General features: G+C 39.4%; 1 protein-coding gene across 2 annotated transcripts; it reads right to left on the bottom strand.

Moving 5' to 3' along the window:
• Positions 1–47,575: 47,575 nt before the first annotated feature.
• stum (stum, mechanosensory transduction mediator homolog) lies at positions 47,576–89,671 on the bottom strand. 2 transcript variants are annotated; one of them, XM_041252739.1, is made up of 4 exons: positions 89,393–89,671; positions 60,545–60,724; positions 49,166–49,174; positions 47,576–48,276 (listed from the first exon to the last, which is right to left on the bottom strand). In XM_041252739.1, exons 1-4 carry the CDS (start codon positions 89,559–89,561, stop codon positions 48,242–48,244), a joined length of 393 nt encoding a protein of 130 aa, XP_041108673.1. In that variant the 5' UTR covers positions 89,562–89,671; the 3' UTR covers positions 47,576–48,241. The 2 variants fall into 2 exon arrangements, with proteins under 2 accessions (XP_041108673.1, XP_041108672.1); XM_041252738.1 differs by lacking the exons at positions 47,576–48,276; positions 49,166–49,174 and adding an exon at positions 59,821–60,344.
• Between the last annotated feature and the right edge of the window lie 54,508 nt (positions 89,672–144,179).

Here is a 144,179-nt window from a genome sequence, read left to right as displayed (position 1 = left end):
CACCACGATAGCACCACGGGACTTTCTGACCAACAGCGTGAGCATCGCTGAACAATATTTTTTTTCAAAGTGGTATAGTTACCTAATGACCCCATGACTTTGATTTAATATGGACTAGAAAAAAGGACAAAGTTATTTAATTCATTTTTGTTTAAAGAAATTAGTGTTGGCTTCAAACTTTTTATATATATATATATATATATATATATATATATATATATATATATATATATATATATATATATATATATATACACTGAGTGTACAAAACATTAGGAATACCTGCTCTTTCAATGAAATAGACTGACAAGGTGAATCCAGGTGAAAGCTATGATCCCTTATTGATGTAACCTGTTAAATCTACTTCAATCAGTGTAGATGAAAGGGAGATGGTTTAAAGCAGGATTTTTAAGCCTTGACTCAATTGAGATATGGACTGTGTATGTGTGCCATTCAGAGGTTAAATGGGCAAGACAAAGGGTTTAAGTGCCTTTGAACGGGGTATGGTAGTAGTTGCCAGGCGCGCTGGTTTGAGTGTGTCAAAAACTGCAACGCTGCTGGGTTTTTCATGCTCAACAGTTTCCTGTGTGTATCAAGGATCCACCACCCAAAGCACATCCAGCCAATGGCAGGCCAGTGGTAAAAAACAGCTCATTGATGAAAGAGGCCAAAGGAGGCTGACACAAATTATGCAAGGCAACAGACGGGCTACAGTTAGTCAACTGACAGTCCAGTACAACATTGGTGCCGAAAGACCCATTAAAGAATGCACAACTCGTCGTACCTTGACACGAATGGGGTATGGCAGCCAACGACCTAACATAGTTCCACTTCTTTCAGCAAAATACAAGAAACTGCGGTTGCAGTGGGCTAAGGCATGAAAACACTGGACACTGGAGGATTGGAAAAACATTACCTGGTCTGATGAATCCCGGTTCCTGCTGTTTCACGCTGATGGGAGGACTAGGGTATAGAGAAAACTACATGAGTACATGCATCCATCATGCCGCATGTCAACATTGTAGGCTGGTGGTGGTGGTGTTGGGGTGTTTTCATGGCACACATTGGGCTCCTTGATACAAGTGGAGCAACGTTTGAATGCCACAGGATATCTGAATATCATTGCCAATCAAGTGCATCCCTTCATAGCAGCAGTATATTCATCTGCTAATGGATTTTTTCAGCAGGATAATGCCCCATTCCACAAGGCTAGGATTGTCCAGGAATGGTTCCACGAACATGTCAGTGAATTCAGCTTACTGCAGTGGCCTGCCCACTCACCAGATCGCAATCCAGTTGACAAAACTGTGGGAAGCATTGTAATGCTTTAGATGCCCCGACGAATTGAGGCTGTTCTGAGGGCAAAAGGTGGTGCAACTCAATATTAGGAAGGTGTTCCTAATGTTTTATACACTCAGTATATATATATATATATATATATATATATATATATATATATATATATATATATATATATATATATATATATATATATATATATATGGATTGGATAAATTAAGTGCTGTGATTGGCTGAACAAGATCACATGACCGTGTGGTAATAATGACATCATAGACCGACTTACTTACCTGATCTATTAATATTACTACGCTTTAATAGTAACAATTATCTAAACAGTGTTTCTGTAGGTAAAATGTCAACATACAACTGAAACAGCATTTAAATCACTTAACAATCATTTTTTTGTTCATCTCTGTCACTAAGAATTACAAAAAGAATTGGCAAATACACTGTAGTATTTATTAAGTCAGAGAACAGAACAAAGAAAACTCCAAGGCAAGCAGTAGCAGTAACATTATTCAAAAGATATCTGAGAAATCACCACGCAAGTCTCTCAGCATATAGTAATACACTGTATATGCAGCAGCGGCATCTACTTATTAAACTAAATAGCGCAGTATAAAACTGACTAGCGAGTATGCAATATAACCCTTTGCGATCCTATGTTGGACCAGATCCGACATTACAATTTTCTCTTTCCAGTTTGATGTCTGACATCATCAAAAAGACATAAAGCACAGGTCTCTAGAGAAAACCTTTCAATGGCCTAGTGAGACCGGTAGTAGCCAAATGAAGCCAAAAAAAAAGGGGGGGTGGTGGCAGACATCATAACCCCATGCACTACAGAGATAACACGGACATCCAGCGCTCAAAGAATATCACAGACATTTGCAGAGCTTTTTGAGATGTTATAGTAATAAAATAATGACTTGGATTGCATTATTGAGGAGTTTGGTGATAAAACGAGATTAGGAGAGGATTTATCAGTAATCACGTCTATAAAGAGGTTTATGAAAAATACAGCGAACAAAGGGTGGGGATTGCCTGGAGATACATTACTGAATGTCCTTTTGTGAGTCAATGCCTTTTAAACCTGTTTTATTCTGAAAAGCCAATGTGGTGCATGCTTTCAACTGCACTAAAAGTGAACCACGTGTGAAAGTAAATTGGACCTTTCGCACCTGACAAGCGCTGAATAAATGGACCACTAAGGGTTAAACTCGACACAACAGATACATCTCACCAATACCCTCCGATTTCAGAAACATATTTAAAACAAAAATCTCTCCTACTCTCTAGTGACACAACCGTTGAGCTTTTAAACAAGGTCGGGTTCGGCATAGAATTCTATTGTGTTCACTGCAGACGGGAAGGACTGCAGCACTGTGCAAACTGACACAAAGTCATTTAGTCCACATATCATCTAATTCTGGTTTACAATCTAGGGAAATTCTGCCGGTTACCGGCATCAGTATAAAAACTGCCTCAGAAATTATTGGTCAGCTTCTCTTGAAGACCGCAAAGCCTGAATAGGATAATTTCCTACAAAAAAAAAAAAAAAAAAAAAGCACTGGGAAGTCCCTCCCTCGACAGCCAGTGCAGTGCAGTGTTTGGCTGTTCACAAATGTCATTTCACCTCGAAAATTGTACTATAAATGGCAATGTTCAATGTAATGTTTATTACAAAAAGTACAAAATACATGTTACAATCAATCAGTCTTCAGGGTCAGTGGAAAGATACATAACTTATAATTATTTATAATTTTTTTTCCTTAAAAAGCCAGTTTGTGTAATTATTAAGAAAAAATGTAGCCATTTTATAAACGAAATAACCCACTCCAGGGTGTGCAGCAAACAATTCTTCCTGGGTGGTTGTGGCCGTGTGGTAAGAATTGTCTTACTTCACACCGTGTCGTGGGTTATTTTTTACATACATATTGTGGTAAAGTATGGGGTTGAATAGCAGAAGAGAGATATACTGGTCCCTGTATCAATAGGAGTGTATACCCCAACTACCACTACAGGTGCAGTGGAGACAAGAGATATGTTTAGAGAGACAGAAAACTACATTTCCCAGAAGGAAATGGTCTAATGAGGCCAATTTTGCTATAACAAATTACTTTATTATATAGCTGATTACAATTAACTAATAAGGGCTGGTATAAAAGACCAGTGCAAACAGTCCTTGGTTGGTGGTGTTAGCATGAGGTGTGGTTGTAAACACAGCTGAAGGAAACAAGGAGTTTTGGTAGCTCAACTGGAAATAAAGGTATATATATATTTATATATATATATATAATATTATATATATATATATATATATAATATATATATATATATATATATACATGGCCTTTTGGTTTAAGAGGTTTTTTGTTTGTTTGAATTTTGTACAGTTTTTTTTCTTGTTTGCATTTCAATGACCAGTCGCCCTGTTTTGGACTGAATAAATGAAACACTTATTTACTGAGTATTACGTGTCAGTCGTCTGCCTACAAACAGGTAACCCTGGAAAATACATAACTGCAAGAGGATAGCAGCCTTGCCACACTACCAAAAGGGGGCGCTATCTCACAATATATATACACATATATTTACACAAGTACCTAGTACAGAAACTAATTTTAATTGCAACAGGTTTGTGAAAGTGATTACAGTATTCTGTGAATGTAAAGAGTAAAGAAGGGGTGATTACTGTTCCTTTAATGTAATGCTTCAATCTTGGGAGTTTCATTGTTTCTGAGTGGGCCACAAAAAATAAATAGTTAATCCTTTAACTGATATAGGGAATAGATAAAAAAAAAACCCACCTGTGTTCAATTACTAAAAAGGTCTTGGTTTGAAAAGAAAAAATATTAGTTTTTGTCATGGTGGGCATAATAGACAAGAAAATAAGGGATTAATTGTAATGGCAGTTGTATGTTACAGTTAGTGTTCACTGATGGCTCTCTGAAATAACTAAGAAAAACACTAGTTTAAAAACTATGGTAAGAGGGGAAATTGTAACTTTGAGGAATGTCAGGGTGACATTAGTTTTGTAGGCAAGTGTGGGATATGTAAAAAATATCTACCCTCCCATAAAAATACTTAACTCATTATTTTGGTAGGAAGAATTTTAGTTTGTTGGAGTTTCTCTAATACAGTCATGACTGCAGATGGCTCTGCAGTGCAGTGTGCTGGTCAATGAGCTGAGTGAAAGCAACAGACACAAACACATGGCAGGCCAGCCATGCAGAATGTGTACAAATGTACTGTAAGTGTTTTTTGTTTTTGTTTTTTAATTATTTTCAGACTAAATAAAACAAATATGTTTGCTTCAATCTTTGGAGTGTCATTATTTCCGAGTGTGCAACACATTTTGAAAAACTGAAACATGTTCATGAATTTTAGGCTTTAACGAGAACTGTAGAAATGTGCTCTATTGTATATCAAAATAGAGTTGAAGTATTTTATTTGCAAAAAACATGTACTTATAGAAAATAGACAAGCATAATTTTAAACTATTTATTGAAAAATAACAATCTGTACACACAAACTTAAAAAAAAAAACAGTTTGGCAACCTTCTTTTGAACGTTCAGGGAACATTGAAAACTGCAGAAAAAATCTTTATTTCACAATCAAAACTTCTGACATAAAAAAATGGCAGCAACAAATTTACTGCTAGGGTCCAAAAGTACAAATGCCCTGATGGGGGTAAGAATCCTGAATGAATGACATCAATCAGCTGGCACAATGCCTCAGCACAGTACACGTTCAAAGTGAGCACCAAAGTTTGAAAGATATATTCTCTGGGCTGAATGTGCAACATTTTGAATATTGAAAAGTGGTTTGTAAGGCAGCCATTTGTAACAATTATCTTTTTTTTTTTTTATCTGGTAGTGGCCAATTTGGAGCGGCAAGGACAAACACACGCTTACTCTGAAGTGTGTGCTGTCAACCAACCGCTTCTTTTAACAATTAGCATTGTATGTTGTGTACACAGCAATGGTTGTTTGTAGAAGTCTTGCTGTAGCAACAATCTTTACATCTTTAGCCAAGTACCATTCCAGACAGATTTAGATATTTACTGATGTCTGATCCACTGTAGTTCTCAAAATACCTGTGTCTGACTGCATAAAGCTAACCATAAGATCACCCTACTTGTTGATGATAAGACTCTGTCTGTTAACTCTTTGCTGATAGCCCAGAAGAAACAATTATCATCCCCATGTATTTTATCCACTTTTTTAGAAGTGTAGTAGCAGCCCTACAAGGGAGCATCATCATTATTGATAGATTTTCTCTCATGAAAAGGTTTTAGATTTACACCATGCACCTTTATCTTTAAGACAATACCCTCTTTAGACATCAGTTCATAAATTGACTTTCCAAATACTTTAAATGTATGGGCCATGCCATGTAATTCTCATCTTGCCCCCTTTCCGATCAGCCCTCTGCAGGTTCCAAAAGAGAAAGCTATCACCCTCTTCGAACACTGACTTCCTTTAAAGTCATCTAGCATAATATCTCCTGTTGAGACTGTGTGTCTGAAATGTTCGCCATGACTTTTGGTCGAACCATATGTTGTACTTTATTAAATACATCTAAGTATGCCTTCACCTCTTCTGGCATGCTGCCATCAATGACATCTTTGGCATTATTTGAAAAGTTGGTATTCTCACCTTTTACCTCAATATCAATGGGAAGGATGGCATTGTGTCCATACAACAAAAAAGGAGAGCATCCTGTAGACTTTTGGACAGTGGTGCAAAAAGCAAACAGGACCCCTTTGAGTGCTAGTGGACAGTCCTCTTGAGATTCTCCCAGTACCTTCAGCATTGCTCTTTCAACAGTCCAGAACAGGCCATTGCTCTCAATGAAACCATTTTCTTGTGAATGGTATGCACTTGTGATTTTTGCTCCACACCAGTCAGTGAGTGCTGTTGTTCTGATATTGCATTTACACATTCTATACCCTGGTCATTTATCTGAATCAGTGGACCACCGTGGTGACAAATTAGGTCAAACAAAAAATGTGCTACTTAATTTGTGGTCTTACTTTTAATGTGCAGTAACAATCTGCAGCAACAACTATGCCAATTAAGCCCTCAGATGTTTTGGGTAGGCTACACAAATCCACAACAATGTGTTGTCATGGACCGTCCTACACAGGAACTGGATTAAGTTGCGGAGCAGCTTTTTGAAAGACTGTACTTGACTTTTGGCATTGCAGATATGTCTTGATATATGACAATACTCCCTCTCTGAGTCCTGGCCACCAGTACATATAAGCCATTAGAATTGTAATTACAAATTGTTCTTGCACTTACTTCACTGGAGATAAGATATGGAGTCTGCGTTGCTGATTTGTATCTGCACTACTTGTACATGCTCTTTTTGTTCTGACGCTGTATGTTTTGCACAATTTGTATTGCTCTTACTGTACGTGGCCTTTCTTGTAACCCTTTTTGTACATTTTTGTATTTGCACTTAACTGTATTGTAATAATACAAACAGTATATAGGTACTGTGAGTCACACTGGATAAGGGCCTCTACTAAGCAAATAAATAAATACATTATTAATAATAATACGCAGAATAACATTATTTAGTCACAGTATGTAGTTCACTTAATATTTAAGTGAACAATATGCATGCAAAAAATGTAATGTAACGATTACAGCATACCTTTCTAAAATTTTAGCATTCTAAAATCTTATACATTTACAGACCTATTAGCTTACTTCCTATGATCTACTAAATTTTTAACAAGATACTCACCAACAGACTTCACGATAAATTTGACTCGGCACAATCAAATGTGCAAGCAGGATTCAGGAGTGGGTTTAGCACATGGATCATATTCAAGTTGTACAGCAAGTGAGTCAAACCAGCAACAAGTACGAACTACCACTTTGCTTGGGATTCATCGACTATGAAAAAGCCTTTGAAACTGTTTACACAAGAGCTGTATTAAGTTCTCTGGAAAAAAAAATGCTAGAATTTAACACAAGTGGAGGCCACTTAACTTGGTGTGTGACTTTGAAGGCCATTGGTTACACCTGAACTAATTTAGGATTGCTATTACAAGGGGGGTGGACACTTATCCAACCAAGCTATTTCAGTTTTTATTTTTAATTAGTTTTCTACAGATATCTAGAATATTTTTTTTCACTTGGAAGTTGTGGGGTAGGATGTGTAGATAAATGAAAAAAAAAAAAACTATTTTAATGCATTTTAATTCCAGGCTATAATGCAACAAAAGGTGAACATTTTGAAAGGGGGTGTAGACTTTCTATAGGCACTGTATATATATATATATATATATATATATATATATATATATATATATATATATATATATATATAATATTACAGCTTTGACTTTAGTACTCGTAAGCTACTCGTAGCTAGGGGTCTACATAAATTGCGGTGAAATTAAATAATGTTCTCAGGTTGGTCATGACATAAATAAAAAATTCCACAGATATTTCTTGGATGTGTTCATACACTATATACAACAAAGCAGAATAGATGCACAGTAGTACAAAAAGCTTAGAAATACACATTTCTGATTACCTTCATAAAAATTCAGTTTTATTTGATAAACGCCAGCATGCAGCATCCACCTGAAGTTGCAGTTGACATATTCTGTCTCTGTGGTGTGACTATCTGTCCATACATTGAGATTGCACATTCTGCACCCAAAGAATTGTTTGGAATTATAAGGCAACCATTTGCAAACTTACAGTGGCTCTCAAAAAGATTCACCCCCTTGGACTTTTCCACGTTTTATTTTGTTACAACAGGGAATCAAAATGGATTCATTAGGAGTTTTTGCCACTGATCAACACAAAAAAGTCCATAATGTCAAAGTGAAAAATACAATCTACAAATTGTTCTAAATTAATTACAAATATAAAACAGAAAATAATTGATTGCATAAGTATTCATCCCCTTTTCTATGACACACCTAAATAAGCTTGGGTGCAACCAATTGTCTTTAGAAGTCACATAATTAGTTGAATGTCCACCTGTGTACAATTAAGGTCTTTTACATGATTTCATGTTAAATATACCTCTCTCTGGGAGGTTCCACAGTTGGTTAGTACATTTCCTAACAAAAACTACATCATGAAGATGAAGGAACATTCAAAGCAAATCCGGAATATGATTCTTCAAAACTACCAATCAGCGGTTGCAACCCTAAAGGAGTTACAGTCTTCCACGGCTGAGCTGGGAGACACTGTGCATACGGCAACAATAGCCTGGGTGCTTCACAAAACTGGCCTTTATGGGAGAATGGCAAAAAGAAAGCTATTGTTTAAAAAAACTCACATCAAATCTCGGCTAGAGTTTGCCAGAAGGCATGTGAGAGACTCTGAGACCAAGTGGAAGAAGAGTCTATGGTCTGATGAGATCAAAATAGAGCTTTTTGACCTCAATGCTAAGCGTTATGTTTGGCGCAAGCCTAACACCGCACATCATCCTGAGAACACCATCCCTACCGTGAAGTATGATGGTGGCAGCATCATGCTATGGGGATGCTTCTCTATGTCAGGGCCTGGAAAGCTCGTGAAGAAAGCGGGCAAAATAGATGCAGCAAAGGACAGAGAAATCCTGGAGGAAAACCTGCTGAAGTCTGCAAGAGACCTGGAACTCGGGAGAAGATTCGTCTTCCAGCAGGACAATAACCCCAAACATACAACCAGCGCCACACTGGAGTGGCTTAAAAACAAAAAGGTCAATGTCCTGGAGTGGCCCAGTCAAAGCCCAGACCTCAATCCAATTGAAAATATGTGTAAAGAGTTGAAAATTGCTGTTCACCAAAGGTCCCCATCCAACTTCACAGAGGTTGAGCAATTTTGCAAAGAAGAATGGGGAAAAATTGCAGTGTCCAGATGTGAAAAGCTGGTAGAGACTTATCCAAATAGACTCATGGCTGTAATTGTTGCCAAAGGTATTATCTTAGGGTCGAAACATAGAAAAGGCACCTGATTTGGGTCAAAAATGCAAATAGCACTAAAAAAGTAGGCAGACATTTTTTTTTTAAAGAAAAAAAAAAACAAGCATATCCATATCAGAGAAACGTGGGACATTAGCCATTGCAGGTAACATGAATTGCATTGAGCATCATTCCTTGTAGAACATCAGAGAAAACTTTGCACATGTACATTGCATTGTAGAGACAACCTTTACTACAGTTTGTTTTACAGATGAGAAAATTACAGACTCCAGCTGAACAAGCTCTCTTAGGAAAAAAGGGCAAATCATTGTCTTTGCAGCTGCCAGGTACAAATAAAATGTAAATTGTAGCAGGGCAGGGGCCCTGCAAGCGTAAAAATGTTTGTTTTATGAAAGGGACAGGGTGAAAAGCCTCCCTGCCAAGTTTAATTGTTTAAATTGTTTAAATGTATTATCTTTTAATTCGATTATTATTTGTTAGTTGTTTTATTGTTTTGGCAGTTGGCCTCATTATTGAAAATTGAGGGCAACTGCCAAATATAAAAGGAGAGCAATCAACCTGCTCATGGCTGCTGCTGTGTGGAGAGCCAGACTATTTTGTTGTACGTACTGCAAAAAGGTACTGTGTGAAACTGTGTTTTGTCAGTTTGGCAAAGTGGTGAGTAGATACAGGTGAGTGCAGTGCAGGTACAAATCACACAGACAATTACAAACAGGTGCAAGGGTGTTTATTGAAATGGTTTACAATGTAGAGCCTTATGGTGAATACCTGTAAGTAATAAATGATGGAAGTGATACAGCGGCATGTATCACTTCAGTTTGTATAATCACACAGGTTTGACCCGCAACCAAAAGTCCGGTTTTATCACCCACACAAAACACAAAGACACAGGCACAGTTCCTACGGTGCATGAATTAAGTGCTTGTGGTGAAAAAACAGTTCCTAGGTTATTTTTCTAACCATTTACAAAGGAACAGATTACTTTGCTATGCCCTATTTTATACCCTCGCTCATGATCCCTTGGTTAACGAGTGCATCTGCTTCTCCAATCTGCAGATGCCATGCCGTTTCCCGTTTGGGTCATTGAGTTCAGTTACCATAGCTCAGTCCCTTTTCTAGCCGTCCGACTTCCACCTACCCACGAGAATAAAGTGTCATGCCTTTTAGTCCAGGGTATTCTGCTCCCTTTATCTAGTACCCTCTCAGATCGGGAGGGAGATCTAACACCAAGCGCCTGTGTCACATATCTTTTCACAAGCTTCCCCAGAAATGCCATGTTGATGCTGTGCTTAGTGCGGACTCCCGATCGGCACAGCCCGTTGCAGCACAGAGCTCCCGTGCTGAAGCGATCCACCAGCCTCAACCTCCCCTTGTAGCTGGGATTACAGGCACATGCCATGGCGCCCGGCATCGACATGACATTTCTGGGGGAGCTTGTGAATGCCAGGTCTTCTAATGAGGGGTAAACCGGCCTAGGTCACATTATTTTTCCCAGGAGGGGGGAGTAATGGGAAAGGTAGATTTAGCCGAGCGTTCCTTCTGCTCCAGTCTGAGCGGTGGGATATGTGACAGAGATCATCAAATTAGTGCCCCAGCAGGTAGTATCTCAAAGAGTGAGTATCCCATTTGATGGCCAAGTACTCTTTTTCGACAATGGAGTAGTTGCGCTCCTGATGGAGCATTTATTTTCTAATGTACATGTATGTTCTACTCCATTTATTATTTGGGACAAGACTGCACCTAAGCTGATATCCAATGCATCGGTGTGAAGAATGAATCTCTTGGTGAAGTCTGGTGTGATTAGGATGGGGGTGTGGCAAAGTACCTGCTTAACAATATCAAACGCCCCCTGACATTCTTCTGACCATTTAACCCTTTGCTTCCGACGCGCTCTAATTTCGTAACTTCTGTTACGATGACGAAACATGATATATCTCAGCCGTCCAATCAGCTATCTTTTTATTTTCATTTGGCCCATGTAATTAGCTTAGGGTTGCGGTAGGTGTGGCTTTTTTATTTTTGTTTTATTTTTGACTCCGCTATTTTCTGTCTTCAATGGAAAATTGTATTGACACTCACCTGTTTGAAATATCTATATCTCCCATTCTACAAGCCCAAAAGTGCTGATCTATAACTCACCTGAAAGCTAAGAACTGGGACTAAGTAGTCACTTTTTTATTTTTTCATGTTATTATTAAAAATTAACTTTATATACGATTTTTAAAAAATTACTTCCGGAATGTTTTTCGCCCGGCTGTGTACCTGTGTGCGTATGCGTGCAGCTGCAGGGCACATCAGATGCCGACTGAGCAAACAACTAATTACTGAAAAGACTTCTAAGATATTCCTCTTATAAATGTTTTACTGTTATTTTTAATTATAGATGTTTTTATTTTTTTTTGTGTCCTGCTTTGAAAATGTTTCTCTGGATGGAGGCGAAAGTAAATGACATTTGTCTGATCTCTAGCTAGCTAACTTAGTATATTTGCTGTGTCACTGTGGTTTTATCATTATTTTGTTTATTATTATTAGTGTACTTCGTTTCTGTGTGTAAACAATGGACAAGTATTTTGCTGTAGTCATTACTTTTATTATTATTTAGCTGTTTATTATTCATCGTTTTATGTTTTTTTTTAACCTATACAGTATTCGCAAGTTTCTTACTCAACATCATGTGTAGCATACATATTGAGACCTCTACACATAAATAATAAACTTTAATCACAAATGGGATTACATTATATTTCTAGTTTTCTTCAGTTTCACTTTCAGCTCTACATCCGCCATTTTGACTCTTTTCTGCACATTTTTTTTTTAGATTACAAAACCTTAAGCAGCTCTGCAACTGCACAAGAAATTTCAATTCTGATTAAATATTGGAAATCCTCATAAAACTCCACATCTCCCATACAGTTTTTTTCTAAATCGTTTGGAAAAATATGAAACTTTGCACATTTGTGAAATATTATTATTAATATGCCATATTTTAATATTTTTTGGAGGTGTTGCTTATAAGATAAAATCTATAAAACACCACACAACAAAACATATGATATCATTGGAAAGGTCTACTCAATATCTTTCTGTTGATATATTGGATTTTAATTTGTGATTTATTGTTATTAAACTACAAGCATTAAAATAGAAAGTTGCTGGATACATGGACAATTTATAGTCATTCCTTGTAGGCAGCATAGGGTTAATGGAATTTGGTGCGTTCTTTCTGCTGAGGTCAACTAAGGGATTAACCACTGTGGCATACTTGGGGGATAAAGCGGCGGTAATAACCGTCTAACCCTAGTAGAGACCTCACCTGAGCTTTGGTCCACCAAGACCTGGATCTTGGTGACAACAGGTTTCATCCTGCCATTCTTTCTTGGCAAATGCACACTTTCGCAAGTTAGCTGTCAGCTGGGCTGCCCTTAGAGACTGAAAGATGGCTGTGATCCTAGCCAAATGCTCTTGCCAGGTGGAGCTGTAATAACCACATCGTCGATATACGCTGCCACATATTCACGATATGGATGTAAAACCTGGTCCATCAGTCTTTGAAAGGCAGCGGGCACACCATGTAGCTCAAATGGCATGGTTGTGAAATGAAACAGCCCCTCTGGTGTTGAAAATGCTGTTTCTCTCTCTAGAACTCCGAGTTAACAGGATCTGCCAGTATCCCCTCGTCAGATCCAAAGTGGAAACAAACCTTGCCATCCCTAGTCTATGTAGAAGCTCGTCGACCCGAGGCATGGGATATGCATCAAACTTGGCAATAGTGTTTACCTTGCGGAAATCAATCCAGAAGCATTTGGTGCCGTCCTTTTTGGCCACTATCACAATTGGACTGCCCCACTCGCTCCTGGAAGGCTCAATCACCCCAAGTTCGAGCATGTCCCATACCTCTTTACGAACGCCACCTCGTCGACTTTCTGGGATCTGATAAGGCCTCTCTCGCACTGTGACACCTACGGGAGAGACAATGGCACATTCAATAAGGTTAGTTCTACCAGGCATGTCAGAAAAAACTTAGTTGAATTCCTCAATTAAGATACGCAGCTCATGTTGCTGATCAGGAAGTAACTGTTCCCCCATCGAAATGTTCTTTGTGCGAGAGGTCTTTAGCACGGGGCCCAAATCATCCTCTACATTGCCTGGGGCTATAAATAAGGCCTCCCTTGCCAGCCAGGACTTTAATAAATTTACGTGGATAATTTCTTTTTTATTGTGGTGATTGGGCTGTCTAATTGCATAATTCACCTTTCTTAAAGCCTGAATCACTTCATATGAACCCTGCCACTTAGCACATAGTTTGGATCCTGAGAAGTGAAGCAGCAGTATTACCTTGTCTCCAGGTCAAAAGGTTTGAATCAATGCATTTTTGTTGTAATGATGCTGTTGTCGGTATTGAGATTGTCTTGGGCCAAACGACCAACTAAATCTAGGTGATCTCTGAGTAGGAGCACATGCTGCACTACATTTTTGGACAAGCCTTTGTGCTCCTCCCACCCATCTCTCAACAGATCGAGGATGCTGCGAGGCTGTCGGCCATACAAGGGCTCGAAGGGGGAGAACCCTGTCAAACTCTGCAGCACCTCTCTCACTGCAAAAAGGAGGTAGGGAAGAAGCGATGCCCAATGTTTTTGCTCCTGATTTATAAACCGTCTCAGCATTGACTTCAAAGTCAGATTAAATCATTCCACCAAACCGTCCATCAGTGGATGATAAACAGACATCCCGATGTGACTTATTTTTAGTATTTTGTATACTTGCTGTAACATGCTGGACAAGAAGTTAGTTCCATGATCAGTCAAAATCTCCTTGGGGATCCCTACTCTAACCAATAATTCTTTGGCTATCACAACGGCACTAGTGGACCTCAATGGAACTGCCTCCGGGTATCGCGTTGCGTAATCTACCACCACTAAAGGTAGCAAAGGGCCAAGTATGTCCATTGTGATGTGTTCAAAGAGGGTGGAAATAATCGGCAGTGGGACCAAAGGGGCGGGGTGCGGTGCACTCAACCCGGCGCTACTGGCTGGCAGTCTGGGCATGTGGCTACATATTTCCACACATCTTTATGAAGTCCTACCCAATAAAATCAAGAAAATATTTGCTCCCTTGTCTTGTCAGCTCCAAGGTGCCCCGCAAAAGGGATATCATGCGCCAGCCTCATGACCTCCGCCCCATGATAATGAAATGTGGAAATATTAGCGCCCCTGCCCCTTCAACATCCTTACCTTTAATAGACCGGACCCCAAGTGTGCACTAGTGAGGGGTCGTTATTTTGGCCCCACACTATGTCTGTGTTTGAGTGCCATGTGTCCAGTATATTGAGAGGGGTGGGAGTAACATCTGCCCTTGATGGCCCAGTAACCTTGCCCTCTCGGTCACAATGCGTTCCAGCCCCCAACCTTGTCTTATTAATGCTCCCTCCCATTTCCGCATCCTTCTCTCTTTATTGTTTTTTCTCAGGCAGAACAGAGGAGAAAACATTTCAGTTTGAAAGGGAAAAACATTACCAATCATTTCCCTTTTGGCTTTTTCTGCCATGTTTAAGTGTACGGTCAGGACTGCCATTAGTTTCACCAATTCTTTATAGTTTGGCCAGTCTCAAGCCAGAATTACTGGGTGTGGTAGCCTTTCCGCCACCCCAACTACCAGGTGACGTTTAATCAGACCGACCGATATGTTATGACTGTGGGGTATGTTGCTGTGCCTCCATTGATACAGGAGTTAGCCACCTGACCTTGTGGCTGCCACAACACACCGCCCAAGAGAGACGTTCTAATTAAGGTCTGACCATACCCTGTGTCCAGACATGCATGGGTTTTCACATTTCCTAAAATTACATTAACAATGCTCGGCCCTTCTCGACCATTTTCCCCTTGTTTACCCGCTTCGGATATAAGATTGCATACATCCTCGTCACACTCCTTCACAGATGGGCATGACTTGGCCTGATGACTCGACCGGTGGCACCTAAAACAGGTAGGAAGAAAGGAGGGCACAGGGGTTATATATTTGTCCCGCTGCTGGTAAGGCAACTAGGTGGTGGAAGAACCTGTACCCCAACTGGGGGACAACCTTGATCTCCATGGAAGGGAGGCAAGGTTGCCAATTGGGGCTGGCGGTCTAGGAGGTCATTGACTTGGTCCCGGTAGTGCGGGTGGTGGAGCAGAGAGAGGAGGTGGTGTTCGGATGCTCTTGCAGGTACAAATCACACAGACAATTACGAACAGGTGCAAGGGTGTTTATTGAAATGGTTTACAATGTCTAGAGCCTTATGGAAAATACCTGTAAATAATAAATGATGGAAGCAATACCAAAAGTCCAGTTTTATCACTCACACAAAACACAAACACACACACACACACACACACACACACACACACACACACACAGAGAGTTCATACGATGCATGAATTAAGTACTAGTGGAGCTGGTGTCCAGGTTTAATGCTGGCCTACGGCTGCAGCTCCGGATCGTGCTAGTAATCTTGAAAACAGACAAAACAAACAAACAACGTTTACAAGACAGACTAACAGAACACTCATTGTTTCTTTTAAATGCAGGGACTCCTTTAAGGTTGTTTTTCTAATGGAACAGATTACTTTGGAACAAAGGAACAGATTACTTTGCTACGCTCCTATTTTATACCCTCGCTCATGACCCCTTGGTTAACGAGCGCATCTGCTTCTCCAATCTGCAGATGCCACGCCTTCTCCTGTCCGGGTCATTGAGTTTGGGTACTGTAGCTCAGTCCCTTTTCTAGCTGGCTGACTTCCACCTACCCACGGGAATAAAGTGTCATGCCTTTTAGTCCAGGGTATTCTGCTCCCTTTACCTAATACCCTCTCAGATCAGGAGGGAGATGTAACACCAAGCGTCATTCGAACTCACAGTCACAGTCAGGTAAAGAGTTTAGCTTTCCTGCAAGTTAGTCAGGGACCTGTTTTATGTTTAATAAGTGCTCATAAGAGCTAGATGTTTATTTTGCTATGTTTAAAATTAAAAGTGTGCATAAAAGCGCTTAACTGCCAGTCTGTGTGTTGGGTCATTTTTAAAAGAATGGAAAAAGAACTCGAAAACGAACCGAGTAAGACAAGCTCGTTCACAATATAGTTATCCTGTGCATCTATTGCTTCGTCGGCTACAACTGAAATTGAATCATACTCCGCCAGTGCAGAGTTCGTAGACTGAACATGCGAAGCAATTACTTCTGGTAGATAATCCTGGCTAAGTTTGTTTACACATGGGACACTGCCAGCATTTGGTACATGCTTTTTAAAGTACTCCCTTATTTTCGGATTATCAATTTTTTCAAAGGTTTTTTGGCAACAGTGAAGGCCACTGGCTCCATTGTAGCTTCTCTTTTTTCTAAATTGTTTCCAGTCATTTTTTTAAATATTGAGGACACTGTCTCTTGTTTTTGTTCTGACCTGCAGCCTCTCCAGAAGCTCGTCATTTAATATGTGATTCAAACTCTAAAAGGCCATCAGTCGTGTTTTTTTTTTTCTGAAAACATCCAGTCACGTTGCAAGTACACACAATATTAGTTCAGTTAAAGTCTTATTTTACTTGTTCATCAAAGTATCATATGTTTGTCTTTTTAATCTTAGCAAAGTGCAAACAAATTGTATTTTACTTGAATTTTAAAGACTTTGAAACTTAATACTTATTCTGGAGATGTGTTCATTGTTGAAAAACAAAGTTACAATTGGTCTTCTCCATAACGCGTAGAGTTGCAGGATGTAGCAATGAAGTCTTCTTTATGATGAAGATACATATGAAGCTTGGATGGGTCCCCATTACAAGCGAAGGCTCCGCGATCACTTCATGGCAATGTTTTTCACAATCCAAGAGAGAGATGCTTGTTTTGCTTTAAATATAGCGCCCAAAGGGAGTTTACTGAAGTGATTCCATCACTTCCGGGTCAATACTGGAAGTTTATGCCTGAACAAAATCAGTCCTTTCGTTAGTTTATAGAGTTTGAATGGCACTTCCTTTTACACAGACAATGCGTGCCATCAACACTGCTACCCCGTCCATGGAGATATCAAAAAGAAACATTTGTAGAATAAAACTCCAATTTGATACTTTAGTTATATTGATCATAGAAGGATAGACATTTCATTTTCATTCTCCTTACTAAATTACTCAATTACAAGCATGTTAAACACGTTATACAATAATTAAGGAAACTAATTTACGAATTATTTTCATGTTAAACTTAATTAAAACAGAATAAACATTTAAATTTTATTGGGAAAGCGTACTCAAAACAACTCTGAAAATTGAGTCAGCAAGATTAGTTATTGAAATGATTCTAAAACCAATTTAATCATTTAAATTGTTACACAATCGTCAAGCTACTTTTGAAAATAGTGTTATTGACTTCATGAAAATCATTGCACCTCATATCCACCAGGTGTCACCCTTCTTAACCCTTTACATGAAGAAAGTTGTTTATTGGTTTTGAGACAAATATTCTTATTTGAAATATAAGAATCAGCTTTGTTTGTTTCTACAAGACTAGCAGGCCAACACAGCAGGTATTCTAAACAATTCCCCAATTTCAATCTTTACGACCCTGTTACCAATATCTAGTCTTTTGAAGTAGATCAATTAAGAATGTTTTGAGGGAAGGGAGGTTGAGACAAACTTAATTAACATTACAGTATGTCATGTCTCACAGATTTAAGAATGGAAATGTAATTTTGCGAAGTGCATTAAATTATAACTACTAATTGTCCCTACATATAGAAAAAACATCTCAAAGTGTAATAAAGCATTGTCATTCCGCATTGGTAGTAATGGATCATATTTGGGGCACCATAGCACTTGTGGGAGAGAATGTTCGGTAAACTCTATTGTGTATTTTTAAAGAGGAAATGATTTTCTATTCAGGGATACCAAGATATTTAGGGCCTCATTCACTAAACGGCGGTATGTGACAGAATTTGCCCAGGGTGCCAGGTTGTCATTAATTTCTGACCAACCATTTATTAATATTACACAAATCGTCACTAGGAGCTAGCAGTAGAGTAAAACCTTACCCCTATTAAGTCCTATTACTGCCCCAATATAAACTTATGGTTTATATAATTTAAATAAGCATACTGATATTGGTAAAAATTAAGATTTACAACAGTAGTACAAAATGGAGCAACAGCCAAGCAGATAGTTCTAATAAATCAATTTTTTTTTTTTTTTACTTATTTATATATATTAGACAGAAGGAAAAACACACCTATACACACACTATAAATATTTCTTCAATAAATGATATCAGCTATCAAATGCTATTGCGTTTAGAATTCAGGTTGACCAATCTGTCAAATTTACAATTATCTATGGCAAAAATAACTGCACCAATACAGAATCAAAGCCAAAGGCTATCAACATATATCACTAGTCTATATAAACACCATAGCATGTTTTTCAAACTGCCGCAGGCAATGTATTGCATAAAATTATTCAAATGCAATTAAAATGTACCAATCAAGATTGATTAGCAGAGTGCAACATTAAATGCTCAGTACCCAACAATAGTTGATAAAAGTTACAAACAATTTACCAATCAGGAAGAAGAAGGTTTTGGCTAACACAAATACATTATTGTTAGTCACTAATGATAGTGTGAGATAAGAAATTTAGAACAAATCATTAACACTTAACATCCGTTAACAGCAGCCTTAATGTGAATGAGCTTTAACACAGAAATAGCAACATTAAATATTTCTTATTAATAAGGTTAAACAATGTAGACTAATAGCAGTTTGTTCCATACAACAAACAATTCGATCCTCTCTTATTTTGACCATGGCAAATAACAAAACACGGTAGCTTGTTATAAAAAAAAAAAAAATATTTAAAATGCTATTCAGTTCCAGGGCAGAGGTGAGTGGGCTACCTATCCTGGAGAACAGAGTTCAGCCCTGCATCCACTCTGAATGTGCTCAGTGCCTGGCCAGTAGGTTTCGCTGTTGCATAATGAGGAGAAGCAATCCCTGCTAGTTTCCCATCCCCCACCCCGGGAGCATCAGAGTCAATGTGACGCCCCCCTCGGGGCCCCCAGCAAAGTCCGGCTTCTTTGTGCCTGGACTGGAACTGGTTGCTGCCAAAGCTGTGTGACTCATCCTGCACTCCCAGCTGCAGCGCTCTAACTGGATGAGTCACTCGGGAACCCTAAACATCCCTTTTCTAATGTTAATTAAATTTAATGTCATTTGACTGCATGTATTTATAACTGCATCTCAACTCTCACTCTGTACATTAATTTATTGGACCTTTACATTAATTTATTGGACCTTTATCGTTTTTATAATTTTCTTTTGAATATTTTAAAGCTATTTTAAGTATAACCTACTTAAATATCACACATACAGTACTGTGCAAAAGTTTTAGGCAGGTGTGACAAAATACTGTAAAGTAAGAATGCTTTCAAAAATAGACAGGTTAATAGTTTATATTTATCAATTAACAAAATGCAAAGTGAGTGAACAGAAGAAAAATCTACATCAAATCAATATTTGGTGTGACCACCCTTTGCCTTCAAAACAGCATCAACTCTTCTAGGTACACTTGCACACAGTTTTTGAAGGAACTTGGCAGCTAGGTTGGCCAAAACATCTTGGAGAACTAACCACAGTTCTTCTGTGGATTTACGCAGCCTCAGTTGCTTCTCTCTCTTCATGTAATCCCAGACACACTCGATCATGTTGAGATCAGGGCCCTGTGGGGGCCATACCATCACTTCCAGGACTCCTTGTTCTTCTTTACGCTGAAGATAGTTCTTAATGACTTTCGCTGTAAGTTTGGGGTCGTTGTCATGCTGTAGAATAAATTTGGGGCCAATCAGATGCCACCCTGATGGTATTGCATGATCGATATCTGCCTGTACTTCTCAGCATTGAGGAGACCATTAATTCTGACCAAATCCCCAACTCCATTTGCAGAAATGCAGCCCCAAACCTGCAAGGAACCTCCACCATGCTTCATTGTTCCCTGCAGACACTTATTCGTGTATCGCTCTCCAGCCCTTTGGACAAACTGCCTTCTGCTACAGCCAAATATTTCAAATTTTGTCTCATCAGTCCAGAGCATCAGCTGCCATTTTTCTGCTCCCCAGTTCCTGTGTTTTCGTGCATAGTTGAGTCACTTGGCCTTGTTTCCATGTCGGAGGTATGACTTTTTGCCCGCAAGTCTTCCATGAAGGCCACTTCTGACCAGACTTCTCTGGACAGTAGATGGATGTACCAGGGTCCCACTGTTTTCTACCAATTCTGAGCATTGCTGGACATCATCCGATTGCGAAGGGAAGTAAGCATGATGTGTCTTTCATCTGCTGCAGTAAGTTTCCTTGGCTGACCACTACGTCTATGGTCCTCGAAGAAATGTACCTAGAAGAATTTATGTTATTTTGAAGGCAAAGGGTGGTCACACCAAATATGAATTTGATTTCGATTTTTCTTCATTCACTCACTTTGCATTTAGTTAATTGATAAATATAATCTATTAACATGTCTATTTTTGAAAGCATTCTTACTTTACAGCAGTTTTTCACACCTGCCTAAAACTTTTGCACAGTACTGTACATGGTGACTATATAACCATATACTATGTAAATATAACATAGCTGAAATTGTTGCATATACAGCTGCCTCATAATCTTGTTAAATATCCCAGATTGTCTGAGGATATATGACTACATTGGAACATCAGAACTCGAGTTGCTATTGAAATAATCTTTACAAATGTAACAAATTTTGCTGGGAACAAGAGTCATTTAAAATGGTCTGTGTTGGATACAAAAAAAAGTAACAAGCAGACAAAATAGATTTTTTAAAAACAACCTTGAATGACACATTCAGCAACATTTTTGAATTTTGCAAACCTTTAAAACTTATGTTGACACATTTATTACAATGACTGTGTAATTCCCATAGACTATTTTGCTGCCTTTATTCCCAAAATATTAACTACGGGATAAATGTTAACAGCAAACCTGTAATGACAAAACCAAAGCTTTTTTTTATACAAACCATACATTTCTGCTAGTATGTAGAAATTATTTTTTATGACATTTTAAAACCACAGATACCATTAAACTATTAGTAAATTATATAACATCATATCTGTCACTAGAGCCTATCAACCTAAAAAAATAATATTAATTTAAAAAAAAAAAACATTGTATACGACTAAGCATAGATGTAAACAGCTAGTGTTTCTCCCTCTGTGTCTTTTATTACAATGGCAGACACAATTCTTTACATTCTTCACTTTTAATGATAGTCTGACCTACATTGTTATTGTTTACTGCTGTTAGCCATCAGGCATTGAATTATGCAATTAAACCTTCATTGCACCTGGATTATTGTTGTTTGTCTGATTATTGATCACCTGTACCTGCACCTGCACCTGTACAGTGTTAACCACTTTGCCACAGGCCCTTAGTGAGAAAGTAGTCTGTTAAGTTATCCGGCAACAAAACTCCCCATCCCATTTGTACTGCTTTCCTAGAAAAATTTAACATTTCAGGGCTCCCCTCTACCTGTGAGATGTCTTGCTCATTGTAATATTTAGCATATTTTTAAAAAGGAGACGATTATGACTTAAAAAAAAAAAAAATCTATTACATAAATATTGAGCAGTTCATGGATTGTATTTATTTTATTTTTATTATCACCAGTATGTCAAGTTCGATTTTACTGCAAATGTACCATAAGCGAAGAATATAATTACGCAATAACAAATGACATGAGGTGCCATTTTGAAAAGAGCTTTGAAACATGCTTTAAAGTTAGAAGTGTAAAAAGCTGTCAGGATGTTAACAATGAAAAGACAAATTCTAGGTACGCTATTTAAACAGTCGTATCAACACGTGGGGATGTGTAAGGCTATATTTTTCGCAACCCCACTACTTACTCTTTAAAATGAATGCAAATCTGCGTGAGTTAAGGTTTTGATCATTGTAAAGGGTTTTTTCTGAAGATATGATATTTCCTTTTTTGGTAATCCTTTGCAGAGGCCTGGGCTTTGCCAAGTCCCTGAGGCAACTTGGCCCTGGGTATACTGAGGCTGGAATAGTTCCATGTGAACGTTTACATGACCTACAGGGTGTCAAACTGCAGCAATGCGTGGAAAACACAAAATCTTTTAATTGTACACATTCATTGTGTTACTACCCCAGAACTATCCCCTGGTGGGTTAAATATATAACTCCAACATTATCATCATGATAAGGAAATTATTATATTACTATTCCATCTGTTTTAAACTTGCAGGGTATTTTCCCAGGATTCTAAGGTTGAGGAAAATTAGCCTTATAAATAAAAGCTATGTCTAGAAGTCAAGCTGATGAATGAAATAATTGTTCAAATGTAATTGCCAAAGTAGCTAGATGGGCGGTAAGAATTCTCTAATAGCAGTTGTTGTGATAGGTATGAGGCAGCAGTCAGAAGTAGTGTGAAAATAACCATTCCATTTTGTTTTTGTGGCAGAACAGCATAAAAGCACCTATTTACAAAAGCAACTATTTGCAAAACAATTCAAAGGAAAGAAAAACTTCTCATCAGCAGTCACAAATAAAGGATTAATGTTATCCTCTACCTTCCCCTTCCCAGACCAACTACTCAATAACTTATACACTATTATCCCAAGTTATAGTCCTGTAAACCTAAACAATTAACTTCAGGTCTCAAATTCTGGTACTAGGTTTAGAAGGCAGTATATTCTCATGACTATGGTGCCAAGGGAACATACAAGTAACACTTACAAAGATGCAGGGTACTGATGTAGTTGGCTCTTGTCAATAACTTAAAAAGATCATACAGTCAGGTCATTGGGTATCGATCACATTTTATCTTCTGGAAGTCGATGGAAAACCATAGGCTACCATCTTTCTTTGGCACCAACATGACAGGGCTGCACTACTTGCTGGTGGAAGGTTCAATCACCATAGGGTTTGTCATGAGGTCATGTTCTCTTAGTGGGATGGAAGTAGTCGCTCAGGAATGCGATAGAGATTTTGCCTGAAAAGGGTTTCATCTTTAATATAGATATGATGCTGGATCCCCTGAGCAGCTCCTGGCTTCTCTTGAAATAAGCCTGGCAGAAGACAGGATTGCAACTGCTGCTATTGGTTGTCTGGTGAATGGCTTATGTCTACATATCAGCATGGGACAAATCAGTTTGTATAATGGTGGCCAAAATTTTCAAATGGAGACAATATGAGGAGACATGTATATTTTGTATACACATTGCTTTTGCATGCCTTGTTTTCATGTAATGGATGTTTTTTATTATCTTTAAATTGTGGGAGGGGAACTGTATACAATTGATGTGCAAGATAACTATATACATTAAATTCCAGGGAATTGTATACAATAAATGCCAGGGAACTCTACATTAAATGCTAGGGAACTATTTTATGTGTGCATAAAATGCCAGTGAGTGATACAGTGCCTATAGAAAGTCTACACCCCCTTTTAAAATTTTCACCATTTGTTGCCTTATAGCCTGGAATTAAAATGCATTAAAATAGCTTTTTTCTTTTTTTCATTTATGCATCCTACCCCACAACTTCCAAATGAAAATGCATTTTAATTCCAGCAATCTTAAAGTTATGCCACAAATTTTTGAAATCCAATTTGTGGCATAACTTGAAGATTGCTGTCTGTCAACGCTCTCCAAGGAACTTGACAGAGCTTAAACAGTTTTGTAAAGAGGAATGGTCAAATATTGCCAAATCTAGGTGTGCAAAGTTGGTAGAGACCTATCCCAACAGACTCACAGCTGTAATTGCTGCCAAAGGTGTTTCCACCAAGTATTAACTCAGGGGTGTGGAGACTTATCCAATTATGATCTTTCAGTTTTGTATTTTTAATATATAATTTTTTTCTCAATAAAAACTTTTTTTCCATTTAGGTGTGGAGTATGGTTTGTACATAAGTGGAAAAAAAATCCTCATTTAAATGCATGCAACTGAGGTATTGACACAACAAAATGTGAAAAAAGTTCAAAGGGGTGTAGACTTTCAATAGGCACTGTATATACTGTATATACCAGGGAGCTATATACATAAAATGCCAGGAATTAGAGCTATATTAATCAAATTCCAAGGAAGACAACTATATAAATCCAGGGAAGTGAACACATTTCTTTATTTTTCAGGTAGTGTCATAGACAAGCTGGCTAAAGTACTAACACACTGTTAGCTCCTCCTCCTCATCTTCTGTTTATTTCTCATTCTCATGGATTTGCCAGGTGTGAATTTTCCAAATCCAAATGCAAATAGATTTGACTGTTGCTTCAGTCTGCTTGCTTTTTTTTTTAATTTCCTGTGCTGTCTAAGCTGATCAAGTCAGGGAAATTCAATGGCCTGTAGCGCTGCATCACTCCTGCAACACAGAGATTAAAAAAAACAAAAAACTCTGTAGTTTTTTAAACCCCTGTCTGTGCCATAAAGCAGTACAGGCACCTCAACACTGCTTTCGTCCCTGGTTGATGTTGGGGGTGAGGGGAATTTATTTGTTTTGTTAGTTTCTTAATTTTCTTTAAGTTGGCAACAGCCGTCTCTTCCAAACTGTAGACAATGCAGCATGAATTCGGAATGATAATTTCTGCTGTAGCAGAAAGTCTTTATTACAGGACATTAGTTTACTTACCGTAAACCTGGTTCCCTGAAAGAGAAGATGGCCACCAAACATCGTTATGGGATACACTCCTGCCTATTGGTAGGTGTCACTGAGCCCCTATATCAAAGCTGCCGATAGGCCCCCTCCCCTCAGTGACCCCCTCAGTCCCGCCTCCCAAGTGTACTTAACCGTCACGCAGGGGGAGGAACATCCTCTTTCGCGACAAAACCGTGATGTCGACCAAAGTGACCTTATGGTTGGTGTCCATCTTCTCTTTCTGGGAACCAGGTTTACAGTAGGTAAACTAACAATCCCTTTCAATTCGAAGAGGGCCACCAAACATCGTTATGGGAAACGTGTACCAGAACTGTCGCGAGGGAAGAAAGAACGGCAGCACATGAGGGACGTTAAGTCCTGTCTGACCAAGGTCAGCGGTGTGAGTGTTCAACCTCGAGGACCCTATTGCCCACAGAGGGCAATGAGGGATCTACCACATTCAGACGATAGAACCTGGCAAAGGTATGCTGGGTAGCTCAGCTAGCCGCATCACAAATTTCAGCCATGGAGGCACCTCGGAAGAGGGCCCATGACATAGCCACACCTCTCGTAGAATGTGCCACTATCCGCCCAGGTGGGGGTCAGCCAGCACTATCACATGCAGTCGAGACTGTGACCGCAATCCAATGTGACAGCCGCTGCTTGGAGAGGGGCTGTCCCAGGGTCCATGTTCCATGGCAGATGAAGGGCTGGTAAGACTGATGCAGAGCTCTTGTCTTATCCACATAACATCTCAATGCCCAAACTGGACAGAGAAGGTTCAACTTCTTATCCTCCTCCGTCGCAAATGGTGGAGGATGAAAGGACTCCAGTTCCATGGACTGATTTACGTGGAAGGCTGTAACCACTTTTGGGATAAAAGCAGGGTTTGCCCGCAGTGACACTCTGCTACCATCATACCAAATACGCCTAAAGGAGCTATGGGCAGGTGCTTCAACTCGATGGAGTATATAGGCTCAAACGGGGCCTGCGTGAGAGCCTCCAGTACAATCTCAAGGCTCCTTTTGGGGAGAGTGGCCCGTCTAGGAGGGCGCAATCGCAGAGCGTTTGGAGAAATAGGGTAGCCAAAAAATGCGTGCCCGGGGACACTGAGTCAAAGGGGGCATGGCAAGTAGAAATAGCCACTAGGTAAACCCGAGTGTAGAAGGTGATCATACAGCCTCAAGCAGATCATGCAGAAACTGCAAGATGACAGGCATGGGACAGGAGATTGGATCATGACCTTTAGTATGGCATCAATCCTGAAAACATTTCCACATAGTCATACAGTGACCTAGTGGAATGTGCCCTAGCATTCTGCAATGTACCCACAACTGCGTCTGACAGCCCTAAGGCTGATCAGTGGTCCCTTTCAGGTGCCAGACCCATAGCTGGAGCCTTCCTGTTCAGGGTGCCAAAGTGTGCCTCTCATCTGACTTAGAAGATCCCGGCGAAGCGGGATTTTGCAGGGCGAGTCGTTCAATAGGCGGCACAGGGATGAAAAGAAGATTGTCCTGGGTCACCTGGGGGCCACTGGGAGAACTGAAGCCTTCTCCGACCGGACCTTACGTGGGCCATAAGTGGGCTAGGGCGTCGACGCTGAGTGGACCGCCTCATTGGTGGAGGGAGTACAATAGGGTGAAGTGTGTCGTCTCCGCCAAGGTGAAGAGATCGACCTGTGCCTTCCCGAAACATTCTCAAATGGGCTCCACCACCTGAGGGTGGAGATGCCACTCTGATGGATGTGGGCCCTCCCTCGAGAGGAGGTCCGCTACCAGATTCTCCATGCCCGGAACATGCGTCACCCACAGGGACAGTAAATTTTGTTGGGCCCAAATCAGCAACCTGAAGGCTTGGTGGTGCAACCCCGGGGACCGAAGGCCACCCTGGTGGTTGACATATGCCACCACTAATGTATTGTCTGTGCAGATCAGCAAATGTCTTTTCCGCACCATGGGTAGGAAGTACTGGAAGGCAAGGAAGACCACTTGCAGTTCCAACATGTTTGATATGCAGGGTCCGGTGGCCCGACCAGGGTCTGCTGACTCCTCTGCCTTCGCAGTCCTCGCCCCAACCCGAGTTGGAGGAGTCCGTCGTCACTACCCTGTAGGTGTTACCCGCCCCCATTCGGACTCCTTGACGCAGGTGAGAGGGAATATTCCACCAGCGTAAGGCCTCCATACACTTGAGACCCACTGTCAGCCGACGGGCCTGTTGCATTTGATATGCAACTGGAACACATTGAGCCACACCTGTAGTGGGCGCATGCGCAATAAACCCAGCTCGATGGCTGATACCGCTGCTGCCATCAGACCCAGAAGTTTTTGGCACAAACCAAGGGACACCTTTGATCCCTGCAGAAACAGGGAGATGTGGTTTTGTAAAGCTGCTACCCTGTCGTCTGACAGGTATGCACGCATCGTAGTGAAGTCCAGCCAGAGCCCCACATACGTTATGCACTGCGCTGGCGTCAGCTGACTCTTGGCATTGTTGATAGTGAGGCCCAGCCTCACTAGATGCTCCGTCACTAGTGCCATGTGGGCCACTGCTCCCTCCTGCGACTGGGAACAGTTCAACCAGTCGTCGAGGTCATTCATCACTCTGACTCCTTGCAGCCGCAAGGGGGTGAGGATAGCATCTACGCACTTTGAAAATGTACTGGGAGCTAGGGAGAGGCCGAATGGCAGCACGGAAAACTTGTATGCATTGCCCTGAAAGGCGAAGTGGAGATATTTCCTGTGCTGTGGACAAATGGGAACATGAAAATACGTGTCGCGTAAGTCCACTGTGGTGAACCAGTTGCCCGGCTGGACAGACTGGAGTATGTGACAATGAGTCAACATATGGAACCTCTTCTGTTTTAGAAACCGGTTTAGAAACCGCAAGTCCAGGATGGGGCGAAAGCCACCGTCCCGCTTCGGTACCAGAAAGTATCCCAAGTAGAAAACCTCTTCGCAAGAGGTAGAATCTACGAGACAAATGGCGTGCTTGCCCAGCAAGGCTGCCACTTCGGTCTGGAGCACCAAGGCCTGAAGTGGGTCCGTCACGAACGTAATCGTTATGCCGCAAAAAGGAGGGGTCCCAAACAAGACTGAAGCGTGTAACCGTATTGTACGGGGAGAGAGCAACACAGCTACTTGCCTCAACGCCTTATTTTCCCGAAGGCACTGCTGGGCCGAAGGTGTGGCCTGGTGATATGGGCACGTCCAATAGCGTGGCCTTATCAACGTCAGGCACCCACACCTGCGACAGCCACAGCTGTCTGCGTGCGACCACTAGGCCCACCAGGCTCGGGCCCAGGGTCTGAGCTTGCAGGCTGGAGATCTGGGCCACTGACTCTGGTAGCGGGGCATCACACAAAACTCTGTCCAGGTATGCAGTGAGCATGCTGGATGTGTGTGCTAAACGGGTAATCTGGGCTGCCGCCACGTAGGCTCTATGGACGTATGTCTGTGATCCTGCACTACAGGTTCGGGCACACGGGTCCTTGGGCATACCTCCCACTGGCGGAGTCTTAACCAAGGCTGCAATGGTGGAGTCCACAGGGGGAAACCCGGGCAGGCCCAGCTTTTCCACCCCTTCCAGTGAGGAGAACTATGTCTCAATTGTGCCAGCGCTGTAGCAGGGTGGTTCCAAGAGGAACTCACCTCCTCCATGAAATCGGGGAATGCTGGGAATTGTTGAGCTCGGGGAGCCACGTCATGTGGTCAAAAGACAGAATGGCGTGGCTCTGTTTATGCTGTCCAGGGGACCTGTAGGTACGCCTCTGCATGCCCCATAAGCACGGGCACGGACCCTGTCAGTGGTTGCACGCTAGTAACCGAGGCAGCCTCGGAACTAGGGGCCGTATCAACCTGGAATTCAGGCTCCGCCTTACTCTCCATATCCGGAGGCAATGCAGACTCCCCCCATGAGACGGCGATGGAAAGCGTGTCCTCGTCTGAGAAGAGAGCCCAGTCGATACGCTCACCCTGTACTCCCCCGGAGGGGTCTGGGGGTGGCACAGAGATTGTGACTGGCTCAGGGGGTGAGGGGGGGGACTCCACATGGGGTCCACAGATGGAGCCGGTGGGGCCTGCCTCTCCAAAAGCTCCATGATGCGACCAATCTGAGCTTTCATGTCCATAATATCTCACGTCTGCCGAGACTTTTTCACCCGTCTAGCCAGAGGCGATGGGGAGCGGCTGCTGGTCAAAACAGAAGCCTGAGCACAGGGGATCTCCCCGGAGAAATTTTCATATGTAAATGAGACACAGTGTCTAAAACTTGAAGATCAGATGTTAGTTTTCTCCTAGCCTTCCAGCAAGAAAACATTCATTGCTTACCTTAGGCAATTGCTATTTCTTTGCAGTTTGAAATTTGTGCTGTTCTCCCTGTGCTGGGTTGTTTGCTGTGTGGCTTTTTTCTTTGTGACCATTTGTGCCAGCCTAAAAAAGGATGCTGCTTGTTGTGGCAGAAGGACGAATCCTTAGGCACATAGGGTTTGTCTTGATGCAAAAACTGATCGCCAGTTTTACTTGAAAAAGCATGACCAACTAAGTTGTTAATATCTTTTAAGTTCTTAACAAGTTTATCAAGGTCATCGCCAAACAACTAATTTGTTAAAGGTTAGCTGTCTGAATGGCTGGGCCAAGTGAGGGTTGATCAGGTCTCTCTTATGTAAATTCAACTCCAGACGAGCTTGAGCACCTAGAGCAATTGCGTCATTAGCTATTATCAATACATCTTGTGCTTTAGGTGATAGAATTAGAAATTGCCTGGGCTAAGGCAATCATAGCAGACAAACTAGAATTAAACCCTTTACTTTCTGAACATGAAAGTCTGTTGTCTGAATGGATTGTGACAGCCTTGACCACAACATTCTGTTCATCTTAGTTTATTGTAGTAATTTAACATTAGAGGGTCTCAGATATTTTGTTTTTCCGTTTTTTAATTGCATCTTCTGCCATACGAGTAGTTAATGCAGACTTCATAATTGATGCATGTCTAGAATGACACTCAGACTTTTCTAAAGACATAACATCCTGCTCTAAAGCATCCCATTCAATCCCAGATGTCTGGGTATCAACACAGTCATTATTTACACTGAACAAAAATATAAACGCAACATGTAAAGTGTTGATCCCAAGTTTCTTGAGCTGAAATAAAAGATCCCAGAAATGTTCCATATGCACAAAAAGCTTATTTCTCTCAAATTTTCTGCACAAATTTGTTTACATCCCTGTTAGTGAGCATTTCTCCTTTGCCAAGAATATCCATCCACCTGACAGGTGTGGCATATCAAGAAGCTGATTAAACAGTATGATCATTACACAGGTGCACCTTGTGCTGGGGACAATAAAAGGCCACTCTAAAATGTGCAGTTTTGTCACACAACACAATGCCACAGATGTCTCAAGTTTTGAGGGAGCGTGCAATTGGCATGCTGACTGCAAGAATGTCCACCAGAGCTGTTGCCAGAGAATTGAATGTTAATTTCTCTACCATAAGCGGCCTCAAACGTTGTTTCAGAGAATTTGGCAGTACGTCCAACCAGCCTCACAACCGCAGACCACATATAACTACGCCAGCCCAGGACCTCCACATCCAGCTTCTTCACCTGTGGGATAGTCTGAGACCAGCTACCCGGACAGCTGATGAAACTGTGGGTTTGCACAACCGAAGAATTTCTGCACAAACTGTCAGAAACCGTCTCAGGGAAGCTCATCTGCATGCTCGTCATCCTCACCAGGGTCTTGACCTGACTGCAGTTCGGTGTCATGATGGACTTCAGTGGGCAAATGCTCACCTTCAATGGCCACTGGCACACTGGAGAAGTGTGCTCTTCACGGATGAATCCCGGTTTCAACTGTACCGGGCAGATGGCAGACAGCATGTATGGCGTAATGTGGGCAAGCGGCTTGCTGATGTCAACGTTGTGAACAGAGTGCCCCGTTGTGGCAGTGGGGTTATCGTATGGGCAGGCATAAGCTACAGACAACGAACACAATTGCATTTTATCGATGGCAATTTGAATGCACAGAGATACCGTGACAAGATCCTGAGGGCCATTATCGTGCCATTCATCCACCACCATCACCTCATGTTTCAGCATGATAATGCATGGCCCCATGTCACAAGGATCTGTTCACAATTCCTGGAAGCTGAAAATGTCCCAGTTCTTCAATGGCCTGTATACTCACCAGACATGTCATCCATTGAGCATGTTTGGGATGCTCTGGATTGGCTTGTACGACAGCATGTTCCAGTTCCGCCAATATCCAACAACTTCGCACAGCCATTGAGGAGGAGTGGGACAACATTCCATAGGCCACAATCAACAGCCTGATCAACTCAATGCGAAGGAGATGTGTCAAGCTGCATGAGGCAAATATGTGTGATGACACACATTGAAGTGAAGCATCATTCAAATTCTTTGATCACCAAAGTAAACTCCTCTTTGGGCGATATATTTAAAGCGAAACAAGGATGAACTCATTGTCTTTCTTTTGGATCCAGACTCATCTCACAATGATGTAAACGCAGAGCCATCTCTGGAATGGGGCTCCATTCTAAGCGCCATATGCCAACATCCTCCCATGATGTAGACATTCAGCTGCAAACTCCTTGTTACGAACATGGCCGGAACTAGCTATGAGGACACCAAGGTCATGTCCTCTGTTGTTTTTTTGCATCATCAATGTTGATGCTTTCGTAAAAGTACAAAAGACTCCTTAATTTTCTCTCTTGGTTTGCCATGTAACATAGATTTGGGGGTTGAATAGTAAATACCTACCAGTCATATAAATACTGCCAGCTATAGCTTGAAACCTTTAAGTTTGACCTCAGTAGAATGGCAGCTCTGGTTACAATGCTGGTTACGAAGAAGACCACGAACACATCTCCAGAATAACTATTACGTTTCAAAGACTAAGATTCAAGTAAAATACAATTTGTTTGGATAATAAATATCTACATGCAAACCAGAAGTAAAAATGTTTATTACAGCGTAACACTCTGCTAAGATTAAAAAGACAAACAATTCTACTTTGATGAACAACTGAAACAAGATACTACTTTAACTGAAATGATGTTCTGTGTATTTGAAAACAACTACGAACATCTGAACCATTTCAACATTGATTGAGTTTGCCTACAAGATTGAAGTAACTAATGTAACAACGCAGTACTAAATGCAATTGAAACTGCTTACGAACTGAACTTGTTGAAACTTAATACTAATACAGTCTTCATTACAACCAACACAACAGACACTGCTTAAAACTGACTGTACATAGTGTGCTGCGAATCTTATGTGAACGTGTAGATAGCCATGCTTATGCAAATGTTTGTTTAAATAGTTTATTCCTGCTTGTGTCTATACTTAGAATTCTGGTACCATGATTTCTAACTTTTATTTCTACTTACTTTTGTTAGCCATAATTTTGGGTAAAATGAACATTTTTGTTTTATTCTATAAACTACTGACAACATTTCTCTCAAATTCCAAATAAAAATATTGTCATTTAGAGCATTTATTTGCAGAAAATGACAACTGGTCAAAATAACAAAAAAGATGTTGTCTTGACCTCGAATAATGCAAAGAAAATAAGTTCATATTCATTTTTAATCAACACAATACTAATGTTTTAACTTAGGAAGAGTTCAGAAATCAATATTTGGTGGAATAACCCTGATTTTCAAGCACAGCTTTCATGCGTCTTGGCATGCTCTCCACCAGTCTTTCACATTGATGTTGGGTGACTTTATACCACTCCTGGCGCAAAAATTCAAGCAGCTCGGCTTTGTTTGATGGCTTGTGACCATCCATCTTCCTCTTGATCACATTCCAGAGGTTTTCAGTGGGGTTCAGGTCTGGAGATTGGGCTGACCATGACAGGGTCTTGATCTGGTGGTCCTCCATCCACACCTTGATTGACCTGGCTGTGTGGCATGGAGCATAGTCCTGCTGGAAAAACCAATCCTCAGAGTTGGGGAACATTGTCAGAGCAGAAGGAAGCAAGTTTTCTTCCAGGACAACCTTGTACTTGGCTTGATTCATGCGCCCTTCACAAAGACAAATCTGCCCGATTCTAGCCTTGCTGAAGCACCCCCAGATCATCACCGATCCTCCACCACATTTCACAGTGGGTGCAAGACACTGTGGCTTGTAGGCCTCTCCAGGTCTCTGTCTAACCATTAGATGACCAGGTGTTGGGCAAAACTGAAAATTGGACTCATCAGAGAAGATGACCTTACTCCAGTCCTCTACGGTCCAATCCTTATGGTCTTTTGCAAACCTCAGCCTGGCTCTTCTTTGCTTCTCATTGATGAAGGGCTTTTTTTTCTAGCTTTGCACGACTTCAGCCCTGCCCCTAGGAGCCTGTTTTGACCCGTCCTTGTCGTGCACTTCACCCCAGCTGCCGTTTGCCATTCTTTTTGTAGGTCACTTGATGTCATCCTGCGGTTGCTGAGTGACATTCGAATGAGTTGGCGGTCATCCCAGTCAGTGGAGAGTCTATTCGCCCTCTGCCGGTCTGTAGCTTTGTTGTCCCCAGTGTGTGCTGCTTGATCTTGTTCTTATGAACCGCCATCTTTGAAATTTTAAGGATGGAAGCAACCCGACGCTCATTGTATCCCTCTGCCAATAAAGCCAGAACAGAACCCTTCTTTTCCTCATTCAAAACTTTCCTTTTCAACTCTTTGGGCATGGTCAATAGTTATTTTTTGATTCCAATTACTTTTGAGGTACTACTAGCACTGTTTTGCCATCCAGCTGGTCCTATTGCAAGATGATAGTGATGACCACAGGAGTGGTTTTTATACTTTTCCTCGTTAAATAAGATTTGGTTCAGGTGATCCCCTAATCAGTACCTCATTCAATAGAATGAGGTGTGCCTGTGTTGGAATTCAACAGACACTGGAATGGAATGGCTGCCATACATGTAGAGATGCTGATTTCAGAAAAATTCATATATATATATATTTTTTTAACTTTCAATGTTCATTTATTGACTTAGTTATTTGACTGGTTGGCCTCCTGTGATATTGAAACTGAAAAGCATAATTTTATGACATAGCCTCATTTGTTTTCTATTATGTTCACAATTCTTCTGATATATTTGAGAACATAAAATAATGGAATGTTGAATATCATTTTATAAGAAATATTAACTTGGTTAAGGACTAAAACCCTCTATTTACATTTAAATATTAATTACATAATGGAGGCTTTGTCCTGTATATTATGAAATTAAGATTAACTGATGTTTATATATTATCAGCATAGCGGGAGTGTTGCATAGGATATTGAGGTATTAATGTTAAATATTATATATTTAAAATATGCACTACAGCAATAATTCAAGATAGGCCAATAATTTAAAATACATGACTATATAAATGCTGCATCTTGGTACCTTTATTGTAGTCTGATTTTTAGATAGTGAGTTCAAAGTATAAAGTAGTTAGGTTCCTCCAGGAAACAGCAATAACTTTTCATCTATAGCGAGGATTATTCCAAATTGAAGTTTGAAATACAAGCACCAGAATAATTAACAATAAGATACATGAACATTTATTTTTAAACTTAAGTTATGTTTTTTTTTTTTTTCTGTTTATACTAATGTTTCGGAACCTGGGTATTCCTGTGTACAGCATATCACTGAATGTGTCTCTTGTTATTCCAACAATGGGTTGCACTGTTTTTCGTCTTCTAGTACAGTGTCATGACCTCTAGAAATATGTCTGCACATTTACACTGTGTCTGTGTTACCTGCCTCGGAGAAGACATACATACATATTTTAAAAAATTATAAATTTTAAGTATAAGTATAAAAATTATAAATTTCAAGTTTGTTTTTACAAAAGATGTGTCTCCCTTTGTTTTATGACACTCCCCACATAAGCCTAGCTCAAAAATGCACTGTTAACATATCAGAGGATAGATGACAGGAGGAAGACAAACACTGTCCAGATTGGAAGCAACATTTCCAAAAGTAACTCCAAAGGAAGTCACATGCATGGGAAAGTTCATTGTGGAAAACAAGCCAGAGGAATTTTATTTAGCTGCTCTCAGAGTCCAAAAGCCAGTGTAATAAAAGTCACAGTGCCTTTGGATGTTTAATGGATACAATAAATTATATTCACTGCTGATCTATTGGAATAATGTATGCAGTCTAACAAAATTGTACAGACACACTAATTATCTTGAACTCCCACATCTCCCTTGACTCCCCTTCATTTTCCTTTCAGATAGCAAGACGTGATTTTTCTGTGAAGTCTTACTCTTCAACATTTTGTTGTGTCGCAGTGACAGGATGGCATGTGGTGACGTCAGGCCAGATGTAGGAACCAAACTCACAGAGGCAGTACTACAGTTCAAAAGATTTGGCGTGTGCCGTTTTCATTTAAATACCAAAACAAAATAAAAAGTTCAAACCAAAAACACTGCACACGTAGTAAAAGAAAATAATAAACAAAACAAGTCACAAACACAAAATAACCCTTAAGGTCCGGCTGGGCAGTAGCCTTCATGGTTCCTTTAAGTTTCGTTTGTCTTTCTTTTATTTTTACTCTCCTCTCCTCTTCCGCTCTTGTTCACTCTTTCAAACACCCATCTCAAGTGCAGAGTGCTGCAGGTTTATATATAGGTGACAATCTCACGATTAGCAACAAATTTATCACCTAATTAATTTGGGAGATGGACACCTTCTGCACAAGTTTTTTTTTTTTTTTAATAGTGGATGGGGCTTCCCATACACACTACCAAACAATACAAAACAAAAACATTTGGCTACGCCGTCAAAACAATAACAAAACAACACTCCCCTTGTCGTCATATTTGCAGATAAATAAATCATAATACAAACAAATACAAAACAATAAATTACATAGGAGCGGAGGGGGAGACCCCGTTCTAAAAATAAATACTAAATCAAAACAAAACAATAACGTGGCAGACGACACCTCGCTCGTCCTCCACATATAAAAACATTTTATAGCAGGGCTTTTGCCCCGCCCCCTTTTTTAATAATGTGCAGGGCTCTCTACTGCCCTGCTACAGTCGCTTTTTATCTTTTGGTGCTCATCATTCCATAGGCATCTGTAGTTTCAATATGGGATGATGATGATGATGATGATGATTATTATTAGAGGGCCAAGCAACAAAGTGAGTTGGAAGTCTTTGGTGAAATGTACTAAACAGGCTCAATGCTATTTGCTACTTTTTAGGGAATGCTTTGTGGTTCAACCTCTGATGAATATGTAGTTATGGATGTTTCTGCATAAAATTGCAAAAAGGGGGTGGAGATAATGCAAATCACGGTTCTTAAATATTGTAATGAGATGCATGAAAGCTACAGACAATTGTGACACTTAAAATTGCATGAATGTTTTAGGAACTTTTGAAAGCATGTTTTAAAAAGTCACACTTGTTCCTGGCATTTCCCAGTCCACCTTTTCTCATGCATTACCAGTTGTGCTCGATGCATTTTTGAGGTGAGCAGCGAAATACCTATTTTTTCCTAAAATCAGGGAATAGACTGCACACGTGTGCCGTTAATCCTTCCAGCTCATGCTGAGCATCTGTACAGGAATAGGAAACACACCTATTCTATTAATCTGCAGGTGACCTGTAATTGTGCACAATTTAGCACTGCACCCCTGACTAACTTAAATAAAAACTGACACTATACATTTGGCTTATAGGCTACTCATGATAAAACAAATTTGTGGTATAATGCTAAATTTGTTGCTACCCTTGAAATTCATATTAATGAGACTTGACTGTCCTCATGTAAGTATCATAATTTGTCAATGCGGCCTCATTATCTGTTTCGTGTTACAGTAATTGTCTAGGCTGCCAAGTGTAGGGGAATAATTGCACAGAACCATTCCTGTACCTGTTTGTTGCTACCCTGTACTACATTTATTCACTGAGTTATATGTTTTAAAATCTTTTGAGTTTGTGATCTATTAAGTTTATAGAAATAAAGTAAATGTATTAAGCTGCAGATGTGTAGCTGGGAACCAAACTGTGGGTGGTGGGACAAAAGGAACATGACATTCCACCTAAACTTCTATTGCATTACCACCGAGTTGACTTCTCACTACCTCATAAATACCTGTCCCCCCCTGTTGTTAATTACCCCAACTGGCTCCAGCTTATCGGTTGATCTTTATTGTATTACCTCGTAAATACCTGTCCCCCCTGTTGTTAATTACCCCAACACCGAGGTCTTATAACCAACTATTCCCTTTGGTGGGAAACATTTCCTATATTATTGACATACGATTTGAGACATCCCTCTTGTGATACAAGCCCAAAGGATCGTGACTACACGACTCGACAAGAGCAAACGCGTTTGATTATTTCGAAATATATAGAGACTTGTGTACCACGTCAACCGAGAAAATCACTTTTCAACGTGCTATGTTAATTAACAACATACAAGTATATATATATATATATATATATATATATATATATATATATATATATATATATATTATATATATATATATATATAATATATAATATTTTGTTAACAATATATAACTTTTATTCACATTTCACAAATATGTGCAATGCAACAGCATGATTTATTATGTGTTACCATACCAGTAGCATACAGCTAAAGTAAAAAGAAAGTGCGCTAGGTGTTCATTTGATTTTACTACTGTCCTGTATGCTGCATAGGTGTACTGTACAGATTTATATATTTTTTTCCATTATGTAATGTGTAGCTTACCAAAAACACATTAGTGGTATTTCAGTGCAATGAGTTATACTTTTATAATACATTGAGCACTATAAATGTATATGTGTGTGATTTTTTAAATTAATAATTTTAAACCTGACACCTCCTAATGTCAGACAAACACATCCTGTTTAGTGAGGGGCTACACCTGTATGTTTTTATTTGGGGGTGAAGGTGGGGGCCCCACTATAGATTCAGATGGGATTAAACTGCCTTTATATATATATTGTAAACCCGGACGGCACTCACAGTTGTTTGTTGCCCCTTTAAAGATGACCCAGCACACAAAATTGAAGGTTTAAAGCACTTCCGTGCTATTTTTAATAAACAAACAAAAGTGAAAATAAACAACTACAGTGCTGTGAAAAAGTATTTGCCCCTGTCTAATTTTCTGCATTTTTGCACATTTTTCACATTGAATTTGGTCAGATATTTTTGTGGGTTGTAATAGTATATACAGGGAGTCTGAGAGAAAAAATGACACCAAAGTTTGTTGCTTCTTTCATTTGCTTAGTGTGCAAGGTAATCAAACATGCAATCTTCAGATGTGAAAAAGTTATTGCCCCCCCTAGTTAACTCAACCCAGTTAAAAGAATAATTAGTGTCAGCTGTTTGAATACTTTGATTAGCAATCAGGCCTAGTTTGGGCCAGCCCTGCCCAAAATAAATCTGACTAACTTTGACCCTTACCATCAGAGTGAAGTTGTCAGCACTCAGGTTCTAGAGGCACATCATGCCACGATCAAAAGAAATTCCTGAAGACCTCTGGAAAAAAGTTGTTGATGCCTATTAGTCTGGAAAGGGTTACAAAGCCATTTTTAAGGCTCTGGGGCTCCACCAGACCACAGTCAGAGCCATATTCTCCAAATGGAGAAAGTTTGGGACAGTAGTGAATCTCCCGAGGAGTGGCCATCCTGCCAAAATCTCTCCAAGAGCAAGGCGTAAAATCGTCCAAGAAGTCACAAAAAACCCTAGAACAACATCCATGGATCTGCAGGCCTCTCTAACCTCGGCTAAGGTCAGTGTTCATGACTCCACCATCAGAAAGACACTGGGCAAAAATGTGATTCATGGCAGAATAGCAAGGCGGCAACCACTGCTCACTAAGAAGAACATGAATGCTTGTCTCAAGTTTGCCAAAAAGCACCTGGATGATCCTCAAGAGTTCGGGAACAATGTTCTATGGACAAATGAGTCAAAAGTGGAACTTTTGGGCCAACATGGGCCCCCTTATGTCTGGCGAAAACCAAACACTGCATTCTACAGCAAGAACCTCATACCAACGGTCAAGCATGGTGGTGGTAGTGCCATGATTTGGGGATGCTTTGCTGCATCAGGACCTGAACGACTTGCCATCATTGAAGGAACCATGAATTCTGCTCTGTATCAGAAAATTCTGCTCTGTATCAGAGAATTCTACAGGAGAATGTTAGGCCATCCATCTGTGAGCTGAAGCGCAGCTGGAATGTGCAGCAAGACAATGATCCGAAACACACAAGCAAGTCTACATCAGAATGGTTGACGAACAAGAAAGTTAAAGTTTTGGAATGGCCTAGTCAAAGTTCAGACCTAAACCCCATTCAGATGTTGTGGCAGGACTTGAAACAAGCAGTTTATGCTCGAGAACCCACAAATTCATGTAGTTATTGATCAAAGACTGATCAATAACTACAGGAAGCGTTCAGTTGCAGTTATTGCTGCTAAAGGTGGCGTAACCAATTACTGAGTCTAAGGGGGTGATTACTTTTTCACACAGGGGCACTGGGTGTTGTATAACTTTCTTTAATAAATAAATGAAATAAGTATCAAAATATTATTTGTTCACTCAGAGTCCCTTTTATCTAATATTAGATTTTGGTTGAAGATCTGATAACATTCAGTGTCAGAAATATGCAAAAATGCAGAAAATCAGACAGGGGACAAATACTTTTTCACAGTACTGTATATATATATGCACGGGGGAAGGCAGCAGTGGTTCTGGTAGGTTACGTAATCTCACACGAAGACATAAGCCTGATATACGCTCCTTGCAAAGGAACTAGAGCTCTTTCGTACAGCGGTATTGGTGCTATGCTTTCGTGCGAGAGGTCCCGGGTTTGCGCATGCCCTCCGCCCTGCGTGATGTGAGAACTGAGGTTCGCTACAATATAACAGTATTAAAATAGGTAAAATGAATACGGAATAGAATGCATTGTACAGATGATGTTTACATTTAACAAAAACAATGTTATTTTGATTCTTGCACCCTTGCATGCATAGACGTTATCCTGCTGCAGCAAACCACAACTCAACTCTCACGAATTATTTGAACAATGTCGCACAACTCCTGCAATGTGTAATGCTAGAGATCTTGTTAAGAACAAGCAACAAATATTTAAATTAGTATATTGTGGCTTCTTCATTAACATATTTTATCTTAGTACATACCATAGAATCTTCACTTTGTAAACTGTTGCAATGAAAATGCAAATTGCGGTATGTTTGCGCTGCGACTGGCCCATCTTACCTACCCCTAAATGATGTACCAGTTGTTAAGAGGAGGCAGTCGATGCAAAATGATTCTCAACAGCTGTCACAATTTACCAAAGAAAATGTAAAAAGTGAATGCCTGTGCAACTTATGACTGTATGTTCGCAATGTTTTTGCCATATTCAATATTTGCTCCTCTATTTTTTTGGAGTAGTGTACAGGTAATACTTCTGGAATAGTTTAAACTTTTGTCTACAACCTCTCTTAAACTTTTTTTTTAGTTAAATCTTAATTACACCTGTGCCTGCATATCCCATCTTTGGCAGCATTATTGGCATGAATGCCCAACCTTGATTTCTCTTTACATCAGTTTGCCACAAACATTGTGTTGTACGGTAGATACCATCCACTTAATTAGAAACATACTGAATTGGTCACATCTTTATCAATCTGGTGCTAAATACTAGGTAATAATTTAACAGATTCTCATGTGGCAGATTTCTGTTATCTGATTTTTGTGTTATTTCTGTGATTTTTTTTTAAATCTAGATCAACCACAGAGTGCCCTATCTTGAAAGTGGAAAGGGACATTTTCAAAGTGGAAAAAAATATAATAAGTGTATAAAATTAGCACAAAACTACTTACATTAATTAATGAAGCGTCCATTTTTGAAATTAAGTTGATTATTGCTAGTTCAAACTTTTACAGATGTTTTATTCCTCTCAAAAATGTAAATTAAGCCTATTTCTGGCCCACGGTTGCATTGGGGGGAAAAAAAATACAAAATAAAACTTGATTGCTAGTTGACAAAATGCCCCTCTAGAAAATGATTATTTAATGCTTCTCTGCAGCTCTTTTAAGCAACAGCATGCTTTAAATTTGGCAAGGCAAATTGGCTCTGACTTTGGTCTGTGGGAAAAACAGCATAACTTTGAAATGAGATTTAAACATGTCTTTCATGTCTAATAGAAAAAGCATGGTCGTGGCTCCCATTTGTCCCATAATGCTATTCCACTAGCACTTGCATTCTTTGTAAGACGAACTACAACAGCACTGTCTCATAACTATGCCTTCCGACAATAGCATTATAAAGGGGGGGGTCACTATACCTTTACTTTTTTATGGCCTACGGTGACTGCAAATGTTTTATTTTCCAGGAATTATGTTTAGTCAGCACTCAGATATCCATTACCCAGATAAATGTGAGTCGCATTTTACCGCCTTTGTATTAAGAATAAAATCAATCCCCAATGTAACAAATTAATGCACTTACCATCACACATGATTTCCAACTGCATCACCAAATTTCTGATTCAAAGCCCATCTCTTCAATGTTACAATGTATTTGTTTATATGTTACAGCCCGCGTTTTGTGTTTCTCGCATGCCAAACCAGTCTGTCTTTATTGAGCAGTTACACCGCACTTCATCTAATTTCACATGACGAAAAATGCAGCAAAAACAAAGTGAACTAGACAAGCTACAATAATGTAAAAGTTAATCATTAAACAGTTTTAGATACTTTGATGCATTTTAAATTTGCATTTTAAATGTCCCTATATCCTGGAGATTGCAGTTTTGAATCCAAGCTATGTCACTGCCGACCTTGACCGGGGGTCCCCAGGGGACAGCGCACAATTGGCCGAGCGCCGCCCGGGTAGGGAGGGCTTAGGTCGGCAGGGGAATCCACAGTTCACCATGCACCAGCACCCCCTGTGGACGATAGGGTGTCTGCGGTTCTGCAGTGGAGGCATCTGTGTTCTCCTCCAGCACTATAGGTCTGGTGGCCTTGATGTGGATCTGCAGTGCGAAAAATGACGGATTGGCAAGAGCATGTTTCAGAGGATGCATGTTCCAGCCTCCATTTCCTGAGTCAACAGGGGGTTGCAGTGATGAACTGGGATACAAATAACAATTGGGCATTCAAAATTGGGGAGAAAATAGGGTATAAAAAAAAATAAAATAAAATTGCATTTAAAATCTGTGATCTTTAGTTGCTTTGGTGCATGTTTATTTGCAAGTGTACCTTAGGGCCTTATCGAGCACTATGTAATTCTCAATACTGACTTTCGATACTATCTTAATTCTAGAAACTGGTGTTGTTTTTTTTAATGTTTTGCGAAATTGCATTACCTTTTACGTTTTAGGCAGTTGTGTGCATGGGTAACATTCTGATTTCATTTTGCTGTTGGGTTGTTAATCGAGAATTTTACATACTGCTACAATACGTACCGGATTTGAAAGTATATACTGTACTGTATTACAGTCCATGTGTCAACAATTGTCTCTTCTGGCAAGAGTCATTTTCAGAATCGTATCTTTCGGAATTAAAATACTTCTGTTGAAAATATAGTACTGTACCAACGAAACCAACTACAGTACATCCAAATGGAAGCTTACTTATTTTAAAACACTGTCCTTTCAGCTATGTATTTTTGACATTGTACCTTTTTTTGTTCCCTCTAAAAACGGATAAGGGTTGGAACGGGCAAAAATGAAATAATCAGATATGTGTCACACTCGTTTAACCATCACTGAAGTCACAATTTTATAGGGTTGAATATGCGAAGGCTGATTGTATTTAGGAATCTGTTTATGTTTCTTATGTGCAAAAGTATGATCAGCAATGGGCTTTAATTTACATATGGATAAATTGGTCTGTGACAGAAATACAATGAACCTTGGTTGTAAATGTCCCTCCACACCTGTGAGAGTACTAAGCGAGGGCAGAGTTCTTCGGACGGGCTGGCTTGACAGTTCTTTCCCCAGGTGGCGAAGTCTGTCAGTCTGGAAAAAGGCGGGACTCTGTTGCAAGAACGTATTGACCTTTAAGAAAAACAGTAGCAGCGGCAAATTGTAAAGGCAGCTGTATTCATTTAGCAAGGGGTCCTTCACATTCGTTTGTGAGTTAAAGCCAGAAGGACAGTAAAGGTGTGTTGTGTTTTTGTTTGTTGGTAAATGTCTCGTCTTGTCTTGCACGTTACCAGACAGTTAACACAGTTATGGAGCAGTCGTCAGGAGCCAGCACGAAATTGGACAACATTGCACCTTTGCCCTAAATAAAACTGCATTTGCACTACTAGAACTAATTGACGCATTAACAGACTTGTGTATGGGTTTTGTGTTTTGTGTGGCTGTATAATAAAATAGGATTATTATTGGCAGGGCAACACAAGGATTATACATTAAGTAATGCACGCCGCTGTATTACTCACCTCCATTATTATTTACTGTTTGTTTTGCCGTCAGGCACTGAACCTAAAAATAATTAAAACAAACCTTTTCACCTGGATTACAATTCTCTGTCTGTTCTTTAATCCCGTGTACCTGCACACAATCAACCACTTTGCCACATGGTCTAATTTACTTTTTTCACTCATGTTAGTAAACTACTTAAAGCCAATTAATAATACTTGTTTTAAGTAGAACATGTGTTACATATTTTTAGATTGTATTATGTTTTACTGTATTTAACCAATGTATTGAACAAAGTGCACAATTTCAGGACAAGATTAAACTGATTTTTAAATGTGGTAGTGATGCCATACATCCCACTGTTGGCCATGGGGCAATAAGTGGTTGGTTGTACTCCAGGGCATTATTGTTGGGGTCATAGATAATGGTTGGTTTATAGTAAATGGGTGATTCAAGGTGGTTTATGCTAAATTCCTTTTTCTGGAGTTTTCAGAGTAGTCCATATTAGTGTGTTGTAGCAGGTCTACCATCTGAGAAGGATTGGTTGTTGTGTAAATTTGTGAAAACTTTACATAGCAGTTTTACCCTATTGGTCAAGCAAGCACATGATAGAGACATGAGCCCCCAGAGCGTGGGAGACCAAAGCTACTCTCTGGGTATTTACTGTAATTAGGGGGTAGTCTTAATAAAATATCCTGAGGCTATTGGAACTGATGGCACAAAATAATATATGGGTATATTGTAAAACCAAAACTAACCCTTAAAAAAAAAAAAATTAGAATGTCATATTTCAATGTGACAGTATTTTATCCTGTATAGAAAGATCCAATAGTAACTTTGCCAAACCTCAATTTCTATTTTTGTATTAGAAGTCTCAACATGAAATGTAATAGCTGTAACTTTAGTGCACTGGAAGTTTACATAAGGTTATTAGAGGGTTGTTTGTATGATTGATACACCTGTCTAGGTGGTCAGACTAAGGAGTCTGGGGCTTCTGTAGTGACTGTGGTTGTACTGTTCTTAAATGTGCCTAAAAGTGTGAAAACTTTAAATTGCAAATTAAATAAAGGTACATTGAAATTAACTGCTAAATATAGTTAAATACCAATGATAAAGGTGTCATTTTACTCCTTTCATAAGGTTTGTCTTAAAAGCATATGTTGAAAATGCTATAGATACAGAAGAAATGAGGGAGAGGTCTATTTTAATGATGAAAATGTTTGGGGATGTAAATAAAACCCCCCTTTAATACATGTTTTTAAATAAGATGGTTTAAGTAAACAAAGTATGAAAACTAGGATTTTGGAAAGGTGATTAGTAATTTGTTGTTGTTTGCCAGTGTATTTGGATTACTTGATTCAAAATATCTATTTTTGACTTGCATTTTGGTGTTGATGAAATATACTAATGTAAATTTTTTTTTCATTATTGCTATGGTTAATATTATCACATTATTCACATTGTTCAATTGACCTCTGTCTAAGCTCTCCAAGCTGCAGGCAGTTTGATCTATCAATCCTAGTCCATTTTGCAGTATTCACGCCCCCCCCCTCCCCCAAGTGACATAGACTTACAGAGTGACATAGGGGTGGGTTCAACCAAAAACTTGCAGCTGTAGATTTATCATTCATAACACTCAATAGCAATGAATTTAGAAGAACTAAAATTCACATAATACATCCAATCACAACCACTTTGATTATAAGTCTTTAGAAATACCACTGTAAAAGAAACATAATACATTTCGATTACAAATGTTTCAACTGGAAGTCTTTTTTAATGTCTTCAAATACTGGAATGGTTTTGGATTCACTTCTTACATTATTTTGTATATAGACTCCACCCCCAAATGTGAAATTCTCACTTCAATGTCATTATTTTTACTTTCAGCCCGTGTTCTATGACTATATTCATTCAAAGATTAAAGAGGTACAATATACATTATCTGTGTTTGGGATGGATCCTGCTGTCTCTAGAAGTTTGATAAATAGTGCCATAATAAAAAGACACATTATGGTGCTGTATATATTGAATGAATCCACGCCAATGTAATGCTTTAAAAGGGGCAGGAATGATGTCTATAAAACTAAAACTACAGTAGGGGAATGTAAAAAGCATGTATCGAAGTCTAAACTATAGAATACTGTATTAAATAGACACCAATTGATTATATTTTGGATAACACTACATAGTTGTGGAAATCTGTAGCCCTGTTATTACTGAAACAGGTTTGATATTCAATAAACATTATTGTCAGTAGTTCTGGTCATATAGTGCGATTGAGAGGTGTCATGTTTTAATAACGACATGCAAACAAACACCTTTAAAATATGACACATACATTTCTAAAAGACAGGGAAGCAAAGCGTTAGACAATTTACCCCACTGCCAGAAATGTCGCATTAACATTTAATACATAACAAAATGAAACATCTGCTTAAACAGATGAAGGTCTATTGCATTTGTATAAAACAACAAAACAGCACAAAATGCCATACTTTAATAACAACCATTTTCTTCATAATATTTTTTTTAATTGATGGTTTTCTATTTTTAATAAGACATTTTTAGAAGTAAAAAAAGCTGTTGAAGTAAAGTCCATGGATAAAAAATTAGTATTATTGAATAGAACTGTGACAGTTGACCTCACAAACTGGTAGTGAACTAAGAGCAAGTCATTCGTTCTGATTCGTGACTGTAGCAATTCGATCACCACCTTTAACGTTTAATGCAAAAGCAGAAACAGAAAGTAAATTGTGAGGTGTGCGGTTTCAGATGTACATGATACCTAAAGGCTATTTTTTCCTCAACTGTTTGACAGACTGTGTCAAAAGTGGCTCACCAAATAAGATCTGTCACCCTTTCATCTCTGGAGTTCAACAATGACTAAGGGATGAACGACAAAAATCAAAATATAAACTTTTTAAAACATCATGTTAAAATTGCATTAATGGTCAGCAAGTGCCAGAAGTACAGGACAAAAGGCCTCCTGATGGTGAACAAAGGCAAGTTATTGTTCATTGTATTCATCAGTAATGGTCCAGCCATCGTTACTAAAGTTGCCTGCCTGTGTTATTGTTCTGTGTATCTTTACATTAGAAATATATGAATTGTGCTTCATACCTAGCTTTCAAACATCATACAGCATTTGTTATTGGAGATATTAAATACTGGGGTCTATTTAAGAAATCTAAATGGTGGAAGATCTCAGTACTTTCTTTAAAATATTACCCTGCTTTCATTTTCTACAGAGATAATGCACTAAAGAGACACACACTGACTGTTGGTTCAGCTTTCTGGCACAAAGGGACAGATTTAATGGTTTAAACATTAATTGTTCATATAAGGGATGCCTAAACCCAGACCTGTGGGGTGAATCTGGCCCCCTGACTTTTAAGCTCAGATGTATCAATGGGCAGCCAGTACACAACCACTGGATTATTGTGTGACTGATGCAAAACATATATCCTGTAAACTTAACATAATCAATGATGTGCAAAACAGATTTACCATATGGACTGTCTAATGGTACTGCTTCAGAATTTTTTTTAAATGCTTTGTTTTAGTAAAATAATCTAAACAATAATAGTAATAATACATTTTAAAAAAGAGATCTGCAGATGAGGTTAAAAGATTTATACCGGTCACTGCAGTTGGTCAATGGTGTGCACCAGAATATGCATACGGAAGGTCTATCTGTCTATGGTGACTACTATGAAGAAGCCCTATGTGTGTATTTATTGATGTAAAATCAGTAATGTTACTAATAATTAGAGACACCTTGTGATAGAAAATACATGAAACATGGTTTTAGCTCAGCAGGGAAGAAGCTATTATTCTCTCTAACTTACAAATGAGTTTGAAAGATCCATCCTATACTTACTGATAGTCCTGTTTAACCAAGTGACAATCTATACAAATCCAGTATTACATTTTATATTAAAGGTGTAGCTTCCTCGGTTTGTTGTATTTTTGACTGTGTGTATGAACGACTTGAGTCTTAAAGCAAGACAACCAAGGCTTTTATGGGGAAAATGAGCTTTTAAATATATATAGACATACTGTATTAGAAAAGTACATTCTAAACATTTCCATACATTGTATTTTAAGACATTCCTAGGGGAATGTTTTCCCGATTGGTTCAATTACTTCTAAAGACACCACTAAAGTGAAACAGATTGGAGCATATTTTCTGTAGCGCTTTTACAGCTTTGCGTTTTTCATTACAAATACAACAAAACAAGCATCAAACAACAATTACATTTCTTTAATCCCACATGTACAAAGGGATACCTTTTGTCATAGATACTGAGTGCTCAGTATCTATGGCAACCGGTTTATAACAGTTACCTAAACCATATACTGTAACATTCATTAAAAAGATGTTCCACAACAGCAAAATAAATAATACAAAATACTAATGTCACAAAAAATAATCATTGGTGTATGTAGTTTAAATAAAGTCTGTCCTAACTAGCATGCAGCAATATATAAAAGGACAATTACATTTTTATAAACTTAATTCTGTAATTTATGACAATAAATATGAAAATCTGGTTAAACTAAAAATGATATTGTACCAGTAAAAATAAACTGTACTTAAAATCTCAAATCCATCTGAACAGCTGAAAATGCTCAGAAGAAAATTTGAATCTGTGGTATTGTGTTATGAATTTGCAAGAACACCAAATTCACCTGACAGGTTGGAAATAGCCTTGTCTAAGGCTTCCCACTTTTCATAACATAGAAAAAGATTTCCTCGGTTGACATACTTGGTGCCTTTTATTAGTGTGAGAGATAAAATGCCAGAGGATCAGTTAATCTGAGGGTTGTGGAAAAAGCCCAATTCTTTCCAATCTGATGCTAAAGACACCTAGGCAAGGAGTACATTCTTATTTCAAAATGGGTTTGATGCACTTTACAGCTGTTGTGGGATTCCTTGGTCTCTGTAACCTGTACAAAAAGAAAGTGTTACAAATATTTACAATTGTTCTTGAACAGGGTAATTCTTTTTAAAATGGAACACTTTGTTCTTTAGAGATTTTCCCCATGGATTACTAAAAACATTTATGTTTTTACTGAACGAACTCAGGGGTCAATTGCAATATGCTCAATTGAGTCCACATGATGCACCTAACAGTGCTGATCTCAATACCAGTGAATCAAAGGTAGAGTACAGCAACTCATTGGGATCAAAAGTTAAACTAAAGTTTGGCGATTGCAGTGTAAAAAAACAAAACTGTAGTTCACCTATATATAGTGTATTGTATCTTATATATTGTATATTCACCAAACTTATTTTTATTGTCAGATTCTAAAGAATGGTTTAATATAAGAAATGTTTAAAAAAAAAAAAAAAAAACAGTACTTAAAATATGTAATTGTAAAAGACAACATGCAGTTAACTTTCAGCAGTGATTTATTCATTTCAGCATAAAAAATATTTCATGACATTTTGAGTAGTAAAAAATAGTATGCTGTTAGGGGGGACACAGTGGGTTTGTTGAGATGCTGTGTCAGCTAGGAGCAGGTTAAAGGGTTGGCTATGTAAGAAGCGTATATGCAGGAACTTTAGAATTTGTTTAGGGACCACAGGGAAATAACTCATGTACCTTTGCTCATCACTACAGGCAGTAAGGCAGTAATATGCTGTAGGCTGAAAAACTATCACTTGTGAGTTTTTCCTCACTGAAATTAGATGATAGGTAGTATGTTAGTTAGGAATGATGGCACACCAAAGGAAGCTTGAAATATGCGTTCTTTCTCTGAGATTAATTTGGTTATGCTGCAGTCAGAGACATAGTATTGTGATGACAAAGTCATTAAAATCCAGCAGACCTACCTTCTGAAACTTGATCCACAATTGAAGTTGCATAAAAAAGAAAATTAGAATAATTAGTTTTTCCAGTAGTAAAACAGAGATAGTAAACAAACACATGTAATTATAAAACAAGCATTATTAGTAAAAAAATAAATAAAAAAAAATCCCCAAAACTTTGAATGGTATAATTGTGTTTTCAATTATTTTGACTGGTGCAGAGCCCTGTTGTTCCAGCCATGTGTCTCTTTTTTTTACAATCCTTTGGTTTGTTTAGTTCACTGTAAAAAACTTTTTGGTGTATTGTTTACTAGTGCAGTATAAACAATACCCTAAGGCAAATATTGGGGCCCCCTGTGCCCCAATAGAGCCCTGGGAGGAAGCAGAGCAGGTTAAGCCAAAATCATGTCACTGTATTCTGGAATCGTGAAATCAAAAATAAGTTAAAAGCTAGTTTCAGACTACTGTAGGAAAATTATTAGAACCCAACTGTGATGAGTCAAAGGGGTTTCAGTCTGCAATTCAGCCTCCCAACAGTAGAAGGCATCAAACCAACTCGGGACTTCCCTTACCAAGGTCTTGTGACCATGACAAAAGTCATCTTCTTGAGGGGTGGCACCTTGGTGAGGGGCGGAAGTACGAGTATGTAAATTCCAGCCACTGGAGTCAAGTGAAATTAAGGATACCTGTCAGTTTGGGATTGGTGATCCACTGACTACCGGGGCGGGGTTTGCATACTAAAGGGAACGTGCTACTGTGTTCGGGGTTGGTCCTAAGGAATAGAGGCGGGGGAAAAAAAGGCTGGAGGGAAGTACGTGGGAGTTTGGACTGTGTCACGAACGGAGGCCTTACTAACTTGGCTCTTTTCTGTTTTTATTCCTTTTTGTTTTATTTTTGGATTTAAGCAGAGCGCGAAGAGGACTAAGAGGCTTCCATTCCTTTATTTTTGATTACTCCAGCACTCCCTCCCTCACATCCTTCTTTATTATTTTTCTTTTTTTTCCCGTGTAAAATTAAATAAAAAATTTTAATTTTTACACGTACATCACTGTCTGGAAAATCCATTTTTACTCACACGCCTCACATCAACATTTGAGCAACTGAACCCAGTGCACCCTGATCTACACTGACTGAACTAAGTATTTTGACATTATTTTTTTTGTTAATTTCTGGTGTCAGTCAGGACTTCTTCTGGGAAAAGGAAGCCAAAGCCACCAGTGACCGTGTGTATATCCAAGGCTGGGGTTTGGTGAACTGACCAAAGAACAGGGAGTAGTTTTAGGATCTCCTCAGCATAGCAGTGAGATGTATAAGCGGGACCTCCATTGAGTAGCAGAGTAGCATTCGCTGTATTCACAACACCTTTTTGTTTGTAGTTTATGTAGTGTTTTATTTTGCTTTTCGTACACTGTTGCATGTCTTCAGTGAGCTACCATTGTTGGTAGCGTTACACGAGTTGCCTTCTGTGTATGTAAATAAAACCTGCGCGCCTGTGGCTTTAGCAACAAAAACCCCAGTCTGTCCCTATTTTACCCTTCTTCAGGGCTCAATAAGTCTTACAAGTATTCCAGTAACATACACCACCCACCACTGCAGTCAATTCAAAATTAGAGCTATCAGTATGATGATAAAGCTGATGACTATGACAAGAAGTGATCAATAGTGTCCAAAATAGCACAGAATAAGATTTAACAATAAAATGTTTTAAAACTATTTGGTAAGTGATTCTTCTGTTATTCTCAATACATTTAAAAGTCAACTGTATAAGCAGATATTTGAAAAAAATGTGTTGTGTGACATGAATATGTACGTAATACCGACTCCACTATCCCTGTCATAGAATAATAAGACTGAAACCTTATCTAGAAAATCTAGGACCAGGGATCAATTCCCCATAAAAGGCGACTCATATTACTGCATGGCATCTGCATAGCGTGTATTTTTAGTATTTTGAAATGTTGTCGTAAATGGATGTCCCATTTTCTTGAAATCGAAAAAATGATTTTATTTGTGAACAGGTTCTTGCTCTGGCAATACTGTTTGGTAATGTTATACATTAAACTTCAGTTCCATGCCTAGCAAAAAAAGCATTTAAAAAAGTGATGGACACATAATAGTTTTCACTATTCCTGCCAGTACATAGTTGCTCTCAAAAGTATTCACCCCCCTTGGATTTTTCCACATTTTATTGTGTTACAAAATATGGATGGATTAAGATGGATTTAATTAGGAGTTTTTGCCACTATCAACACAAAGTCCATAATATCAAAGTGAAAAAAAAACCTACAAATTGTTCTAAATTAACTACAAATACAAAACAGAAAATACTTGATTGCATAAGTATTCACCCCCTTGAGTCAATATTTGGTAGAGGCACCTTTGGCAGCAATTACAGCCATCAATCTGTTTGGATAAGTCTCTACCAGCTTTGCAAATCTGGACACTTTTTATCCATTCTTCTTTGCAAAATTGCTCAAGCTCCTTCAAGTTGGATGGGGACCTTTTTGGTGAACAGCAATTTTCAACTCTTTCCACATATTCTCAATTGGACTGAGGTCTGGGCGTTGACTGGGCCACTCCAGGACATTGACCTTTTTGTTTGTAAGCCACTCCAGTGTGGCTTTGGCTGTATGTTTGGGGTAATTGTCCTGCTGGAAGATGAATCTTCTCCCAAGGCCCAGGTCTCTTGCAGACTTCAGCAGGTTTTCCTCCAGGATTTATCTGTACTTTGCTGCATCCATTTTGCCCTCTATCTTCATAAGCTTTCCAGGCCCTGACACAGAGAACCATGCCCATAGCATGATGTTGCCATGTTTCACGGTAGGGATGATGTTCTCAGGATAATGTGCGGTGTTAGGCTTGCGCCAAACATAGCGCTTAGCATTGAGACCAAAAGGCTCTATTTTGGTCTCACCAGACTATAGAATCTTCTTCCACTTGGTCTCAGTCTCCCACATGCCTTCTGGCAAACTCTAGCTGAGATTTGATGTGAGTTTTATTAAACAATGTCTTTATTTTTGCCACTCTCTCATAAAGGCCAGTTTTGTGAAGCACCCAGACTATTGTTGCCGTATGTAGTGTCTCCCAGCTCAGCCGTGGAAGACTGTAACTCCTTTAGAGTTTCCATAGGCCTCTTAGTGGCCTCCCTGACTAGTGCCCTTCTTGCCCGGATACTCAGTTTTTGAGGATGGCCTGTTCTAGACAGATTCACAGTTGTGCCATATTCTCTCCATTTCTTAATGGACTTCACTGTGCTCCAGCGGATAATCAATGCCTTGCAAATGTTCTTATATCCTTTTCCCAGGGTGTTGGGAGGAACATACTGCACACGTGTGCCACTAACCCCTCCAGCTCATTCTGAGCATCTCTATAGGACCACGATCTATTGTGTATCAAGGGTACTAAGTAGACCAGGTTAATAATAATAATAATAATAATAATAATCTCCTAAAATCATTTAATTTCAATTTAAAATAATCTTTTATTCGTATTGTACAGCAATGTGTACGGTGCAGCAGCATGATTTATGTTGTGTTACCAGTAGGCTAAAGCACAAAAAAGTGTGCTAGGTTTTAATTAGATTTTACTACTGTACTGTATACTGTATAGGCTGACTGTACAGATTTATATTTTTACATAATGTAATGTGTAGCGGACCCAAAACACATTAGTGTTATTTCAGCACATGTGTATGCAATTGTATTATATTGTTTTTAAACCCGACACCTCCTTATGTTGGACAAATATGTACGATTTTGCGAGGGTCTACTATATGATTTATGAAAAACTTTTTTGGGGTGAAGGTTGGGGCCCCACTATAGAATCTGATGGGATTAAACTGCCTTTCATTTTATATGTATATGTTAATTTTATATAAACAGTATTAAAATAGGTAAAATGAAGATTCTTTGATTCTTTCACCCTTGCGTGTACAGACATTGTCCTTTGGGCACTCTATGCTGCAGCAAACCACAACTCATCTGCTGCTATTTTATTTGAAAAAATGTTGCACAACTCTCGCTAGAGATCTCGCTATAATTAGTATATTAGGGCTGTCTTCACTAACATATTTGTTCTTAGTACATACTACAAAATGTACACTTTGTAAATTGTCGTAACAAAAATACAAATTGTGGTATGTTTGCGCTGCAACTGGCCCAAAATGTTTAAGGAGATATTTACTTGGTTGTTTGTTTTTAGCTTTGTTATAAGTAATAGTTTTTCCTTTAAAAAATAGGAGTTCATAAATGGATTGAAAATATGCCCCACAGCGATTTCTTGCACTTTTATAATTTCAACAGAATTATGCCATTGTTCACAAATACAATTATAATATTATTGAACGATGGACAATAAATGTCTGACAAAAACATGATACATGAATGTAATCAATTTGGTTTCCCTTGTGATTGTTCATAACAAAACCATAAACAGAATAACCCCTGGGTATAGGAACAAATTACTGTGCCAGGAACTGTAATTACTTCTCATTTTGAAACATAGTTTTAATAAATGACCCACAAGGTGTGTAGTTTGTATGTTCTGATCACTGCATTTATTCCAACAATCACTGAGGACAATGCATGTTACAGGAGCTTGAATAAATACAAGTGCCCTGAAGAGAGCATCCTCCCACGCAACAGCCTTAGAAAAGTCAGTTTTGTTGCTAAGTGGCCTTAAAATAACTTATTAACATAACTGGTCATCTCCATAGTCTGTGTTGCTTTGCTGCCCAGTGTCCAATATATTTGACATTGAGAAAATAGGCATTAAATAGGTATGGAAACAACCCCAGGGCAATAAAGGGTAATAAAACCTCCAATAACTGCTCTGCTATCGTTTTTTCCCCTCTAGAAATGAAAGAATGAGACACAGTACTGAATCAGTGTTCCTTTTTAATGTTATTAATGGATTTTTTCAGCCATTTGTTAAACTTCCTTGTAAACCTTTTCAAATAGAATCACCTGGGGAACATATAAGAGCTTGGGCACTACACCCTTCAATTTGCAGAAAGGACGTTTTAAATAATTTGTTAGGTAGTTGTTAAAGGTTTAATGTGGAGTAATAACCATTTACACAGTTTGACGTGACATTTTTTTTGAAGAATATGAAGATTGATTTAAAGTTGCAAGAGGTGTGGTCTGCATGAATCAAGGTTTACTTTTCTTTAGAAGATGATATTCAATAACTTAACATTAACACCAAAAATAGGGATTGAAAAGGACATTTTAAAATGATTGGTATTTCATAATCATAGGAAGGTACAGGCACATGCTCAGCTTGGAGTTTTGAAAACCATAAGAAGAACCCCTTCACTCCATGGCTGGCAAGTCAATCACAGTCCCAAAGCCAAGATAGAAAAAGAATGGAGGAAAACTACAGTGACTACCTATACAGGATGTAGGATATTGCCAGAGCTACAGGCACCTGTAGCCCAGTTTCAGTGACGCTCAAATCATTTTCTAAACAGCTTTAAACACTAACATCACACAAAACAAAATGTTCATATCGGTGGATATATTAAGATTTGTTGAAAAGGCAAAATGTACAGTAGAAGATGGATCCTCATGAAACTTAGAATACTAGTGTTCCACGTTTTTGTTTTATATCTTTACAAACATTTTCCATGAATTTATTTTCCATATATTGAAATAGGTAAAATAATCTCTGTATACACACTTTACATGTGGAATATCATGTGTAGCAGTTCTGTTTTCTGATTAATAATGCCCCTGGCATGTATGATAAAGCAAAATGTGTGCAAGTCGAAGCCACATTTTCTGAAGTTAACTGGTACTTTGCGAATGTTTGGGCAATCGCTGTGCTGACAGAAATAATCTCTAGATGGTATGAACATGACATCGGCACAAAATAAGCCAGGTTTATTTGCCTTGAAATCATAAAAAGAAAAGAAAATTGACAGAACTTGTTGGTGCAAGCCATCGGGAGATGGGTCAGAAATCACACTGGACATTTCCATCAATGCATGCTAGTTTACCAACTAAAGCATCACCATTTTCTGTCAAATATTTACTATTAAGATTGGCAGCTTAGGCAGTGTTTAACTGATGGACAGACAGTACTATTGCACAAAGTCACCAATACATACTTCTGCAATAAACAGTGGCTGTCCAGCAAAGCAGAGCATTCCTGAGAAACCCATTAACTTTCTTGTTATTAAAGTGTGTGTAAAAGTCACATAAATGGATTTCTTTTTTTTCAGTTCACCTCATTGTTTTAGTTTAATGTGTCGCTTATTTTTCAATATGTTCTTTTATTGTCAGCGAGAACATGTACCTCAATGCAACAGTATTTGCAGTGCCAAGCTTCCTCTGCCTCATCTGACCCACGCCTGCTATTTTTGATTTTTGTATACTTTGAAGCATTTGTTTTCTTTTGAATATTCATAAACTTATATACGCTTTCTCCCCATTCCTTATCCACTAAAAATATTACATTTCTGAGTAAGTATTTCAATTTAGTTTTTGATCAAGCTAGTAGTTACTACGCCCAGTAATTGCCACAATCAGACTTTGATTGGCCAACATAATCAGGTGATCATGTGTTTGTAATGTGTCAGGGAATCATGTTTGAACGTTTTTCAATAGTCTGACGTCTAAACGTCTGCTGTATCCTACGATACAGTGCAGGGCTGCTTATTACAATGTCAGAGTCAAAAAACAGCTTTTTGATCAAAATGTTGTGTATTTCCTAGAAAACAGTACTGGGAAAATGTTGAATAATAGACAAAAATCTGGTATAAATCAGTAAAATCTGACATCCAGTTTAAAAAAAATCCTGTAATTTTTCAGTAAAATTTGTAATAAACTGGAAACGCAGAACACTAGAAATAACATATGTATTAACCTGTGTGGCCAATAGGAGAAAACAAAATAGTCTAGTGATCTAAAACACTGTCTCTGATACATCTACACACATGAGTTCTAATCCCCCCCAGAAAAGAAGTGATTGATCTGTCCAAAAACATTTCACAAGTACAAGTGTAGGTGTGCATGGAGTTGAACTCTGGCAGGGGATTACTCAGAGGAATACATTCGGTAATCAAGACAGAAAGATGGCAAATGGAAACTGTGATTAAATTTGAATTATGGCACTGCTGCTGCAATCTGTCAAGTGGCATTAAATAAGTATCAAATAACAAAGAAATATGTTACAGATATAGTCATTTCCTTTGGATAGTTTTTCCATAACATCACTGCAGTTACAGTGTATTTATCCTTGTTTTTGTTATTTTAAAAGTGTTTATATATATATATATATATATATATATATATATATATATATATATATATATATATATATATATATATATATACAGAGCCTTGCAAAAGTATTCAGACCCCTGACCAATTCTCTCACATTACCGAATTACAAATGGTACATTGAAATTTCATTCTGTTTGGTATTTTATTTTTAAACACTTAAACTCAGAATCAATTATTGTAAGGTGACATTGGTTTTATGTTGGGAAATATTTTTAAGAAAAATAAAAAACTGAAATATCTTGCTTGCATATGTATTCAACCCCTGTGCTGTGGAAGCTCCCAGTTTGCACCGATGAAAGAAATTGCTCTAACGAGGACACAATTACCTGACCATTGGTCTCCACCTGTGAACCATTAAAGTTGCTGTCAGATTTTCTGGATAAAAAACCCACTGTTGAAAGATCATTGGTAAGGCCGTGAATCTGAAGGAAAATGAAGACCAAAGAGCATTCTACAAAAGTTAGACATAAAGTAATACAAATGCATAGATTAGGGAAAGGGTACAAAATAATATCCAAGGGTTTGGATATCCCAGTGAGCACAATTGGATCAATAATCAGGAAGTGGAAGCTGCATCACACCACCCAGGCACTGCCAAGAAAAGGCTGTCCCTCAAAAGTCAGCGCTCAAACAAGAAGGAGACTTGTGAGAGAAGCCACAGAGAGGCCAACAATCACTTTGAAGGAGCTACAGAGTTCAGTGGCTGGGAGTGGAGTAATGGTGCACCAGTCAACCATATCAAGAGCTCTGCATAACACTGGCCTGTATGGGAGGGTGGCAAGAAAGAAGCCGTTACTCAAAAAGTACCCTGAAAGCACGTCCGGAGTTTGCCAGAAAGCATGAGAGTGACCCAGCTGTGATGTGGGAAAAGGTTTTCTGGTCAGATGAGACCAAGATAGAGCTTTTTGTCCAAAACTCAAAGCGCTATGTGTGGCGCAAACCTAACACTGCCCATGCCTCAAGACACACCATCCCTACAGTGAAGTACTCATCAGCAGGGACTGGGCATCTTTTTACAATTGAAGGAAGAATGGATGGAGCAAAATACAGGAAAATACTGCAAGAGAATCTGCTTCAGTCCACTAAAAAACTGAAGCTTGGGAGGAAATTCACCTTTCAGCAGGACAATAATCCCAAGCACAAGGCCAAAGCAACATTGGAGTGGCTCAAGAACAAAAAGGTGAATGTCCTACAGTGGCCCAGTCAAAGTCCTGATCTCAATAACACTGAGAATCTGTGGCACTATTTTAAAATTTCAGTCCACAAGCGTCGTCCAACCAACCTGAACAACCTGGAGCAAATGTGCCAAGAAGAATGGGCCAAATCACTCCGACACTGTGTGCAACGCTGGTACATAGTTACCTCAAAAGACTTAAAGCTGTTATTGCAGCGAAAGGTGGCTCTACTGAATATTAATGTGTGGGGGTTGAATACTTTTGCAAGCAAGATATTTCCGTTTTTTATTTTTCTTAAAAATACTTCCCAACATAAAACCAATGTCACCTTACAATAATTGATTTTGAGTTCTGGAAAAAATTAAGAGACCACTGCAAAATGATCAGTTTCTCTGGTTTTACTATTTATAGGTATGTGTTTGGGCAAAATGAACATTTTTGTTTTATTCTATAAACTACAGACAACATTTCTCCCAAATTCCAAATAAAAATATTGTCATTTAGAGCATTTATTTGCAGAAAATGACAACTGGTCAAAATAACAAAAAAGATGCAGTGTTGTCAGACCTCGAATAATGCAAAGAAAATAAGTTCATATTCATTTTTAATCAACACAATACTAATGTTTTAACTTAGGAAGAGTTCAGAAATCAATATTTGGTGGAATAACCCTGATTTTCAAGCACAGCTTTCATGCGTCTTGGCATGCTCTCCACCAGTCTTTCACATTGATGTTGGGTGACTTTATGCCACTCCTGGCGCAAAAATTAAAGCAGCGCGGCTTTGTTTGATGGCTAGTGACCATCCATCTTCCTCTTGATCACATTCCAGAGGTTTTCAATGGGGTTCAGGTCTGGAGATTGGGCTGGTCATGACAGGGTCTTGATCTGGTGGTCCTCCATCTTCACCTTGATTGACCTGGCTGTGTGGCATGGAGCATTGTCCTGCTGGAAAAACCAATCTTCAGAGTTGGGGAACATTGTCAGAGCAGAAGGAAGCAAGTTTTCTTCCAGGACAACCTTGTACTTGGCTTGATTCATGCGCCCTTCACAAAGACAAATCTGCCCGATTCTAGCCTTGCTGAAGCACCCCCAGATCATCACCGATCCTCCACCACATTTCACAGTGGGTGCGAGACATTGTGGCTTGTAGGCCTCTCCAGGTCTCCGTCTAACCATTAGATGACCAGGTGTTAGGCAAAGCTGAAAATTTGGCTCATCTGGGGGTGCTTCAGCAAGGCTAGAATCGGGCAGATTTGTCTTTGTGAAGGGCGCATGAATCAAGCCAAGTACAAGCTCCATGCCACACAGCCAGGTCAATCAAGGTGTGGATGGAGGACCACCAGATCAAGACCCTGTCATGGTCAGCCCAATCTCCAGACCTGAACCCCACTGAAAACCTCTGGAATGTGATCAAGAGGAAGATGGATGGTCACAAGCCATCAAACAAAGTCGAGCTGCTTGAATTTTTGCGCCAGGAGTGGCATAAAGTCACCCAACATCAATGTGAAAGACTGTTGGAGAGCATGCCAAGACGCATGAAAGCTGTGCTTGAAAATCAGGGTTATTCCACCAAATATTGATTTCTGAACTCTTCCTAAGTTAAAACATTAGTATTGTGTTGATTAAAAATGAATATGAACTTATTTTCTTTGCATTATTCGAGGTCATGACAACACTTTTTTGTTATTTTGACCAGTTGTCATTTTCTGCAAATAAATGCTCTAAATGACAATATTTTTATTTAGAATTTGGGAGAAATGTTGTCAGTAGTTTATAGAATAAAACAAAAATGTTCATTTTACCCAAACACATACGTATAAATAGTAAAACCAGAGAAAATGATCATTTTGCAGTGGTCTCTTAATTTTTTCCAGAGCTGTGTATATATATATATATATATATATATATATATATATATATATAATATATATAGATATATATATATATAATATATATATATATACAGTATACATTATACGTCTCACACTACACATATTTTTAACATTACGTCTGAAATAAAAACAATGCAGATTGTTATGCAATTTTTATGTGTATTGTATTTAATGGAATATTTGTTAATAAAGTATTTATTTAAAAAAAAAATGTTTATATGTCTCTTTCTATTTGCTTTTAGATGTGTATCCCTTTAAGAAAGATGTTCTTGGTTTTTGATGAGATGCAAGCTTTTTTAGAAACAGGATATCGTTTATAATGGAGTAACAAGGCAGAGGGGGAAACAGGATAAGAAACAGTAGTAGAACACACGAAAAAGGGAACACAGGTTGTAGATTTGTTTTACCGCTGTGGAAAGCTTGAAATACATTTTTGCTAAAAAAAATGAAAAAGAAAACCTGCTATTGATAACAAACACAAAACCAGAACGGAGCTGATATTGCTTTGTATGTTTCTTCCTCTGCTAATGAAGTCTTCATTCCTCTCAAGTCGTGCTTTTGGTGCGGCTTATTATAAATTAAACATAGATTTATAGCCCTAAGTATAGTTATAATGTTAATGGTATCATCTACATTGCAATAACATATTTAATACTGTAATACAAATAAATAAATAAATAAATAATAATCACCCGCAACAAAGCTGGAATTGCATTGCTTCGGTTAGTTGATGGAGATATATCGGTATGTAAAATATCTGTTAGGGTTTCAACTGTTAAAACGGGATTGGCTTCTCAATCAATCCTCATCTGGATTACCATCAAATAAGTCATATAGCCTACTATCACCTGTCGAGCCATGGGAGGAAAAAAAAAAAGTTTCAATGGCAGATCTGAACTTAAGCCCCCATCAGGATAGTCTTAAGTTAAGACTTAAGTCCAAATTGAAAACTTATGACCAGTCTTAGACTTAAGTCAGCTTTGTGAATGTGGCCCCTATTTTATAAAACGAAAGCCAATAGTTCCAAGATTTAAAAAGCTGTACTTACTAGCCAGGATGACCATGTCCATTCCCCAGAATATACTCATGATCCATCCCACCATAACGACAGCAGTGAGGATCTGAATAAATGCAGCAGCGATGTTCAACCAGAACACACAACACATGTGCCTGTTAGGCAAATCAGTCCGAGCTCCACACAAGACTGTGAAGGCTGAAACAAAGGTACCTGTGAAGCAAGTATGGAGTGCTGGTTAATCAAAGGGTAATGCAATATCAGTTCAAATGTTTAGTAAAAGTAAAATAAAATGCATATGTTAAACTATCTATTTCATTGATATGTCCAGAGGTTATCATGCTATTTTACTCAAATTGTTTTATAACACTGAAAATAGGATATTAGCAGTTGTAGGGGTGGAGGTGAAGGCAGGTTTGCAAATCCATGCAAGCTCTCCTCATGGGGATGCTTAAAGAGTATTAAGTTGAGTACAAAAGTTCCCAAAATTGAATTTGTAGTGTGTTGGTGGCATAACATAGTATACTGCTGTCCCTAGGGCTTGGTCTAAATTCAAATAAATTCCACTGACAACAAAAAGAATAATTCAAAACAAATTTAGCAGCTGAAAAAACATCTGGATCTCTTAAACACTTCCCTTAATAATCATAACATTTCCGTGGTTTCAACCTTTTTTAGTTCACGTTTAGCATCATCCAGGAAACATGTTTACAATTCCTAGGCCAGGTTGGCTTTAAAAAATGCTATTCTAAGAGTACTGCCTGGCAGAATAGTCATTGAGATCTGCTTAGTCATACTATTGAGGTCTGCCTAGTCATACTATTGAGGTCTGCCTAGTCATACTATTGAGGTCTGCCTAGTCATACTATTGAGGTCTGCTTAGTCATACCATTGAGGTCTGCTTAGTCATACCATTGAGGTCTGCTTGCTTTGTTTAGAATAGTCATACTATTGAGGTCTGCTTGCTTTGTCTTGGAATAGTCATACTATTGGGTCTGTTTGCTTTGTTTGGCTTGTTTTATAAATTCCTTGGGTTTTGCTGAAGATCAGCATCATAGATTTCAGCTTGTGGTTTTATATTTTCAATTTCCCCAAACCCAACAATGGGGCAGAGGACCCCTTGCAAGCTTGCATCCTTCCAACTACATTGGAAGTTTAACACAAGGTTGCACAGCTGATGAAGGCAAGACCAGTTCAATTATGGATGTCTGTGGCTTTGGTTAGGCATGTTAAATTGGCCTTCTGGGTTATGTTATAAGTCTATTAATCTTGGTAAACCTAGACTTTTTAAAAATACAATGATATAATAAAAAATAGAACATAGACATAAATGGAAGCCAAATAGCATGAATGACACATGGGTAAGAGAATAATAATATCCCTTACAATTCTTCACACCCTTGAACATTTTTCATATTATGCTGCATAAAAAATAAAAAATAAAATTCAAAATGCATTAAAGTAGGAGTTTGTTTCATTGATCTACACAACATCATCTACACAACGCGAAAGAACAACTATAGAAATATTGAAAAAGTAATTAAAAATATAAAAAAACAAAAAGTCTTGATTGCATAAATCTTCACACCCTTTGTCATAGCAAATCCAAATCAGCTCAGGTACAACACATTGCCATAACAAGGCACATAATAAGTTAAATACAACCCACCTGTGTTAAATCACAGTAGTTCAACTGATTTGAATACTACTGGATGAAGAATCAAGCTGTTTCTGTTGTATGAAATTAATTTAAAGCAATGGCAAAACATGCCAAACAAGGAGCTGCCAAAATAACTCTGGGATAAAGTTATTGAAAGGTACAGATTGGGGGAAGGTTATCAGGAACTTTCATTGTCTTTGAATATCCCTTGGGGCACTGTCAGGTCCATCAGTGGAAGTGGAAACAGTTTGGCACCACCAAGACAGTGCCTCGATCAGGCCGTCCCTCCAAAGTCAGTAGCCGTGGCTTAAGGAAACTGCTGAGGGAGGTCACTGTGAGGCATAAGATTATGTTAAAGGTCTCTGGCTGAGATTGGGGAAAATGTTGACTGTTCAACAATTTCAAGAGTGCTCCACAAACATGTCAAGAAGGAAGCCACTGCTGAAAAAAAGCCATAAGATGTGCCGCATAGCTTTTGCAAAGAAACACTTAGTGGACACTGCATGCATGTGGGAGAAGTTTTTGTGGTCTGACGAGACCGAACTTTTTGGTCTCAATGCTAAGCAATATGTGTAGCATAAACCAAACACGGCACATCACCCTGCTAACACCATCCCTACAGTAAAGCATGGTGATGGCAGCATTATGTTTTGGGGATGCTTTGCAGCAGCAGGGACAGGGAGGCTTGTGAAGATCGAGGGAAAGATGGATGGTGCAAAGTACAGGCAGATCCTGGAGGAAAACCTGTTCCAGTCTGCCAGAGACCTGGGACTGGGGAGAAGATTCACCTTTCAGCAGGACAATGTTCCTAAGCACAAAACAAAAGCAGCAATGGAGTGGCTCCGCAAGAAGAAAGTGAATGTCCTTGGGTGGCCTAGTCAAAGCCCAGACCTGAATACTATAGAAAATATGAGGCAAGACTTGAAGACTGCAGTCCACAGATGAGCCCAGCCAACTTGAAAGAGCTTGAGCTATTCTGCCAAGAAAAATGGACAAAAACTACACCATCCCGCTGTGCTAAGGTGGTAGACACTTATCCAAAATGACTCATGGCTGTTATTGCTGCAAAAGGGGCTTGCACCAGGTACTGACTCAAGGGGTGTGAAGACTTGTGCATTCAAAACTATGTTTTTTTTATTATTATTATTTTTAATTACTTTTTGAATATTTCTAGAATTGTGAAAGTGTAGATGATGTTGTGTAGATCAGTGAAACAAACTCCTACTTTAATGCATTCTGAATTGAATTTTTAAGCAGTAGAATGTGAAAAATGTTCAAGGATGTGAAGACTTTTTCAAGGCACTGTATAAATATAGAAACAGGTTTGAAAAATAAGAACCCCTGAATTGTTAAACAGCATCACATGACCGTATATGCACGTCTCGCATACTAATGAGCCTCTTCACACTGTAAATCAATACACACAACATTATAAAAATTCAATTACAAATGTGTAACATTACACCCATTGTATTTTATTTATTTGGGTATGAAACTCCAGAGAACTGATTCAGCACCAACTTTCCTATTGAAGACATTAATCCACCTGAAAAAAGAGAGAAAAAAGTAAGTGCTACAGAAACTGTCAACAGTAGGCACATAAGATTATATGAGGCAAAGCTAAATTAAATAGTAGGAAACAAAGATGAAAACAATACTAAGACTGCATCATGGGCTGTTAATGTATATAAAGACTGTTAAAGAAAAATACATGGAAGGAATTTTAGGTCAGTGCAAGAAGTTCAACTGGCAACCAGTATTCAAGTCTCCATTTTTTGTAACACTAAGACCCCAGTTGTCTGGTGCAGAGCTTTAAAAAATATTTGTCAAAATGCCCTCCTGATGTAACAGCCGTTTACCTGCATCCACTCAGAGCTCCTCAACAAATCCTGAACACTAGACCCTACTGTTCCTCCCGTGAACTGATGGGAATACATTTCCTCTGCAAAATGGTGCTTAAACGAAGCAAGAAACTCTTAACTCTGCTTGAGCAGCACAGCAGTGCATTTTCTTTCAGAAGCCGGACTGGCATCAAGGAAAATAATGTCTGTAACTGAACATCAATCTGAAAGCAGTCTGCTAAGCTACTGATCTCCAACAATGCAAAACAGAAAACAGAGCAGTTCAATTTTATACTCAAACTCACTTCTAATAAGACTCTAGCCTTCATTGCAGGTGCACCATTTCCTTCCTTAGTTTCACGTCGCCCAGAAAAACACTTTACCAACTTGTATGCTGCTCTCTACTCATGAGATGCTGCTTTCAATGCAGAAATTCATAATACATGGAAATGTGCAGTTTATTTTTAACAAGTAATTATTGAAAAGAAAAATAAATGTTTTGTCCTTTGGAACTACATAACACTAATGACAATAGAATTTTTCATCCCTCAAACAACAATTAACTTTGAAATAGAAGTTTTATAAGTGGTATAAATTTCGGGCCGTGCGGTTCCCATGAAATATACATACTTCACTACCCAGGCGTACATATATTTCATGCCTGTATGAAGCCCCTTATATATATATATATATATATATATATATATATATATATATATATATATATATATATATATATATAAGACAGTGACAGAGTAGGGGGAGGAGAGAACACATTTTGTCTTGGGATTTGAGATAAGACATCTCTCAGAATGGCATAGGGTTGGAGTTGAGCCAGAAGTGGAATCATATATTTAATATAATTACAAGACAAATCATTGTAGAGCCTTCAATAACCCTTTTGTTATCTACAAAGCCTACAGTTCAACATCAAACATCAGCTTGCCATTTGTCTCTCATGTTGATACTATTCTGAGGAAGTGCTCTGGTAGATTAGCAGCATTTTGGTGCAGCTGTTGCAGCCTTGGTTCTTCACAGAATAGCAGCATCAACAACAAAGTAATTGTCTAGGTCAGTGTTTCCCAGCCTTGTTCCTGGCAGCGCACCGTGTCCGCTGGTTTTTGTTCCAACGCAGTGCTCAATTGCTTAAGTGAACCGTATCAACAAAGGAAGAGCTTGAAAATAACGGGAAAGGGCTGGGAAACACTGGCCTAGGCTATGGTGGTTCCATTTTCTGTTCCACACCAAAGAAAATGTTTCTTAAGTTAGATAGATTCTATTATACATGTGTGGGTTTTTTGTCACGATTATGAAGTACTCGGATTACTGGGTTGATCACTGGAGTATTCCTTTATCATACTGAGTTCATATCAGGTTATACCCAATTTAAAAGTACTGCTAGATTCACTATCAGAAATTATTTTCAGTTTGTTATACGCACTGGTGCATCCAGTACCCTTTGCCAGAAATATGCATTCTCTGCATTGGATAATAAAGGTTTTTAGCCATATGGAATAAAACCAGATTAAGCTCTTTGGCACATTGCAACAAAATACTTTTCTTTACATAGTAAAGTGTAGTTGCCTGCTGAACTTTTATCGCACATGCTCAATGCTCTGCGTACAAATTCCATTTAGAATTGCCAATACAGGGCACCTACTAACTTGCTGAAGAGAAAATCCTTGCACTCAGTTCATTATTCTACTTCTGTAGAAAACCATTAGTCTTTATTCCTCTCATTACAATTGTCATGCATTAGTTTGAAGTGATAAACATTTTGGAGAGAATTTCTTATGTTTCTAATTCAGGAGGCAGTTAGTATAACCTCATGCTTTTAAATGTTTAATATGCATTTTAATGTTATTTGATGAGAATAAATAGAACACTGAGGCACTGAAAATGTTAAGAGTATTGTATTTACAGTGTGTTTAGACAGACAACAAGCACCTCTATGCAGTGCCTGTTGAGTGTATGGAGACATTCCACAAGGCAGGTCATTCATTGAATTTTATTTTTTGGTTTCTAATAAATATACTAAGCATGGTCATTTGATAGCTGTTACTGCTTCAATTATATACCCCAACAATTTGACAGATTCCTTTGATAGCAGTCATAATTTATGTCATATTGATCCTGCTGTAACGTTTCTTATTTTCCATTTTAATACAACACTTGTGAACACATGTAACATTCTAACTTAGAGAAAAAAATAATAAAAAAATATATATATATATATATATATATATATATATATATATATATATATATATATATATATATATATATATATATTTAGGCACAGCTCACCGCTACCACTGCTGCACTGACTCAGGAGCAGCAAGGACGAAAATACACTGACATCCAAAACGTGCGTCACAAGCCAACCGCTTCATTTCACACTGCAGGCCTGCCATGCAGCCAACCCAGAGCTACAACATAGAAGGACAACGCAGCTCTGGGTAGTTTACAGGGAAGCCTGCAGGTGCCCGGCTCTGTAGTAGAGTAAGTTGAGATGGTTTGGGGTGCTCTTGTCCAGCTTTTTGGATTGGTATATCTACTTCTTGAAGTCTTAATTACACCGTGTAACACATTATTTTATTTATTTTTTGTTCCTGGGTAGTAAGTGTTATTTTCTAATTGCTTATGCCTCAAAAGTATAGAAAATGGCTATTATTCCCCACAAACTTTGCTTTTGTGACCAGGACAGTGATATTTCAAAATATCACTATTTCCAATGGGAAAACAGGCAAATGTGTGTCTTTTCATTCACATAAAGTCAGAAAAAAACAATAAATGAATCCAAATTAACATGTATTTATACTAAAGTAATACAAATGACTACAAAAGATTTAGAAGTGAGTAGTTTTGAGATTTACGATTATACTGTAAATACAGTATAATCGTAAATCTCGTAAATGAGAATATGATTCTGAAATACCTCACACCCCTGCTGGGCGAGGTGGTATAACTGTTTTAATGGCGCTTCAGGGGTGCTAAACCCCTCACTTGAAGAACCCTGATTCACAGTTATGTAACCTGAAGTTTACGATCAATTCCTATTTTACATGTTTTCATCAAGCTTACCATTGTTAGTAGCACAGTAAAACTTTTATAGCTTATAGATGTTTTTCCTCAAGTTAAAAGAAAGTTATTAGAGTAAATAGCAGTTTGTAATATGGTTTTGAGCAATCATATTTAAGGCTGGGATTTTGTCACAGAAATTTGTACCAAAAATAACAGAGCAATGGAAAAAATAGTGTTAAGTCACAGGGATGGAAATTCAACCATTTCTTTTTAAATATAATATGTGGTACCTACATACAAAATAATATTAGGCTGTCTTTAAAGGAAGGAAAAAATGAAAATGAATCTAAATATTTTATTTATTTATTATGGTTTTCACAACATCAATGTGAATCAAAGTGACAATTTAATTCTTTCGTTTAAGTCTTTCATCCTGTAAAATCAAACTTCACAGCGTACACAACTACAAACAAAAATGTTAATTTTTATCATTCAGTCGGGTTTTGTCCCAGCATTACATTACATAGGTTTTACATACCTTTAGAAGATAACGCTGTGCTTCTGCTGTGGTGCAGTTTGCAGTTATTTAAACTGTTTTGTTTGTTTGTTTATCACATCTTGCTTTATGACTGTAATCTACCAGTATGTTACACATTGAATGAAACAATAACCACTTTCATGAAATACATTTTTGGTGTATTTTGCAGATCATGTTTTTGTACTTATTTTTGCAGTTGTTTTTCGTATTTAAAATATGCTGCAATATGGCAAAGTATTGTGTTAATGTGTCAATGGCTATATTGCAAAGTAAGGCAGTAAAGTTAAATGCTCTCTATTGAAATCAAGGACACCAACAAAAATCAAGGAATCTGTGCCACCTTAATCCCAGCCTCATTCATATTCCACTGCAATATTAACTTACTGACATTTCATTCCCACTAAAAGGTGTTAAAAGGGAACATTTATCTGATGTACCGTATTTAACTAAGAACAGAATTTAAGCACCTAGGTGTTTGATTAGATTTTTAATTGAAGAACAATATGAATGTGAACTGTGTGATAAACAGCTCAAAACTGTTCAGCTTAAAAAAATGGATTTGGATTGTTTGACAAAGATTAATGGAGGCCTTTGTTTTCCCGAATGACAATGAACTTTAGAAGACATGGAGTTGCAAACAATGAGACTTTGCCAAGCTTGATGTTCTCTGTGGCACACTAGCCCCATTTGTTTTATGCATGAGGCAAATATTGCTGTTTCCTTTAGTGGGGTCTATTTTTAATGATTTAAACAGTGGAGGATATTGTGCCTCTAAAATGTTATTTTTAGGGGCACAATATTTAGTGATGTTAATATTAATATTAAATTTAGGCAACAAAACAACCTCTGCATACATCTACTATTTCAGATTTGGCATTATTTGCCATTTTTAGGATGATAATTTGATCTGTAATCACAAAAAATTATAGACAGTTCTCATTGCTTCTATCCTCTGGGCTTGGACAGTGTGAGCTTTCCGCCCTGCTCGCAACTGAGAGAATCCAGAGTACAACCAAGGTAGTGTAAAACTAAGCAATAAGGCACAATGGGGTGATATACTTCATAACACCAAGCCTCGGGTGCGTTCCAAGCCACGAGGCGATATTCTTCCACCTAAAACTGAGCTAAGAAAAAATTGTTGCATATAACTTTCCAAAAAAAATAAAACCAAAAATGTATTAATTAAAAATAATAATAACAAATTTATTTATATATGTTGAATTGAACATTGCCATTGAAAGTGCAGTTTTTTTGCATTTGATTTGTTATACTTCTTGTAATTCTTGGTTTATTCATTACATTTTAAAGTAAAAAATTACTGAACATTTTCAATATGACACAGCACAATGAGTCTGCCTTTAAATCACACAGCACAAATAAGACTGCCTTTAAATCACACAGACCTTTCCTTACAAGACCTGAAACAATATTGGATGACAGGACTGTTTTTTTTTTTAAAATATAAATCATCCTTTCTTATCCGGGGTAGTGACAGTGGTATCCATACAAGATTTGTGCTACTGCTTCACAGTGGCGAAAAAAAAAAAAACATTTCCGTTACTTATCAAACTGACTTTGCAGTTTACGGCTGGACAGCGTGGAGAACTACTGGGCCAGTGTTGAGAAACAATTTAAAACAATGCACGGCACAGCAGAAGAAATGATACCATCGTACCTGGATACATTTACGTGGAGAGAAAGGTGATGCATTTATAAATATTCTACGCACGGGGTGGGACCTGTGGCAGCAGGCAAGGAAGGAGATGGAACTGACCAGAGAACAGAGACTAGGGCAGGGTCAACAAAACATCAATTTAACCACCAAAGTCTCTTTTAAGAGTGATCCAAATCTTTTTTTTTTTTTTTTTTTTTTTTTTTACAAAAGCTGAAAGTTTAAGACGTCTTTCTGAAAACAATTTATTTTCAGAATGGGATATGGAAACACTGTAGTTCAGGGAGAAGCAGCAGAGCAATCACAAGGGTGAGTTTTGAATTGATCTGAATACTTTTGCCTTTTTTCACTACTTTAATAAATCATTGGTGTCCGATTCAGATTCAATATCTCATGTACACTTCGGTTTCAAAAAAAGTCCATCTACATAAATCTCATCAGTCATGTTTTTATTGTGATGAAACCCAATATGTCTGATTTTTTTTATTTTTTTTTTTTTCAAAATTCTACTGGAGTATGGATATCTATCTGTGATATGACTCTTTTTGAAAATAAGTGCCGACCCATGGTGACCTGTTTTGACAAATCAGGACAGAGAATTTCAAACACCCATTATATAGTGCGCTTCAAGTACCATTGAATACTGGCCAATAATTTGTTACTCGGTAGCTTGAATATTGTGTAATATGATGGTGGATTAGCATACTACTTAGCCAGTAAGAAGAAAGCAATGGGTCTCATTTGATTATTGCCAACCAGTAAATTTGTTGAAATATCAATATAACTTCACATAAGGAAACATAAAATACACCAGTTTACAATGTTTAAGTCAATGTTGTCCAACTGATCTTAACAACGGCAGATCGAAATACCACCACCCTTCCCTTAGCATAGAAAGGTCAGCTCTAGCATAGTAAAGTTATTTTACTCCTCTCTGAAATAGTGTTACCTGTAGTTTATAAGAATGGATATGGATTTGATAAGGACATGCATCGCAAACTCAAACTAACGATCCTCTGCTTTTTGTCCTTTTGGTAGTGGCAGCCCAATTAGGGCTTTGTAAGTTCTGCTTCAATTCTGTTAACTATAACAATTTCAACTATGACCCAGCAATATTAATTCGGTCTCATGCATTTTGCATTTCATGTTGAGATGAAAAATACAAAACACTACTGCATAGTTTTCATTTGCTTCCAAATCTGCACTAAGTGAACTTATGTGTTACAAGTCTTTTCACTCATATGTCAGGTGTTAACTGGACAGTAATTGCAGTTCATGATATGATTCTGTTTTATCCTGTCCCAATCATGACAGCTGCCCATGGTCTTCAATAACACTGTATGAGAGCAGCCAGCAACAGCAACATCTGCTCCACTCCAACAGAAATTCCTTGCCTTTGTTGTTCAAAATTTGAGTACATACTAAGACCAACATGCACTGTGCATCATTAAAATCGGATCAATGCAATGTAACGCATGAGATTGCCACCTGCAAGAACCAACTTTCCATGAATAATTACAAGATTTGCTAGGCCTTTATCTGCTACAGTAGATATAATGAAAGACAATTATCTGCAAATGTCACACTACTTGTATATTACTTGTCTAATTACTATAATTTTCAAAAACCCAGTGAAAGGGTATGAGGTTAATTAGCATATCGCTCATGCTACGGATTGGATGCTCAAAACAGTTAAGGTTTGGGGTCTATCCTTTAAATAACTAATATAGTTTTTACATATTTTACATATTTTTACAGACATAAATGCACTTGCATACACTGTTAGCTGTTTGATTTCTTTTAAGTTCACCACTGTTTAGATAAATTGAGTAGACCACTTTCTGTGGCACAGTTTATTTAATTTGTGAGAGTACTTGTAATGTTGGGCTTGTTTTTACTGCTAAACCTGCTAATTTGTAACAAATTGTGGGCTAACCTGCTGAACATGATACAATACATTTTGAGCAAGCTCCTTTTTGGACGGTACTTACAGTATGAGGAAAGGTGTTTACTTAGGTGTACACTTTGACACTTTCAGATCTGCAAATGTCAAAACAACCACCTTTTTAGGTGGAAAGCCAGTTTCCGATTCCGAAAATTCTGAATGGCTGATTTCGTTCCGTTCTGGTTTGAACTAAATGAAATACCAGTTAATACCAGTTCAATTTTTTTTCTAGCCATGTAGCCTACTGTATTGGTGTTCATACGTCTTCATTTTCTCGAATTAAACAAAAAAGCATGAAATACAATAAACTCCATATATATAAAAACAATTCAAAACAGTGTCATTTCCCAACAGTCTTGGTGGGTTAGCATCCTTACTTACAATGTAATAACTTAATGCAATGTTTGTCTGAAATAAGCTCTGCAGCTAATCAAGATCATGTCTTCATCAAATATGCCACTTGCTTTCTTTCTCCATTCTGATCCATCTTTCAACTTTGTGGTGTTTTTAACTTAATAAAAAAAAAAAAAAAAAGTCCAGGGCTCTACACATTTGGTGTATATTTTAAATGTTTTTGTGACAAATCATTATATATTTACCACACCATACATATTTCTTATTGATACTCTGTTTTAAACAGAAGATATGCATAAAAAAAAAATCTTCTCCAAGTAATCAATTACGTATGCCCACTCTTTATTATTAAGCACAAAGGGGAACATTGGAGGAGTTTCCATGTGTGGTTATTTACACTTGAGGTGGCGATGCACATGCTTGCTTGGGAGAACAGCCCGTGAGGATCAGGTTTGTGGCCAAAAATAACGGCCACTTAGAGGGATAGGGTAAATCTCATTTACTTGTGAGCATGATGTAAAACATGGGAAATTCACACCCATTTTCACATGGAATTTTACGTGAAAACCTCCACTGCTCCCAATCCAGACAACCTTGGGAACCTACTTGGAAGGTGTGTGGCAGATCTCTATAATCCTACATCTCCGCCGGTTTTCCACTATGGTGATCTGCAATAGCTGGGTTGGAATTATTTTCTTAATAAGTCGTATGATATATTAATTGAAATATTATTCACTACTAACGATATGCCACCCCACCAATGGGCATTTGAAAAACAATTTGGGCAAGAGTAGTAAAACACATTATTAAACAACCAGGCAAGAGGCATTTACAAATCACAGCTTTATTACATGAGCATAACACTGTGCTTTAAACAGTTTCACGTAAAACAAGATGCCACCTGACAACCATGGATTTCCAGGTGAGATTCTCTCGTATACCTGTTTTCCCGAGCTGTCTGTGAAAACAGCACGAGGACGCTACGCACGGCTAATATGCATATCAACCGCCTCCTTTCCCACTCATTTGCATAATGTCAGGTGAAAAAAGGGTCTTTGAGTAAAGTAAACTGAGCCAATGGAAACCCAAAATGTATGGTGTCATTTTTCATTTAGTTTGAGCACAATGTCTTGAGAAAAATTAGAACACACATGGAAACAACCCCATTGTTTTCATCAGTGTGCACATTTCACAGTAAGATATACAAAACATGTAATATTTAACATGTACACACATGCAACTTTTCAACATACTTCTTTTGGATGTAACAAAGAAAATCATGAATCGTTATACTATAAACATTGTTGTTTTCACAAGTCGACGGTAAAATGTCTTAACTCTTAATATCCAGAAATATAACTAGCAAACAAAGTGCTTCACTTGCCACACATACTTTTACAGCTTGTTTTCTGTGTACATAACTTAATAAGTTAATAACAATAACATCCTTAGGCACCAAAATAAATAAATACATAAAAACTGATGCACAAAGTATGTGAAATGTAACTATCTAAATGTTTATTATTAAACAAATGCGAGTTTAAATTATTAGTAAGTAATTGTAGCCAACGTTTTCACTAAAGTAAAATCAGGCATGTGTGGTTTTGAAGCGCCACTTTTTGATATATTTACTACTGCTTAATCTAACTAAATTTAAAATAAAAGATTTTGGTGGGAATTGAACTTGAACTTGTTCCTGGACCCACGGCAACATTACCTCATTTTTTATTCTAAAACCCAATATTCAATTTTGAATAATGGTCTGATACCACCGTGTAACAATTTTTTTTTTTTTTTTGGTTCCTGGGTAGTAAGTGTTATTTCCTAATTGCTTATGCCTCAAAAGTATAGAAAATGGCTATTATTCCCCACAAACTTTGCTTTTGTGACCAGGACAGTGATATTTTGAAATTTACCTATTTTCCAGAACATTCCAGATAGATTCAGTGCTGAGTAAACTTGGAGTAACTTCTAGAACTTTCTAGAACTTTCCAGTAATATAAATAGTAGTATAAATACAGGGGCCTTAAGCCCACCAGTTCAGTTTAGTTCCAGCTGCCTAAGTGGATACATATCTGCATTTTTCTGAGATGGCATCAAGAGGCTGCAATGGTGGCATTCCTGATGGGTCTCCAAGGCGGTTTTACCAAGTTTCCCTGCTATCTTTGCCTTTGGGACAGCAGGGACACCAAGGCGCACTACTACAGGCGGGACTGGCCACAGCGGACCGAGTTCTCTGTGGGGAGGAACAACGTCAAGTGGAAGCCACTGGTGGACCCCCGGAAGGTGCTGATGCCACCACTGCACATCAAATTGGGCCTTATGAAACAATTTGTCAGAGCTCTAGATAAGGAGTCGGCAGCCTTCAAGTACCTTCAAGACTTCTTCCCTAAGCAGTCTGAGGCAAAGGTCAAAGCCGGTGTCTTCGTTGGACCACAGATAAAGAAGATCCTGGAGTGCAATGAATTCCCCAAGAAGCTCACTAGTAAGGAGAAAGCGGCTTGGAACAGCTTTGTCGCAGTGGTTCGGGGCTTCCTGGGCAAACACAAGGCCGAAAACTGTGTGGAGCTGGTTGAGACTCTGGTGAAGAACTACGGCACAATGGGCTGTAGGATGTCCCTCAAAGTCTTCAGTCTTTATTAATTGTTTTTGTTATCGTGCCTTTTTGTTTAATAAATAAGCATTCAGCACTTCAATCCGCAGTACTTGGTTCCTGGTCTGTGACATCAGCAACAAGCCACCCTGCCACAATAACATATTATTACTCTACTCACTAGTAGTCCTGAATTGTAATTCTTACTGTACATTGTTGACTTGTGTCACTCTTGGGAAATGCATTGTTGACATGAAACCTCTTCATTACTTGTCTGCCTTAAATGTGTACAAAGCTGCAAGGTAAGTGAAAATAAATGAACGTGTATTTACAACTACTGTAGGTTGCATAAATACACACACAAAATTAAATGAGAATGAGAAGCAGGGTATTTATTTGTTTGCTCTGCTTACTGTTGGTGTGCTTTACTATTAGGCAATGTTTAGCCAAATAGATTGTTCAATTTATATTAAAATTCCTGGCATATGCACCTCATCCACTAAAGTTTCCAGTGCGTGATGTAGCTACAGAGCACCCACTGACTCAGCATCTATGGTTCATTGTAATAGGGGAGACCTGTGCTGACTCTGGTGTATTCATAGTGCTGCAGGAAGAGGGCAGCAGCTGTTCAATATCTGCCTGTTGGTCATAGTAATGACACGGAGAGGTGGGAGAGAGGGTGTGTGGGCTTTCCCTCTCTGAGTGGCTGAGAGGCGGGTCTGCGGGGGATTGCTAGCCCTATAAAATAACATTCTGCTGTTTCCTCAGGTCTGCCTTTAAGATGTGAACAACACGCGGAAGCTCTGGATATTGGTCTAATACCAATAAATCCACATTTTATCATCTCCTGTGTGAAACTATAACCTGTGCTTTCTGTGCATGCGCTACCTTTGGTACTGTGTTCAGAAACGAGCATTTGTCATCTTAATTACAGTATGACATCATTAACACAGGTTATGTTTATTGTCAAATCAACAGACTTCACAAGTTTGTTTTTTATTTTTAAACATCGATAAAATCTGGTCAAAGCAGCTCAATTTGATGCTGCTCCATGGACTCTCAACAGCAACATTTCTCCCAAGCTCTCTTTATATCCCGTAACCCTTTTTGCACAGCGTGTCAGAAGTCCCCATAGAAAATCAGAGGCTAGGGTATGCGAGCTGTGCATTTTTTGACAAAAAATAAAGCTTTATAGAGCTTAATCCCTTAACTCCCTTGCACCAATGCCCTCACTCCCCTATATGCCCTCGTCCAATCACCGCCCCCAGCACATCACCCACCAATCCCAAGAATGCATGATCTGTCCCACCTCCCATCCCTTATTCTTGCAATCGATCCCTTTTCTCCTTGCAACGGAGTCTCAATTACGTTCCATTGTAGCAAAGCAGGCCCCCGGGTCATTACAATACTGTAGGAACAAAACATATATATATATATATATATATATATACCTGCAAAACTCACCACCCAGAATCCTAATCATGCAATCATACACTGGGTTATATGTATTAATACAGGGTCAGCCTTGTTCCTAGCAGATAAACTCTTCAGTACATGCTAGTTCTCCAAAAAGGTGAATAATTGTGCTCCTGTTAAATCGATACCTGCTATGAATCACATCAGAGTCATACAGAGCAAGTCACAGCTCAAATCTATCTTCTCACTCGTCTGATAGGATCATATACAGTAGCTTGCGAAAGTATTGACCCCCCTTGGCATTTTTCCTATTTTGTTGCCTTACAACCTGTAATTAAAATTGATTTTTATTTGGATTTCATGTAATGGACATACACAAAATAGTCCAAATTGGTGAAGTGAAATGAAAAAAATAACGTGTTTAAAAAAATTCTAAAAAATAAATAACGGAAAAGTGGTGCGTGCATATTTATTCACCCCCTTTGCTATTAAGCCTCTAAATAAGATTACCTTCAGAAGTCGCATAATTAGTTAAATAAAGTCCACCTGTGTGCAATCTAAGTGTCACATGATCTGTCACATGATCTCAGTATATATACACCTGTTCTGAAAGGCCCCAGAGTCTGCAGCACCACTAAGCAAGGGGCACCACCAAGCAAGCGGCACCATGAAGACCAAGGAGCTCTCCAAACAGGTCAGGGACAAAGTTGTGGAGAAGTACAGATCAGGGTTGGGTTATAAAAAAATATCCGAAACTTTGAACATCCCACGGAGCACCATTAAAGCCATTATTAAAAAATGGAAAGAATATGGCACAACAACAAACCTGGCAAGAGAGGCCCACCCACCAAAACCCACGAACCAGGCAAGGAGGGCATTAATCAGAGAGGCAACAAAGAGACCAAAGATAACCCTGAAGGAGCTGCAAAGCTCTACAGCGGAGATTGGAGTATCTGTCCATAGGACCACTTTAAGCCGTACACTCCACAGAGCTGGGCTTTACGGAAGAGTGGCCAGAAACAAGCCATTGCTTAAAGAAAAAAATAAGCAAACATGTTTGGTGTTTGCCAAAAGGCATGTGGGAGACTCCCCAAACATATGGAAGAAGGTACTCTGGTCAGATGAGACTAAAATTGAGTTTTTTGGCCATCAAGGAAAACGCTATGTTTGGCACAAACCCAACACCTCTCATCACCCCGAGAACACCATCGGCAGGGACTGGGAAACTGGTCAGAATTGAAGGAATGATGGATGGCGCTAAATACAGGGAAATTTTTGAGGGAAACCTGTTTCAGTCTTCCAGAGATTTGAGACTGGGACAGAGGTTCACCTTCCAGCAGGACAATGACCCTAAGCATACTGCTAAAGCAACACAAGTGGTTTAAGGGGAAACATTTAAATGTCTTGGAATGGCCTAGTCAAAGCCCAGACCTCAATCCAATTGAGAAGCTGTGGTATGACTTCAAGATTGCTGTACACCAGCGGAACCCATCCAACTTGAAGGAGCTGGAGCAGTTTTGCCTTGAAGAATGGGCAAAAATCCCAGCGGCTAGATGTGCCAAGCTTATAGATACACAGCCCAAGAGACTTGCACCTGTAATTGCTGCAAAAGGTGGCTCTACAAAGTATTGACTTTGGGGGGGTGAATACTTATGCACGCTCAAGTTTTCTGTTTTTTTGTCTTAGTTCTTGTTTGTTTCACAATCAAAAATATTTTACATCTTCAAAGTGGTAGGCATGTTGTATAAATCAAATGATACAAACCCCCAAAAAACCCATTTTAATTCCAGGTTGTAAGGCAATAAAATAGGAAAAATGCCAAGGGGGGGGGTCAATACTTTCACAAGCCACTGTACATGATTTATGTTTCCCCACCTGTAAGTAGCCTATACACTTCAGGTAAGTTACCAATGCAATTTGGTGTATGCGTTACTGTGACAGGCTGGCGAGTGGATTGAGGCTCAGAGACAGAGTAAAGGCAAAAATAAAGTTCTTTATTAAATAAAAAAATAAACAAATAAACAGGCACAAGGGCCAACAAGAACGAGGTTCAAACAGAAATAATCAAAAATGAACTTACAAAGTAAACGGTTAGGTTCCAGGTCTTCCTTTAATTCTAAACAAAAAACTCTCCAACATAAAAGCAAACTCCCAAACAAAGGAACACATTCCAAACAGAGAAACACACTGCCAGCCAGGGCCTCTCCCTTGGCTTTTATCCCCTGTGGCTGGAGCCCAATTAATCAATAATTATTCAATTAGGGCTCCAGCCACATTCTCACATGTTTTTCTGGCAGGGAGAAATTTAACTCCCTCCCTGCCAGTTCCAAACATATTCATATAGACGGGGAGTTCCCCGTCACATATCCCCCCCCCCCCCCTTGTGCCAAGCACACATGGCCCCAACGGCCACCTCCCCCCTTAAGTCCCAAAGTCCTTTGTCCAGTCCAGGGACGTGGAGAGGTCCGTGATCCATGGGGGCGGCCAAGGTGGAATATTTGGTTCCCCATCTGGTGTCCTCCCAGCAGCAACCCCAGGCGATGCGGGCAGGCAGGCAACCCCAGGCGATGCGGAGCAGTTGGCCTCCCCAGGCGGTGGCGCTGTGCCTCTTAGCCGCCGGGCAGCTTGTCTCCGCGCTCCCCTCAGCAGCCAATACAGAGGCTGGCTGGATCCTCCAGCATCTTCTGCTGGCTGTGGAGGAAGAGACAGCGCCCGCTGTTCCCCCTCTGTTGAAGGTGGAGGGAGAGACAGCTCCGGCTGTTCTCCCTCTGCTGGTGGTGGAGGAGGGAGAGACAGCTCCAGCTGTTCTCCCTCTGCTGGTCCCTTCAGCCCTGGGCCTGTGGACTTCCCCTTCTTGGGCCGTGGATGCACCAATTCCTCACGCTCGGGCTCCTTCCCCTCGGGCTGTGGACGTTCGGGCTCCTCCTCTCCGGGCTCTGGGAGTGGCAGCTCCTCCTCCTCTCCGGGCTCTGGGAGACGGCAGCAGCAGCGGCTCCCCCTCTCTGGGCCAGGTATGCCAGGACCATGATGAATATTTCCTGGAGGAACCCCGGGTGATGCTCTCCCTCCCACTCCTCCCATCTCTCCCCATCTCGATGCCACAGCATGTTGATGGCGATGGGAAGGTCGTGGAAGAGGTCCGCTCCGGGGTGCACCAACCACTCCCAGATCTCCCGTGATGGTGGTGAAGGTGGTGCTGGTGGGGTGGCTGCCAAGGACGGGGTTGGTGGTTGCTCCTGGTCCGGGTTGTGGGGGCATCCTGCCCAGTTGTGGCCATCCTCCTCACAACGCCCACACCAGTCAGCAATTGGCCCTTCTGGACAGGACCTCCACCAGTGGTCATCCTTCCCGCACCAGGTGCACCACGGGAACAAGCTTGCTGGGTCCAAAAACTTGTTAAATGACTCATTAATAATAACAATAATAATAATAATAACAATAATAATAATAATAATAATAATAATAATAATAATAATAATAATAATAATAAATTGAAGGTAAGAAATGAAATTCTTTGTCTACAATTATACATTGCCTTTTGTACACTGAAGATAGCGTGTACATAGTACTGCACATTTATTCCAGACTGAGAATGTTTTCAAAATGATTAGTAGATGCTTGCATGGTTTTTAAAAAAATTACAGTTTAACTAAAAGTTGGAAAGTGAATGTGGCAAAGTGGGCAGCAGTAAGCAGATGTAGAGGTGATGTGGTGCTTATTAATGATGGATACAAAGACAGTTCACAGTGACAAACAGCTCTTTAATAGGCTGGGTTGTGTGCCTGTAACACTTAAATAATAAAGAATGGGCTCTACACAACAATGTGTATCACTCCGTTCATAAATAGGATTTCAGTCCAGAAATAATGAAGCACGAATAAATACACACAAAAACAGAGCACGTTCAAAAAGTCCAAAATAAATGCTCTTGGTGCAGGTGGTGAAATACAATGGTGTACAGTGGTGAAGTGTAGTCTGGGTTTAACCTTTTGCGGTTTTATGTTGGACCAGGTCCGACACTACAATTTTTCCTTTCCAGTCCAATGTCGGTACCTGTCCGTCATCATCAAAAATATGTCAAGAACAGGTCTCTAGTCGTTTTTTCTCCGGAAAAAGCTGTGAAAACCTTTCAATGGTGAGTGAGACTAACAGAAGCGTTTTGAAGAGTGTGGTGACAAAATGAGTGATCAGGAGTTGATTTATCAGTATGCACTACTATAAGAACATAAGGAAATTTACAAACGACATGAGGCCATTCGGCCCATCTTGCTCGTTTGGTTGTTAGTAGCTTGTTGATCAGAATCTCATTAAGCAGCTTCTTGAAGGATTCCAGGGTGTCAGATTCAACAACATTACTGAAGAGTTGGTTCCAGACCCTCACAATTATCTTAGAGAAAACGGTGCCTCCTATTTTCTGTTCTGAATGCCCCTTTGTCTAATCTCCATTTGTGACCCCTGGTCCTTGTTTCTTTTTGCAGGTCGAAAAAGTTCCTTGGGTCGACATTAAAAATACCTTTTAGAATTTTGAATGCTTGCATCAGGTCACCGCGTAGTCTTCTTTGTTCAAGATTGAAAAGATTCAATTATTTTAGCCTGTCTCCATAAACCTGGAATAATTCTGGTCGCTCTTCTTTGCACTCCTTCTAGAGCAGCAATATCCTTTTTGTAGCGATGTGACCAGAACTGAACACAATATTCTAGATGACATCTTACTAATTGTGGCAAAGTGCCTGTCCCTGTGTGTATTTTGTGTTATCTGTAGTGTGTTAAATGTTGGTGTATAGTCATTGGTACACGGGATATAAACGGGTCTGTGTTTCACGTGTGTTTAAAAATGCATATTTGTATTGCACAGCACTTCACGTGCAAGTAAAAAGTAATAATATGTGAGCAAGGGGAATTGCACTTTATTAATTCACATGCTGTTGTACCGCGACTCCAACTGAATGATTGATTACCAGTCAAGTCTCGGTACAGCTGCATAAAAGCTGCATGTTTTCACCCACTTGGGGTTGTGTGTTTGGTGAGTGGAGAACGGGATAGGAGACAGAGGTAATAATTGTAAAAATAATAAGGAGTTAAATCTGCTCACCGTGTTTTGTCTGCATGGTTCGTTTTGTTTTTTATTTTGCCGACGAGTGCCGTGTCCTGTGTTTTTTTTTTGTTGCAACCATTTATTTTCTGTGTCTGTTCATTCATTAAATGCTGAGCGAGACCATTCGCTCAGCTCCACCAAACTCCACACCTCTGTCGTTTTATTTACTGCTTCTGGTCTGACGTCACCCATTCCGGCCATCTTTGTGATACTTATGCATTGTACAGTTTTAATATTACTTCCTTTGTTTTAAATTCAACACTTTTCACAATATATCCGAGCATCTTGTTGGCCTTTTTTATAGCTTCTTATAGCTTCCCCACATCTAGATGAAGGCATTTGAGTCCACATAAACTCTTAGGTCTTTTTCATAGATTTCTTCTTCAATTTCAGTATCTCCCACATGATATTTATAATGCACATTTTTATTGACTTTGTGCAGTACCTTACACTTTTCTCTATTAAGTGCCATTTGCCATGTGTCTACCCAGTTCTGAATTTTGTCTAGATTCTTATGAATGACCTTTGGTGCTGCAACAGTGTTTGCCACTCCTATTTTTGTGTCATCTGCAGATTTAACAAGTTTGCTTACTATATTAGAATCTAAGTCATTAATGTAGATTAGGAATAGCAGAGGACCTAATACTGATCCCTGTGGTACTCCACTGGTTACCTCGCTCCATTTTGAGGTTTCTGCTCTAATCAGTACTTTCTATTTTCCACATGTTAACCACTCCCTAATCCATGTACATGCACTTCGTTGAATCCATACTGTGTTCAGTTTGAGAATTCATTTTTTATGCGGGACTTTGTCAAAAGCTTTCTGGAAATCTAAGTAAACCATGTCATATACCTGGCAATTATCCATTGTGGATGTTGCATCCTCAAAAGAATCAAGAAGGTTAGTTAGACATGATCTCCCTTTCCTAAAACCATCCTGTCTCCCAGGATACTGTTACCATATAGGCAATTTTCCATTTTGGATATTATAGTTTCCATAAGTTTATATATAATAGAAGACAGGCTTATTGGTCTGTAGTTACCTGGTTCGGTTTTGTTTCCCTTTTTTGTGGATCGCTATTAAGTTTGCAATTCTCCAGTCTGTCGGTACAACCCCTGTGGCAAGAGGCTATTGCATGTCCTTGGTTAGTGTTTGTAAATAACATTTTTAATTTCTTTGAGTACTATTGGGAGGATCTCATCCTTTAACACTTCTGGTATGTGATAAATACAACGAACAAGGGGTGGGGCGGGGCTGGAGATGCAGTATTGAGTGTCCTTTTGATATGCAATACCTTTTAAACCTGTTTTACTATGAACAAAATTACTTTTAACCAGCGCATATAAAATAAACAGTATGGGTGAATATAAATTGTACCTGATGAGCCTGACAGGCGCTGAATAAACGGAATGCAAAGGGTTAATACTGGCTTCTCGCTACAGCTCCCAGATAATTTAACAATGACAAACGAAACAATTATTAGACCTGACAAAACAAATAAACACTCATGGTTAGTACACTGGTTTTCCTTGTCGGTCGGCTCGTAAACATAACAAAGGAACAGATTGCTTGGACACATCCCGATATACCTTCAGTCACACCCCCTTTGGTAGTGAGTGCAATCATGTATCCTCCAACCCATGACTGATACATCATTTACCGCACTAAGGCGAAGACTTCTGGTATTGTGACTCTGCCCCCATCCTGGTTGGCTGGCTTCCAACCGACCCTGGAATGAACTGCCAAACCATCCAGTCCGTGGCACACTGTTCCTGTTACACAGCGCCCTCACAGGTCGGTTGGGAGATTGTTGACTATAATTAATTCTCTCACTGTCACAGGGAGATATACAGTAGGGCTATGCATTAAATGCAAAATGGTAATGTGATTAGATAAAATCACATGGTCTAAGAACCTGGGGACAGTCCAGTAACACGGAAGTGTTTTGAAATGATACTAAGCTAAGCCTTGAAACTTGGTGTTAGGATTTACTGTGTAACAGAGATTTTTATTTACGTGATGACACCGTGTACATTGGATAAGATGTATAGGAACATAGCAAGTACTGCACTGTGCTTGTTTTCTTATATGTGATTTACAATGTCATGAATAATTTCTTTACCTAAGGTGTTGATTTCGATCATGGATCAAAAACAAAGAGGCAGTTTCAATATATATATATATATATATATATATATATATATATATATATATATATATATATATATATATATATATATATATATATATATATATATATATATATATATATATATTAGATGTGTGTGACTCGTTGAGCAACAAAGAAACTTGTAGAGTCCATGCCCCGACGAATTGAGGCTGTTCTGAGGGCAAAAGGGGGTGCAACTCAATATTAGGAAGGTGTTCCTAATATTTTGTACACTCAGTGTGTGTGTGTGTGTGTGTGTGTGTGTGTGTGTGTGTGTTTGTATATATATATATATATATATATATATATATATATATATATATATATATATATATATATATATATACACACACACACATACACTGAGCAACAAAAGAAACGTATCACTTATATTTGGATAATATTCACTAGATGCGATTGAAAAAATTACAAACTCTGTTTTGGAGCAGGTGTTGTGATTCTTGGTCTCCCGGTTCGTGGCATGTTACAGGTCTGGTTGTATCTTCTCCCCATGCTTGAAATTGCTGGCTGTGAGTACCCAAGACGGTGAGCCACAGTACGATGTCCTAGTCCAGCCTCCAACATGGCTATTGCACGAAGGCGCTGCTGTCTTGACAGACGTGGCATATTGTTTATGTTTTTTTCTGTGATTTTCTTTATTGCTTTTATTTAAGCTTGCAGTTCAGCAGCTGAAATCACTCCATATCCAGCATCCAATCAACTGTCTCGCTAATTAAGTGATTAAGGGCATAAGCTTCAGTCATAGTCACTCCAGTGTGTCATGGTCAAGGATGAATGATCGAGTGATTAAAAAGAAACCAAAAACATTTAGTCAATGTCCATCATTTATATAACATTCTTTTTTCGAAAATAAATGTGTTATAATAGTGATAAGTATCTTTTGATGCTCGGTATATATCCAGGGGTAGGCAATTCCAGTCCTGGAGAGCTGATGTCCCTCCTGGTGTTTGTTCCAACTGACCAATTATTCTTCTAATAAGCACATAATGGGTCCAATTAAATATTTTAGAGTACAGTTAAAACAAATACCAGGAGGGACACAGGCCGCCCAGGACCAATGTCCCTGACACATGTACATATATTTAGAGTTAAATTAAACTTAACATTTACATGTTGTTGTACCTTGACAGTGAGCGAATGAATCCTAGTCAACAATCTCCCTCCCGATCTGTGAGGACGCTGTATAACAGGAACACAGTGCCTCATACTGGTTGGTCTGGCAGTTCATTCCAGGGTCAGTCGGAAGCTAGCCATCCAGGAAGGTGGTGGAGTCACAACACCTGAAGCGTTATGTGATGTGTCAGTCATGGACTGGAGGAGACGTGACTGAACTAGCTATCACTGGGGGCATGACTAAGGATATAATTGGGGATGTGACAATGTAATCTGTTCCTTTGATGTGGTTAAGAGAATGATTGAGAAAGAAAGCAGACTGTGAAAAGCATAACGTGAGTATTTTGTTTGTTTGTGGAAACTGTCTGTGTTTGTCACTGTTAGCACTCACTGTCAGGAGAAGTGACCGTGTCTGTGTTGTTCTTTGTATTACTATTTCGGGACTGAACCCCGTGGTTTATACGCTGGCAATACACATTGTTGTGTAGTGCCAGAATTATTATTTAACAGTCTCAAGTAGAAAAGAAAGAAAATAAAGAACTGTTTTGAACCATAAACTTTGTATCTGTTGTTGTTGGAGCACATGCATCACCTGTACACCTGAGCACTGCAAACCACTCAATCACATGTACCTATACTTTTTATCAGTTATAGAACTGTCTATATTTGTCTTTCCAAATGACGGACAAAGACACAAGATATATTTTTTCTTTCTTTCTTTTTTTTTTTTTTTTTTTTTTTTTTTTAGGTATTCGTTTATGCAGTGATGTGTGCCAAGACTGGTACACAATTCAATGCAATACCCGTTTTGATAGTAAAGACTACAACATCTCATTTTGAAAAAACATGTCCCTCCCAGCCATTCATCGGTAGAAAAAGTATAATATTCATTACCACGTTTTAACAAAATGTTTTAGTAGAGGAGGCAAAGTAGCTTTCCTTATTGTATGAGTACATAGTAAAAGTCTCCGTCAACACAAAGCATTAAGTGTGCATTTAAGTCAGTATTCTGAAGCAAGCGCACGTCTTGCTTCACAGTTTAAATACTTTAAACACAGTACCTTATCACGGCTACAACAAAAAATGCCAAAATAAGTGACAAAATAATCTCCACAAAATTAGTGATGATGACTGTGAGGTAAAGCGTACCGTACCGTACAGTGCCAAGCTAAAATAAACCCCCCCATGAGGGAATATCAAAAAGCAAAAAAAAAAAAAAAAAACCTGCATTCCCAAAGCCGTGATGAAAGCCAGCTGTCTTTGCAACCTCATGCTTTTAAAGACGTATAATTGTTTTCGCCTTTTTGTTCGTCTCATCCTTTCCCGTTTTGCCTCTTCATAATGACCAAAACAAAATACTGTACAACGGCAGGACAGCAAAACATGCTGTATTACATAACAACGGATCCATGTCTAACAAATGTGACATCGGTCAACATGGAAGAGAGGTCAGAACCCCGAACACTGTTGATTTAAACATATGTGAATGTGGACAGGTATATCGCGACTGTATCGGTACTGCACCGGTATTGAAAAGTGAGATAGGGCAGAAAGTGGTTTCGTAATGGTATATTCTATACTGAAACAAACTACTAGTATCATACCGATACAAGTGTGAACAGGGCTTTAGTCTTGTTTACAAATAAATACAATATTTAGTATTCATTTTTCAGCAGTTTTCGTTCTTTGCTTTTTGCCGGGAGATTCTACTCGCACAATGAGCTCAAGTACAAAAGTACTGCACGACAGCAAACTAAATCGCCCCAAATGTTCATAAACAAAATACTTACTGTTGTGAAATCTGTAAGAAACTTCCGAGGTGACAGACAAATCAAACGCATTTCACTAAAGTTCCGTCCGAACCAATGAGTATCCATGGTTTCACTGAAACTTTCAATTTTCCTTTACACGAGATTACTGCACATGCTGGTGTCAAAGTGCAACTTTTTACCTAAGAGCATACAAAATTGTTTTACTAGACCCAGAATCCTTACTGACCTAAAGGAAACAGAAGACATTTTTACAAAAGATGTTGATTGGATGCCAGAAGGAGAAGATCTCAGTTTGAAGATAAACAAAAGGAACTAGAGTTTATCTTCAAACTGTGAACTTTGGAACCTCTGGGAATGAACATTCTATTCTAATAATGATGACACTATCCACAGAATTGTTGTTTAATTACAAATATTGAATAATAACAAGTTTACTGCACTGGGTTTTTTAAACAGCTGAAGAAGGGCTTTTGCCTGAAACGCCCTGAAAAAATAAATAAATAAATAAAAAAACGCCCTGAAAAATAAATAAATAAATAAATATATTTATCTTTTGTGAACATTTTTGAAAACACATTTTTTTAAAAACCTTATATATACCTTATAACCTTATATATATATATATATATATATATATATATATATATATATATATATATATATATATATATATATATATATATATATATATATATATATATATATATAGCTCAAAGAGCCAGCTGCCCAACGTTTCGCTATGTTGTACATATCTTTCTCAAGGGCTTCATTGAGCTACAGGAAAATAATTCCATCTATGGTTTCTGTGACATCAAAAATTACAGGACCGAAGGTACAGTAATGTATATATGGTCACAGAAACCCGGATGGAATTGTTTTCCTGTAACTCACTGAAGAGGTCCATCTATTTTTTTTTTTTATAATATATGGATACCCTTGTGATGCTAATATTAAAGAAGACGAGGTTCAGCAGTACAGTTGGGTTTTATTTCAATTTCTTTCAGTGCTGTACAGACGTTCTATGTCGTATCCATTACTGCATCAGCTTTATTTGGATGATTGCCTTTACCTTGTTTTAATTTCCTGTTCCTCTCCAGTTTCTCCGAGATATGACAAGTACCAGCTTTACATTTTTTTTTTTTAAATATATTCTCATTAATGAACATTTCTGTACTGTGGATGTTGTCGAGTGATTGAAAACGAGACATTTTGTGTTTGAATTGAAAGTGAGGGTCTCAAGCAGTCAAATGGGTGAAAGTTCAAGTATATTTTCTTCTAGAGGAATTATCACTTTTGACGGCACTACTGTGGTGCCCTTTCCAAAGTTTAAAACTGACAGTTGAGATTACTAGATGTTTCTACACTATAAAAATTGACAATGCTGTTACCACGTATGGTGTGTTCTGGTAATATTTACAATTTAGAGCTTAGATTGAACGGCCATGTTCGAGATGCAAGTGGTAAAGTCTACATAGGAGCACCAAACGTAATTCAGGGGATTATAAAAGTAGGCCAGTATGCACTATTTTAAGATGTAAACTCTATAAGGATCAGAAGAAATGCAGACTGCAGGACAACAGTGTCCTCACTTGAGGACCTTGCATTTTTAATTTGTAAAGGAGTTTTATTTTATTTTCAGAAGAATTAAACACATCAGATCACAAATGTATTATGTAACAGAGTACTGTAAATGTGAGGGGGTGGTATAATGATTGGTCCCTCTGGATAATACATAGAGGACTGCGTACATTTGATGCGGAACAGGTGTAATATGGTGCTTAGTTGAGAACCACGCCCAACATATTCAATTCATTATCAAAGGGGGGACTAGACATCAAAAGATAGCAGGTGAATAACAAAAACAAACACATGAGGTTTGAACATTACAATATAAATAAAAATATAAGTATGTCAGAACATAAAACATTTTACTTGGTGTATAATGCAGATGCCTTTTGAAGTAACATGGAGATTAATTGAGGTACATGCTTCTCCAAAAGCCATCAAAAGGTACTAGTCCTTTTTCTAGAAATGGCTACACAAATAAAAGCTGCTATGAAGATTATTTTCTATCTGCATTCTTGTCTTTTGAAACAGGTGCCAATAGCACCTGTGTCTATCACCACATGGGTATCTATAAAATTTCTGCCTGCTGACACAATGGGGGGCAATAGCATCTGACTTAATATAATTAATGTACCCTTATATAAATATATATATATATATATATATATATATATATATATATATATATATATATATATATATATATATATATATAGTACTGTGCTTTGTTCTGCAATACTTTTCACTGGGGCTTATCATTAGGGCTTCTGATTTTTCTGTGTTTTCCGACTACTTTCCTACTCTCCTTTAAAAATTAAATTCATACCTGTTAAGCCTTTCATGTATCTCAATCTCAACTGAGAAACGTGTTAACAATAAAATTGATTTCATTTACGGGCTTTTTCTATGAAACAGCTAAATGGGCTTTTAAATCATAAGTTGGGCTTTTAAATCATAAGTTGTACTTTTTCATTTTTACTACAACGATTGTAGTAAAGTGCACAACTCACAATATTGTTCATGATAGATTGTTGCGATCACGTTTCTACGTTCTGCTTGTTAATCAAAAAAAAAATAAGACTTGGCCAATTTAAAAGCGAATCTATTTGTTTCATAGAAAAAAGAAATCCCGTAAATGAAATCAATTTTACTATTAACATGTTTTGTTGTGATTGAGATACAGGCTTAACAGGTATCAATTTAATTCTTAAAGGATCGTAGAAAAATTAGAAGCGCAATACACCGATGTTTATAAAGCAACTTCAATGTAGTATAACGACCAAGATTAGATATTTTGACATATCCGATGGATCACTGGAACAGATTATACGTGATATGGCATATTGTACTGTATTTGGTTAGAAAACATTTAGAACTCAAATTTAAATGAGAAATGTATGAGGTCACCATTTTTTTTTTTTTTGTTTAATCACTGAACTGTTTCCCATCATATAACAAACATATCAGCAGAATTAATATTTTACTCTTATCAGCGGAACGTTTTAATTCAGAGGCATTTAATTACAGCATGCAACAGAGTCAAGAGTAACGCTGAGTCTTCTCTATCAAACGCGTCACAGGCAGTATAAACTGTGTACAGTACATCTAAACAAATAAAAGGAAGAAAGTGCAATTTGCTTTACATGACATCATTTCCTTGGAGGGGGAAATGTAAATATATCGAAAGAATGCCTCTAGGGCACATTTTTTATGTGTTACTTGTAGTTCATGTTTATGTTAGTAAAGAAACAGTCGCAGTTTAACCTACAACTAACGTACACAAAATAAATAAACAAACAACCGAGGATTTAATATTTTACATACATAGACGTTTATGCCATTTTAGTTTGGTACTGTGTTACCGTATTGTGTTGAAATGAGTTTGTCTTCTAAAGAGCGAAAGTAACTGGGTGTAGTAGCTCTTTCCATTTCTGTGTAGCTCTAGGGTGAAATTGTTTAGTTTTCTCCCAGTGATGGAACACTACCATTTGGATGTGCATGTAAACAGGCTGGAAGTCTATCTTTTTTTTTTCTTTTCTAAACAGTAATAATGCAAAAAACTAAATTAAATGAATACCAAGGTAACTAAAACAAACTTACCCAGCCCTGGTACGAAGGTATTGAGAAACAAGCAGATGACAGCGACAGGGAAAGGCATACAGGGTATAGCGGCTCTCAGGGGTCCCTTCTTTTCTCTCACTTGGATAACAACTCCACTTGTAGAGGAAGGTATTCCCTTTTCATTCATTTCTGTGTCTTTCTGGTCCATTTTCTAAAATACAATGTTGTTACGTCGTGTTTTCTTGAGCCGTAAAATATTCCCAACTGCAACTGTATGAAGTGAATTCTGTTTCGCTCGCACTCCCTGTCTACCACCCATTGAACAGACTGGGGAGGGAGGGGGGCGTTGACGGGAGACTTCATTTAATTTTGCGTGATGCATTTATTAAAGTGACAGTGTACCATTGAGATGTCACCAGATTTATTAAAATAACGGCGCTCCTCCTTAGCTATTATGAATAGACTATTTGTGGTACGGTACCCTTAAAATTGATGGAAGAATATTATTTATGGAGTGGTATCACAACTGCAATGATGTGACATTGTACTAAATTAACAAGTTATTGTATCCATAATTTAAACTGGGCTGTTTATATTTGGAATTGTAGATTCCTGGATTGCCCTTGACTGAAGAACATTTTTGGGCATACAGGAAAAAAAACAACAAAAGAAAAACCCCCCAAAACAAAACAACTTATGACGGAGGGATGTAAGCAAATGTATTAGGAAAAGGCCCTGTCTATTTACACCACTACTGTGTGTAAATAGTGATTAAATATGCATTTCTTATATCACTGCTGTTTAAATAATAAGAAATAGTAATGGGGTAAATATTGTATTACTATTACTGTCCTCAGTCCTAACCTTATTCCTGGGAAACCAATAACCACATCCCTCCATAACCTAATCATTATTTACAGATATTACAAGCAACACCAAGGTATTTCTACAGCTATGGCCAAAAGTTTTGTATCACGTAGAATTTTAAGACTGAGACATAATAAAAAAAAAATATATATGTAACCATAATTATTACTATTATTATTTTTAATTTAGTAGTCACCAATTATTTGTATTATTTTCTCCCAATTCAGAATATCCAATTATAATTTTTAAGCTTGGCTCACTGCTACCACCCCTGCTCTAACTCGGCAGCAGTAAAGACGAAACACGCTGTCCTTCGAAGAGTGTGCCGTGAGCTTCTTTTCACCCTGCAGACTCACCATGCAGCCACCATGGAGCAACAGCGTCGGAGGACAACGCAGCTCTGGGCAGTTTCCAGGCAAGCCTTCAGGCGCCCGGCTAGACTACAGGGGTCGCTGGTGCGCGGTACGTCGAGCTACAGTTTGGTTCTGTTGGTGTTTATAGGATTTCCAGACCATTTATTATTATTATTGCTATAGGATGGAGAAAGTCACAATAATCACCCACATGCTTGTATATTACCTGATAAAAACCTTACCTCTCTAGTATTTATTTCTTAGCAGACTCCCTTACCCAGGGTGACTTACAGTTGTATACAAAAAATATTTTTTAAAAATTACAGCACAATTAAGAGCAAGATACAAAATACAATGACTTCAGTCCTAATAAGAGAAAATACAAAACACAGTACAATTTGATATCGAGGCAGTTCAAGAGCAGATAACAGTGTTGACAGTTACATCAGGGTTAGATACGAGTGCAGGTGAAATACAAAATATTACAGATTGGGTTCAGTGCAGCATTAAATACAGTAAAATAGGAAGCAGATAAGTGCAAGTGTATACAATAGTTATTTATGTGGCTGACATTAAAATGTAACATGTTAAATTTAGGAATGTGTGGAACACAAAGTACTGAGTGAAGTACATTGGGCACTTATCTATCACAACAGATATCAATTGTGTTATGTGGAGTTAAATGATGGAAACACTGGTCATTGAACGGTTAATATCTCACTGTCCTGGATATTTTGGTACTCTTGTCATTTTAGAATGGCTTCATTCATTCATTCATTCATTCATTCATTCATTCACTAATGTATTGATGTCCCCACTAGAGGGAGCAGGCAGCTCAAGGGGTAACACAAATTTTGAAACAATACATGAAACACGGGAGGAAAAAACGTTTATTATTATTTAACATTAAGCATTACAGTTTCACATTACAGTATTAGGCATAGCCTGTCAACCATTTTAGGTGCAGGACAGAAAGATTAGAACATGATTCATGAGCATTTAACGAAACACAGCCAAGCCTACAAAACAATTGGGGATGAAATACAATGAGTTTTGGTGGGACATTGGAGTGCAGATTAACTACTTTTATGATTGCTATTTAACTGGGCTTTTTGTCACTTTTTCTTTATATGACATTTGCATCATTCTAATTCAGAATGTTAATATATCATTTTAAATAGCTATACAAATAATGATACAAACTATGTCTTAAGAACTATGGACACAGGGCAACTAATCCCCAAGAATAAAAAAAGAAAATGGCACAAGTGTGTTGGTTCATGGAAAGGTCCAACAATATTCTATGCCAATCCTCTAAGCATTTGATTTGCCTATGCGGTATAGCTGTAGTTGATGCTAGGTAGAACCTATGAAACTAGAACCTATTTGATACATAGCAGATGTAATGGGAAAGAATAGTATATACATGCAAGTCTTTAAAAGTCGAAATCTTGACTTTGAAGCTGGAAATCTCACCTTTAAAAACTTGAAATATCGACTTTGGAGCTCAGTTTCATCTTTAAAACTCATCTTTATTTTTTATTGTATTTATCTTTTTTCACTATTATTTCCCTATATTAGTGTTTACTATTACAATTTTTACATTTTATTCTTATAATTTATTTATTTTGTCCATTGTTTATTATGCAGCCACTCATCCTGCCCCCCCCCCATCCCCCACCCCAAAGATTTTTTCCTTGCAATAGAATTGTAGTGATTCAAGATGGGTTATTTTTGTTAAAGTTCTGATGCCACCTTTGAATGCAAACACCCTACCTGAAGACAAGACCTTTGAGATCCTGAAAGCTTGTGATTAATTATTGTTTAGTTAGACCAATAAAAAGTGTCACATCTACTTAACTTTGCCTATCTTTAAAACTTAAAATGTCACCATTCTACGTACAGGCTGGGTCTGGGGAAAAGCCAAAGACGGAACGCAGAACTCTTGTTGACAGCACTGCTGACTTAAGCCTCAAATTCACTACCTCAGGTTTTAATAATGTCTAAAAACTGACTTTACTATTATAGATTTATTTTCCATCACATATTATAGAATCATATCTGTTTAAAAAAGCAGCTAAAGTTTGGAGTAAGCCTGTTTTATACAGGATTGATCAATAATTAATCAACGTTTTTCTTTAGGCATGTGGGAAAGTGCTGAGTACAAATCACACAGACAATTCCGAACAGGTGCAAGGGTGTTTATTGAAATGTTTTGCAATGTCCAGAGCTTTATCACATATACCTGTAAATAATAAATGATGGAAGCACCTCTACCCCAGCTGGGGGACAACCTTGATTTCATCGGTTGCCCATCGGCAGGGCCGGTGTCAGGGAGGGCGCGAGGGATGCGACTGCATCTGGCCCCGCCTTTGGCGGGGCCCATACCTTAGATATTCTATAAAATCTTTGCCCATGCCATTTTTTTTTTAAGTCCATTATCGAAAAACAACAACAACAAAAAAACTGTTCTCCCATTGGTTCAAAAATAAACCGTGGCAAAGTCGGTTGTTCAAAGCAAAAAGAGTAGAAAAGACAGCTAGAAATTTCTCAAAAAGAAGCAGAAAATGCTAAAATAAATAAATAAATAAAAGTGTACAGTAAATGGTTTAAAGTGGGCCGACAACAGCAGATGGAAGTGTAGCGTGGCAACCGGACTGCCAACCTCCTCCTCGCACGAAAAATAAACAACAGGTGAGCCAGAGGAAAGACGTGAATCAGAGACATTGCATTGGAAACATACAACAGCAAATACAAGGTACTGAATCATGTATTGTAAACCCGGTACCCAGTCAGACACCTTTATGTGATTTTTATGATCCAGCTACTTGGCCTGACTTTTGTACCAAAGAGAAAGCTAAGAGTTGAAATCATGAAACATAAACCTGTGCAGCTAAATAAACTGACGTTGAATTCCGCAAAAATCACAGATTTTTTTAACAAAACTTCAATTAGATTTATTTTAGGTTGAATGTTTTTTGTTTGTTTGTTTGTTTGTTTGTTTGTTTTTTGCACTAAAGCCCAGTGAATCCTAGCACCGGCCCTGCCCATCGGGGCCGGCGGTCAAGGAGGTCGTTGACCCGGTCCCGGTGGTGGGAGCAGCGGAACAGAGAGAAGAGGTGGTGCTCAGATGTTCCGCTGTGCTGGAGCGGTGAGTATCCCAGACTGAGCTGATACCAGGGAGTCCTTGAAGTCCTCAGCAAGTTTCACTGCTTGGTCCACGGTGTCGTGGTTGTTTCAATGGCTTCACCCATCTACTCATTTATTTTTAGAGCAAAGTTGAGCCAGTGTACCATGTGGTTTGTGTGCAACCACTCTGGTGTGTGTATTCAGGGACCTCTTACCACGTATGGTGTGTTCTGGTAATATTTACAATTTAGAGCTTAGATTGAACTGCCATGTTCGAGATGCAAGTGGTAAAGTCTACATAGGACCACCAAACATAATTCAGGGGATTATAAAAGTAGGTCTGAATACACTATTTTAAGATGTAAACTCTATAAGGATCAGAAGAAATGCAGACTGCAGGACACCAGTGTCCTCACTTGAGGACCTTGCATTTTTAATTTGTAAAGGAGTTTTATTTTATTTTCAGAAAAATTAAACACATCAGATCACAAATGTATTATGTAACAGAGTACTGTAAATGTGAGGGGGTGGTATAATGATTGGTCCCTCTGGATAATACATAGAGGACTGCGTACATCTGATGCGGAACAGGTGTAATATGGTGCTTAGTTGAGAACCACGCCCAACATATTCAATTCACTATCAAAGGGGGGACTAGACATCAAAAGATAGCAGGTGAATAACAAAAACAAACACATGAGGTTTGAACATTACAATATAAACATTACAAATATAAATAAGTATGTCAAAACATAAAACATTTTACTTGGTGTATAATGCAGATGCCTTTTGAAGTAACATGGAGATTAATTGAGGTACATGCTTCTCCAAAAGCCATCAAAAGTTATTAGTCCTTTTTCTAGAAATGGCTACACAAATAAAAGCTGCTATGAAGATTATTTTCTATCTGCATTCTTGTCTTTTGAAATAGGTGCCAATAGCACTTGTGTCTATCACCACATGGGTATCTATAAAATTTCTGCCTGCTGACACAATGGGGGGCAATATCATCTGCCTTAATATAATTAATGTAATGTACCCTTATATATATATATATATATATATATATATATATATATATATATATATATATATATATATACACACACACACACACACACACACATATATCCCCATAGCATGATGCTGCCACCACCATGCTTCACGGTAGGGGTGGTGTTCTCAGGATGATGTGCGGTGTTAGGCTTGCGCCAAACATAGCGCTTACCACTGAGGCCAAAAAGCTCTATTTTGGTCTCATCAGATCTTCTTCCACTTGGTCTCAGAGTCTCCCACATGCCTTCTGATGTGAGTTTTTTTTTCAACAATGGCTTTTTTTTTTGCCACTCTCCCAAAAAGGCCAGTTTTGTGAAGCACCCAAGCTATTGTTGCCAATCCCTCCCAGCTCAGCCTTGGAAGACTATAACTCCTTTAGAGTTGCCATAAGCCTCTTGGTGGCCTCCCTGACTAGTGCCCTTCTCTCCCAGATACTCAGTTGTTGAGGACGGCCTGTTCTAGTCAGATTCACAGCTGTGCCATATTCTCTTTATTTTTAATAATGGACTTTACTGTGCTCTGGGGGATATTCAGTGCCTTGGAAATGTTCTTATATCCTACCCCTGACTGGTGCTTTTGAAGAACGTTATTCCGGATTTGCTTTGAATGTAGTTTTTGTTAGGAAATGTACTAACCAACTGTGGTACCTCCCAGAGGTGTATTTAACCTGAAATCATGTGAAACACCTTAATTGTACACTGGTGGCCTCCATTCAACTTATTATGTGACTTCTAAAGACAATTGGTTGCACCAGAGCTTATTTAGGTGTGTCATAGCAAAGGGGGTGAATACTTATGCAATCAATTATTTTTTATATATTTTTGTATATGTAATTAATTTAGAACAATTTGTACATTTTATTTTTCACGTTGACATTATGGACTTTTTGTTGATCACTGGCAAAAACTCCTAATTAAATCCATTTTGATTCCATGTTGTAACACAATAAAATATGGAAAAGTCCAAGGGGGGGTGAATACTTTTGAGAGCCACTGTAACAGCAAACATCATTTGATCTCTGTCACAAGGCAATATACAGTTTTTAATTAAGGCCTTTCTTTATCAATAAAGAGCATATTGCCCCATTGATCATTTTATACCGCACAGAGAAATGTCTCTGAAAAAATACACAAAGGCTTGGAGCAATGCAAATTACATATTTCTAATAAGTATTATAATGACTTCACCAAAGGTATCTGTAGTTTGTCATTAAAGGTGTAATTCTTATATTGCCCGAAGATATCCGTTATCCAGTATGCAATAATAAAAACAAGCCAGCCGTAGCCATATATAGTAGTACTCCATTAAAGCTGACTTTTCTATGTTAAAAAACAAAAAACAAAAAAAAAAACATCTTGCCCCAGGATAATGCCAAGTGTATCATATTGTATGGACTTACAGTGCTGAGAAAAAGTTTGTGAACCCCTTAGGATTTTCACATATTTCAAACCTAAAATGTTATTAGATCTTAGTCCTAATAATAGATAAAGATAACCTGATTAAACAAATAACACAAAAACATGATAGTTTTTCAACATGTATTTATCCACAAATGATTCAACATTCAATATCCACGTGTGAAAAAGTATGTGAACCTTTAGATTCAGTAACTGGTGGGACCCCCTTGAGCCGCAATGACTTCAACTAAGCGTTTCCTATAACTGTTGGTCAGTCTCTCACATCGGTTTTGAGGAATTTTGGCCTATTCCTTGTTATAGAACTGCTTCAACTCGGTTCACATTTGAGGGCTTCATTCCATGGACAACTCTCTTCAGGTCCTGCCGTAACATTTCGATGGGGTTTAGGTCCGGACTTTGACTAAGCCTTTGACTAATTTCTTCTTCTGCAGCCATTTTTTTGTAGATCTGCTCATATGTTTAGGATCATTGTCTTGCTGCATGACCCACTTTCGGTTCAGCTTCAGCTCACGGATGGATGGCCTGACATTCTCCTTTAGAATCTTCTTCTACAATGCAGAATTCATGGTTGTGTCAATGATGGCAAGCCGTCCAGGTCCTGAGGCGCAAAACAGCCCGAAACCATCACACTCCCAACACCATGCTTGACGGTTGGGATGAGGTTCTTCTGTTTGAACGCAGTGTTTGGTTTTCGTCAAACATAACATTTCTCATTAAGGCCAATAAGTTCTACCTTTGACTCTTCTGACTAGAGAACATTGTTCCAGAAGTCTTGTGGATCATCTATATGCTCTTTGGCGAACTTCAGAAGGGCAGCAATGTTCTTTTTAGAGAGCAGTGGTTTTCTCCTGGCTATCCTTACATGAACACCATTCTTGTTCAGTCTTTTTCTGATAGTTGAGTCATGAACATTCACATTAGCCAAGGCGAGAGTGGCCTGCAGATCCTTGGATGTTACTCTGGGGTTCTTTGTGACTTACTTGATGATTTTCCGGTTTGTTCTTGGAGAGATTTTGGTGTGACGACCGCTCCTGGGAGTGACTGTGGTCTTGAACTTTCTCCATTTGTTTCTCCATCTGTCTGATAGTGGATTGGTGGACCCCCAAATCCTTACAAATGGTTTTGAGACCCTTTCTAGGCTGATGAGCATCAATAACTGTTTTTCTGAGGTCCTCTGAGATTTCTTTTGATTGTGACATGATGTTTCCACACACTTGTATGGTGAAGACCAAACTCAAGAAAGTTCCTGATCTTTATATAGGGTGGGTTCTGCCAAACTCACCCCTGAAGATCTACCTAATTATTTAAACACCTGATTTTAATTATCCCCTTAACTGAGCTGATAAAACCTGGGGTTAACTTACTTTTCACATACCCTGAATCTTAATTACTCATTATTTGTCTAATTCATACATAATTTTATTTCAAAATACATGGAATTGGTTAATATAAACCATATTGGATATTTAAGAAAAGACTGGTTTTGATTCAAGAAGGCTATCATGGTAAAACTATGGAATTTCCATAATTATCATTGGGTTTCACAAACTTTTTCTCGGCACTGTATCTTAGGAAAAATAGTTGAGATTCACAAAAAGGACATAGCATGTGTGGATCATTAGTGCAGGTGCATAAACAGGATATTATCAACATATTAATTCAATCCATAACCCAGGTAAATAATGACACATTATAACTGATATGAAAAAATTGCAGGCAATAATTTTTTTTTAATTTTCTCCTAGTTCGTTTTTCGATCTGGGTAAGTAGGTCATGTGATTAAGTATGTTTAATTCACATAAGACTATTAGATAGCGCACATCTACATTTAATGGAGATTAAGATAGGTAATCATTACTCACTACTTGAATCTAAATGGTATTGCTTATTCTGTGCTATCGCAGCTTTATTTCAAGGTCAATTTCACTGTAAAGAATGTTTTAAAATCAATTTAATATCTAGCTGAATGGTACATATAATCAAAAATATTTTCTTGCACCATCTCAATATTATTTGTACCAATTATGTGACAGCGGTTTATTTTAACGTTTTGTTAGCAATGTTAACGTTAGCAACAACACAACAGCTAATAACAGATATCAGGCTTAAAGAGCATGGAAAGCAAGAGAGAACAACCTGGGTTTTGAGAGCTGATTTAAAGCGAGCGACAGTGGGAACATCACACACCAAAGCTGGAAGAGAGTTCCAAAGAGTCGGAGCCATGAAGCTAAACAATCGTTCTCCAAGTGTGGTGCACTTTAGCTTGGGGATAGCAAGCAGGCCAGAGTCAGAGGACCTCTTGTGGGCAGGGACATAGTGGGTCAGCAGGTTGAAGAGATACTCAGGACCTATGTGATGAAGGGCATTGTAGGTGAGCAGGAGCGTTTTTAAAGTAATCCTGAACTTTACAGGTAGCCATTGCAGCTGGGCAAGATGGAAAGTGATGTGTTCACGTTTTTTACATCCGATGAGAATCCTGGCTGCGTCATTCTGAACTAGCTGCAGTAGGGAGACCACCATAGAGAGAGTTGCAGTAGTCAAGTCGAGAGGAGACAAAAGCATGACAGAGTATCTCTGCGTCCAGGAGGGAAAGATAGGGACGGACTTTGGAGGTGTTTTGAAGATGATAGAATAAAAATTTGACCACGGAGATGTGGGCACCAAGGCTTTGTACTGTGGGGGAAGGCAGCAGCAGACAGTTTCCGAGGTTCAGGGTAGCTATATTGAGATTCTTATGTTGAGTTTTAGATCCTACTAGAAGGAGTTCAGATTTGCTAGTTTTGAGCTGAAGAAAATTGGAAGGCATCCAGGCCTCAAATGCAAGTTGAAAGCCGGACCATGGCAGAGGGGCTTCCAGGTTCGAGTTTTAAGTAGAGCTGGGTGTCATCAGTTTAGGACTGAAACATGAGGCTATGTTGGCGGATGATGTGATGTAGGGAAGCATGTAGATGTTAAAGAGAAGATGCCCAAGAATAGACCCTTGAGCACATCCAGCACAGAAAACAGATGCATGTGTCTAAATATGTAAGAGGACATCCAGGAGAGACAGGATCTAGAGATCCCAGCATACTTCTGAAGATGGTCAAGAAGAATGCTATAATCTATGGTGTCAAAAGCAGCTGTTAGGTCAAGGACAAACACAGAGGGAGCAGCAGCATCAACATTAAGCAGGAGATTATTTACAATCCAGAGCAGAGCAGTTTCAATACTGTGATATGGCCAAAAGACAGACTGCAGAGACTCAAGCAGGTTGTTACCTGTGAGATGTTTCATCAGCTGACTGGCTACAGTCTTTTCGAGAGTTGGAGAGAAAAGGAAGATTGGAGATGGGACGGTGTGGCAAAGTGCCCGTCCCTGTGTGTATTTTGTGTTATATGTTGTATGTTAATGTTGGTATATAGTCATTAGTACACGGGATATAAACGGATCTGTGTAAAAGGAGAGTTTAAAATGTATATTTGTATTTAGCCAAGAGGATTGTAAAAAGTAATAATATGTGAGCACAGGAAATTGCACTTTATTAATTCACGTGCAGTTGTACCGCGACTCCAATTGAATGATTGACTTGCAATCGAGTCTCAGTACAGCTGCATAAAAGCAGCATGTTTTCACTCACTCGGTTGTGTGTTCGGTGAGTGGAGAATGGTGTTGAGATGGAGGTAATAATAATAAAATAATAACGTAAAGTAAAATATCAGCTCACCGTGTTGTTTAGTGTTAGTCTGTTTTGTTTGTCTGTTTATTTTGGCTACCAGTGCCGTGTCCTGTGTTTTTGTTTGTTACAACCTTTTAATTTACTGTTCTGTTAGTTCATTAAATTGGAGAAGCTGAGCGCTCACTTGCGCTCAGCTTCTCCAAAACTCCACCTCTCTGTTTATTTCCTAGTTCCTGTTTTTGGTCTGACGTCCCCCACTCCGGCCGTCTTTGTGACAGACGGAAATTAGATAAGACAGCCAGGTCGAGGTAGGGTTTTTTCAGTACTGGTGTAACTCGGGCAAGCTTGAGGGCAGCAGGAACAGGTTGAGAGTGTGCATAATGGAAGGAGCAAGATCAGAAGCACAGAGACGGGCAAGATTAGTCTGCCAGGGTTCCAGGGGGCACATGGCAGTAGTTGATTTCAACAGTAGGCCGAAGACATTAGCAATGGAGAGAGAAGAGAAAAAGGAGAGAGCAGGAGAGGTAACTGGAGAGAGTCAAGGTGGTCAAGTAGTAGACTGGGTTTGTGACGGGAGAGCGTAGCATAGATGTTGCCAATTTTCTTCCGAAAGAAAGAGAAATCATAACAGTTAAGAGAGGAGGATGAACAAGAGATGGATCTATCAGTGGCTAGATGAAGGATTTGCTCAATGGTATTAAAGAAAACATTGGGTTTACCGTGTCCAATAGTTATGATTTCAGAGAAGTACTTCACCCTGGCATCAGCGAGCGCTCATCTGTAGCTACTGAGATGGCCGGTCCAGATCTCTCTGTGAACCGTTAGTCCAGACAACCTCCACTTGTGCTCAAGCTTGCGGCAGGCAGATTTAAGCAATCAAAGTTCTAGGGTGTACCATGGGCAGTTTCATGACATTTCTGGTTATAAGCAGGGGCAATGGTGTCGATGGTCGAGTAAGGGTGGCATTGTAGAGGGTCACTACATCGTCAACCGAAGATGAGAGAGTACCCGTTAGAGGGTACAACAGATTCTTGGGATGGAAGGAAATAACCATATCAGTAGCGGATGAAGGAGCAGGAAGATTAAGTGAAAAGAATGGTCATAGAGAGAGATATCTGAGATGGAGAGATTGGAGAGGTCAAGATACCTGGTGATGAACAGATCCAGGGTATGTCCACTGGTGTAAGTGGGGACATTGACAGATTGAGAGACCCCCAAGACAGTCCAGAAGTGTGTTGAAATTGGAAAATAGGGGGGAAGCAGGCAAGTCAACATGGATGTTGAAGATACCTAGGAGTAGCAGGGTTCTCCCCAGGAATTCTGTACAGCCGGGCGGCAGAACATTATACCTGGGAGCACTTTTAATGGAAAAATAAACTTTCTAAGATAACGTAGGGTTATTGGACTTCAAAAAAAAAAAAAAAAGGTAACCTTTTCACTTCCTTTTTACCTTAATTATTGAGCTTATTGCTTCAATTAACAGTACTCACACACACTTGGTCACCATCATACCTGTTGCATGAAACCAGAGTGTAATAATCCAGCAGCTCTGCACTTAAGCATTTGTATGTCAGCTGACAACAGCTGAAATCCCATCACGTCTTTCTTCTTAATGGCGTACAGCCTCTATAAATGAACCCCCTCATCTCTCACAAGCACCTGGGTACATATTGTTACGATTTCACAACAAAAGGAATATGTTTTCTTTTTATTCCTTTTTTGGTGCATATGTATAGCTTTTATGTGCTATATATCACCTTACATTACAATAATAACACAAAAAATGGACTGAATGATAATATCCAAAAATAATCTTAATATTTCTTTAATAAAGTAGCCAGTGCAAATATAGCATTGGGCTGTGGATTGCGCCAATAGCTGGCTTATTTTGACCCCCTGCATTCATTGTCACTATTTTTGCTTTGAAAATAATTAGTTATTTTTTTAGCAGTCATTTTTTTACGTTTTAGCCTCTGGAAGTGCTTAACACAGAAAACCTGCCCCTTTGACTCTATGATTGGTTAAATGTTGTGTCAAGACGTAACACAGCTGTTATGTGGTTCCAAGATTTTTTATTTTATTTTTCACCCAGCAACGTGCAACTGATCTAGCCTGCTAGAAGCACAATCAATCCTTATTGTTAAAGGCACAGTAGCATTTGCAAGACGGGCAGATTGGGTTTCTAAGCAGGTTTTTAAGCTGAAAAGGCCTGGGGAGAACCCTGAGTAGGATTTTGTTAGTAGAAGTGACAATTCTAAAAACATAGCAATAAAAACTGAATTATTCTTTGGTGGATGGTAGATAACAGCAAGGGTGAGGGACATGGGAGAGGGTAGCTTGATGGTGAGATGCTCAAATGAAGAAAAGGCTGGCAAAGAAAGAACTGAGGAAATGAGCACAGAATTTGCAATAACAGCAGCCACTGCTTCGGCCAGTGAGGCAAGGTTTGTCAAAGAAGGAATATCCATAGTGCATGTTCTTTACAGAGTGCCAGGTTTCAACTAGACAGAGAAGATCAAGATTAGCATCCATTCATTAAGAAGCAGAGATTTGTCACTCAGAGAATGGCAATTTAGGAAGGAGAATTTACAATTTGTAGCAGGCAGTGTAGGGGGAGAAGGAGTTAGTAGCAGTATCTGGAGTAGGCACTTACCAGTGTTCATTCTAGGAGAGGAGACAGTGAGCACGCTTTGTCCAGGGGATCCAGACGTTAGGTGTCAGAGTGGGAATGAGGCATCTAGTAACCACTGGGAGAATTTATAAAAAGGTCCTTGCTCCATCTGTCCTCACTTTGACTGCCACAGCTCAGACTGCCCTTGGACGTGTGGCCCTTAGAATGGCTGTCATTTAGAATGGCTGGTGTTCTAAGTCACTGTTTTCCAATTTATACTGTCCTGCAGATTTATAATTAATTATTTCAACCAGCTGATGTAGCTACATCAGCAAACAAGCATTGAAATGTACTTACCAAACAAGCATTCAAATTTCTCTACCAATCGCTATTTTGTTTTGTTCCTTCTAATGACAAACAGCAACAGAATCCACGTACTAAGCAGGTTGAGTCATTTGAAACAAAATTTTAGAACTTGAAGCTACTGTACTAACAAGTAATTGTGATGTGACAGGTGTTACAGAAACTTGGTTGTCTGAGAGTGATGGAGACGAATATAATATTTGTGGGTATACACTGTATAGGAAAGACAGGCAGGACAGAAGAGGAGGAGGGGTAGAGCTATACATAAGAAACAGTCTTGAAGCCCAGATGTTAAACCTGGACAAAGAAAACAAAGCCGAATCAATATGGGTCAGAATAACGGACAAAAATTCAAAGGGCATAATAATAGGATCATGCTATAGACTGCCAGATTCAGACGGTGAGCAAAATAATCTGTTGTACAATGACATTAGAAATGCTTGTAGCAAAGGAGAAACCATACTAATGGGGGATTTCAAATTCCCCCATATAAAATGGGAAAACTCGGTTGGGAGCACGAAGGATGAAATTGAAATGGTGGAAAAAACAAATGACTGCTTCCTAACACAATTTGTCAAGGCACCGACTAGAGGGGAGGCATGCCTTGATTTAGTCTTTTCAAATAACGAAGATAGAATAACAAAAACACAGGTCAGAGAACCACTGGCAAACTCAGACCACAAAATGGTCTCATTTGAAGTGCTTTTTAAAACCCCAAAAGTAATGACTAAAGCTAAGGTTTACAATTTTAGAAAAGCAAATAATGAAGGTATGAAACAAAGATCTAACAGAAGTAGCTTGGAGTAAAATAGAGAAAACATCCACAGAAAAAGGATGGCTGTTCTTCAAAAAATGTAGTACTAGAGGCGCAAAACAATTACATCCCTAAGGCAGACAAATCTAAATGTAAAGCTGAATTACGAAAATGATGTAATAGATCAATTAAAAAAAATATTCAGCGAAAAAAGACACTTTACAGAGCGTTAAAAAGGGACCAAAAAGAAAGTACACAGAAAGAGTATATGGAATTGCAAACACAAGTCAAAAAAGAAGTTAGAAAGGCCAAGAGAGAAATAGAAATAAACATTGCTAAGGGAGCTAAAACCAATTCCAAAATGTTTTTCCAATATTACAACAGCAAGAGAACAATCAAAGAGGAGGTTAAATGTCTAAGAGGTACAAATGGCAAAATCATAGATGAAGAAAAAAAATAGCAAATATATTAAATTATTACTTTTCACAAGTTTTTACAAAGGAGGATATGGACAACATGCCCCACATGTCATTCAGCTCCTATCCAGTTTTAAACAACTTTAGCATAACCGAGGCAAAAGTGTTAAAGGGACTAGGAGCTCTTAAAATAAACAAATCCCCTGGGCCGGATGAGATCCTCCCAATAGTACTCAAATAAATAAAAGAAGTTATTTACAAACTGCTAACCAAGATCATACAACAGTCTCTTGACACAGGGGTGGTACCGACAGATTGGAAAATTGCAAACGTAATACCGATCCACAAAAAGGGAAACCAAACTGAACCAGGTAACTACAGATCAATAAGCCTGACTTCTATTATATGCAAACTTATGGAAACTATAACAAGATCCAAAATGTATACAGTATAATCGTAAATCTTGAAAAACTACTCACTTCTAAATCTTTTGTAGTCGTCTTTGTATTTACTTTAGTATAAATATATGTTAATTTGGATTCATATTTTGTTTTTTTCTGACTTTATGTGTACGAAAAGACACACATTTGCCCGTTTTCCCATTGGAAATAGTGATATTTTGAAATATCACTGTCCTGGTCACAAAAGCAAAGTTTGTGGGGAATAAAAGCCATTTTCTATACTTTTGAGGCATAAGTAATTAGGAAATAACACTTACTACCCAGGAACAAAAATGGTTTTACATAGTGTAATGGATAATTGCAAAGAATAAGACATGGTTTATTTAGATTTCCAGAAAGCTTTTGACAAAGTCCTGCATTAAAGATTAATTCTCAAACTGAACACAGCTGGGATTCAAGGAAACACATGTACATTGATTAGGGAGTGGTTAACATGTAGAAAACAGAAAGTACTGATTAGAGGAGAAACTTCACAATGGAGTGAGGTAACCAGTGGAGTACTACAGGGATTAGTATTAGGTCCTCTGTTATTCCTAATCTAAGTGAATGATTTAGATTCTGGTATAGTAAGCAAACTTGTTAAATTTGCAGACGACACAAAAATAGGAGGAGTGGCAAACACTATTGCAGCAGCAAAGGTCATTCAAAATGATCTAGACAAGATTGAGAACTGGGCAGACACATGGCAAATGACTTTTAATAGGGAAAAGTGTAAGGTGCTGCATGCAGGAAATAAAAATGTGCATTATAAATATCATATGGAAGATACTGAAATTGAAGAAGGAATCTATGAAAAAGACTTAGGAGTAAGACCTCATCTTGAATATTGTGTTCAGTTCTGGTCACCTCGCTATAAAAAAGATATTGCTGCTCTAAAAAGAGTTGAAAAAAGAAGGAATTGTTCCAGGTTTAAAAGGCATGTCATATGCAGACAGGCTAAAGGAATTGAATCTGTTCAGTCTTGAACAAAGAAGACTACGCAGCGACCTAATTCAAGCAGTCAAAATTCTAAAAGGTATTGACAATGTGGACCCAAAGGACTTTTTCGACCTGAAAAAAGAAACAAGGACCAGGGGTCACAAATGGAGATTAGACAAAGGGGCATTCAGAACAGAAAATAGGAGGCACTTTTTTACACAGAGAATCGTGAGGGTCTGGAATCAACTCCCCAGTAATGCTGCTAAAGCTGACACCCTGGGATCCTTCAAGAAGCTGCTTGATGAGATTCTGGAATCAATAAGCTACTAACAACCAAATGAGCAAGATGGACCAAATGGCCTTCTCTCGTTTATAAACTCTCTTATGTTCTTATGTTCTTATGAATCAACTGCTACTTGCACCTGCATGCATTTTGAACTTCTTTAGCTGGGGCACCATCATTACCCAGTTTACACAGATGACCACTGGAAGACACAGAGGTCCCTCACTGAAAATGTTGATGCAGAATTTGAAGTTCCTTTGCAGATAGCTGTCACAGTCACTGTATATCATTTACTGAATCTATATAATTCAAATAACATGTTGTGGCAATGTGCTTGTGAAAGGGTGGTGGGTAATTCACTGACACAGGAGACAGACAGGTTGATTTGGCAACACCGCACAGGTGCCCAGTTTTATTTTCGGGGTGCTGTTTTTCAGTTTATCCCGCAGATGGCGATGTGGGTCCGTTGTCTGATTTACCAACGATGGTAAACAGAACCACGGGCATACCAAGCGATGGTACACAATACCGGCGCCTTGCAGATGCTCAAAGAAATAACAATGAAAACAGAAGGCAAAAATAACAAGGGACAAAATAACACAATAACAAAACTACAAATAAAAGGTGCTGCACTCTGCAGCAATATCCTGTCCTACGCTGCCGGCTACCTAGCCTGCTCTGCTATATTTTTAAGGGGTCTGCCCAAGGGTTCCCCGCTCTCATTGTCTCACTGTGACACTTTCGTGTCTTTTTCTCTCCCGGCTGGTTCTCGGTCCGCAACCAGAGTTTCCGCACTCTCAGCTCGTCTGTAAGGGCAGACCTGAGGAAACAGCAGAGCATTATTTTATAGGACCAACAATCTCCCAAGACTCGCCTCTCAGCCATTCAGAGAGGGGGAAAGTCCACACACCCACTTTCCCATTTCCCCGTGTCACTGCCATTACTCACAGGTGGTTGTTGGGCGACTGCCGCCCTCTTCCTGCAGCCCATGAACACGCCAGCAGAGTCAGCACAGATCTCTCCCTGCTACAGTGCTTAACAGTGTGCAGGTGCAGGAATGCAGCAGTGATCAATGAACAGACAGACAACGATAATCCAGGTGCAATGATAGTTTATTTGTACAATCCAAAGTCTGATGACAAAACAGCAGTAAACAATAACAATGACAACAGACAATACAGTGGCGTGTATTGCTGTGTTTTAATCCACAGGTTGGTCCCGAAATAATAACAGTCTGGTTTTCCTAAACACCCACACATAACACAAAACACAAACACAAGTCCACAGTGAGTGATTTTGTGCTTGTGGTGTAAATACAGTTTATGGATGTATGGATATCTGTTGGCACTGGCGAAAGCTCCGGATAGTGTTCAGCCGTCTAATATTAACAAACAGTAATTCTTCCGGTTCAGCTTTAACCATACAAAGGAACAGATCACTTTGCTACGCCCCCTTTTGTACAGTCAATCATGACCCCTTGGTGATTTAGTGTATCGTAGCTCTGCCCCCTTTCTAGACGACCAATTTCATTCTAACCCTGTGTAACAGGGCGAGCAGCCCTGCACAGTGTTTATTTTAGAATGGGGTCTTCTCCTCCTCCCCTGTGTTAGTTTGTATTTGTTTATTGTTTAATGTTTGTTTATAGATGACGGCGATCCGCCGTGTGTTTTGTTTATTATTTTGTATGACGGTGCAGCTGTGCATTTTTGTGTTATTGTTTTAAAAATATATTTGTTTATAAATGACGGCGAACCGCCATGCATTTTGTTTTGCAGTGTGGATGTGAAGCCCCATCCACCTTATTAAAACCCGTGCAAAAGGTCACCTGTATAAAAAGCCTGCAGCTCTCCATGTTCGAGGAGGGTGTTCAGAAGTGGAGAACGGGAGAGGCGAGAGAGAGATTTAAAAACAAAAGAAAATAAGGATCAGTGAAGGCAGTTGCTCAGCCTGACCTTAGCATTTATTTTGTGTTCGCGATTTATTCTGTTTAATTGTTTTATTTGTGCTCTGTGAGCAAGTGTTTATTTTTGTTCAAATATTTTATTTAATTATTTTGTTAATTAATAAAACGGCGCATGCGCCACTGCACCGTATCTCTTTTCTGGTTGTGCTTCCTTCTGGTCTGGGTCACCGCAACGCCGTCTCTGTGACACATGGTGTCCAGCACGGGATCACCAGCACCTCCTGAGCTCAGGCCAGAAGAGGTACAGCAGAGGGGTACAGCAGTTTAGTTTTTTTTTTTTTAATTAATCGTTATTTTTTTGGAGGAAAGGATGGGAACGAAGCAGCGGCAGAAGCAGCAGCGCGGGGCTGGTTGCAAGCCCCACCATGCATCCAGCAAGGTGGACGTCTGCCTGACCTGCTTGAGGGGGGAGAACTGATGTTTTGAAGTTGGCAAGGTCGGGCACGTGTTGCCCGACTACCACCACTCCCCACCTCAGGAAGAAGAGGTGGAAACAGAGCCACAGCCACAGGAGGAGGATGGATGGGCAGCCTTCCTCCACAGCATGGGAGTACGGTATTGTTGCTGCATCTGTGGGGAGTGGAGCCATTTCCCAGCTAACTTCCCCCTCCCACCAGAAGAATGCCTGCTGCCTTAGCATCAACCACTGCCACCAGCAGAGGGAGAGAGCCTGCTGGTTCCCTTTCCTCCAGCAGAAGGGGAGGAGCCCCGTCCGCCTTCGCAGCCAGAAGGGAAGGAACCCCGTCCGCCTTGGCCGGTAGAAGGGGAGGAGCCCCGTCCGCCTTGGCCGCCAGAAGGGGAGGAGCCCCTTCCACCTTGGCCGCCAGAAGGGGAGGAGCCCCGTCCGCCTTGGCCGCCAGAAGGGGAGGAGCAGGAGCTGCCTCTGCCTCTGCCACCCCCACTAGCAGAGGATGAATGCCTGCTGGTATCACTTCCCCCACCATCACAAGGAGAGCAGCAGGAGCTGCCTCTGCCTCCGCCACCCCCACCAGCAGAGGATGAATGCCTGCTGTATCACTTCCCCCACCATCACAGGAGCAGAGCAGCAGGAGCTGCCTCTGTCTCCAACCCTGCTAGAGGGAGAGAAGCAGGAGCTCCTTCTCCTTTCAGCATTGGAGGGAGCAGGGCAGGATGCCACATCCGTTCCGTCCAGGGATGCCACGTCTGCACTGCCCGGGGATGCCTGCCTCGCACCGTCCAAGGAGGCTACTTCTGCATCGCCTGGGGCTGCCTGTCGCTCTGCATCGCCTGGGGCAGCTTCTCTCTCTCTTTTATCCCCTAGGGTCGCAGAGGGTCTCGCTTCGCCTGGGGTCGTAGAGGGTCTCGCTTCGCTTGGGGTTGTCTGTTTTTCCTCCGCTTTGCCTGGGGTCGCCGAGGGTCCCGCTTCGCCTGGGGTCGCCGAGGCTCCCGCTTCGCCTGGGGTTGCCAGCCGCTCAGCATCGCCTGGGGTCGCTGGGACTGCTTCGCCTGGGGTTGCCAGCCGCTCTGCATCATCTGGGGCTGCCTGTTGCTCCGCATCGCAGCAGGAAGTACTGTGGCCGGAGCCCCACCAAGGGGAGCTGCCGGCCATGAAGAAGGGGGAGGAGGTCTGGAGACCACCAACCCCAGCAGCAGTTTCGCTGCCGGAGATTGTGGGGGAGGTCAGGAGACCTGCAGCCAGGCAATTGTTTGCACTGCACCCTTTTTGTAAGCTTAAGAGCAATGAAAATTGCTCAACACACAAAATAATGATCTGCAATTATTAGAGGCCGCACTTGCAGCCCAGAGGTTTCACATGTGCAGGGATAGATAGTCTAGCTCATCCCTCAATTCAGCTATTAGGTCTAGGATGACCAGCAGAGTGAGACCATAATGCTTTAGCACTGCATCCTCTGTCATCCCAAACAAAGTGAACCTGGGATTGAATATACAGGGTCTTCTTCGTCTCACCCTTCTCATTTTGCCCTTCTCTTCCGACAAGAGCCAAGTGTCACCGCATCAGGAAGTGTGTTACAGCAGCCACCCTGAATGGTCAGCAATTGCCTAAGTGCAAGGCAAAATCCTTACATCACATTATAATGTGTGTGCCCGCTTAGTATCCAGATCCTGCCCAATTTCATGCTCTTTTCTTCATTTGAATACATTTCAGTATAAATTTAATGGATTAATGATGGCAAAGTGCAAACTTGATAGCGGGTGCAGAATGCCTGGTGAACACCATTCTTTACATATGCTGCATTTGTAGCATTATGGGGGTTTTGCGTGTATCTTTACATCTACCTCTAAAATGTTAATTTGTTCAGGGGGTGTGGCAGAGTGGTTGCAGTGTGTAGATGCAGTGATGTCACAGACCAGGAAGAAGCAACAGAAAACAAATAAGGACGGTATGGACAAACGGAGCTGCTGCACTGGTATTTTAATTGAATGAAAAATAAATACTTGAACAAAAACAAAAGACACAAAACAAAAGGGTATGTTGGCCAAACAAACAAAAAAACCACTAACAAGTATCGTGCTGGTTAATACACCAGCAAGTCTAACAATTGTTATTTCTGATTCACAAACTTAGACTCTGATTAACTTGGGAGATGGTCACCGTGGTTTTTTAAATAAATAAACAAAACACAAATGCACAGCTTTTCACCGTCATCTCAAATAATAAATAATCATGTAGGATGGCTTTCGTCCATCTGCACAAAAACATAATATTTATATAATAATAATAACAAATGAAACCATACATGAATAAATACCAAAGGGTGGGCACTTTGTCACAGGGGGTCAATTATTATCCTTTAATTTTGTGTAGCTATGTCACGTGGTACCTCTTGCCCCTGGATAGATGTGGTTTATTTTTGATTAGTTTGGGTTATTTAGCACAGGTGATGTAAAATGTATGTTTGTATGTGGGCACGGGGAAGTCACAATTAGTTCATGTGCAGACCATACCGGAGCCAGATTCAATGATAAGCAATTGAATCCCTGCACAGCTGTATTTAAAAAGTCACAGATCTTGTACTTGAGGTTGGGGGTTCAGTGTGAAGATAATGGGAAAAAGAGAGTCAGGAGAAATAAATCATAACATATAAAACAATTGCTACTTGTGCTGAAAGGAGCAGCACAATACTTGTTTTGGGGTTTGGTACGTGGGTTTTGTTTGTCTGTTTCGTTTGGCCATCGGGCCTTTTACTTTGAGTGGTTTGTTGTTAAACATTTTTTGTTTATTTATTAAATCTGTGCACCAGCACATTCAACCACAATACTGTGTCTCTGCATTTCCTGGTCTGACGTCACCCGCAAGCCATCTCTGTTACAAGCTGTCTAAAAAGACACCTCTAATATGACATTTATGTACTAGTATGTGAGAATTATTTTTGATGGTTTTGAATCACTTAGTCAGCTTGAATACTGCTGTATATCAGGAGTATATCTTTCTTTTACTCCTCCCCAGATTTCCAAAGTGGTACAGTTTGACTTAGTTCTGTATACAGAAATATCGGCCAACCGGTATATAAACCAGAGTTTACAAAATAAATAAAAACGGGCCAACCAGCATATAACACAATAAGTGCGATCAAAAATTGTAGTCTGGTCGGTTGCCCTGTAGTCTGGTCGGTTGCCTGCGGGCTTGCCTGTAAGCTGCCCAGAGCTGTGTTGTCCTCCAATGCTGTAGCTCTGAGGTGGCTGCACAGTCAGTCTGCAGTGTGAAAAAAAGCAGTCAGCTGGCGGCACATTGAGACAAAAAAAAATTGGATATGCCAAATTGGGAGAAAATAGTAAAATAATTGGTGATTTACTACATTTAAAAAAAAAAAAAATACATGATTCACATCAATTTATTATTTTGATAAATATCAAATGTAACTGTTGATGCTCAATGAATATTCATCAGTTTGACCCCATGCTCTACAACTTTTCTTTATTATGTCACTTAGCAACAGCAGGCATAAGGACTGTGCAAAACTGGTAAATGTGTTTGTTGTTTTTGTCACTGAGTTTAAGAGGGAGACGATTTCAGCAGAATAATATTAATTAATAGAAATTACAACTGTATTTCTGTGTGAACTTACTGTGCAAGTATTCAAAACCAGTGTAAAATGATGAATTTTATTTTAAACAAACAATAAATACTATATGTAATACCATTTACAAAATCTTTATTATAAACTACATTTATTTTCGCTACAGAAATTGCACAGACACAATAAAGGATATTTATAGCCATTTTTTGTACCACTTAATTCAATTTAATAACAAGCCATCTAATGCTATAAAAGTAATAAGCAATACCATAGGTCAGTTGTTCTTAACTCTGGCCCTCGAGATCCACTCCAGTCCAGATATTTTTTCCAGCCAGGTACTAAATTAGTTTCTTCAAATAACGAGACCATAAGGGGCAGATTTGGGAACAGCTGTTGTAGGAGATTACCAAAAACAAAATGTGAGCATGATTTGCAATTACATCTAAGCTCCCTTCCCCTCCTTGGAAAATCAATGAGAATAGAACCGTTTTTTAGTGCAGTTTAAAAAAAATAAAATAAAAGTGTTTGCATTGTATGTGCAGATATCAATATTGATTTATTATTTAAATGTGAAGTTCAAGTAATTGGTGTCCCAACACATGTGCAAAACCCAGAAGTAAATTAATAAGGGGTTTAAATACTGGAGTGTTACAATTTTTTAAGGTTTTTATTGGTTAGAGTAATTATACTGATGGAGAATCTGTGAGCACAGGCTATGATGACCAGGTGTGCGAATTTAATCCCCTCTGTCATTTATAAAGGAGGGCATAGAGCCAAATATTTCCTTTTGCAATCCTCTGTGAAGAAAAATAACACAGGAGTGCTTTTTTTAGATCGGAGCACTGTGGTCCAACACTGGAGTCTTTCTCAAAACCTTGGAGATATTCTGGAGCATTATTTAAAACAATGTTTCCCTCTGTCATTGGGGAAGTTTCTTAAGAGCACATAAACAGAGATGAGCTAATTATTTAGTTATTTAATCCTGGTTTATTTGTTTACATGTCAGGTCAGAGACACAGAGGAGCAGAAGTTCTGGGGTGCTTATACTGTAGATAAGTAGCTAAGACAATGAGAACCAGTCGGGGATAATCAGATAAAAGGTACATGAACTGATTCCTTTATACTGTACACCATGGCTATATTTTCAAAACGTTTCTCCTGTGTTTTGAGAGAAGAATAAAACCATGTAAATGTCACAAAATGAGAAACAGACACATTGAGAGTGCTTAAGAGCACTTATATTTTATTGTTAGCTTTTTGGTTCTAATTTTGTATATCTCTTTAAATATATCTCTTTAAATAAAACAGGTGTGGAGTAAACGCTTTGATAATGTTTTCGGCAACAAAAAATAAACCTTATAAGTGTTCATTTAAAATGATGACAAACATAGAAGCTATCTTTGTTGAGTGAATTAAATTAAGTCCTACTCATCTCTAGGCAAGATCTGATAATAATTTCTCTTCGTCTCAATTAACTCCTTACAAAATTAAACAGCAGGGACCTGCTGAAAAGTATTGCCCATTACAGCCAACAGATCTTAAAAGCAATTCAATTGCAAGATTGTGATTTTCAAAATTTGAAGCAATTTGTCTGGCTTTGACCCCCTATCAACAGTACTAAAATACAATGTTATTATTTCCAGCTTGGGATGCAGATCCCTGCTGGGGGGTAGAGTGGGTTGCGTATCATTATCTATCAAGGCTAAAGTATGTCAAGGTTGTCAATCTGTCTGCCTGAATGACTGTATGTCACACTTACATTTTTATATTTATCTACTGAACTGCTTATCCAATTACATATAAAAAATAGTGGGTAAATAGAGTCTGTATAACACTTGCATTTTTAAACTTACCTTTTTAAGCTTGGGGTATTTTAGGGATACACCAAATCCAAGTTTTTGGCATTAGGCCTAATACCTAATCCATGTCAACAGATTCGGCCGAATATCGAATCTTCAAACACTGTCAAGAAAACTGAAGGAAACTCTTGAATGAAAAACAGACTAGCAGCTACTAACCAAAGGACGTGCACAGCCTATGGTTTTGAGCCTTTTAGTTAATAGTATGTGTAACAGGGAGAGATCTGTGCTGACTCTGCTGGCGTGTTCACGGGCTGCAGGAAGAGGGCGGCAGTCGTCCAACAACCGTCTGTGCGTCATGGCAGTGACACGGGGAGGTGGGAAAGTGGGTGAATGGCTGAGAGGCGCGTCTTGGGAGATTGTTGGTCCTATAAAATAACGCTCTGCTGTTTCCTCAGGTCTGCCTTTGTAGACACTCTGTGTGTGCTGAAGCGCTGGTCAAGGACGAAGATACCAGCTGGGAACAGCGAACAAGCCAGAGAGTGACAGCGGGGAACCCCTGGGCAGACCCCGAACTATTGTTTAGAGCAGGCAGGGAGCTGCCAGAGTAGGACGGTGATCTGGGTCGTTTATTTGTAGTTTTATTACTGTTTTATTTTCCCTTGTTCTTTTCGCCTTCTGTTCTCTAATTATTCTGAGCACCTGCGAGTGCGCCCGCAGTTCATTCAACTTACCAGCTTTGGTATTTCCGTGGTGCTGTTTATCATTGTTGATAGGCAGCCCACGGACAACAGTGCCCTCTGCGGGTAAAACAGTGAAATTGCTAAAACTGGGCACCTGGGCGGTGTTCCAAGTACAACTGTTCTGTCTCGTGTGCTAGTGAATTACCCACCACCCTTCCACAGTATGTTTATTACCAAATGGAAGCTCCAGAATCTCAGGACACTTTAAGGCAGGTCAGATTTTGTAACTCACCTCTTTAAACTGCAATGTATTCAGTAAAGTGAGTGTGAATTGTGCAAACTGTCGCTAAATTAACTGAATTGTTTTACTTAATTGATACCAAAAGCACACATCTGCCTGCAAGGATCGTCTCCATCAATCAGACCTATACAGCAGCTGATTGGCTTTCTGAGTCTCTGACTGGGAGGGACTGTGTGAAGCAAAAAATATTAAACAAATAGAAACTTTACCTTCTGCCAAAGGTTAAATGCAGGCGAGTGCAGTTATCTATAATAATGGTGTTCTGTTATTTTGATAGATATTGTTTACTCTATACAAAAAATCAAGCAATACAAATAATGCTTGTTAGGAGACTCTCCAGATAGAATCGCCACCACAATTAAACAATTAAATACATTTACTAAACAGCTGAAGCAATTCACTCACTTGAAAACCCTGACCTGCCTTAAAGTGTCTCGATATTCTGGAGCCTGTTGACAAACCTATCTGAGAGCTATGAGGAAAAATTACCTTGATGAGTGACCTGAATGATGTAAAATTATAAAAAATATTTTAATAAAACACAGCAGTTCCTAAATGTTTCAACTTGTGTTGACACATTACAATAACGTAAAATGTAATTTACTAAAGCATATTGTTCAACAACGTCTTGCACATGTAAAGTTACAAAAAATATTGTGACGGCGGCTTGCCCTGGGTTCAGAGGGAAGAAAAGAGACACTGCAAAATATTTCTTTGGTGCTTGTAAGTGCCGTTTATTGCACTAGCTGTGGGCTAGGGTTGGCACTTAATAGTGCCATTGGTTTGAAAAGCAGGTAATAAAGTGGATTACAGAAGCCAGCTCTACTCGCTGCCACTCTCTCAGCACACAACTGCATGACATCTTTAGCGCGTATGCCACCAGTAATTAGGGAGTTGAGAGCTGCGACAGAGTTCATAAAATGTGTTCTTGTTATTAAATACAACAGTTACGTTAAATACCGGATTCTGAAGAATGTATTAAAATGATGTGTGTTTGGGCGGTTCTAGTATTCGAATTTGGTTTACCGAATCCGAACCCTGCTCAAAAAAGTAGGTATTCGGGCTGTATCCGAAACTGAATCCTGGAGGGTATATAGATGCTGCTTTATGTCACACGTTCTTTTGCTGTCTGTATGTAAGCTTTAAATTTGTACATATACATGTGCATACAGCAGTGGATGTCGTGATTCTTCTAATTTTTACAACCATGCACTGAAATGATCATTTTGGACTGTGGAACATTTCAGTCATGGAAAAACCCAGTACTGCATAGGTTCTTAACCTGTTGCCTGTGTAAATCCTAGGTGGCCCCTCAAAAAATTCACAGAACTGCACCTGCATTTCCATATACCAAAACAGTTAATTGGCTACACTACACCACCTATCAACAAGGTCTGTGCCTCCTAACATCCTATTTGTGATTTATGTATCTACATTTTCCACAGCAGGGAAATTACACAGTCTATTGTAAATATATATCACTGTAGCCATAACCAGATCCACCCATCACATTCCTTCAGTTATTTAAGTCCTTGAGATGGCTACCAGTAGTTTTGCTATGATTTCATAATATTTATCCTTGTTTATAAAGCTGTTCATGACCAAGCAAGCTCTTTACTCATTTCATACCTAGCCCTCTGGTAGTAGTTAGATTTTGATTTAAGAGATGTTCTGCCAAGGCCTTATATGGCCAGGCTTTCTCAAGTGTGGAATGACCATGACCTGTACATGACTACATGACCAGTAGTGGGTGGAGTTCAGACTGGGAATACCTAAAGAATTAACAGGCCCAGCAGAACAGAACTCAGAGAGAGAGAGAGAGAGAGAGAGAGAGAGAGAGAGAGAGAGATGGAAGCTGTAGCATGGCTAAGTTCAAATGCTGTTGAAATTGTCTAGTTGATGAGCTTCATTTAAATTTCTGCTGAAACTCTCAATTCCAGTACCGACAACTGTATATGCCTTTCAAACACTCTAGAATATTCCCATACATTGCAAAGAATAAGCATTAAATTTGTTGATTTGTAGCACTGTTATTGTTTTAAAGGAAATGTTTTAGTGAAGGATCAATTTGCATATATATTTAAATTATACCCTGTAAGATATATGGCCACTCATGTACATATTGCACTTTTTCTTGAACACTCAATACACATTCAACCAATTAGAGATCCATTTAAATATAATAAGAGAAAAGTGTCTTGAAATAGTTGTTTCTAAAAAAAACAATTGTACTGTTGCTAACATTGTACTGTTATATATATTGAACTGTGTGGCATACATTAAGCATACTTACTAGGATGGGAAAATACTTACAGGGGATCAGGGTGCTGGGTCTTACACATAAGTATAAATAGGTTTATATATCGCTTTTTAGAGCCTTGTGAGAACCTGTACTTTATAAAGTTGTACTGCCTTATATTCAATGTCGGGATTATTATTTATTTATTTGCAGATGCCCTTATCCAAGATGACTTACAGTTGTTACAAAATATTACAGTATAAAGTATCTTATGGACTATGGACTATTTGGCTGCTGGTACGTCTGTTAAGGTAAAAAGAACAAGCCACCACCCTCTGAAAAGAGGAATTGATCTGTTGATGCCTAGTCAGCAGGGTGGACCGTGACAAAGCCATGCCTGAGTGGATATACCAACTCTGAATATATATATATATATATATATGCCCACCCCCACCCCACCCCCAAAAAAAGTATTTTTTTCTATTTATTTTATTGTTTTATTGGCTCAGAAAGCCAAGTTCCGTAGAACCACTGGAACAGAAAAATAGAAATTCGATTTCCATGATACTCTTTTACAAGTACCATTCATCAGGGTGGATTGCCATCACTTTAAAAGCATCCCTTATAACTTTGGGGCTGTGAGGAGGTGGTCTCCTCATCCCCCCCCCCCCCCCCCCCCCCCCCCTTTATCTGTAGCCAACAGCTCCCTCTTCTTGGGCTCCGACCACAGAATTGCAGAATTGACTTGCAGGCATCCCTGGACAATGACGTGAAGATGTCCCTGGGCAGTGACGTGCAGGCATCCCTAGGCGATGCAAGCCAGAGCAGGAGCGGTTCCTCGGAAGGCGACTGCAAGTGTGGACCCTTGGGAAGTGATGACAGGTGTGGACCCTCGGGAGGCAACGGCAGCAGTGGACCTTCAGGAGGTGACGGCAGCAGCGAACCCTCGAGAAGAGATGGCAGCTCCAAATAGATCCGTGCTGGTCGTCGGACACCTGGCTTTCACCCCTCAGCAGCATCTGCAACAGTGGCTGAGGCTTGCAATGCAGGTTTCCCACCAGTGGAAGCATCTGGTAGTATTCCTCTGGTGGTGGAGGCAGGAACAGTGGGTAATCTTCCTCTGGCGGTGGAGGCGGGAGCAACGGATAGTCTCCCTCTGGTGGTGGAGGTGGGAGCAGCAGGTATTCTCCTATCGGCTTCTCCTAGTGGCGCTGGAGTGGAGTGTAGATCTCGAGGGGTGGGTGGGGGGGGTGGGGGGGGCCCCTGAATGCTCAACCTCCGCCCTCTTGGGCGCTGTAGATGCAGGCTTGCCCCTTCTTGGGCACTGGAGACGCAGGCTTTACCATCTTTGGCACTGAAAGTACGGCCTCCCCCTTCTTGGGTTCTGGATGCTCGGCCTCCCCCTTTCTGGATGCTGGATGCTAAGACTCCCCCCTTCTGGGAGCTGGATGCTCAGGCTCCTCCCACTCCAGGTCTGTGTCTGGGTCCCAGTCGGCCTTCAAGCAGCCTCCTCATGCCCGTAGCACAGGCAATAGGTGCAACACTCCTCGTCATCCTACTCCTGGTGTGGGGGCTAATAGTTGGGTACAACATGCCCAAACTTGCCACTGGCAAAGCACAACTCCTCCCCTTTTAGGCAGGTGAAGCACACCGTCATCCCTTGGTCCCTTTCTCTTCACAAAAAAAAAAATTCTACCAAAAAAAAAAGTGTACCCGCAGTACATGCTCTAGCCTGGGTCCGTGGAGGCTCTACAATCCCATGCTGGACACCATATATGACAGGACAGCTGAGCTATGACGTCCCAGACCAGGAAGTTGACACAGATGCAGACAGGTACTTGTTGGTTGAAAAGCACTGGTGCGTGTATTTATTGAAAAGGTTAAACAAAACAAATCTTGCACACAAATAATTTTCCAAAAAAATATACCAAGCTGGTATCTCCTCTGTATTGGTTTGTGTTTATTTGATCAGGAGGGTTATTATGCTGCTTTTTTACTGTATTAGATGCATAAAACTAGACAGACTTATAATTATTGTTTTTCTGCTGATGTCAAATGCTGCTAGGTATATAAGGTATATATTTTATTTTTCTTACAGCAAGATTGTCCGTATTGGCAAAGTCGGCTATATTATTAAATTATTAAGTACACTTACTGCCAGACTGTGGTCTTTGTTTTTTTTTTTTTTTTTTGTTTGTTTTGTTTGGTTTGGCGGGGAGGGCACTGTAGTTAATGTAAGCAAAACTATTTGGTCACCATAGGATTAAATTGAATATGAGGGCTGCATACATTAAACCCATTGTATTGTAATTCTAATAGTGAGTTTTTATTAGATTAAATCCCTCTTTGAAAGGAAATCATTAACATGCATTAGCATCCCAGTTACTGTGAATAGTTACCATGTGGTGCTTGTAACCCTTTTCATATTAACAAGATTGGAAATAAAATATTGTATAGATGACACATTTAAATACAAATACCAATCCAATCCAATTCACTGTGTGCTTTTAAATCACTGACAGTTTTTCCATGGCAATCACATGAAGTTTAATAATGCTTCAGTCAGGTGTTCCACTCCTGTTGATTTATAAATTGTAAAACCGCTTTACAGTGCACGAATGTGAAAAGCAAAACACGGAAAGCTTTTATTGTCAATTAGTAAAATTGAATTGAAGCACAGAAACAGGCATTACATTTCAGATGCTCTTCAGTTGTCTGTGCAAATCACTGTAACATTTTAAAATATAAAGTGCACCCTACAGTATGTATAACGTGCATGACTGAACTGCCTTGAGCTCCATCCTTTCTATAACGTTCAAGTCTAATACCATATTAAAAATACCATAGCGTACTGCATAAACTACTATAACCTGAGTATACAGCATACATATAACCATTCTTCTAAAATGTGTAAACGTGTGTACATTTTATTTAAAAGGTTACTGGTACAGTAAATACTATTGACCATGATTAAATTATTTCTCATAAAGGTGTTTCTCATTTCCGAAATCCTTTAAAATCTTACTTATGTAAGAAATACATACATGTCAGTATCCACTAAAAGTGTTTTTAACCCATAGTGTAACCCATCACCTTCAGAGTAAGTACAGAAAGTCTGGATTTCTAGTTTTGTATGCACTTGATGTAGAACAGGAAGACCTGTTATTTGTGTAAATAGTATAAAAGTAAGCCGCAGAATGTCATTTTCAGTGATTGAAAGAAAGCTAGCCTTAAAAGCAATTTGTGTTTCTATTTGAAATCTAGACATGGAAAATGTCATGCAAATCGTGGCTGGTTTGTTTGCTGTGTGGAATGTAATTTATGTTTGGCCAAGAAAGGCAAAAAATGATAATTTTATAATAATGTAGAGAGGTTATAGATTATTTGATTAAAAGATGTTTCTGTATGATTACCCTACTAGCCTCCAAGAAAATGAAGTGCTCTCATGTTGGCCCTCCAAAAAAAGTTCCAATCATTCATGATACCTTTATTATTATCTCAAATGGATGTCTTCATGGAGTTTTAGAGATCTCTTTGGTATAGACTTTAGGATTCCCTTCGCAAAATTACACTAACTATTATATATATATATATATATATATATATATATATATATATATATATATATATATATATATACACACACACACACACACACACACACACACACACACACACACACACACACACACACACACACACACAGAGGCTCTCAAAAGTATTCACCCCCCCTTGGATTTTTTGACATTTTATTGTGTGACAACATGGAATCAAAATTGATTTAATTAGGGGTTTTTGCCACTGATCAACACAAAAAAAGTCCTTAATGTCAAAGTGAAAAATAAAATCTACAATTTATTCTAAATTAATTACAAATACAAAACAGCAAATAATTGATTGCAGAAGTATTCACCCCCTTGAGTCAATATTTGGTAGAGGCACTTTTGGCAGCAATTACAGCAATGAGTCTATTTGGATAAGTCTCTACCAGCTTTGCACATCTGGACACTAAAATCTTTGCCCCATTCTTCTTTGTAAAATTGTTCAAGCTCCGTGAAGTTGGATGGGGACCTTTGGTGAACAGCAATTTTCAACTCTTTCCACATATTCTCAATTGAATTGAGGTCTGGGCTTTGACTGGGCCACTCCAGGACATTGACCTTTTTGTTTTTAAGCCACTCCAGTGTGGCCTTGGCTGTATGTTTGGGGTCATTGTCCTGCTGGAAGATGAATCTTCTCCCGTCCCAGGTCTTTTGCAGACTTCAGCTAGTTTTCCTCCAGGATTTCTCTGTACTTTGCTGCATCTATTTTTCCCTCTATCTTCACAAGCTTTCCAGGACCTGATGCAGAGAAGCATCCCCATAGCATGATGCTGCCACCACCATGCTTCACGGTAGGGATGGTGCGCTCAGGATGATGTGCGGTGTTAGGCTTGCGCCAAACATAGTGCTTAGCGTTGAGGCAAAAAAGCTCTATTTTGGTCTCATCAGACCATAGAATCTTCTTCCACTTGGTCTGACAGTCTCCCACATGCCTTCTGGCAAACTCTAGCCGAGCTCTGATGTGAGTTTTTTTCAACAACGGCTTTCTTTTGCCACTCACCTATAAAGGCCAGTTTTGTGAAGGACCCAGGCTATTGTTGCTGTATGCACAGTGTCTCCCAGCTCATCCGTGGAAGACTGTAACTCCTTTAGAGTTGCCATAGGCCTCTTAGTGGCCTCCCTGACTAGTGCCGTTCTCGCCAGGATACTCAGTTTTTGAAGACGGCCTGTTCTAGACAGATTCACAGTTGTGCCATGTCTCTCCATTTCTTAATAATGGACTTTACTGTGCTCCAGGGGATATTCAATGCCTTGGAAATGTTCTTCTATCATACCCCTGATTGGTTCTTTTGAAGAACCTTATTTTGGATTTGCTTTGAATGTTCCTTGAATGTTCCTTCGACTTCATGATGTAGTTTTTGTTAGGAAATGTACTAACCAAATGTGGGACCTCCCAGAGACAGTTGTATTTAACCTGAAATCATATGAAACACCTTAATTCCACACAGGTGGACTCCATTGAACTAATTATGTGACTTCTAAAGACAATTGGTTGCACCAGAGCTTATTTAGGTGTGTAAGAGGAAAGGGTGTGAATATTTATGCAATCAATTATTTTCTGTTTTGTACTTGTAATTAATTTAGCACAATTTGTAGATTTTATTTTTCACTTTGACATTAATGGACTTTTTTTGTGTTGATCACTGGCAAAAACGCCTAATTAAATCCATTTTGATTCAATGTTGTAACACAATAAAATGTGAAAAAGTCCAAGGGGGTGAATACTTTTGATAGCCACTTTGTGTGTGTGTGTGTGTATATATATATATATATATATATATATATATATATATATATATATATCTATATATATATATATATATATATATATATATATATACACTACCGTTCAAAAGTTAGAAATAATGATTTTTAATTGAAATAATAATTGTGTCCTTCAAACTTTGCTTTCGTCAAAGAATCTTCCATTTGCAGCATTTACAGCCTTGCAGACCTTTGGCATTCTAGTTTTCAATTTGTTGAGTTAATCTGAAAAGTTTTCACCCCATGCTTGAAGCACCTCCCACAAGTTGGATTGGCTAGATGGGCACTTCTTACGTAGCATACAGTCAAGCTGCTCCCACCACAGCTCAATAGGGTTGAGATCCGGTGACTGTGCTGGCCACTCCATTATAGACAGAATACCAGTTGACTGCTTCTTCCCTAAATAGTTCTTGCATAGTTTGGAGCAGTGCTTTGGGTCATTGTCTTGTTGTAGGAGGTAATTGGCTCCAATCAAGCACTGTCCACAGGGTATGGCATGGCGTTGTAAAATGGAGTGATAGCCTTCCTTCTTCAAGATCCCTTTTACCCTGTACAAATCTCCCACTTTGCCACCACCAAAGCACCCCCAGACCATAACATTGCCTCCATCGTGCGTGACAGATGGCGTCAAGCACTCCTCCAGCATCTTTTCATTTGGTCTGCGTCTCACGAATGTTCTTCTTTGTGATCCGAACACCTCAAACTTAGATTTGCCTGTTCATAACACTTTTTTCCAATCTTCCTCTGTCCAGTGTCTGTGTTCTTTTGCCCATCTTAATCTTTTCCTTTTATTGGCCAGTCTGAGATATGGCTTTTTTTTTGCAACTCTGCCTAGAAGGCCAACATCCCTGAGATATCCTCTTCATTGTTGATGTTGAGACTGGTGTTTTGCGAGTACTATTTCATGAAGCTGCCAGCTGAGGACCTGTGAGGCGTCTGTTTCTCAAACTAGACACTCTAATGTATTTGTCCTCTTGCTCAGTTGTGCACTGGGGCCTCCCACTTCTCTTTCTATTCTGGTTAGAGCCAGTTTGCGCTGTTCTGTGAAGGGAGTAGTACACAGCATTGTACGAGATCTTCAGTTTCTTGGCAATTTCTCAGATGGAATAGCCTTCATTTCTCAGAACAAGAATAAACTGATGAGTTTCAGAAGAAAGTTCTTTGTTTCTGGCCATTTTGAGCCTGTAATCGAACCCACAATTGCTGATGCTCCAGATACTCAACTAGTGTAAAGAAGGCCAGTTTTATTGCTTCTTTAATCAGGACAACAGTTTTCAGCTGTGCTAACATAATTGCAAAAGGGTTTTCTAATGATCAGTTAGCCTTTCAAAATGATAAACTTGGATTAGGAAACACAACGTGCCATGGAACACAGGACTGATGGTTGCTGTTAATTGGCCTCTGTACGTCTATGTAGATATTCCATTACAAATCAACCGTTTCCAGCTACAATAGTCATTTACAACACTAACAATGTCTACACTGTATTTCTGATCAATTTGATGTTATTTTAATGGACAAAAAAATTGCTTTTCTTTCAAAAACAAGGAAATAAACAAAATAAACACCTAGCTCTTTCTTGAGCTCTAACTACTAAACACAGGAACCTCACTAACACAAGACAGCTAAGCTGTTTACCTGTTGCACTCTGACAAAACAGAACACACAAAAAAGGCTTTTTCACACTGCCTTTTTGTTTCGGTATGAATCACCATCAACCGGGCTCCTCACACACCAGCAGCCCTGAACAGACTGGCTGCTTTCTTTAAATAACCTGCACCAGGCTCTAATTTACAAGGACAGCCAGGTGCAGGGGATAATTAACAGTTAAACAATTACCAATCAACAGAACTATCTTTAAACAAAACATACGTTTCCACCTGTTTTAGACAGGGAGGAATCTGTCCCTCTCCCTGCTACTTTACTATATATATATATATATATATATTATATATATATATATATATATATATATATATATATATATATATATATATATATATATATATATGACACATTATTGATCTATAAAGTCTAATTTAAGCACACTTCGGTCCAAGAACAGAAACAACACACACTGGTATCACAGTTAATCGGGACAGTGCCTGCTGGTTTGTTATCTCCCTGGTCCCAGGCAGGTCGCAAAGTTCAGTACACAAAGCAGATTATTATACAAACAGGGTCTCACTGCCGGCAGAGTAAAACAAACAATCCAAGTCATGCACAGGTATTCAATATTTCCTTTGTTCTCCTTCTGTCTCAAACAAATCCAGCAAAGCTGTCTCACCACCAAACACACACTCCTTTAATGAGGTTTTAGCTGTCCTTTAAATACAGGTGGCTGGGGTTTGATTGCCCTAATAACGCTTCATTAACACCCTATTAGCACCTCATCGCATTCCTCCCAAAGACATCTGTCTCCAGGTATTTTTCCCCATCAGCCATTTTGTGACTGTCGGCCATTTTGTGTTCAGTGTTCAGCCATTTTGTGTGATGACACAACCCCAACAAAATGTCTGCCTGCACATACCTCCAATTGATTACCTGGGGAGGTGGGAGCAGCGTGTAATCTACCCTTGTTTCAGGGGACTGGTGCGGCTCTCTTTCACTTGCAGGGAACTGGTGAGGCTGTCCCTCACTTGCAGGGGACTGGTGTGGCTCTTCCTCACTTGCAGGGGACTGATGCAGCTCTCCCTCACTTGCAGGGGACTGGTGCTGCTCTACCTCTCGGGGCAAAACCAGCAGGCATTCTTCCTCTGCTGGTGGTGGTGGAAACAACAAGTAGTCTCCCTTCAGCCCAATGAGGGTGTAGGTAGGCATGGCTCCTCCTACATGGAATTCAACCTGCTGGGGCAGTCCCATATCGGCAGCCAAGTAATTGATCACCACGGCTGCCGGGTTCACAAAGGGCACTGGGTAGTAATGTTATTCCCAGCATTCCCACGTTCCCCATCTCTGGCCCACAGCAGGTCAACAACCAGTGGGAGGTCCTCCACGCTCCACTCTGGGTCCAACACCCAGTCTAGCATCTCCTCAGAGGACGGGAAAGGCTCTGTTTCCCCCTTTCTGGACGCTGGATGTTCAGGCTCCTCCCATTCAGGCATAGGATGTTTGGGCTCCTCTCATCTGAGCGATAGTTCCTCCTCTTCATAACTGCAGCAGGAACAGCTAGAAAAGGATGCCCCTGTTCGCCTATGGGGCACACCGGCAACGGCTGGTCGTATCGCTCTGGGATCCTAGCCCTAGGTGGAACTCCTCTGTGTCCTCCTCCTCCTCCTGAGGTCGTTGCTGCCGCTTTCCTCTCCCGCTTCTTCTCCCCATTTATTTATTTATTTATTCATTTTTGTAATCCAAAAACTGTTTTTTTTTTTTCCTCAAAAAAAAAAACTGGGGTTCCAGCTCAGGTCCGCGTCTAGGAGGTGCTGGTAATCCCACCTCTGTCACCACGTATCACAAAGACGGCTGCAGTGGGTGACGTCAGACCAGAAACAGAAACCAACACAAAATAAACAGAGAGGTGGAGATTTGGTGAAGCTGAGCGCTTGCTCCCCTGTAATAAGGGTAGACTACAAGCCGCTCCCACCTCCACAGCTAGGAGACTACACGTTGCTCCCACCTCTGTCGCCAGGAGACTACACGCCGCTCCCACCACAATCGCCAGGAGACTACACAACTCCGCCACCTCTATCAGCAGGAGCAGAGCAGCAGGAGCTGCCTCCACCACCTCCAGCACCAGGAGCAGAGCAGCAGGAGCTGCCTCTGCCTCTGCCACCTGCATCAGCAGGAGCTGCCTCTACCTCCGCCACCTCCATCGGCAGGAGCAGAGCAGCAGGAGCTGCCTCTGCCCCCTCCACCACCAGGAGCAGAGCAGCAGGAGCTGCCTCTGCCTCCGCCACCTCCACCAGCAGAGGGTGAATGCCTGCTGGGTACCTGTCCACCAGCAGACGGTGAATGCCTGCTGGGTCCCCGTCTACCAGCAGAGGGTGAATGCCTGCTGGGTCCCCGTCCACCAGCAGACGGTGAATGCCAGCTGGGTCCCTTTCCACCAGCAGAAGGTAAATTCCTGCTGGTATCACTTCCCTCACCAGCAGAGAATGAATGCCTGCTGGTATCACTTCCCCCACCATCACGATTAAAGGAGCTGGAGCTGCCTTTGCCTCCATCTCCATCGGGGCGAGAGGAGCAGGAGCTGCCTCTCCTTTCACCAGAAGGACCAGTACTAGATGCTGGCGGTCCTCAGCAGCCCGTGCATAGGCTGCTGAGGGAAGCACTAGGAAGAACTGCCCGGTCGCAGTGGCCGAGAAGTGGGCCAAAACCCGCACCCCAGCCTGTCCTGACTCCGCACACATCTTCGCCTAAGGATGCCTGTCTCGCTTCACCCAAAGATGAATGTCTTGCTTTGCCCAAGGATGCCTGCCTTGCTTTGCCCAAGGATGCCTGCCTGACATCGCCTGGGGTTGCCAGTTGCTCTGCATCGCCTGGGGTTGCCAGTTGCTTTGCATCACCTGGGGTTGCCAGTTGCTCTGCATCGCCTGGGGTTGCCTGTTGCTCTGCATCACCTGGGGTTGCCTGTTGCTCCGCATCGCCTGGGGTTGCCAGCCGCTCCGCATTGCCTGGGGTCGCTGGAACTGCTTCGCCAGGGGTCACCGTCAGCTCTGCTTGGCCGCAGGAGTCAGTGTGGCCGGAAGCCCCACCAGAGGGAGCTGCCGGATATGAAAAAGGGGGGAGAGGTCAGGATACCACCTTTCCCCGCAGCAATTTCGCTGCATGAGTTCTGGGGGCTGGAGTCCCCCTAGAGGGCGCGTCCGGTTAAGAAGGGGGGAGAGATCAGGAGACCACCTTCCCCCGCAGCAGTTTCGCTGCCGGAGATCTTGGGGGAGGTCTGGAGACCACCAACCCCAGCAGCTTTTCCGCTGCTGGACTTGCCCTGGATGAAGGAGTCAGTCTGGGAGCTGTCTGCACGTTTGTTGACAGCCGCACCATTGGCAGCATTTCCGCTGAGTGGTACTGTGGGAGGAGAGATTCGCCCCACTGTCAGCCTGGCTACTGGCAACATTGCTGCCCATCAACCTCTTAAAGTCCCTGTTCTTGGCTCAGCACTTTGAGCGAGACTTTTGGGATTTTACAGGGGGAGGTGGCCATTGAGGCCATGTGTGCTTTGCACAAGGGGGGTATATGTGGCAAAGTGCCCTGCCCCTGTATGTATTTTGTGTTGTATGTTGTGTGTTAATGTTGGTGTATAGTCATTGGTACACAGGATATAAACGGGTCTGTGTAACAAGAGTGTTTAAAATGTATATTTCTATTTAGGCACGAGGATTGTACAGCACTTCACAAGTGCTGTGCAAGTAAAATGTAATATGTGAGCAGGGGGAATTGCACTTGTGCAATCCTCCTGCCTAAATACAAATATACATTTTAAACCCACCCATGTTACACATACCCATTTATATCCCATGTACCAATGACTATGCACCAACATTAACACACTACACATAACATACAACACAAATAAATAGCCCAGGGGCAGGGCACTTTGCCACAGGGCCACTCAAGGACATTTACCTTTTTGTTCCTTAGCCACTCCAGTATAGCTTTGGTTGTGTGCTTTAAGACGTTGTCATGCTGAAAGGAGAACTTCCGTCCCAGTTTCAGCTTTCTTGCAGAGGGCAGCAGGTTTTCCTCAAGGACTTCTCTGTACTTTGCTCCATTCATTTTCCCTTTTATCCTGACAGGTGCCTGTCACAAAGACGGCCGAAGTGGGCGCCGTCAGAACCAGGAAATGGTGAACACAACAGACAGGACGGATGAAATGAAATGATGATGGCGCTTGCTTGCGCCGGTTTATTGCAAAATAAAAGGGTTTAACAAACAAACAGAAACACAGGACACAGTACACGTCGCCAAAACAAAAAGACAAACAAAACAGACTAGACAGACAAACACGGTGAGCAGATACTTTAACTACTATTATTATTCTTATGATTACTTTTACCTCCGTCTCCTATCCTGTTCTCCACTCACCGAACACCCAACCGCAAGTATGTGAAAACGTGCATCTATATATACTGTTGTGCTGGGATTCAATTACTAATTAATTATTCACTTGAATCTCAGCACATGAATTAATTATGTGCAACCTCATGCTCACATTTTAACTACTTTAAATGTACGTGAAGTGATGTACAATCCCGTGCCTAAATACAAATATACATTTTAAACACTTGTGTTACAGACCCGTTTATATCCCGTGTACCAATGACTATACACCAACATTTAACAAACCACATGCAACATAACAGATAATATACACAGGGGTGGGCATTTTGTCACAATGCCCCAGTCCCTGCCGATGAGAAACATACCTCCACCATGCTTTACAGTAGGGATGGTGTTCTTTGGGTGATGCGCTGTGTTGGGTTTGCGCCAAACTAAACGCTTTTCATTTAGGCAAAAAAGTTCCATTTTAGTTTCGTCAGGCCACAAAACTTTTTGCCACATGGCTAAAGAATCTCCTGAGTGTTTTTTTTGCATACTTCAAACAGGATTCAAGGTGGGCTTTCTTGAGTAATAGCTTCCTTCTTGCCACCCTACCATATAGGCCAGATTTGTGAAGTGCTTGGGATATTGTTTTCACATGCACACTTTGACCAGTCTTGGCCATAAAAGCCTGTAGCTCTTGTAAAGTTGCCACTGACCTATTGGTAGCCGCTCTAATCAGTCTCATTCTTACTCGGTCATGCAGTTTGGTGGGACGGTCTGATGTAGGCAGGGTCTTGGTGGTGCATTTTAATTCCAGGGTAAAAGGTGAAAATTGTGAAAGAGGGTGTAGACTTTCTATAGGCACTGTATGTGTGTGTGTATATGTATGTATATATATATATATATATAGTGATGGAGTGTACATTCCAGAGCAAAATTGGTCAGCTGTGAGGCCGTGGCTGTAAAGAATGCACACTCCATCTGGGTAACAAAAATAATAAAATGTGAAGACAACATAAACCAACTGGGTAGTAAACAAACTGTGAAATAATGTAATGTGTTTAAAAGTAAAATTACAGTTAATAAATTAATGTAAATTGGTTCCCACAGATATATGTATTAGGTTAAATCACAGACTTGGATTTATGTTATGTTTTGTTGAAAGTAAGGTATTATGTTAAAAGGAAATCTGAAGGCTTTAAGACCCTGGGGAGCATACCTATGTGAGGAGTGATCATCAGTTGGTCTTAATTGTTTAATTAGCTAATTATCTAGCAGTTAAAGCTGGTAAAGTTGAGATGGTAGGGGGGGAGGGGAGAACAAAGAGAAGAGACCAAACGCTGAGGTAACAGAGGACTTTAAACTGAATGGATAGTTAGTTTCAGGGTAAGCAGAATTAGCCTGCCCCTGTTTAGTTTGGTGGGAAAAATAAGTATTTAGTTTAGGACCCATGAAAGGCTTAGGTTTTGTTTGTTTATTTGATTTTGTTTTTCTAAAATAAATACAACCCACTTTCAATGGCTGATGGAAAAGGTGTTAAGGGAAGATCTGTTTTGTCTACATCGACGACATAATTGTCTATTCGTCAAACCCAGCACAGCATCTTCAAAACCTTGAAGCTGTCTTCCACAAACTTCATCAGGCCCGCATGACTCTCAATCTCAAAAAATGCCACTTCTTCAAACACACTCTCCATTTCCTCGGACAGGTGGTTTCAGGGGAGGGTGTAGCTGCTGATCCCCATAAGCTCCAAGCCATCCAGGAATATTCCATGCCTACCAACTTTGAAGGAGGTTCAACGGTTCCTAGGTTTGAACAGGTGGTACCACAAATACATCCCTAGGTTTGCGGTTATGACTGCACCCCTAAACAACTTTAAAAAGAAGGATGTCCCCTGGAAATGGACAGGAGAGTGCCAGAAAAGTTTCAAGCTCCTACAAGAAGCTTTGATCAGTCCTCCAGTCCTTGCTCACCCAGACATTAACAAGATGTTCTGAATCTTCACTGATGCCAGCGATTTAGGACTAGGAGCAGTTCTGACCCAGCTAGAAGAAGAGGATGAGAAAGTAATAGCCTACGCCTCAAAATGATTGAATTCTGCCAAAAAGAACTACTCCACATCCGAAAAGGAGTGTCTCGCTGTTGTGTGGGCAATAGAGAAATGGCGGCATTATCTGGAGGGGAAGGAGTTTGAAGTAGTCAAAGACCACGCTGCACTCTCCTGGGCATTCAATAACCCAAAAACCTCTTCCAGACTGACCCGCTGGACTCTTTGCCTACAACAATTCACTTTTACCATTATTTACAGGAAAGGTAGTCTTAACTTGGTACCTGATGCACTCTCCCGAGCTCTTCTTGTACCTACTTCAAGTCCCTCTGCAGCAGTATGTGCCAGCAATGCCTCTACGAGTAGCATGGGCCTTCCTACCACCATAGACCAGATTGCGGCCGCTCAGTCTTAAGACCCAACTATCTCTGATATCATCAGTGACATTGGTTCAAAGACTGACAGTAATAATTGCATCACCTTCATCCAACAGCAAGGACTGGTGTATCACCGGGTGCCCATTCCTAAACATGGATTCCGATACCAGCTGGTTATTCCTGAACAGCTGATGGATTCCTTCCTCCTACATTACCATGACAACCCTTTAGGAGGTCACCTGGGCAGGATGAAGACATATTGGAGGTTGCATGGTGGCCATCCATTCGTAAAGATACGTGGCGCCACATAAAGGAGGGTCAAACCTGCCAGATGTAAAAACCTTCCAACACCAAACCCGCAAGTCAACTCTAGTACATTACGATGAAGGAGCCCGGAGAGATGTTGATTCTGGACCTAATGGAACGTTTGCCTAGAAGTAAAAAAAGGTAACACTTAAATCCTGGTAATTGTCGATTACTTCACAAAGTGGGTTGAACTGTTTCTGTTGCGGGACATTAAGATCACCAAGATTGTGAACATTTTGACGCAGGAAATCTTCACCCGATGGGGAACCCCGCAACATATTCTTTCAGACAGTGGACCTCAGTTCACGAGCCAGCTACTCGCAGAGGTGTGCAAAACCTGCGGAGTCGTACAAAAACTCACAACCAGCTACCACCCACAGACCAACGTGACAGAACGGGTGAATCGCACCTTAAAAACCATGGTAGCATCCTTCGTAGGAAAAAAAACATCTGTGGGATGCTGTGGGATCAGTTGCTACCAGAGTTCCGTTTCGCCCTCAACATCACCAAACATGAACTTGCTCCATAAAGTGGATATAAGTTTCACCCACCTGTCCCTTTAATTAGGGTCAGTAGCCTGGCCAGGTTAAAACTCAGTTTCCCATAGTTCCTTTCTATCACCCTCTGTTCATCCTCTCCCCCCATTGGCTCATTCAGATATCCACTCCTCCAATCTCAGAGCTCCTTGGAAGCCAGTACTGGTATTAAAGCTGACTGGCTATGCCAGGAGAAGACTTCCTTTTCTTTTGAGGAATCCATTTACAAACAAACACACAGCATATTACTTAATTATAGTGTAACTTTATTTTAGATAAATACTGGTGCATCCATTTACTCTTCTTGTACTTTGTCTAAACCTTTCTCTTTTGTTTACACTGGTACTGGTAAGTTTAGTTGCTGTTCAAGGTCTGTTTAGGGTTTGTTGTTGTTAGTGTGTACGGTCTCCATTTTGTTCCTGATTCTCCTGATATATGGCTGTTCACCATTCAACCCGATACTACTCGACAGACTCATCATTTTGTACGATTGCTATTTTTTCATCAATCTTCATCCATCGTCATCAGTACAGGACTCTATTCGGGACTTCATTATTTGTTGGTGAGATTTTTGTGTTTGCTGTCTTTTTTTTTTTTTTTTCTACTTTACTTTGATACTTTGGTTCCGGTAATTTTGGTTTTGTTCTTTTGTTACTTTGGATTACATGAGCATTGCTTCATTGGACATGTTAGGCCTAAATTTCATTTACCATCCATTGCCATCAAGACTGTCTTTGTAATTGTTTTCCCCATATACTTATTCATTCACCTTCGTCTTTTTGGCCTGTCTGTGTGTTTGTTTTGTATTGGTGTTGTGTTTGTGCGTGTGGGTTTATTGGAGGCCCACCAGACACTGCATTCATTTCGCTTTAGTGTTAGTTTGTTTAGTTTGCGTTACTTTCTTACTCACCTGTACCTTCCACTAAATGTTCTCTGCAATAAGTTGTTGTACATATGTGGGTATAATTTTCACTCACCTGTCTCTAAGTAAAGGCAGTAGCCTGGCCAGGCCAACCTATAAAAACTACATTTCCCATTATCCATTTCTTTTTTCTTACTCCCCATTGGTCCATTCAAAATTTCATCTACCAATCCTCTCACACAGTCAATCTTCACCTGTCTCTCTTATTTCTCTGATTGTGGGGGGTTGGGAGTGTGTTTTTCCTGTAGCTAGCACCTTTGTGAGAGAGTCTGTCTACCTTTTGAAACCTAATCTTTATACTGTTAGCTAGATATTATTCTTTAGCCTTTTTTTTCTTTTTGTCTGCTGCTGTAGTTTGTCTAGTTAATGTTTTTTGCTTAATTAGGTGGGTAGTTTTTTTGTGTTTTTTGCTGGAGTGTGTGGTGGTATGTTTTTGTACGTCTGTTCTGGACTGTTTGCAACCTCAGTATTCATCAAACATCCCAAGTAATTATCTGGACTTTCATGCCGGTTTGAACTTTTTCATCGTTGTTGTTTTTTTTTCTTTTGTTAATTGTTGGGACTTCACTACTATTTTGTTGATTTATATTCATCCTCTGTCTCAGTAATTGTTAAATGGTTGTGGTTATATTCTCAAGCTCTGCTGTGTATCTTCATTTATAAGCTGTTTTCCTGGGTTCGTTTACTCTATATTCTCTTCCGTGTCACTCTGTCCATAATTGAGTTGTTTTCTACTGTAATTGTTTAGTCTTATTCTTTTGGTCAAGCTTTGTGTTCCTCGGAATAAACCAGTGTTTGTGTAGTGAAGTTGACGCATTGCGACGACCCTGTTTTACTGTGTCACCCTGTAACAAAGTGCCCGCCCCTGTGTATATTATCTGTTATGTGTTGCGTGTGGTGTGTTTAAATGTTGGTGTATAGACATTGGTACACGGGATATAAACGGGTCTGTGTAACACGAGTGTTTAAAAATGTATATGTGTATTTAGGCACGAGGATTGCACAGCACTTCACGTGCAAGTAAAATGTAGTAATATGTGAGCACGGGGAATTGCACTTTATTAATTCACGTGCTGGGATTCAAGTGAATAATTAATTGGTAATTGAATCCCAGCACAATAGTATATATAGATGCACGTTGGCACATACTGGTTGTTGAGTGTTCGGTGAGTAGGGAACGGGAGAGAGAGGAGGATAAAGAGTTAGATATTTCAATTGCTATTACGTGCTGGTGGGACCAGCACGATACTTGTTTATTTAAAACTCACCTTGTTTGTTAGTGTGTCTAGCTGCTCACCGTTTTTGTTAAGTATTAGTCCGTTTTTGTTTGTCTGTTTTATTTTGGCTACCAGTGCCGTGTCCTTTTTCTGTTTGTTTGTTCAACCCTTTTATTTTGCAATAAACCGGCGCAAGCAAGCGCCATCATCATTTTTCATTTCATTTCATCCGTCCTGTGGTTTGTGTATTGCCTTACCTTTCCTGGTTCTGACGCCGCCCACTTCGGCCGTCTCTGTGACACACCCTTACTGACTTATTTAGTTTTAATTATTTGGCCAGTAGTATCTCCTAAGGGAGGACAGTACAGTTGCCTATCAAATGTGTAGGGTGACTGTTACAATAGTTCAACAATAAACTGTTTGTTCATGAAATTGACACCTCTGCTGTCCCTGCTTTTGCTGTCTGTCACTCTTGCTGACTTAATTATAGATATTGGGCCAGTAGTATCTCCTTAGGGAGGACAGTACAACTGCTTCTCAGTTGTGCAGAGTGATCGTTACAACTGTAATACTGCTGTCATTGTTTGTTATTTAAACACACCTGGTAGTATGTGGAAGACTATACTATACAGACAGAGTGCAACCAGAAGCAAGAATTCGTCACATATGGTACCAGAAGTGGGGTCTTCGTAAAGACCCAGAGAAATGGAAGAGATTCTTCAGAGATTTCTGCAGCCTACAGCCGCACAGCAGCAAGCCACAGTTAGGCTGCAGGAAAATAATCCAATTCTTGCAGAACAAGCCGCACAGGTTTGCCTCGAATGGCGCACCATCGTTCAACAGCTGGGTGCCATTCAGTTGACCAGGGAGCCAGCAGCTGCGGCTCCACACCCGGTACGAGCCAGTCACTTTCTTCAGATAATGACTTCAACAGATGAAATGGAAAGCCTAGAGGAATTGATCACTAAGGTCAATATGAACACTGCTGCTCAAGAAGAGTAGAATAAAAAGTGGAGGCAGGAACTTGAACTGCCAGAGTCGGAGCCATCGGAGCTAGAGCTGTTGTTCCAAAAGTGGGATCAGGCAAGAGAAGCCCCTCTGTCTCCAGCGCCTGAGGGCTTATATGTGTGTGTTACTGTAGAAAATGGATGCCGGTGCTACAAAAGTGTTCAGTAGCAGCCTTCAAAACCCAAGGTGCTCTGAGGAAGACCTATCGGTCGAAACGCATAAGCCATTATTATGTTTACCGTGGGTTTTAAATATATTTAAATAAAGACTATTGCTTTTATTGAATTCTTTAGGGCCTTGGAATTAAACGAAATGGGAGTCAAAATTTTCTCCTTCGATGGGATTTCTCATGAAGGAACTATATATATATATATATATATATATATATATATATATACAGTACTGTGCAAAAGTTTTAGGCAGGTGTGAAAAAATGCTGTAAAGTAAGAATGCTCTCAAAAATAGACATGTTAATAGTTTATATTTATCAATTAACAAAATGCAAAGTAAGTGAACAGAAGAAAAATCTACATCAAATCAATATTTGGTGTGACCACCCATTTTCAAAAGTCAACGTGGAGTAATTTAGTACTCAGCTGTTCAGGTCATTTATATTGGGTACTGTGTTCCACATAACCCTGTGATTTGCAAAGCACAGTATAGTAGAGGCAGTCTGTCATCCTCGTTGGTAACAAACACACTGATGATACGAATTAGTTGTGGTGTCTACATTAATCAGCATCTCACAAGGTGGGGGTTAAATACCTCTTATTTCAATCAAGAGAGGCATCTGTGGCCTACACAGCTTCTCTCAAGCTCAAAAACAAAATTAAAATAAAACTAATCGCACCAAACTCACCCCACACTGGTGTGAAAATTAACCAGGGGGTTATCAATTGAAAAAAGTCAGCAACCCCTATCTTTGTGTATGATACTGTTTCTTTCTGTTGACCAATGCACTTGTATTAGATTTAAGGTAGTGACTGTGTACGCTTATGTTGATGTTTTCTGTAAAATTGTATTGTTATAACAAAAACACTCTCGTTTACATATCTGTTCAGCTTCAAATACATTCGTAACAATAACCTAGGTTGGAGATATTCACAGTATTGTTGTACCACATTGCATCTTGAATTGGCTTTAGAATTTAGTAAAGAGTTACAGAGGGTTTTTTTTTTTTTTTTTCTAGAAAATTGAGCATAGCAGCTTTGATCAGTGCTAATGCTATTAGTATTAACATTAGCACTGATCACCACCTACAGTCGTACTGAAAATGTTTTTGTTCTTTGTTAGTTTTTATGTTCAGATGTAGTTTACTTTGGTAGACCATGGAATTGAGAAATAATCACAATTATACAAAAAAGCAGTTTCAACATTAAAAGCATTTGTGTGGTAAAAAAATATATATGCGAAGTTGAGCGTTCTTACTAGACCCAAACCCGACGACACTCGACAATAAGTGTCGGGTTCAGGTTGGGTCTGGTGTAGTTTTATATATTATGGTTCGGGCTCGGGTCGAGTCGGTTTAGTGTTATCAGTGAGTGGATTATAGCATTTTAAATTGTAGATTTTTTCTTCCTCTGTGTGCAAGTGCTTCCTAAAACTCACTACCTGCTTCACGGTTTTTAAAAATGCCATGAACCATAGGTTCTTTGAGAAATTACCTCACTTAGGGGTAGATGTACTAAGATGGGCAACACTTTTCAGCCTATACAGTACAGTAGTAGAATCAAATGAATACCTGCACACTTTTTTTGTGCTTTACCCTACTCATAACACAAAATAAATCATGCTGCTGCTGCATCGTACAATGCGAATAAAAGATCATTTCAAATTGATACTAAATGATTTTAGGGTTTTCTATTTTATTTTAATTATTATAATTTTTAACTTGGTCTACTTAGTAGCCTAGACAATTAACACACAATAGATCATGGTCCTAAACAGATGCTCAGAATGAGCTGGAGGGGTTAGCGGCACGTGTGCAGTCTATTGCTCCCAACGGGTCTATGACAATTCTTCACGAGCCGTTCATCACCAGGTACAATTCATCACCAGTGACAATTCATCACGGAGCGTACATTATCATATCACAACACTACAGGTGAAAATGACCGGTGCGGCGTTTGTAGTTAGTTTGAAATTTTGGCGCTTCTAGTGTTAAAATAAAGGTTTAAAACGCAAACTTGTTGTTTTTGTTTTTTTTCTTGTTTATTTGTTAGTTGGGTGGTCACGAACTAGTACAAATCAGTTTATTATGGGTTTTATTTATGAAATTTGTAAGTGAATACGTACTGTATCTGTTATGTATGATTTATTATAGCTATTTGTTTTTAGCACAGCTTTTATTATATATTGTGGCCTTAATCAGTGAGTTATTGTCCGTGATCAATTGGTGATGACTTGTTGGTGATGAAAAGTATGTGACAAATTGACAGGATACCTCTCACAACACACTGGGAAAACGAGAACTTTCATAGAAATTAGTTTTCAACGCTTGTAAGTACACCCAGACTAGTGAAAATTAGGTACTTGAGCGTTTGTCTCAAAAATACATTGAGCACAACTGTAACACACGAGAAAAATCAGACCAGCAACAATTGCAGCTGTTTAAAACATGCTTTCAAAAGTTCTTAAACTGATGCAATTGTAAGAGTCGCAATTACCTGCAGCTTTGGAGCATCTCATTACAATATTATTGATCCCTGTTTTTGTGAATTTCTGCAGGAACGCCCAGAATGACATATTCATTTAAGGCTAAAGCGCAAATAAGAAATGCGGCTGCAAAGAATTTGTTAAAGATGCATTTGTTTACTACGCAACACTTTAGTACATATACCCTTTAATATCATCCACAAACCCGCTGACTTGTTTGTCCAGCCTGTCAAATGTTGAGTCGCCCAGCTTTACTAAGTAACCACAAGATACTTAATTTCCAACGCAACTAACAACCAATAATCATCTTGGTTGATAAACTGTCATTTTTTGCAGCCTGTCAAATGCTGCGTGGGCGGTCTTAACGGGATACAGTTCAGTTGCAAGACATTAACGTCACCAAATTAACATAGGTCAGTCTTACACAAATGCACATACAAAAAACTATGCAACGCCTAGATAGCTTTCATCAGTCGACAATTCATGCCTTTGTTAGAGAGGTACAAACTGTTTTGTTCCAGTTAATGATACTAAACGTATTTGTCCTGTAGTAAACCAATGCATTTGTTCAGATGTAAAGGACGACTGTTTATAGCATGACCCGCTTTATATCACAAAGTATGCCTGTTAGGCAATCATAATATAAAGCAGGTTAATCTGTACAAGCAAACAAGCCATATTTTCCTTAAAGAATAAAAAGCTAACGATGCTTAATGACGGTACGACTCCCATTCCAGCCGACAGCTGCAAAATCTGCACATCATTATTTTGTCACCATCAGCTGCATACATCCCCTCATACTCAAATTCTTTACAGCGCTATTTACTTGTTATGCATGGTTTAAGTATTTTAGAAGCAAACGTCTCTTCTCTAATTCCCAAACGACTCGCTCCAAATTATACATCTGCGCAAGTGCTAGTCAAGAGATTCGAGTTTCCCTTCAGACAGTATCTATGGTAACAGCAAAGCATTGACAACTAAGATTGCAAGTACTTATTTGAAGTATTTTTTGTATAAACCTCCCAATTTAAAAATGTCATTCTATGTTTGCTTTATAATGGTTTTTCATTTTATATTGTTTTATTTCGTTTTATGTTACATTTTGTTTTATTTTGTGCTATTTCGTATTTGCAAGAAACATGGGACTCTACTTATATGCATGTTAATGCCATGGCTCATGTGTATCCATGGTTAACCCGACACCTTGGATAAGTCAACACTAAATGGCATTCCTGTGGGGTGTCGAGTTAACCAAGGCTGACGGTACTGTATGTAATTTGTGGTGTATGTAGTTACGGAGGGATAAGTATTTAGTTGGAAGGTAAAATTATAATAATTAGTATGTTAAATAATAAATACTAGGACAAACGTAATAAGAATAAATAATTATAATGTAAGGTTTTAGGTATTAATAGTGTAAAACTGAGATTTGTATTTATAGTTTTAGGAATAATTGCGGCTTTTTAAAGTATTAAATATTAAGGGTTCCCCGAGTGGCTCAACCAGTTAAATTGCTGCCACTGGGAGCGCAGGGTGAGTCATACAACTCGGACGGCACCTTAAGTCAGCTTTATGAATACGGTCCCTGGGCTCACGCCTGGGCTGTGCAAAGAGGATGAACTTTGCTGGGGACTCAGAAGGGGGCGTCACATTGGCTCCGACACTCCTGGGCCGGAGGATAGGAAACCAGCAGGGACCCTTTCTCCTGATTGCGCAACAGCGAACCTCACTGGCCAGACACTGAGCACATTCAGAGTAGAAAAGCAGGGCTGATCTCTGTTCTCCAGGATTGGTAGCCCACCCACCAATGCTCTGGATTGCCTGGTGTAAAAGAGATTCTGGCTTTAGGCTTGTGAGATTGGGGGAAGGTCGACGCCGTCTGTGCTCTGTGGGGATCTGCTGTGGTGGGGAGAAGAAACATAACTGGACATTCCAAATTGGGGGGGTGGGGATAATAATTGGTCACTCTAAATTAACTAAAATTTTAGTTTTTTTTTTTTTATTGTTGTCTTTTCTATTAGATGGTTAGTGCCCTTTTAGTTAATTGATTTCTGCTGTGTTCGAAAATAAAAGCATTTTATTCTTATCTGTTGAGGTCCTTCCTCTCTCATTGTTCAATGGTCTAGGTGAGAAACATTATGTATTTACTAAATATTATTTATCATTGTCCATGACATTAGGACTTTTTATTATATATATAATGGTGGCAAGTGTTTTTATTTTAGTGTGTTAATAATATTTCATGTGATCCTTTTGATTGCCTAGGTTTTCGATTTTTGCTGCCCACATCCTCACAATAATGAGAGGACAAGGTCTCTTTTTTGTACTTTTTAAATGCCCTGTGTGACAGAGGCTGCTGTAAATAATAGATTATCCCAAGATCAGAGGTAGACACAGTAGGGAAATGCACACACAGCTTAGTCAGTGGAGCTGTTGAAAGTGGATGATTTCTGTGGGTGTCAATGCCAAGACATATTTTATTTATGTGTCCCTTAAACCAGATGCTGTTTTCTAAGATAGGAGGTGAGTTTCTGCAGTTGTAGTCTGTCTGTTCTCATTATCATACCATCAGTTCTTAGCCAGCTCAGTCTTCAGGCTATTTGCAAATCATTACAAATTGTCAATATCACACTGTTTATACTGTTTCAAAAAGCCAAGCTTTGTTCTATGTTGTAGCAAATCTATTGATATCATTTAGGTTTCCTATGGTTCTCATGGCAACTAAACCCATGGTGCCAACAGATACTGTTTGCTATATGTAATATTGTGATGGGTTATCTCCCAACCCTGTGTTAGCCTGCAAAATGCAGGTGGAAGCTAACTGGCTTTTGCCCTAAGATATGGCAATGGGACTGATTCTAAACTGTGCCCCAAAGAAATTGGTTGGTTACAGACTGAAATGTATGTATTTGTGCTAGATTAATAGTAATAATACCCCCTGATGATTTGTAATATTACAAACTGGATTCTAAGTACGCAATAGTGCTTGTCAATGAAGGCTCTGTGGTCTGCAACAGGTGTTCTGTGTTCCCTTCATTAAATACCCTTCATCCTTGATGGGACTATGGCTATTTTTCATTTTATTTTTCTATAAATAAAATGCATTAATATACTGTATTTACCTTGAGAAAAGTGGACACCGGAACATTAAAATGAAAAAAAAAAAACGAGAACTAAATTAATCATTTCCTAATAGTACAGTGACTCATGTCCCTCATATAAATATATTTGGCTGTAATGACATTCAAAATCCAATTTCTATCGCTGTTTACTGCTTGGAATTGTGTGTTCTATCAGTTTTATGCCACGTATACTAAAGAAACATAAAATATAAAACAGGCCACACTGAAGTAGAATAATGCTTAAGGACCTGGAGGGAAGTTAAGTCCTGGCCAAGATGGAGTTGTGCATCCCTATTATGAAAGTTAATGCATCGTTTTTACTTTTTGATATCTGTTAATGTGCTTTTAACTGAGTTCTTGAGTTCCCCTGCAGTTGTAGTTGCCTGTCATAAACATGTAACATTGGCTAGATCAGCCGATGCACTTTCTATTGGTTTTAGCTGTGCAATGCAATCAATACAGTAGGAAACTTGCTTCTACTTTTATATAAAAAAAAAAAAAAAAAAAAAAAAAAAAACTGACTGATTTATCCTATGTTACATAAGTCTATGGCAGGCAAAAGCACTTTGACACAGACAAGTTTGAGTAATTGCAATAACTGCTCAGGTCGATTGCAAACATCATAAAAATATAAGGAGACTAAAATAAGGAAATGTATGTAAGACAATAGCATAAAACTACTAAAATACGACTAAGATGGGGCTATTCAGCCCTTCAGAGCTTGCCTGGTTCCTAATAGCAGCTTCCTCTCAGAACATTCTTTACAGGATCCCAATGACGTTACTCTTAAATGATATCATAAAAACTTTTTGAAGCTATAGCTTGTTTAGGTACTGTATGCCGCTTTAAAATAATGTTTAATGCAAATAAAAGTAGCTACAAATTGCATGTTTTATTTATTTACTGTTCCCTTACCTTTTTAGGATGTTTGCAATCATTTGGATTGGTTCTTATTACTCAAATGGTGTGCTTTGTTTTATTCTTTGTGCGATGGAGCTTTGACCTGAGTTTAGAAATTGCTTTTCAGATCTAGTTACCAACCATAACAATATTGTGAAACAAACTACAAAGTGTCTACAAAATGTTAGTAAGCTCAAACACTAGCTACTTCGGATGAAGTTCATTTTTGTAGTGCTGGCAATACAGAGAAGGCTCTTACTGCAATATATACTTTATAGGGGTTATAAAAGCTAAGATCTTATCAGAGCCCTGATGAAGGACAGAACCAATGCAACTCAATATAATCATTCCTGCTTCCATTTTTTAAGATGTCCTATCTCATTGACTTTTTTCTGTCCAGTTGAGTGACCTGCTCAAAATATTTGGATGGCTCTCAAAAATGATTAGTGCATGTAATAGTTGCTCATCCTCTAACTTCTTGATAGCTGGTGCCCCAGAGAAGAGCTGTGGGATCAGGAAGCAGATAAATATTATGGGAGATGGGGTTTATGCTGGGGCTGTCCTTTTCGTGATGTGAACTGGTAAGTCACAGGCTTTGCTGTGTGCTGTTACAGATCCAGTGTTGTCTGAACCCTGCATGTGAGACAAGATAATAATTTATGATCTTGAAAGCAGCAGTGGTCCAGGGAGATTGACAATTGGAACCACATTTTATGGTCCACTTGGTCAGCTGTAAATACTATCTTATAAAAAAGATGGCTGTATCCATTGGACTCATATCTGAAAATATTTTGCTCTTATATTCCAAATAAACATGAGATTTAAAAAAAAAAAAAAAAAAAAGTAGATTTAGGTAAAGTTCATGAATATAAGAATCCAATAAGCTAACCTAAATATTCCAACCATTTTGCTGCAGTTTATGTTCCTAGAATTTACAGATTATTAATCTAATGGCAGTCCAAAAATAGGCTTTAAATTAATAACATTTCAGTGGCGGTTGTGTTTACTAGCTGCTATTTGCAATTCAGTTTAGCTTTTAATTGTGTTTAATATGCACAATCTCACAGTTTGAAGTGTGTAATTAAAATTCACTTCTCACTCCTGATAATATTCAGTTGCTAATTTATTGGGTCCATCTGTCAGCAAAAGCCAACGGTTTCCACTACCCTGTGTTGGCAGGGGGCGTGACCAGCCGTCATTGTATCCTGAAGTGGCTATAGTTCTGGATGATGAATGGGGTTATTACGGTCTAATGTAAGACAGTCTATATCAAGATATATAATAACATATGAAAAAAAAAGATTATTAGGTTGGTTCTGTGAAAATGCAATGTATTTATGTGGTGTTGCCTGGGAATAAGCAGTACCCAAAATGGAAGATTGACATAAATAATATTTTCATCTACCATGACTCCTAATGTTGTATATGTTTTAGGCTTATCTAAATATGTAAATGAGGTAACTGCTTGTGTTAAAATAAATCACAGAACATGCAGTGAAATTTCAAAAACTTGTTTGTCATCAGTTTCTGGAAGGTATAGGGACTTTTTGCTAGCAATTATTCCCAGCAATCAATTGCTTGATTATAGTTTTCTATTTTGCAATGATATTCTGCCATTATTGACAGCTACTGTATGTGAATTCAACATGGTGCTGTCTAAGGTTGCTTCTGATATTTATGGTATGAAGCTGAAAAATTAACTAAAGGATACAAATCTACTCTAATAAATAGCACATTTATGTTGAATGTCATGCCAAGTTGAGAATATAGTTTCTTAGGGTGTTGCCATCCTAGGATGATGATCCTCGACTCACCGCGCATCAGCAATCCCTGTAGTCTGGCCGGGCGGCTGCGGGCTTGCTTGTTAGCTGCCCGGGAGCTGCGTTGTCCTCCTATGCTGTAGCTCCTGGGTGGCTGCATGGTGAATCCGCAGTGTGTAAAGAAGCGATCCGTTGATGGCACGCGCTTCGGAGGACAGCGTGTGTTCGTCTTCGCCCTCCCAAGTTAGGGGGTGGTAGCAATGCGCTGAGTCTAAACAATTGGGCATTTCATATCGGGAGAAAATAACAAAAATAATTGGCAATGACTAAATTAAAAAAAAAAAAAAAAAAAAAAGGCAAAAAGAAAAGAAAACACAGTAATCAAAACTACAAATAAAAGGTACTCCACTCGGCAGCGTTACCCCAGCCATCGTTACCTGCATGGCCCAGGTGTCTCTCCTACTCTGACAGTTTCCTCCACCTACACACACTCAGGGTCTGCCTAAGGATTCCCCAGTCTCCATAATCTTTCTCTTTTTAATTAATAATTAGTTTCATTTGGTTTGTTTTCTTTTTTTCCGGCCATACTTGGCCCGGCAGCAGAGCTTCCACCGTCTGCCTCGTTTTGTCTTAGAGGGGGCAGCCCGAGGGAACACAGAGTAATCTTTATAGGGCCAGCAATCCCTCAGCCACTCAGAGGGAAAGCCACACACCTTCTCTCCCACCTCAATGTTGTGACTGACAGGCGGCTATTGTAAGGCTGCTGCCCTCTTCCTGCAGCCCTATGAATACACCAGAAGAGTCAACACAGGCCTCCCCTGTTACACTCACACTATAGAAAGTGGTCATCCAACCTACTGTACAGTATAGTATGTGTGTCAGGGACTGCAGCCCTCAACAGGGTTTTTGTAATAAAACGCATACCACTACACGAAGAAACTGGATGAGACATCTCCAATAGGAGCCTGGTTTTAAAAAGGATCTTCTGACACACTGTAGTTCTTTAGCCAGGCCGAGTAGGTTTTAGTGCCTTCAAGGACCCTTTAACAGAGACAGTGAAAAAGAGACCGTGGAAATAAGGAAATTAAACAAAATGTAATTAATAAAGAATTAGGAATTTAGTTTTAAATCCTGCACCAGTATAATCAATGTGTCAGGTTAGAAGGTTTCTGGTGTGGGACAACACCATTCGAGTCTTAACAGTGCTAGTACATGGTACTTTAGATAATCCCTTCAAATGTACTATTTTTGATTCTGTATAAATAAACCTTTTATTTCATAAAGACAACATTCTTGCATTAGGCACTTGTGTGTGTGTGTGTGTGTGTGTGTGTGTGTGTGTGTGTGTATATATATAT

Source organism: Polyodon spathula, chromosome 6, assembly GCF_017654505.1.
Source record: "Polyodon spathula isolate WHYD16114869_AA chromosome 6, ASM1765450v1, whole genome shotgun sequence".
NCBI lineage: Eukaryota > Metazoa > Chordata > Actinopteri > Acipenseriformes > Polyodontidae > Polyodon > Polyodon spathula.
The sequence above is the reverse complement of the archived record's forward strand: the minus strand, read 5'-3'. Positions and strand labels throughout refer to the sequence as shown.

Bases quoted from the DNA above. Each gene is read 5' to 3' on its own strand.
- stum (XM_041252738.1), bottom strand. From the start codon at position 89,561: ATGGACCAGAAAGACACAGAAATGAATGAAAAGGGAATACCTTCCTCT. The intron at 60,725-89,392 runs GTAAGTTTGTTT...CTTGCTTCACAG, and splicing joins TACCTTCGTACCAGGGCTGG to GTACCTTTGTTTCAGCCTTC. The intron at 60,345-60,544 runs GTAAGTACAGCT...ATGGCTCGACAG, and splicing joins GGACATGGTCATCCTGGCTA to GTGATAGTAGGCTATATGAC.